Below are 144,179 nucleotides of genomic sequence, written 5' to 3' on the forward strand. Positions count from 1 at the left end.
ATTTTCTTGCAGAGTTAAGAGAAACATTAAAAAAGTTGTTTTACCATAACAAAAAAAATCCATAAATCCCACTCCTCTGGCCATCCTAAAGATTTTCCTGAACCCTGAGTTATTTATTATGTCTTTACTCTCCTCTACTTGAAAAATATGTTGCAGAAAAATACTCTGAAGTAAGCAGGTCTTCAGCCTCAAGAATAAACCATTTTGTGGGGGAGGGGTGGTGGTGGGAGTCAGCACTTTATAGCTACCGTGTTTTGCCATGGACCAAAAAATGATCCTTCAAGCAGAGTTTTATGTTTTGTACTACAAATCAAAGGCTGGCCCCTTTTTCTTTTTGGTTACATTTGCCTCTAATTACCGCATGGGAATACTTTCACCATATAACTTATAAAACTGCAAACTTTTCATTGAATTTTTATCACTATAGCATGAATAATGCATTCAGTCCTCAAATGTCACAAAGAACATCAAGTGGTTTTACATCATACATTCCTGATGGAGTTTCAAGGAGCCAGCAACCTAGGGATGCAGCAGGGAAGACAAAGCTTGGAAAGGAAATTTCATATAAATTTGTCATTTACCTACAATGGATAAAATAAGTGGAGAAGAACAAAACTAACACACTTGCTACTGGGGACAGAGAGGGAAAAAACAGAAAATAGCCAAAAACAGATGGTCTCTCTGGGGCTGGAGGAGGGAAAATTAGGAACCTCAGAAGTATAGGAACTGAATTTGAAACTGTAGTGAAATGGTATTACATTTTGGAACCAATAAATATTAATAATTTTCAAGGACTTTGGGGACATTTTCAATATTTTCTGAGTGAGGAATCTTGAATGAAATATAATAGCTATTGGAATTCTACCGTTGAATGTATATTAGTTGATGAGAGTACTCCTCCTCCTAGCATCCCTTTATGTTAGGTTTTGAGATAAGACCATATTATGATAATCCAACCAAATGAAATTTTCAACCCCCTATGGAACATGCTGTTAATTGCCTATCCAACAGCTGTTCTCTTTTTTTTTCTTGCTAATAGAACCCTAATTTTATTTTTCCCCAGATAGATTGTAGCCTATCAAGGTCTCTTCATCTCAGGGAGGATGGGCCTCATACCAGCCCCATGGAATTAAGCCAGTGATCTAGCTTAAAGTAGTCATGGCAGTTCCACTCCCTTTAGCTAATGATTGGATAAGCATGTGTAAGAATCTTCTATTGCTGCTGTAACAAATTATCACAAATTTATTTCACAGTTCTTTAGGCCTGAAGTTTGAGTTGGCTTGCTTGGTTTTTCTGCTCTGAGTTTTTTAAGGACAGAAGCAAGGTGTTGACTGGCTGGGCTCTTATCAAAATGCTCTGGGAAGGATCTGCTTCCACATTTATTCAGATTGTTGGTAGAATCCAGTTCCTTGTGGTTGTAGGACTGAGGTCCCTATTTCCTTGTTGGCTATCAGCTAGGGGCTGCCCCTCTCTTTAGTCTTTGCACATGGACCATTACATCTCAGAGGCAGCACGGGTGTATTGAATCCTTCATGCTTGGAATCTTTCTGAATTTTTCTGCTTGATTTCTCTTGTTCCAGCCTTGGTAAATGTTTTGCTCTTAAGGAATCATGTGGTTATATTGGGCCCCTAAATAATCTATTTTAAGTTTTGCAAACTTAATTATATCTGCATATTCACAGGTTGCCAGGATTAGAGTGTGGATATCTTTGGGGCATCCATTAGTCTGCCTACCATTATATGTAACCCATATCAAAGAAACAAGGGGGATTCCATTGAGGGCTTCATTTCCTAGATGCAAAGATGGAGACTCTACTCTTTTTATTCAGCTAGAGATGCTAGCGGGGGGACAAGGTGTCTGGAGTGGCAGCAGCTACCTTGTAACCAGGAAACATCAAGAATGAAGATAAAAGTCAACATACCAAGGATGGTGGAGCAGGAGACTAGAAAGAACCTAGGTTCTCTTGATGATATTTTTGAACAGTAGAACCAATGCCAGTGACTGCTTTTGTCTAGATGGCTTGTCATTTGAGGAAAAGTAACGACTTGTTTATAAGCAATCAGTTCAGTATTCTGTCATTGGCAACCAAAACCAGTTCTAAATATGTTGCTTCTAGTCCTAATTTCTGAAATTCTACTGTGGGTCAGATCTCTACTTCTCCACACTTTAAAATGTAGTGTTGACTAATCTGATTAAAATCATTTATACTGTAATTCGTAACAAATGCCTTTAGTGGTGGTGCCAACATTAGCTTCACCTTGAGACTGTATTCAGGATTACCGAGTCCAGGAAGAGGGTCCAGGGGTCAGCAAACTATAGCCCATGAGCCAAATCCTGCTGGCATAAGCCAGGGAGCTAAAAAAGATTTTCTTTTCTTTTCTTTTTTTTTTTTTTGCTCACTCCATGCAGCATGTGGGATCTTCCCTGACCAGGGATTGAACCTGTGCCCCCTGCATTTGGAGTGCAGAGTCTTAACCACTGGGTCGCCAGGGAAGTCCAAAAGGTTTTCGTATTCTTAAAGTGTAGGAACTTCTACCGCTCCCCCAAACAATAACAGAAAGGAATATGTGACCAGAGACCATATGCAGCCACAAAGCTGAAAGTTTATTATCTGTGCCTTTATGGAAAAATCATGCCAACCTCCACACAAGTCACACTGAGGACTCACCTATCATGAAGTGGAAACTGGGGATTTACTAACGAAAGAGTTATTAAGTCAGCATTTAATACCTTTGAAAAATTATTATAAATAATTGTGTAAAGCTTTTGGCAAAGGTAAAGATTAATTCTATCTTCAAATGAGGTTTCTTTTCAGTTCAACATTTATTGACTTTCTATTATTACCGGACTATGTAAGGCACTGGAGTTACATAATGAATAAAACAGGGTCTTAATGTAGCTGGAAATCACTTCAGGGAGTCATCTTCTCTGGCAGAAATGATTCATGCAATACTCTGAGCAAAAGATAAGGGCCTGTATAAAAAGAATTGCATGCAAAATTTTATATGTATTGGGAATTCCCTGGTTGTCCAGTGGTTAGGACTCTGCGCTTTCCCTGCGGAGGCCCTGGTTTGATCCCTGGTTGGGGAACTAAAATCCCACATGCTGTATCTACTTTCTTCTAAGGATATGGAGGTAAGGATGGACAGCAAGTGGTTGGAAATTCTCATCCTGTAACTCAGGATGAGAAGAGTAGAAAAGGAATGAACAACCACTTAACCACTACTTTATACGGCAAATAAATTGTTATATCAATCCCCAAAGGTAAACGCTGTTTTGCAATTTCTACTTCAGGTCATACTCCAATGCCCATATTGTTTTCACTAAATCAAAGTGCCTCTTAAAGGGAAGCAAGGACTGAAGATAAAAATTAGAAGATTCACAAATCTCTTCAGAATTCTGGAGAGGCAGATAGGGAGACTGTAGTATAAGAGAAAAGAGTCAAACACAAAACCTCAAGGATTGCCTGCATTTAATCATGGAAAAAGGGAGAGAAGCTAGTGAAAAACTCTGAAAACAAGTGATCAGAGTGTGTAAAGAAAACTAGGAGACAGTTGTTTCACATAGGCTAGGAAATTTAAAAGGTTTAAAAGCTCCAGTACCTTCAAGCAGGGTGGATGTAGAGATGAAATAAACTGAATGTGGTCAACAGGATATAATGTGGTATTTTGTATTGCTGTCCGATTTGTTTTTTTTTTAAATTAATTTTTATTGCAGCATAGTTGCTTTACAATGTTGTTAGTTTCTACTGTACAGCAAAGTGAATCAGCTATATGTATACATATATCCCCTCTTTTTTGGATTTCCTTCCCATTTAGGTCACCACAGAGCACTGAGTAGAGTTCTCTGTGCTATACAGTAGGTTCTCATTAGTTATCTATTTTATACACAGTATCAATTAGTGTATATATGTCAATCCCAATCTCCCAATTCATCCCACCCCCCACCCCCCTTTACCCCTTGGTATCCCTAGGTTTGATCTCTATGTATGTGTCTCTGTTTCTGCTTTGTAAATAAGATCACCCACACTATTTTTCTAGACTCTACATATGTGTTAATATACAATATTTGTTTTTCTCTTTCTGACTTCATTCTGTGTGACAGTCTCTAGGTCCATCCACGTCTCTATATTGTTGTCCAACTTGGCAGCCACTAGCTACATGCAGCTATTTACATTTAAATTAATTTATAAAAATCAAAATTCAGTTCCTTAGTTGTACTAGACACATTTGAAATGCTCAAAAGCCACATGTGGCTAGTGACTACCATATTGGACAACTCAAAAACCATTTCCATCATCACAGAAAGTCCTATTGGAATGTTTTTTAAAGCATCCATTCGTGCAGACGCAAGAATGCAGTGGGGAGACTGAACATGTTTTCCCTTATGCCCTCTACAGTAGTTTGCAATGTCTGGTTGATTTGATTGCTCTAGCTTGAATTTGCTATTCATTTTTAGCCTCACCCTCTTTTTACTGGACTATTGCAATGGCTGCCTATCTGCCTTCCCAACTTGTTCTTTCCTCCATCTAACCTTTTCTCTATACAAATCATTCATCCACTCAACAACACTCTTGTCAATGCCACTTTTCCTAGGCAGCCAACCTTAACTTTCACTGATAGTCCACTATGGTAGGGTGCAATTGGGGCACTGTATCCGCACCATAAGTAAGTGATTTCCTTCCCACTCTCAAGTTTCCTTCCCTGCACTTACACAGCTCATAATCCAATGCAAGCAGCATGATTATAATACATTCATATCACACAAATAACATTAGAGCAGAAACAATAGCTAATCATCACCCTCTCCGGTGTCTTTTATTTCTGATATCACCAAATCTTTTCCCTTTTCACTTCACCACTGCGATAGCCTGTTACCTAGTCTTCTTACCTTTAGTCTCTCCTCCCATCTTCCACTAAAAGCTCTGATCATATTAGCCCATTTCTTTCAGGGATCCCCTTAGGCCTACAGAACAGAAAGGCATAAAGTCTAAAATATAGTACAGCCCATCTTTCCTCTCCTACCTCCCTCTACATTCTTCTGCACATCTTTCTATCGCCCTGCGGTATTTACCACTCCCCTGGCGGATTCGCGCACGTCCTCTTCCCTGTCTCTCCTTCATGCGGTGTCATCCTTCAGACCCCAGGGTCCTCTCCCATTCCCCTATTAAGACTCAGGAGGAAGGATGCACAGAGCCCAAGGGGGAGGGGGACCGAGGGACACAAACCCGTTTCACCGTGTCCATTTGGGGAGCTACCCCAAATAAGCTGCACTCACAACGCTTACTACGCCCCTCTCAAAAGACTACTTAACTTTCACTGTGGTGGAGAGCAAGCACTTCACTGATCAAAGACTCCCGGCAGAGAAAGAGTCACTACGTGACTCTGGGAGACGCAGGGGATTGTGGGAGCGCCGTTCGTCGCCCCGCAGGCTCCTGGGAAATGTAGTGCAGTATTCACCAACATGGCTGCGCCCGGGAGCATTGATGTGCGAGTGCCCACCGCAGCTCTCTGGGATAGAGCGCGAGAGGCTGGTGAAGGCCAGAAAACCCCCGTGGTGAGAACCCAGCCTGAGCCAGGGAGGAGGTTTGTGGCACTTCTTTCTGGCGGGCATGATGGCTGCAAGTCGCCGGTTTCTTTTGTAGGCCTCTTCCGGATTCCTTTGTCTGCCTCAGGGGCTTCAGACCTCACCCAGGAGCGGAGGGATGGTCCGTGGGCAGTAGGGTGTCTGTGCGGTGGGTGGTCCTGTCAGAGTTTGAGGTGCACGTGCTTGTGTTTGTTGCGGGTGCTCACGTGGTGTCTGTCAGTCTCCTGTTTCTTTTGGGCTTCGAGGTGGGTGGTTGCAACCTGGCAGTGTTGGTTTGTGGTGTTAGCTTCAGGGGTTTTTCTGACCCGTGCCAGTGCAGTGAAGAAAGGGTGTTGCTGGTGGTCTGGTAGCTTACGAAGCTGAACCTTCCTGTGTTTTTTTTTTGAGTAATCCCCGAGACCCCTGGGCTTATGGTAGTGTGAGCCTATGGTTTTGGCTGATTTCATTTAACAGGTGTTTACTGAATACTTGCTGAACGCCAGGCACTCAAGTTCTGTGCCTTTCAAGTAGATCACAGTCTTCTGGGTGAGCCTAGCACACAAACAGGTAAATTATAATGTCAAAATTGCAGGGATAGAGATACACATCAGATACTAATGAAAATATTGAAGAGAGCCACCAAACTCAAAATCCTGGAGAAGAGGTTTAGGAGGTAAGATGGCAAGTTTAATAAGTTTAGGCTTACTTAGTAAGTGTTTATTGAGTAACTCCCAGGTGCTAGGTCCTGCTGTAGGTGCTGAGCGCTACGGGGTGAATAATAGGGACAAACGTCCCCACTTTCATAGAGCTTACTTTCTAGTAAGTTAGAGGAAGACAGAATACACACAATTAATGAGGGCATTAGAAAATATAGAGTAGATATTCTTCAATAAAATGAGGTGATATGGCAAGTGTTGGGGTCAATTTTTTCTAATCATTAAATTTTTTTTTCTTTTTGAATAGGTAATGCAATTTGAATAGCTACTAAATTCAAAAGTTACGAAAGAGGAGCTGTCACTCCTCATTCCTGTACCCAGTCTACACGCTTTCCCTTCGTGGAGGCAACCCACGTCACTGATATCTTGTATGTCCTAGAAGCCTGTATGAATACTTCGTGTACCTGTACTTTATAACCAGCCCTCATTTGATAGGAATTTAAGTTGTTTCCAGTCTTTGCTATTAATTAAATTTAATTTATGTACAAGCACAGGAACATTTGTGTATACTGCTTGGTTCATTACAGGCGCTCTTATTCAAGGAGGACATAGGCGTACATGCTGCTATTGCTGTTTAGGGCAATGTCCAATAGGATGTATTGTGGTTAAACGTACTAACAGAGCAGCTGTGATCCCTAAACTCTTATTATCCTATGGAGAGTGTGCTTAGATTGGACTCAGCATGGTTAATATTCTAATAGTGACCTCGCTTCTGTAACATCCCATAACACTCCGGTAATATGGCAGGGAGCAGGCAAGCCTTTGTGCAGTAGTGGAAATCCCCTGGCCATGGAAGTGGCCTTGTTAGAAAGGGGCACTTCAAGGTCTCAGCAGCTAGCATCAGCCTGTTCCTTGTTGAGGTGACTCAGACCTGTCTTTCTTCACGTGTTTCATATTGCCTGGCTGAAGGAAAGTGCCGGAAAGGGGATGACAGAAATGTGATGATTAGGCTCCATTTGCTGGTGCTGGCCTCTTAGTGTAAGACTTAAGCAAATGTATTCAGCATCTTGCCTTTGTCATTTCTTCCACCTTGCAGTCTTTGCTCATGTAACATATTTAGAAAAAAATTAGTAGATTCACCCCTGTTCTTCATTGCTAACTGCAAAAATGATCTTGGGATGGAGTGGCAATACGATAATTCCTTTGAGGGCCCTCAGCTTTTCTTGGTCTTTTTAAACCAGTCTTGTCTGGCTCTTCTGGAAATTAACAGTAATTTAGTAATAGACATATTTAACCCTTTTAACATAGTTATGAGATAGTGTCAAAGAGTAACACAACCAGACATGAGTTAAAGCAGTGAAAACAGACTTTATTTAGTAATTATTGACAGTAGGGGAAAGAGCTAAGCTCCGTTGCAGTTTGTATGGAAGTGATTAGGATGTGTGTGTGGGTGTGCTCAGTAGAGTCAGAGAAGTAAAAAATTATAAAGGGTCAGCCTTTGTCACTGCAGTTAGGCCAGCTATGTTTGCTAGCTGACAGTTATCAAACTCAGGATTCCATCCTGTCACACAGACTGAGAGACAGAGACCCTGTCCTTCCTGATGATTACATTTCAAAGGGGGAATTCCCTGGCGGTCCAGTGATTAGGAATCCGTGCTTTCACTGCTGAGGGCATAGGTTCAATCCCTGGTCAGGGAACTAAGATCTCACAAGCCGCGTGGCACAGCTGAAAAAACCCCCCAAAACCAAACCGAACAAAACAACAACAAAACCAAAAACACTTAAAGGAAATGGCTCTCAGGTCTTTGAGAGACACTTCTGAGTTGCAAGAGATACATGTTCACAGTTGTAAGCCGTTTTTAGTAAGTGCTTTAAAAAAACAGAGGTCAGGGGCCTATTGTTATGGGATGCTAGAACAAATAGTAAAATTTCCCGGCAGCATTTTAAGTTTTCTCAGGCAGCCATTTAATGGGGAGCTGGGGTCATCCTAGGACATGGCTTTATGCTGCTATAAGCCATGCTAGAGTTTGGTCAAGTTTTTTAGTGCAGGGTTTGGGTGGAGTTATGTGCCAAGAATAGGCACTATTACTCCTATTTTGTAGGTGAAGAAACATAAAGGCAGAAGTAAGTAAGTAACTCGTACAGGGACATATAGCTAGTAAACTGTAGAGCTGAGGTTTGAACCTAGAACCTGGACCCCTAAACACTGTGTTATACTGTCTCAAAGCACAGAAAGAGGCTCTGGGGAAACAAAAATATGATTTAATTCTTGTCAAAGTGCTCATAGTCCAGTGGAAGGGGACAAACCTTAGAACAAATAATTATAATAAGTGCAATGTTAAAAATTTATATTCAGCCATCCCCTTCCTGTGTAATGATGACTCCTAAAGCTTTCTCTGTAACCTCATTTCTTCTCCTTTTGCCACTTTATATTTTCACCTGCCAGCCAGACATTGCAACTGTGTGTCTTAACAGTGCTTCAGACATACTATATCCTAAATCTGACTTATCACCTTCCTTACTGAGCAGCTCTTCCTGACCCTCTTCTGACTTTTCAGTTTTAGAATGACATCACTAGCCTCTCAGTCACTCAGGCTCTGTTCTATTAGTAAGTGATCTCTGATTCTTCTCTCCCTCATGTCTTAGTCATCAAGGCCTGTTGATTATTCTTGAACTTTTCTTTTGCCCTCTCCCCCTTTCCCTATTTTCTTTCTTCCTACAGCCTTCACCTAAGATCAGGTCAGCATTTCTACTTGTTAAGCTGGGTTATTGCAAGTCCTTTTATCTCTCGCTTCTTTTTTGTGCTGTTTTACTGGCCAGCCTGTTTTACTGGCCTTACCTCCTGTCACATGTGCTCCATGTATTAGTTAAGCTGGATTACTGGCTGTTCTTTCAACAGTCTCAGCGTTTTTCTTCTATACATAAAGATTAATAATTAGAGTTTTGACTGCTTGAGAGCTGTTTTGGAATGTAATTTTATTTAACTTCTTAAATTTGTTTCATTTGCTAACTTTGAAGACTTTCAAGTGGGTGAAGAGTGGAATCATTGAATCAGCCAACATTCTCTGCTCTAAAAATTTCGTCTACTACTCACTGTCTGCCAGACACATCCATTTCATTTTTCAGCTTCTGCTCTTTATTGCCTCACTGGATACCCTCCCTTCCATATGACTCTGTATTCTTCTTGTCCTCTGATACTCAGCTCAAGTCCCCTAATGTTTTGAAGTTCTCCCAAACTTTTCCAGTTAACATTGATCTTATGTTTTTTTGTCTCTATGTTACATCTAAATACCATTAATACTTATCTAAAGACATGTCATATTCTTTCATTGTTTAATGTTTGTCTGTTTTCCTCAACTAACTTATGAACTTGTTGAAAGCATAAACTATGTATTGTATTTGTATGTTGTAGAGTGCTGAGACCATAAGTAGGCATGTGTGTATTCACTCATTATCATTTGTTTATCCCTTCAACAAATTTTTGTTGAGCACCTACTGTTTGCTGGCATTCCTGATCTCTTGGAGTTTACATCCTGATGGAGGAATTAAGCCAACAAATTAATTATCACAAATCATGTTAAATTCTGTAAACAAAATATTTTTTTCTGTAGTAAAGCATGATGTAAGGGTGCTGATTTGGATAGTGCAAGGACCTTTTTGGAAAGCACTCAGTAACCACTTGCTGATTGACATATTTCACAAAAAATGAAAACAGTTCTGTGGGGTTCTTACACCTGTTTTTTTAAAAATTATAGATACAAAAATATATAACATATATAGCTTAAAAAATAATAAAACAAACACCTAAACCACCACCTACCTTAAATGCTCTTGATGCTTCTGTGTGACCCTTTCATAGCACAGTTCTCTCCTCCCCTCCAGAAATAACTTCTCTCCTGAACTTTGTGTTTGTCATCTCCTTGCTCTTGTTTGCATTATGCTGTATATGTGTTTCTAAACAACATATAGCTTACTTTTGGATTTTGAACTTTATATAATGGAATCATACTGTATATTCTTCTGTGAATTTTTTGTTTGTTCTTTGTTTCCTTTCTTAACATTATGTTGTGAGATTTGTCTGTGCACATTTTACCTAGGATTTCATAAGTAAAGGGATCGCATTTGGGAAAATAGCTCACTTAATAGCACTAAAGCATTGACATGTTTTGTAGAACCTAACAGAGATGCTATTAGATGTTCTTGCTTCTTTGTTACCTTTATTGTGCATGTATCTGTTTGTTCTCACTTCTCTTGGTTGGTGAAAGCTGTAGTAAGCATTTAAAAATTATCACATAGAAATATTTACAAACTATAAAATTCATGAATACTATTATTATAACTGTCCCTTTGGGACTCTTAAGGTTGACATTTTATACTTTTTTTTTTTTTTACAGTATTGCTATGGACAGCAACCATCAAAGTAATTACAAACTCAGTAAAACTGAGAAGAAGTTCTTAAGGAAACAGATTAAAGCCAGGCATACTTTGCTGAGACATGAAGGCGTTGAGACAGTATCCTATGCTACTCAGGTGACCTGAAACTATTATCATTTGAATGTAAATGTATTGCCATGTTAGTGTGTTCTAAGTAATATTTGTTAACAATGGGTCAGAGAGGAAGGCTGTAATTGTTCCATCATGTGTTACAATCTGTGTTAAATACACATATGATAGGACCTGCTAACTTTCTATTTGGGGACATAACCTAGTATAGTTTGAATTTCTGTTGATTGTGTTGGTTGAACTAGAGGCATTTGTGATTCTGTATTAATAACAATAACACTGTACAACCACAGTTTACAAAGCATTTCTAGGGAATTATTATATTTAATTCCGTAGAAACTTTTATGAGATAGATGAGAAAACTAAGGTTCTGAAAGGCTGTGATATGTCCATTGATACAAGGTGCTGAATAGAAACCTAAAGCTAGATCTTTTGTACCCTAATGCAGTCTTCTTTCTTCTATTCCTAACTTCATCTCTATATATTATATTTTGATTATATGCTATGAAACATTTTTTATTTATGAGACCTTATTTACAAAGCCTTTTTATTATCTGATGGACAGTGATTAAATGATGACACTCTCCTCCTGGGCTATGTGTGAGAAGAATTTAACCCTTAGCTTTTCCACTTATTTGTACAAGAGCGGTACCCTTTGACCTGAGCTTTCTTTATTTGTAAGGACATAATGTTATGTACTTTTTTTAAGCTACCAATTATTTTTATTTATTTATTTTTATCAGGTTACAACTTTTTTATTTTTTAAACTTTAAAATTTTTTATTAGCTATCTATTTTATACATATTAGCATATATATGTCAACCCCAGTCTCCCAATTCAACCCCCCATACCTTTTTATTCCATTGGATTGTTAGATTCTAAAGAGAACACGTATATGATAGTACTTCCTAGTCATTAAAATACCACATGAATATAAAGTATTCTTATGATATTCTTTCTGGTTCTAAAGGTATAGGATAACAGTAGTAAGGAAGCTTAGCTAGCATCTAACTGAGGGCCAAAGACATATGATTTAGAAGGTGAAGCTGGGATTAAAACGTAGATCTCTTGATTCTCAGACCAGCACTTTACTATCATGCTTGTTTTCTCTTCTGTGCTGCATCATAGTTTAGGAACGGGTGCTCTATGTAGGGAGATTTAATATTAGCAGGTAAAAGTCCCATACTTAAATATTAGTAACTTCAGGCCCTCTGGCCCATGGCGTCCACATGCACAGCGGACCTCACGCCAGGTTCCTGGGCTGCTCCTCGCGGCCGTGGGACGCCTGGCGCCTCTTCTCCTGCCGCCTGTGCTGGCCGTGCTGGGCGGCCTTGGGGCTCCCTGATGGATGGAATACAGAGTAGTGCGATGAGGCAAGCTGCCTGTGCTGCGGATGCAGTCCTGGGGCCTGGCTCTGCAGCGGAGGGAAGGGGTGCCTGCACAGGGCAGGTGAGCAGCGAGCAGTGTGCTCTGCAGGTACGGAATCTTCGTCAAGCGCTAAGACTGAAGAAGCAGTTGTAAGGTATCATCTAAAAAACCAGCATCGAGGACTTTTCCTTTCCTGAAGTAGACCTTCAATAAAAGCACATATACACGAAAAATAAAATCAGTAACTTCAAAGAATTTAAACCAAATCCCTCAAAAAAGGATGGGATAATAGATTAGATAGTAGACAATAGATTAGAATTAATGTCTGCGCACACATCCTGCCAAGAGCCACGAGGCTGTGAGGCATTCAGAAGATTAATAATGTACCCTATTTTAATCAATTCTCAAGCATAAGTGGCTTTTTTCCCCCTTACAGGGGTTTTGAAGAGAAGTGCTAAGAAAAGAAATGGGTTAAGTTTCTTTGCTGCCTCTGAAACTTGTTTCTGGTTGAGGTTGTTGCTGAGAAAAACCTGGCCTCTGCTTACCAATGCCAAATAAAAATACAGAGGCAGAGCTTTGGAGGAGTAGAAAGGAATAGCTTTATTGCTTTGCCAGGCAAAGGGGGAACACAGTGGCTAGCACTTCAAGAACTGTGCCCCCTCTCTGAGGACTAGGGAGAGGTCTTATAGTCAGGCTTGTGGTCAGGTGTAGGCGATAAGGATTAAGGCAGTCACAGTCCTGCATTCTTCTGATGGGTTGGTGGTGAGCTAAGTAGGAGTCGGCATCATCAACCTTCAGGTCCAGCTGGTCTGGGGTCTGTGTGCTTGTGGGCAGCGTACCATTGTTAGTCATTAACTTCTCGCACCTGGAGGGGGTTTCAACTTCTGCAGAATAGCTCAAAGATATTGTGTGTCTTGTTGCTGGGGGAACAGGACCAACCCTAAGGCTGCTCTTGACTGTTTCTCCCAGGTCTCATGCATCCCCTCCCTTCACTAATTAATAACTGCTTGAATCTGCCCATTGGAACTCAGGGAAGGTCATGGAGGCTGAGTGAAGGCTATTTTCCTATAATCAAAGAAATAGGGGACACAGAAAGGCTTTGTGCCCAGGAGCCCCACAGGGCCTGGCTGGATATCAAGGTTGACTTTTTTTTTTCAGATCTCTAGAAGCTTTAATCTCACCTTCATGGCTTCCAGAGTGTCATTTTATTTGGACTTGATTAATTTTTCTCATCAATAGGAGAAAGGAAGAGAAAACAATTGTAGAAGGACTTCCAATTATATATTATTTATCTAGGGGCGACCAAATGCTCTTTTCACTATATGTTTTACGTATAGGTGCCTTTGTACAACTTTATAGCAATTGTTAGGTTTTTCTAGAGCCGTGATCCTCAAATTATCAGGACTGAAGATAACTTAAAAGAAATCTGAATTCTCTTCATATTACTGGAAAAATTGCTGGGCTGAACAACTGTGTATTAAATTAAGCATATTATGTAACTCACCTGTAATAGTAAATAATCTCCTCCCTTCCCTCCCCAATTGCACTCATTTCTGTGTGGTTAGCCTTTAGCACTGCCCACAGATCGCTTGGATAGCATTTTTGAGGACCCCTAGTAGTCCTCAAGTCACCTCTCACTGTCTTCCCCGATTCCTAGGTGGGGCAGTGGACCCTTGACATTTACAAAACCTTTGCAGTTCCTTAGATTTGGGAATATTGGAAATGTTTTTGTAACTATGGCTACATATAACCAAGATAGTTTGGTACTTGAATTTATAACCTCATTGAATGAGGTCCAGGACAAGCCATCTGAGACTAAATTTTATACCATATTTTATAGTATTCTATTAGTGTGTTTATTATGTGTGTGTGTGTACTTACATACATATGAAGCATTGGCTGCCCCAGAACAGAACTTTTTATAGTAATTTTATAATAATTCTTTTACATTCTTTTAAAACAAAGTTCTAGATATTCCCATTTTATGCATATGAAACTAATACATTATGTTCTAAACTCCAGCTTCATATAAATCAGGTGTTGGCAGACCACTGTCTTCAGCTCACATCTGGCTTGTGAACTAAGAATGAGTTTTACATTTTTAAGGGTTGTTAAAAAATAAGACTGTGACAGAAGCTTATATGACCTGTGAAGCTTAAAATATTTACTATCTGGCCCTTTTCAGAGAAGTTTTGCCAGTAGGAGGTGTAAATGGTGAAACAGATGAGGGTTGGCCATCAGTTATTTACTTTTGTTTTGCTACAAAGTTTAAAGATCTTAACACTGTGTAGAATGTTTTTGAAGTACAGGGACTATAAGGGCACTAGGCCATAAGCATCAGAATAAAAATAGGAGACCTCTTTCCCACCAAATTCTTTGAATAAAGTTGAACAGGATTGCAAATGACAGGAAGTAAGCATGATATTTACAAAGGAAAAAACTTTAATTGCAAAATGACTGAATAGCCCATACACAGAGGAAATTTTTCCTGTTTTATGTTCAGTAGAACTTGTAGCTGTTTTTTTCTTCCAGCCAGTACCTTTACATTTAGTTTTTAGTAAACATTGTATAATAGTTATATCAAAAAGTATGAATTCTAGAAACTGACAGAAGTAAATTTGAAGCCCAGCTCCAACTAATCACCACCCTAACCTCATTTTTCTGATTTTCAGTTTCTTTCTCAATGAAGTGGGGCTAGTATTACCCACTTTGTAGGTTTGTTGTGAAGGTTATGTTAATGAAGACTGAGTAGGTAAAAACAGTATCTAGCAAAAAAGCAGGTATTATGTGAAACCTTGTTTCATCTCTCTGCCTCCGCTTTCTGTTTCATTATGTTAAATTTATGAACAGTGAAAGTTATCTTTTAATTTGTATGTATGGTCATTAAGAATTGAATATTTTACTGGAAAGCCTATTTAAAAATCAATATTATTTACAGTATCTTATTTTAAAATTTTATTTAAAAATAACAGGTTGATATCAATTGCATGTTTCTTTTTTTTGTTTTTTTAAGAGCCTGATTATTGCCAACGGTGGTTTGGGTAACGGAGTGAGTAGGAACCAACTGCTCCTGGTTTTAGAGAAGTGTGGATTGGTGGATGCTCTCTTCATGCCACCTGATAAGCCCTACTCATGTGTAAGATACAAAACTACAGAAGAATCCAAGAAAGCCTATGATATGCTCAATGGAAAAGAAATAGTGGATGATTTAGGACAAAAGATCATTCTGTACTTGAATTTTGTGGAAAAAGGTATATCATACAGGTATCTTTTTTTTTTTTAATTATTTATTTATTTATTTTTGGCTGCGTTGGGTCTTCGGGGCTACTCTTCGTTGCGGTGCGCGGGCTTCTCATTGTGGTAGCTTCTCTCATTGCAGAGCATGGGCTTTAGGCTCGTGGGCTTCAGTAGTTGCAGCACATGGGCTCTGTAGTTGGGCCTCTCAGGCTCTAGAGCACAGGCTCAGTAGTTGTGGCGCACAGGCTTAGTTGCTCCACAGTATGTGGGATCTTCCTGGACCAGGGCTTGAACCTGTGTCCCCTGCATTGGCAGGCGGATTCTTAACCACTGCGCCACCAGGGAAGTCCCCAGGTAGCTTTCTAAAATGGTTTTTGCTTTTGTGTGAGTTTTCATACCTAAGTTGGAAGTTTCAGTTATTGTGAAGCAAAATTACACATCAGTTAACCCCTGTTTGTTTAACAAACATTCTTTAAGTGCCTAGTTTGTACAGGCATGGGACTAGTAGTTGAAGGGAGGTGATTTAGACATAGCTTACTTCTAAGGAGCCGGTCCCACCAACCTAGCAATATATTTATTGTGTCTGTATGTTATTTTGGAACCCTGCTATCTAATTGTGTTTTTCAAAATTTATTGTTGAAAATTTAGATCACCAATTTATTTTACATTGTCTACCCAGGAGCTTTCAATTAAACACTTAGGAATTAATTGCGATCTAAATGATTATGTGCCAAGGTTCATTATTATGGAGGAACCGCTTTAGCCACCAGAGATTTCCAAAGCTTTATTTATAGCTGCAAGGTCCAACAGAATGTTGTGTGCTGATGGGAATATGTTCCTGTCTCATACCTGTGCTGTCCAACATGATTTTGTGGTTTTTAAATTTAATTTAATTTAAATTATTAAGTAAATAATTTAAATAAAAGCTTTGCAGACTGATTTACAGAATTGCTGCAGGGATTATTACATCTTTTCACTACTGACCCATGGAAATGAGATATATTGAGATGAACTTTGACTTAGACATCTCACCTCCTTCTATTATATTCATTTGCCACCTATTTAGGCAATTGAAGAGTTTTGTTGAGATATGCTGTGGGTGGGTATGTGAGTATAATATAATCAAATTTATGTTTTTTAAAATAAGACTCAAAGGAAACTTTAACTCCTTTAAAGATTTAATTTAAATTAAATTAAAGATTAAATATATTTTAGAAGTTATAATTCTCAGTATCTGTATGTACTTAATTTTAAATCTGACTTAAGCTTTCAAATTTTGAAAACTAGATTATTTTCATATTTTGTGTTTGTGATCAGCTTTTGAAAATTGTATGGTTTAGGAATGTGTCAATCAGAAAATATTGTCCTTGGGTTTTCCCCCATTCAGCATATTGAACACTGTAAGAAATTGCATGAAATGAGTTTTGGAGTGTTTTTTATTCGAAATCCTGTATTAGATCCAGATTCTTTCTTTTTTTTTTAATGTATTTTTTTTGAAGTATAGTTGATTTACAATGTTGTGTTAGTTTCTGGTGTACAGAAAGGTAATTCAGTTATATATATATATATATATATATATATATACACACACGCACATATATGTGTATGTATATACACTTATATATTCTTTTTCATATTTTTTTCCATTATGGTTTACTACAGGATATTGAATATAGATCCTGTGCTATACAGTAGGATCTTGTTGTTTATCCTTTCTATTTATAATAGTTTGCATCTGCTAATCCCAAACTCTCAAAGCCATCCCTCTCCCCCCGCCGCCACCCTCCTTTGGCAACCAACAACGTCTTCTTTGTCTGTGAGTCTGTTTCTGCTTTGTAAATAAGTTTATTTGTGGTGTATTTTAGATTCCACATATGAGTGATATCATATGGTATTTGTCTTTCTCACTTACTTCACTTAGTATGTTGCCGAGACCAGCTCGGTGACTCGAGGTGAGTGACGGGTGCCGCAAGCTTAAAGAAAACACAGACACAGATTGAAGAGAAAGATGGGACCCGGGGACTCAAGATCTCTAGGATCAAGAACATTGCTGATTGATCCCACGTTGCTTTTATTGAGTTCTTGGCATAGCCTAAGGGTCTAACACTCCCAGGTTAATCCCATAAACAATCAAAGGCCTCACATGACTGGGGCAATGATTTTTGTTTGCCTCCTGGGTCCGATTTGAGCAGGTGTGGATTTGAGCTGGGTGCGGAGAGCAAAGCAGCCCTGGGGGCAGGAGACCTCTCTCAGAAGGATTAAGGGTCTGTACCCCACCCCTGTTGGCCCCTCTGCGACTGTGCCTGTCTTAGGTTGTTCCTCCCGTGAGGAATCTTACCCGTCTCTGGCTAACCAGCCATCCTCCAGGGCCAAACAGGGTGATATGAGGAAGGCAGTGAGAAAGGGGCTGCGCCCCCAGAGAGGGTCAGCTTTCTGCCTATGCCCCCATAGTCTCCACGCCCAGCACCCTTAGCTCCTCTACTGCTTCAGCAGGACTTTCTGCATCCAGTCGCTCGGCCCACATACTTTAATTACTTTTAGTAACATTTTCAAGGTTTCAGAAAGACTCCTGAATGTCTTCCCACAGTATGAAAATTTCTAGGTCCATCCATGTTGCTGCAAATGGCATTATTTCATTCTTTTTTATGGCTGAGTAGTATTCCATTGTGTGTGTGTGTGTGTGTGTGTGTGTGTGTGTATCACATCTTCTTTATCCATTCATCTGTCAGTGGATGTTTATGTTGCATCCATGTTTTGGCTATTGTAAATAGTGCTGCTGTGAACATTGAGGTGCCATGTATCTTTTTGAATTATATTTTTGTCCTGATATATGCCCAAGAATGGCATACATCTATATTTAGTTTTTTGAAAAACCACCATTACTGTTATTTTACATTTTTCTATTACTTGACCATAGTAGCAAAAATGAGCATTTAAATTTTTGTATTCAATATTTAGAATCTAGTTAGTTTATGGAGGCGGCATACTGTAGATATGAGAAACCTTCTTTCTTAGTGAGATATAAAAAGTGGCTTAATCGTGTTCAAACAAAATATATAAGTAAATTCTGTTCTATTTGCTATTGGTAATTGCAGTGGATAAAATGTACCATAATTTTTATCTTAGCCTTTATTTTTGTATTTTTAATATGTTGTGTGCCTTTCAGCATTCTTATTTCTAACAGTGAGGTTTAGGGTTTTATGAACTGTTAAATGGCTATTGGACAGAATTATTTGTCTACAAGAACTTTAAGTTTTGTACGTTGACTATGTTAATTTCATTTCCCACAGCGCAGTGGAAAGAGTTGGGGCTTCAAACCTTGCCTCCAGGCCTCAAGGTAATAGAAGAAATTATTTCTTCTGATGATGAGAAGATCCTTTTGGAAAGTGTTACCTGGACAGAAGATACAGACAATCAAAATTGTAAGTAAAATTTTAAATCTGATATTTAAGAGTTTCTGCAAAATGCCTTTTCCTTCTTTGGTTTATTAAAACTATTTCCTCAAAATTACTGAAAGTACCCTGGATCCAATGTTAGGTAAGTCATACCAACGATTCTTAAGAGCATTAGTAATAAATAGTGTTTATTTAGGTATAAATTTAAAACTACAAACCAATTAATATTTATTAGCCAACATTTGTAGAGCTAACATTTATAAGCCCTTTCACATACAGTTGGTTATCTGTATCCGTGGGTTCCATACCCATGAATTCAATCAACTGTGGATTGAAAATATTTGAAAAAAAAGTAAATTTCCAGAAAGTTCCAAAAAGTAAAACTTGAACTTGCCGCATGTTGGCAGCTATTTACATAGCATTACATTGTTATTTACAACTATTTGACATAGCATTTACATTGTACTAGCTATTGCAAGTAATCTAGAGATGATTTAAAGCATGCTGGAGGATGTGAAAGTTGTGTGTAGGTTATATGCAAATAGTGCGCTATTTTATGTAAGAGACTTTTATCGACCTTGGATTTTGGTATTTGAAAGAACCAATCCTCCAAGGATACCCAGGGACAACTGTATATTATCTTATTTTGTTCTCTCTACCGTAAGGCAAATTTCCTATGAGGAATCAGCAGTTCAGTACCATATCATTAGAATGTGATAAGAACCCCCTGGAGAAATTTACAGATTAGTTCCACTGACTCTGGTCATTAGCAGGCTTGTGAGTGGCAGGGGACATGTTTAGTGCTTTCAGACTGATTGGGTGAAAGCCTTAAAAGTTTGTTTCAATTTTAGACTTAAAAGAATAGCAGATATGAGGTAGAATGTTTAATTTTATTAAAGACAGTAATTTAGTAGTTGCCAAAAGTTACCATTACTAAACGAATCCTTATTCATAAAGTTGACTTTGAAATATATGAAGGAATGAAATTCTTTTCCTCCTAAATAGTTTACTTCCTTCTCTTCATACAGTTCAAAAATCCTTAAAACACAGAAGAGTAAAGCATTTTGGCTATGAATTTCACTATGAGAACAACAATGTAGATAAAGATAAGCCATTACCTGGGGGTAAGTAATTGTTTTAATCATAATGGCTGATTCAGGAAAAAACATTTAATGTATTAGGATATGATGGTTGAGATTATTTTTCACTTGTCATTTGTAGGTAAACTTATGAAACAGTTGATTAAATTTAAATCATTTTAATTAACTAAGTAGTGTAGTTTTGTGTTAAAAGTGTTATATATACAAATAAAGCTGAATTTGATTTCTCTTGAATACTATCCTTATTCTGATACTCCTCTTTAGAAGTAGTACCAGTACCAATTTAGTGTATATTATTTCAATCCTTATAAATGAATTTACATCCAAATAACCTGTAAAAGTATATAGTTGTTAACAGGTGGTGTTATGCTGTATGTTATAAATTGTATATTCATATATTATAACATTATCACAGTGTGTTTTAGAGATCTTAAATAGGTTTTCGTTTTATTGAATGTTCAAAAATAGCTTGTTCAGTTAGTTTCCTTTTGCTAGACATTTAGGTGATTTCTAGTTTTTAGCTTTTACAAGTTGAGCTGCAGTGAATATCTTTATACACACCTCTTTATGCATTAAGCAAAAGTTGCTCGGGGAAACTACTAAATTAGAATTGTGTCAAAGTTATGTTCATGTAAAAATGTCAATAGACACTGACAAATTGCACCCTAAAAAAGCTATACCAACCTACTCTCACGAAGTATGCACCTCCTTCCCCCACCCCTAGCAGCACGTGATATTGTACAACTTTTAACTTTATAATTACCTTATTACTAGTGAAGTTGGCCATTTTTATTTCCTTTTCTTTGAATTTTTTCATTTTCTTTGCCAGTTTTTTTCTAATGGGTGGTCTCCTATATCAATAAGAATTTACTGTATAATCTGGATATTAATCTTTTGGTAGAATTATTTGTTGGAGTTAAATTTATCTGCATTTTTATGACTTTTATCTTGTTTAAGGATTTCCTTTGCCTCATGAAATAATATTTATGACTCCAATAAAAGTAAGTTAGTTCCACTTTGAAAAGTGTTTTTCAAAGACAAATAATTTGAAATAATTAAATTTAAAATAAATCAATAATTTAAAATAACAAAAAAGAGAGTGGTCAGCCTGATTTCCAGTATATAAAATAGTAAATTTTATACTTTTATTGCTGTTTTACAAAATATCAAAATTGTTATCTGCAAAATTGTTCTTTTGTATGTTTTGTTTGATAAAATCAATAAAATAACTTTAAAAAGATTCTTGTTTTTATTTGTTTTCCTTGTGAGTTTACTGTTATGTTTGGCTCTGGCTACTAAACTAAAAGCTGCTTGATTTTTATCACAGTAACTGTTTTTTCATCCTTGAGTAAAACAGGAAAAGTAAATATTTTAATATGTTTCACCTTTGTGATTAATGATTTCAGGTCTTCCGAACATTTGTGTTAGCATTCTGGAGAAATGGTTGAAGGAAGGTTTCATTAAACATAAACCTGATCAACTGACTGTAAACCAGTATGAACCTGGGCATGGTGAGTATTTCTTCTTCTAAAATTCCAGTCATGTATTTCAAAACTAAGTGGGTTATGTAACTCTCTAAGATCAAAGATATTATTTTTTAGCTTGAACTGACTTTTAGAGTAATTTACTTTTGTTTGTTACCCGTGTTGATTTTAATCCCTCTGCAGTCTCTTGAGGAATTTGCATCTCCAAGTATAAACAGACTGACACAATTGCTATTGTGTTGTTCTTTTGTTCCCCTCTCAGCAATTTTTTAGAGAGGAAGAAGATTATTTTAAAAACAAAGGCATGTAAAATGGAAGAAATCAAATAATTTACAGGTACACAGAAGATCATCTTGCTTTTCTTTCTCTTCCGTTGAGAATATGGAAGGCAATTCTAGGACGACATTTTAGTGAAAAATCTTTAGGTTATTGATTTTTTGTACTTGTTAGCAGCATCTTCATGTGATATTGGTACTAATCAAATGATCTTGAGGGTTTTATTAATGGCAGGGGTTGTGGGGTTTTTTCCTTCCCTGCATTTATCAGGTTGTTTTATGATAGCTCATTGGTCTGTAAGCTCCTTGAAGGACGAGGATTGTGTCTTGCTAGCATTATGTACTCTCACCATGTAGCAAAGTTCCTTTCAAGAGGTACTCAGTTAACATAGATTGAGAAGCCATATCTTAATTATTGGTAAGATTAGTCTGCACACCTGGCTGTTGTTTGTTTTGTTTGTTTTTGTTTTTTTTTTAAATCTTATAAATTTTATTTATTTATTTATTTATTGGCTGTGTTGGGTCTTCGTTGCTGTGCGTGGGCTTTCTCTAGTTGCAGCCAGTGGGGGCTACTCTTCACTGTGGTGCATGGACTCCTCATTGTGGTGGCTTCTCTTGTTGCGGAGCACGGGCTCTAGGCACATGGGCTTCAGTAGTTGCGGCACATGGGCTCAGTAGTTGTGGCTCATGGGCTCTAGAGCGCAGGCTCGATAGCTGTGGCGCATGGGCTTAGCTGCACCATGGCGTGTGGGATCTTCCTGGGGCAGGAATTGAATCCGTGTCCCTGGCATTGGCAGGCGGATTCTTAACCCTTGTGCCACCTAGGAAGTCCTGTTTTTGTTCTTCAAGTACTTGGGAATCCAGTATTCAGAGATCAAAATGACTTTGTTAGTATTCTTTCACATCTTCCTCTTGGGCTGGAATTGGGTAAATGTCCTAGTTAAGCAGTGACTCTTAAGTCTTGATTTTATAATCAAGTCACAATGGTGCTTTAACGTGAAGTTATATTTTTAGTTTAGACTTAGTTTAATTTTATTCACATTCACTTTAAATGTTTCCTTTTAACCAAAATTATGGTACCTTCCTGTTAATCAAATGATGTTTTCACCATAATACTGTGAAGCTGTATTTAGAGTTGTCATAAATCTGCTAAAAGGAAAAATGACCTGTTATCCTATCTTCCACCTCAGGAATTCCTGCTCATATTGATACGCATTCTGCTTTTGAAGATGAGATCATTTCTCTCAGTTTGGGGTCAGAGGTAAATATTCAGATACTTTTATTAGCTACCAACAAATGTCTTACATTATATAATGTCCTTTTCATAGGGTTTCTCACATTTCTTAATTCAAATGAATTAAGATTTAAAAATGAAATATAAGGAATCACCATTAGTACTTTCATTTGTTACAGAATGTGAAATTATCATAGTCTCTTCTTTTCGGTGTACAAAGTTTTATCTGTAAGTTCATCAGATGCCAGGAAAAGCCCTGTAAATTAATTTTTACACATTCTACTTCTAGAAGTTAAATATTGATAAAAACCAGACTGCCATTTTGCAGTAATTTACTGTGGCAACATTGCCATCTAGTGGCTAAAGGTAGTAGCTGCAGACTGTAGATGAAAAACAAAACTAAAATTTGTCTGGAATTTTGATAAACTTTTTCACGTACATTATATGATTCATTCCCTTCAAAAACTTTGAGCGGTAGAGGGTAACGTCCTTATCTTTGCAAATGAAGAATAAGAAGTTCATGTTTATTCATTGACTTGTTTTTATAGTTGTACTTTGTTTGAACTGCTAAAGAAGCTATCAAAAGCATGATTTAAAGCAATCCATGCAAACTGCAGATGGAATTTTAGATTGAAATCAGAATTTCAAATCTAGAAGAATCTTTAAAATATGAGGTTGTTTCCAAACCTGATCTTGTTCCTGGATGCAAATACTGTTTACTACTATTTTTGCATTTGTTTAGTTCCCATCACTAACTGTAGTACTTCGGCTTTTTACCTTTTGCTAAGCTTGTGTGACCATATTGATACTGTGACTACAGAGCTAGTGTGTTTGTTTGATAAGACAAAACTGTCTTAATTATATGTGTAGATTCTTATTAAGTGCTTTCAAAAATAATGAGGACAGGAAGGCAAAAGAGCTTTTCTGTATCTGGTTTATTTTCATTTTACCTTTTATCCTGGCTTGTAGCTTTAGGGGACCAGTAAAGAACATCTTTGTCTTTTCCTCCTAACTGTGTAACCAATTGAGAAATGAGATAAAAAATAAATGAATATCAGATTGTCAACTTAACTACTGAGGAAACATGGAAGATCATAGCTTTGGATCTGTAGCCAAGTGGACTTACTAATACTTCACCTCTGAATTAGACATACTGTCCTTTACACTAGTACAGCCAGAGACATTTCACATAGAGGCAGAGGCTGCCCCTATGACAAAGGACATGAGGAAGCATAAATTAGATTCTGCAAACCAGCTGGATTTGAAAAAGAGAGAGGAAAGGGCTCATCCAAGCAGGTTGGGCTCCAGGCTAACCAGTCAGCTGAGGTATGCCTTCCCTTGTGGGGAGCTGGAAGTGAAGGAATGGGAAAAAGCAAGCTTTGTTCTTCCTATTACTTACTTTCTTTTTTTTTTTTTTTTTACCTTTTATTTAATTTTATTTACTTATTTTTATTCATTTCTTGTCTGTGTTGGGTCTTCTTTGCTGCACGGAGGCTTTCTCTAGTTGTCACGAGTGGGGGCTACTCTTCATTGTGGTGTGCAGGCTTCTCATTGTGATGGCTTCTCTTGTTGCAGAGCATGGGTTCTAGGTGCGTGGGCTTCAGTAGTTGTGGCACATGAGCTCAATAGCTCACAGGCTCTAGAGCACAGGCTCAATAGTTGTGGCAAACGGGCTTAGTTGCTCCACTGCATGTGGGATCTTCCTGGGGCAGGGATCGAACCTGTGTGCCTTGCATTGGCAGGCAGATTCTTAAACACTGCGCCACCTAGGAAGTCCCTAATGCGGCCTGTTTTTAAAGTCTTTATTGAGTTTGTTACAATATTGCTTCTGTTTTTTGTTTTGGTTCTTTGGCTGTGAGTCATGTGAGATCTTAGCTCACCAACCAGGGATCGAACCCACACCCCCTGCATTGGAAACCACTGGACAGCCAGGGAAGTCTCATTATATAGGTTTTTTTTTTTTTAAAAAAGATGTTCAATAAGTTTGGCCATGAGTTATCATCCTGCACTTGCTGTAGCCATTATATAGTTTTTAATTAAAAGTTGTAAAGAGGGGGAAACCTGCTTCTAGTTGCACTAAAAATCTGCTGTAATTGTTATCTCCATTTGGTGTTTCTGGAGGCATATGCTTTTTTTTTTTAAAAATTGAAGTATAATTGACATATATATCTGTTAGTTTCAGGTGTACAGGATAGTAATTTGATATTTTTACATGTTATAAGATGATTACCATGATAAGACTAGTTACTATCTGTGTTATTATAGTATTATTGACTGTATTCTCTATGCTATGCATTGCATCCCTGTGACTAATTTATTTTGTAAGTTTGGAAGCTTATACCTCTTACTCTCACTAACCTATTTCTCTCATCCCGCCATCTTCCTCCCCTGTTGGAACCACCAGTTCTCTGTATCTGAGTCTGCTTCTATTTTGTTAGATTTGTTCATTTGTTTTGTTTTTTTAGGTTCCACATGTAAGTGAGATCATATAGTATTGATATTTGTTTTTCTTGTCTGACTAATGTCACTTAGCATGATACACTCCAGGTCCATCCATGTTGGACCTGTTGCAAATGGCAAGACTTCTCCTTTTTATGGCTGAATAATTTTGTGTGTGTGTGCGCACGTGCATGCACGCATACATGCACACGTGTGTGTCTCACATTTTCTTTATTCATTAATAAACACTTAGGTTGCTTCCATGTCTTGGCTATTGTAAATAATGCACATGGTAGAGAAGGAAAAATGGAGTAGGTGGAATCAGGCTTCCTGACTTCAAACTATACTATAAGGCCATAGTGATCAAGACACTATGGTACTGGCACAAAAATAGAAAGGAAGATCAATGGAATAGAATAGAGAACTCAGAAGTAAGCCCAAACACATATGGACACCTTATCTTTGACAAAGGAGGCACGAATATACAATGGAAAAAAGACAGCCTCTTCAATAAGTGGTGCTGGGAAAATTGGACAGCTACATGTAAAAGAATGAAATGAGAACACTTCCTAACACCATACACAAAAATAAACTCCAAATGGATTAAAGACCTACATGTAAGGCCAGACACTATAAAACTCCTAGAGGAAAACATAGGCAGAACACTCTATGACATCCATCAAAGCAACATCCTTTTTGACCCACCTCCTAGAATCATGGAAATAAAATCAAGAATAAACAAATGGGACCTCATGAAACTTAAAAGCTTTTGCACAGCGAAAGAAACCATAAACAAGACTAGAAGGCAACCCTCAGAATGGGAAAAAATAGTTGCCTATGAAACAACAGACAAAGGATTAACCTCCAAAATATACAAGCAGCTCATGCAGCTTAATACCAAAAAAAGCAAATAACCCAATCCACAAATGGGCGGAAGACCTAAATAGACATTTCTCCAAAGAAGACTTACAGATGGCCAACAAACACATGAAAAGATGCTCAGCATCACTAATCATCAGAGAAATGCAAGTCAAAGCCCCAATGAGGTATCACCTCACACTGGTCAGAATGGCCATCATCACAAAATCTGGAAACAACAAATGCTGGAGAGGGTTTGGAGAAAAGGGAACTCTCCTGCACTGTTGGTGGGACTGTAAGTTGGTACAGCCACTATGGAAAACAGTTTGGCGGTTCCTTAAAAAACTACAAATAGAACTACCATATGATCCAGTAATCCCACGCCTGGGCATATACGCAAAGAAAACCATAATCCCAAAAGAAACATGTACCATAATGTTTATTGCAGCACTCTTTAGAATAGCCAGGACATGGAAGCAACCTAAATGCCCATCAAGAAATGAATGGATACAGAAGATGTGGCATATATATACAATGGAATATTACTCAGCTATAAAAAGGGATGAGATGGAGCTATATGTCATGAGGTGGATAGACCTAGAGTCTGTCATACAGAGTGAAGTCAGTCAGAAAGAAAAAGACAAATATTGTATGCTAACTCACATACACGGAATCTAAAAATGGTACTGATGAACTCAGTGAGAAGAACAAGGATGCAGGTGCAGAGAATGGACTGGAGAACTCGAGGTTTGGGGGGGCGGGGGGTGAAGGGGAAGCTGAGATGAAGCGAGAGAGTAGCACAGACATATATATAGTACCAACTGTAAAATAGATAGCCAGTGGGAAGTTGTTGTATAACAAAGGGTGTTCAACTCGAAGATGGAAGATGCCTTAGAGGACTGGGAGGGGGAGGATGGGGGGGACTCGAGGGAGGGTGGGGGGGGGAGTCGAGGGAGGGAGGGAATACAGAGATATGTATATAAAAACAGATGATTGAACTTGGTGTACCCCCCCAAAAAACAAATTAATTAATTAAATAAAATAAAATAAGGTAAAATAGAAAAAAAAATAATGCACATGGGGAGCACATATCTTTTCAAGTTAATGTTTATTCCTTTGAATAAATACCCAGAAGTGGAATTATGGATCACATAGTAGTTCTATTTTTAAATTTTTGAGGAACTTTCATACTGTTTTGCTTAGTGGCTGCACCAATTTACATTCCTACCAACAGTGCAAAAGGTTGCATTTTTCCCATATCCTTGCTAACACTTGTTATTTCTTTCCTTTTTGTAAATCGCTATTCTGAAAGGTGTGAGGTGATACCTCATTGTGTAGCAGTCACCTATTCTAGGCTAGGCCTGTGGTAGGTACTGTTAGTGGAGGGGAGTCCGGAGACTTCTCCTCCCCTGGGCCTGGGTTTTTAATAAGGACACAAAGAAGAATCTGAGGTCTTACCCATTGCATGAGAGGTTATTGAAGATTAGGAGAGAACAGAGAGAACACCTCAAGAGAGAGGTGGGCCAGGCCAAGGGAGGCAATGGCCCCGGAGGGCTCGGGTGTAGAGTTTTTAAGGCAAGGTCATTGATTGACAGTCTTGGTTGACATCTGCAAGTTATGTAACAAGAGGCTCTACTGGGCATGTCCTTCTCATAATTCAGTCTGTTATAATCACATGTATGTATTCATAGAATATTTATGAACATTTAATAAGCCTAATGGCCACCAGAGGTTATCTTTGGACATGGCAGCCTGAGGTGTGCATGTGCCAGAGTGGGGAAAACCCATTGAGTTGGCCAGTGGGGGGGTTTTCGGGTCCCCTGACCATTTTGGAGTGCTGATGGGGGCGTGTTCGGGGCAGGGTTGGCAAAAATAGCTTGGTGGGATTAGATGACTATTGAACTCTCAGCTGGTGGGGCTGCCTCTCATTGCTCCTGGCTAACTTCCTGCCTAACAGCACCACAGTAAGTCAGTTTCTCCTTATGGGGGCAGCCAGGGCTTCAGGAATAGGTATAGGTATGACTGCTTCTGTTCTTGTTATGCTAGCTGTCCTGTGTTAGTTACCTGTGTGTATGAGTCTGGTGATTGATTTTGCTTAAGGAGGAAAGCCCAGGACATTAAATAAATGGAATTTAGGAAGCCTTCTCTCCAAAAATGTAAGATACACCACCTGTTTTTTCAAATAAATTATTTATGATGAATCCATTCACGTATTCATCCCCAAGTATTTGTGGAATATAATGTACTAGACAGAATCTAACAAGTAAATAAGGATAAAATCCAAAAAAAAATGTATTTAAGCTAAAATGTTTCATTACCTATATTATAGCCTTATCATATACAAAGTAAAACTAAATTTTACTGAAGTGGTGTGTGACGGATCTTGTTCTGAGAGTCCTTTTTTTGAATGGTGGTGGATTTCACTTCCCAGTTCCTGCAAGCGAATGAAGCCACAGTGTGAGCTGATAGCACGTGGTCTCAATGCAGACACGTAAGCATGACCATATCATCTCATAGGTGTTTAAGCTATTGAATATTCAGTGATGGCTAAAGTGCCTCCAATTGAGCATCTTTTCATTTTCAAGCCTATTTTTCTGTTATGCAGTATATATTTTTCTCTTTTATGCCACTTAGCAATGTGTTTAGGCCATTAAATTAAAAGATGCCTTGTCTTTTAATTTTGCGCTCAGCCAGATGAAACCATTGAAAAATCATCTGTATTTGGGGGTAAAGAGGAAGAGAAGGCAGACTCTATTAATTCAGCTATTGAGACCTAGTTTTGTAAGGCAGAGTTGTGTCTGAAAAGTGGAGTTTGCTGACGTGTGCTCTGGAGTAGATTTGTTTGTGGTGTTTTCTTTTAAACTTTTAATCGGATTCAATTTTGCTTGTTTCATATATGCAATACTGTAGGCAAGTTCCCAGGTATGTCCCCTAAGTGTGTTCATGGTGTCTCATCAACTAGGGAAGTTTTCACATCAGAAACATCAAATGATGCTCTACTTCTCACACCCTCTCTCAGAAGCAATGAGAAGTAAGTTCCTTTGGGCCCCAGTGGTATTTAGCTGCTGCATCTGCTACTTGCAGATCAACCTCATATGCTATAAGGTTCCATTTCACCTTCATGTATAAGATTTTTTTACCCCCTCTTGGTAAGGCTATTAAGGCCTGTACTTTAGAAAATTGCTTCTGACTGCAGGACAGAAGAGCAGAGCTTGTTTTCTTTCTTTAGTCATTTTTGAATGGGAGGTCCTATGTCCTGTGTGTTGATTCCAGAGTGTGTTGTTGCTGTCATTGTCTCCTTCCATTTTCACAAGACTTAGTAATCTTGAGATTCCAGTTTTCAAAGGATTTAGCAAATAAATTCATGGCTCCTAGTGGTTTTTTTGTTTTTGTTTTTTAAATTAATTTATTTAATTTTTAATTGGCTGTGTTGGGTCTTCATTGCTGAACATGGGCTTTCTCTAGTTGCAGCGAGCAGGGGCTACTCTTCATTGTGGTGCACGGGCTCCTCACTGCAGTGGCTTCTCTTGTTGTAGAGCATGGGCTCTAGGTGTGTGGGCTTCAGTAGTTGCAGCACATGGGCTCGATAGTTGTGGCTCACAGGCTCTAGAGTGCAGGCTCAGTAGTTGTGGCACACGGGCTTAGTTGCTCTGCTGCATGTGGTATCTTCATGGGGCAGGGCTCAAACCCATGTACCCTGCATTGGCAGGTGGATTCTTAACCACTGCGCCACCTAGGAATCCGCTCCTAGTGTTTTTAAACATACCTTCCCAGTAGGAGACAAGGAGGTGTAACTGGTTTGTTGTGGTCCTTGACTTTCACTTTTCTTAAGGGTTGGAAACTAAGCAGACTTATGTGGTATAGGTAGGAGATTTAAAGATCACTAACATTAGCCATTGGTCTCCAAGGTGTCCTAGGCAAAATTCCTGTTGATTCCTCAGCTTTGGAAAAATATGGTATACCAGCAAGCTTCTCTTTCAGCTACTTTGCAACTTAGGAAAGTATACTTCTGGGAGTATCATCTTGTAGAGAGACAAAAAACTATATTTTTTACTAAAAATGTTCAGAGTTCCTCTTCCCCTCCACAATGGACAGACGTTTTTGATGTTGCTGTAATTCTAAGTAGTTCATAGCTTCAGTCTTGTATCCTTGCAGTTGTGTCTGTCTCCCCTTTTCCTTTTCTCCTTTCCCACTTGTCTAAATATGGCAGGCAAGGCCATGATGAGGTATGTGGAATCACTTGTTTGCTATTTAAAATAGAAAGCAAATTTACTTCATTTTGTTACCAAACCAAACTTGGGTCTGCTTGCCCCCTGCATGTAGTAAAGCCTATGCTTGCCCCCTGCATGTAGTAAAGCCTATCTACTGACACTGGATTGTGATAAGGGAAGTGCAGCATTTATTGTAAAAGTGCCAGTATAAGGAGTGTGGGTGGCCCATGCTCTAAATCCCTGAAGTCTCCGAAGGGTTTCAGAACAGCTTTTTTAAAGGCAAGGTGAGGGAGGGGGCGTCCCTGGATATGTGATCAGCTGCTGCACAATTCTCTGGTTGATTGATGGTGATCAATCCTTAGGCACCAGAAGGTTTGGGGGCTACATACTCATAATCACTAAGTAGTTTATTTCTTCCATTGGTTTTAGCATCTAAAAAACTCAGGAAATGTGCATCAGATACTGTTATCTGGGTACTTTACCTCTGGGTAAAGCAGAGGATATGGGGGAGGGAGCCTGTCCCAGGAAGGCCCCGTAGGGTTCTGCTCTGTTACAGTTTGGGTTCAGTGGAAAAGTTAGTGCACTACAGAGGTTTTATATTTGGCAGGCTATGGGAAATGGGTGGACTTCTTTCTAGTCTGCTAAATTCTCAGGTATGAAATATTTTCTCCAGCTAAATATAGTCACTTCTATCCTCTCAGCTTTCATCATTCTCTATGGATCACACATGATTCTTCACATCTTACTGTCTCTTGTTGATATACCCTTAAGGGTTTCAAAAGGTTAAAGGTCTCAGCCTATTTTTAACCAATATGGATCAGGATTGAGTTTTTCTTCTTTCTCAGAAGTGTTCCCAGTAGCGTTGTACTTTTTCATTTTCTTGTTTAGCCAACACGGAGGAGATCTGTTTCATTTGCTTTTCTGTTATGAATCTTATCTTTTTTTTTTTGGCTGTGCCATGCAGCATGTGGGATCATAGTTCCCTGACCAGGGATCGAACCCTTGCCCTCTGCATTGGCAGCCCGGAGTCCTAACCACTGGACCACTGGGGAAGTCCCTGCATCTTATCTTATCTTGAGTAAATACTTGAGTGACAGCTGTGTTTGGGGTTTTCTTTCTGTTGTATTTTGGTTGTGTTTTGGTTGTGTTAAAGGTTTTATAAGATCAGAATGTCCAGGGTTTTTTGTTTGTTTGCTTTGACCTGAACATTATCCTGAGTCATGCCCCCTTGTGGCTGGAGAAGGGGGTGCGGGAGAATGGTCATGTCCCATGTCTTGGGTGAGTTCCTGGGATGGGCTGCCAAGTGAGGATTCTTGGCTTCACATAGGAAAGAATTCTAGAGTGAGCCATAGTAAAGTGAAAGTTTATTTAGAGAGATACACATTCCATAGACAGAAGGTGGCCAGGAGTGGTTAGTTTTCATGGGCTGGGTAATTACACATGCTAATGAGTGGGAGGGATATTCTAACTTTTTTGGAGAAGGGGCAGAGATTTCCAGGAACTGGGCCACAGCCCACTTTTTGGCCTTTTATGGTCAGCCTGGGAACCTCATGGTGCCTGTGGGTGTGTCATTTGGCTATGCTAATGCCTTACAGTAAGGATCTAATAAGGCTCAAGGTCTACTGGAAGTCGAATCTTCTGACCTCTTGGACCTAATTGGTTCTAACCAGTTTTTGTTGTATCCTCAATACATACTGTGTCATTCTTTTAATGATTGTTCCCTGCTCCCTTTCCTCCTGTCTTACAAGGAGCTCGCTGGGAACTTGATCTTTTTTTTTTGGGTGGGGGACAGGGGAACTTGATCTTTATTCACTCTGCCATCTCAGAAAATAAAGAAAATAGGTAAAACCAAAAAGAATAATTGGAAAAAACTCCTGTGGAGCAAAGCTGTCACAGGGCAGAATGATTCAGCAGTTGCTGGCAAGCATTATTTATTGTGAATCCTTAGTGAATTTTTGAAAAACTCTTTTTCTTTTGTCTTTAACAAGCATTATATTTAAGATACAGATACTGTGATGATTTTTTTTAAGGATTAATCATTTTATTTTTATTTATTATTTTGTGACTGCATTGGGTCTTCGTTGCTGCGTGTGGGCTTTCTCTAGTTGTGGCAAGCAGGGGCTACTCTTTGTTGAAGTCCTCAGCCTTCTCAGTGCAGTAGCTTCTCTTGTTGTGGAGCACGGGCTTTAGGCATGCGGGCTTCAGTAGTTGCAGCATGTGGGCTCAGTAGTTGTGGCTCATGGGCTTAGTTGCTCTGTGGCATGTGGGATCTTCCTGGCTCAGGGATTGAACTGGTGTCTCCTGCATTGGCAGGAAGATTCTTAACCACTGTGCCACCAGGGAAGTCCCAATATTGTGATGATATTGATAATATTTTACTTTTATAATGGAATAGTTGAAGAAAAATTTGATTTTCATAGGAAATGTATATTTAATTTTATAAATAAAAGTTATTTCCTTAAATTCACAAAAACTCCCCAGCGAGAGGCGAGGAGCTGGAAATGGAGATAGTGATTAATCATGCCTACGTGATGAAGCCTCCATAAAAATCCCAGCAGTATAGAGAGGTTCCAGGTTGGTGAACACATGGAGGTGCTGGGAGAGTGGGGTGTCCAGAAGGGGGACGGATGCTCTGTATTCCTTTCCTGGCCCTGAGCATCTCTTCCGTCTGGCGTTCATCTGTATGCTTTATCATATCCTTTTATAATAAACTGATAATCAGTGAGTAAACTGTCCTCCTGAGTTCCGTGACCTCTAGTAAATCAATAATTATCATCAATAATAATCATTAATAAGTATTCTGTACATTTTCTAGCATAATTCCCATAACATTTGGATTGTTTGGTAGTGTATTTTTCTTCCTTGAAATTTGGCTTTTGTATTTCAGTACAAATGTTTCCATGTTAATTAGTTTCATGTTGTATTTGTCTTGTCAGTTCTAATCATTTGTTTAAACTGAGATTTCCCTATTTTAAAATCATTACTCTGTTATAGGAGGGGAATGTGTTTGAATTTCACAAATAATATATGTATTTTGTATTTTTTAAAACATGTTGAATGTTAATTAGCTAGAAACTGTAACTTCTAGGTGCGTAGAAAATATGTCTCTTATTCACCGTTGGAGTCTTTGATGCCTCACACAGTAATTAATAAATATTTGTCTAATGAATGAGTTATAGTCTGGTCTCTCAAAATATTTTCCCAGCAAGAGTCTTCACCCAGACAGTTTTCCTTCCTTTAAGCCACAACTGATCATCTCTAATAATGCAATGAATAAATATGCTATTATTCTTTCTTATGTGTGGACCTTAGTGTCTATTCAGAAAATTAAAGCCTATATATATTGGCTTAAAAGTGGGCCACAGTGGGGTTTTCTCTCCTTTTCCCAACATTTTATTATAAAAATTTTCATACAGAAAAGTTGATAGTATGATACAGTAAATCCCTATATACCCACCACCTAGATACTGCAGGTACCATGTTAATATACTTGCTTTATTAAATATCTGTTCACCTGTCCACGCTCTGTGTATCAGTCAATCTTCTTTTATTTATATGTTGCAGGGAAGTTGCAGGTATCAGTACATTTCACCCCCAAAACTTCAGAATTTATCTACAGTGTTTACAAAATAGAATGCTTTTGCAGTATGACTCTTTGAAATTATATGTCATCATTTGGAATAGTTTGGAAAATTAAATTCTATGATCTTACTTTATTTTCCATACTTAGATTGGAATGGCAGATGAAAAAGAGGAAAAAAAAACAGCCTAGATCTGTATAATTCTGTATAGTTTACAAAGAATTTTCATGTGCATTACCTAATCTGATCCAATATTATTATTAATAGTAGTAGGTGATAGTTACTGAGTGCTTACTTGGTGCCAGGTGCTGTGCTGAGTTTACCTTTGATGAAGGTACTACGCTAAATTGTGTCCATCCCACTGATATTTGGTTTTCATATTTATTTTTCACATGGATTGATTTGTTCACTTAAATATTTTTTAGCCCTGTGACGTGCCTTTTTAAAATTCGCATTTGTCAGCTGCTGCTATGTTTAGACTGAAGTCATCAGTGTTTGGTTTCCTGAGAACAGAAGCATTTTCTTGGCTGTTGTACCTTTATATGTTACTACTTTATAATATTTGATTGTAATTTAGGAAGAATTGCTGAAAATCTACTTGTGTTCTTTGATTATCTCTTGTAAATGAGTCTCTAAAATCTAAAGTGTTGTGTGACTTTAAAGGCAAAATGGATTATATGCGAATCTTCATCTAATAGTTACTTCTCCTTAGATTATTAATTATTAATATTCTGTGAATAATAATAACTAGTGTGTTTTTGTGTTTACGATGTGCCAGATACTGTAATTTATATCCTTTTAACAATCCTGTAAGAGTTGAGGAAACTGGACACAGAGGTGTTAAATGATTTAAAAGTCATACAGCCAGTAAAGGCAAAAGCCAGGATATGAATGTTTCAGCTCCGAAATCCTTGCATTTGACCACTACCCTCGTGTTTTGCATAGCATATATGCTCCTCAGACCACCTGCATCATAATTTCCGCAGGTGATTGTTAGAAATGCTGATTCCTGAGCCTCACGGTATGCCTACTGAGTCTCTCTATGGCATAAATATGTGTTTTAGTCATTAGTTGATTCTTATGTGCCTTAAAGTTTGCTGTCCTGTAAGCATTACCACGTTTTAATCTCTGTTAGCCTGGAAGGATAGCCAGAGTCAATAAGTCGTTCTTATCCTTGGGGTACATGACATTTTGGATTGATCTTTATGCTTTCGTCTTTACTTCCAGATTGTCATGGATTTTAAGCACCCAGATGGTGTCACAGTGCCTGTTATGCTGCCTTGTAGGAGTTTGCTGGTGATGACAGGAGAATCTAGATATCTTTGGACCCATGGGTATGTACTGAAATGACCTTGATGACAGGATACCTTTTGCCTTGTGAGAGTTCTCATTCTTTTTCTTCCTGAGCCACCAGAACCATGCTCCAGGCTTGCACATTGAGGCTTCTGGGTTTAAAACTCCAGGGACATCTGTGGCTTTTTAAAAACTTATTATTTTGAAAAAAAATCAAATTTAAAGAAAAGTTGTAAGCATAGCATGCTGAATTCCCTTCACGTTTCACATAGATTTACCAATTGTGAATATTTTGCTGTCTTCTCTCTCACGTGTTATCATTATTATTTTTGCTGAATCATTTGAGAATAGGTTGCAGCCATCATGACCCTTTACCCTTGCATGCTTTATTGCATAATTGTTAAGAGCAAGGACATTATCTGGGGTTAGCAGACTATGTCTCGTGAGCTAAATTCAGCCCTTATTTTTACAAAGCTCTTGAGCTAAAAAATGGTTTTAAATTTTTAAAGGGTTACAAAGAACAAAAACAAAAAAGAATATGCTGTATGTGGTCCTCTGTGCCTAAAATATTTACTATTAGGCCCTGTTACAGAAAAAGGTTGCCAACCCCTGTTCTATGAAACTGCAGTGTAAGCTTCAAATTCAGGAAATTCAACAGTGATAAAATACTTTCATCATACTCGTATACAATCCATCTTGAAATTTTGCTAGTTTTACTTTACAGTATTGTCAAAGAAAAACCGGACCCTGACTAGTTAAAGCAGCAAAAACAGATTTTACTCTGAAACTATTGCAGTAGGGGAAAAGAGACCTCAGTATAGGAGTGGGCTTAATTTCAAATACAACAAGGAAAAATGGAGACTTATAGGCAAGGATCCTGGGGTTGGGGATGGGACAGTGTGGGCAGATGGAAAGCTCCTAAGAGGAAGCATCTGTGGTAAGGGGGAATCTGGCTAAACCAACCGTAGGATTCTTGCTGAAGGCAGGCCAGGATGATCAGACCTCGCCTGGGGGAAAGATGGGGTGAGGAATTTGGTCAGATATCGAGGGTGGGGGATTCTGGATAAGCTGCCTTATTAGCAGGATTCTTGCTAAAACAGTGCTCTGGAACATACCCAAGGAGAGAATCTGTCAGTACCTCATAGTAAGTTTTCCCTCCTCTAGGATTTGGCCCATGACCCTGCGTTATATTTAGTTGTCAATTCTCTTTAGCCTTCTTTAATTTGAAACAGTTCCTCAACTTCTCTTTGTCTTTCATGACATTTATACTTTTAAGAAGGCCAGTTTTACAGAATGACTGTCAATTTGAGTTTGATTGAATCTAACCTGAAAGCAATGGGTTATTCACTTTTAGCAGGAATAAATCCTTAGCCTTTTGAGGTGGAAGCATGACACTGCCAAAATGTACATATATTGTCACTTAAAGTACTGCTGAGCTCTGTACTTATAAATACTGCCCTGGTTGGAGATTTTAGCTGACTTGTATTTATAAAAATTCAAGGAAGTGAACATGTAAATGAATTTGTAACCTGTCCTAAGTGAGCCATAAGAACAGATGGCCTGATTTTGTGCACTAAGGATTACATTGGTCTGATTTTTTTTTTTCACAGCCATTTAAAATATTTTTCATTTTCAGTAATTGAAAATGTTGATGTGATCCAGTGGTTTAAAGTATTCCTATAATTTTGAGAATATTCACATTTTCTTTTTTTTTTTTTTTTTTTTTAGGTTCAAGGATTTTTACTATTGGTACCATTTAAACTTAAGAGTAATGGCAGTACAACAAATGCAAAATAAGGAATTACTTTCTATGGGCCTATGTTATGAAAATATTTTAATTTGTTCTAGGTAATAGTATAGATTAATTCTCCTAAACATCATTTTGATCACAGTATTTTCTTGTTAAAAGTTAAGAGTAGAATCTCTGGAAGATTGAATTGCAGGTAATATTTATTTTTGAACCTTTCTCTAGAATCAAAATTCTGTACAATAATTTCAGGGGAAAAAGAACCCTCAGTATTAATTTTAAAGGTTTCCACTGATACCCATTGTCTATAATGTTATTTTGTGTGTGTGTCGGGGGTACGTGTTAAGAAGAGAGAGAGAGAAGGAGGGAGGGAAGGGAAGGGAAGACACGTAGTTAGAGATAGGAACAGAGAGACTGAGCAAACAAATGGTATATCAACTACTGAGGGGTTTCTCAGAATCTGGGTGGCAGGGAGGATAAAGTGGAAAAGCACATTTAGTGCACTTAAAAATATATGTAAACTATGGAAATAAACCCTGATTAAAAATATTTTGATCTCTGTGCTAAGAAAGCACTAGAAAGCACTGTTGAAAAAGGTTGATTAACATGGTCACTTCCAACTGCTTTTTTTTTTTAACCTCTTTATTGGAAAATAATTGCTTTACACTCTTGTACAGCTTTTGAGGTACACCAAAATGAATCAGTTATATTTATGTACATATCGCAATATCCCCTCCCTTCTGCAACTCCCTCCCGCTCTCCCTGTCCTGGCCCTCTAAGGCATCACCCATCATCGAGTTGACCTCCCTTTGTTATACAGCAACTTCCCACTAGCTATCTATTTACAGTTGGTAGTATATATATGTCTATGCTACTCTCTCACTTCGTCCCAGCTTCCCCTTGGCCCCCCTGTCCCCCCAAACCCCGTGTCCTCCAGTCCATTCTCTGCATCTGCATCTTTATTCTTGCCCTGTCACTGGGTTCATCAGTACCATTTTTTTTTTTTTTTTTTAAGATTCCATATATATGAGTTAGCATACACTATTTGTTTCTCTTTCTGGCTTACTTCACTCTGTATGACAGACTCTAGGTCTATTCACCTCATTACATGTAGCTCCATTTCATTCCTTTTTCTAGCTGAGTAATATTCCATTGTATATATGTGCTACATCTTTATCCATTCATCTGTTGATGGGCATTTAGGTTGCTTCCATGTCCTAGCTATTGTAAATAGTGCTGCAATGAACATTATGGTACATGTTTCTTTTGGGATTATGATTTTCTCTGGGTATATGCCCAGTAGTGGGATTACTGGATCATATGGTAGTTCTATTTTTAGTTTTTTAAGGAACCGCCAAACTGTTTTCCATAGTGGCTGTACCAACTTACATTCCCACCAACAGTGCAGGAGAGTTCCCTTTTCTCTACACCCTCTCCAGCATTTTTTCTTTCTAGATTTTTTGATGATGGCCATTCTGACCATTGTGAGGTGATACCTCATTGTGGCTTTGACTTGCATTTCTCTGATGATTAGTGACGTTGAGCATCTTTTCATGTGTTTGTTGTCCTTCTCTGTATGTCTTCTTTGGAGAAATGTCTATTTAGGTCTTCCGCCCATTTGTGGATTGGGTTATTTGCTTTTTTGGTATTAAGCTGCATGAGCTGTTTGTATATTTTGGAGATTAATCCTTTGTCCGTTGCTTCGTTGGCAAGTATTTTCTCCCATTCTGAGGGTTGTCTTCTTGTCTTGTTTATGGTTTCTTTCCCATTCTGAGGGTTGTCTTCTTGTCTTGTTTATGGATTCTTTCACTGTGCAAAAGCTTTTAAGTTTCACGAGGTCCCATTTGTTTATTCTTGATTTTATTTCCATTATTCTAGGAGGTGGGTCAAAAAGGATCTTGCTTTGATGTATGTCATTGAGTGTTCTGCCTATGTTTTGCTCCGGGAGTTTTATAGTGTCTGGCCTTACATTTAGGTCTTTAATCCATTTTGAGTTTCTTTTTGCGTATGGTGTTAGGAAGTGTTCTCATTTCATTCTTTTACATGTTGCTGTCCAATTTTCCCAGCACCACTTATTGAAGAAGCTGTCTTCTTTCCATTGTATATTCCTGCTTCCTTTGTCAAAGATAAGGTGCCCATATGTGCTTGGGCTTACCTCTGACGTCTCTCTTCTGTTCCGTTGATCTTCCTTTCTGTTTTTGTGCCAGTACCATAGTGTCTTGATCACTATGGCCTTATAGTATAGTTTGAAGTCAGGAAGCCTGATTCCACCAACTCCGTCTTTCCTTCTCACGATTGCTTTGGCTATTTGGGGTCTTTTGTGTTTCCATACAAATCGTAAGATTTCTTGTTCTAGTTCTGTGAAAAATGCCATTGGTAATTTGATAGGGATTGCATTGAATCTGTAAATTGCTTTGGGTAAGGTAGTCATTTTCACAATGTTGATTCTTCCAATCCACGAAAATGGTATGTCTCTCTGTCTGTTTGTATCGTCTTTGATTTCTTTCATCAGTGTCTCATAGTTTTCTGGGTACAGGTCTTTTGCCTCCTTAGGCAGGTTTATTCCTAGGTATTTTATTCTTTTTGTTGCAATGGTAAATGGGAGAGTTTCCTTAATTTCTCTTTCTGCTTTTTCGTTGTTAGTGTATATGAATGCAAGAGATTTCTGCACATTAATTTTGTATCCTGCTACTTTACTAAATTCATCGATTAGTGCTAGCAGTTTTCTGGTAGAGTCTTTAGGGTTTTCTATGTATAATATCATGTCATCTGCAAAGAGTGACAATTTTATTTCTTCTTTTCCAATATGGATTCCTTTTATTTCATTTTCTTCTCTGATTGCTTTGGCTGAAACCTCCAAAACTATGTTGAATATTAATGGTGAGAGTAGACAACCTTGTCTTGTTCCTCTTCTTAGAGGGAATTCTTTCAGTTTTTCACCATTTAGAATGATGCTGACTTTTGGTTTCTCATATATGGCTTTTATTATGTTGAGGTGATTTCCTTCTGTGCCCATTTTCTGGAGAGTTTTTTATCATAAATAGATGTTGAATTTTGTCACAAGCTTTTTCCTCATCTATTGAGATGATCATATGGTTTTTATCCTTCAGTTCATTGATATGATGTATCACATTGATTGATTTGCATATATTGAAGAATCCTTGCATCCCAGGGATAAACCCCACTTGATCATGGTGTATGATCTTTTTAATGTGCTGTTGGATTTTGTTAGCTAGTATTTTGTTGAGGATTTTTGCATCTATATTCATCAGGGATATGGGCCTGTAATTTTCTTTTTTGGTGACATCTTTGCCTGATTTTGGTATCAGGGTGATGGTGGCCTCGTAGAATGAGTTTGGGAGTGTTCCTCCTTCTGCTATATTTTGGAAGAGTTTGAGAAGGATAGAAGGATAGGTGTTAGCTCTTCTCTAAATGTTTGATAGAATTCGCCTGTGAATCCATCTGACCCTGGGCTTTTGTTTGTTGGGAGATTTTGAATCACAGTCTCAATTTCCATACTTGTGATTGGTCTGTTCATATTTTCTATTTCTTCCTGGTTCAGTTTTGGAAGATTGTACTTTTCTAAGAATTTTTCCATTTCTTCCAGGTTATCCAATTTATTGGCATATAGCTGCTTGTAGTAGTCTCTCATGATCTTTCGTATTTGTGCGGTGTGAGTAGTTACTTCTCCTTTTTCATTTCTAATTCTGTTGATTTGCATCTTCTCCCTTTTTTTCCTGATGAGTCTGGCTCATGGTTTATCAATTTTGTTTATCTTCTCAAAGAACCAGCTTTTAGTTTCATTGATCTTTGCTATTGTTTCCTTCATTTCTTTTTCATTTATTTCTGATCTGATCTCTATGATTTCTTTCCTTCTGCTTACTTTGGGGTTTCTTTGTTCTTCTTTCTCTAATTGTTTTAGGGGTAAGTTTAGGTTGTTTATTCGATATTTTCCTTGTTTCTTGAGGTAGGACTGTATTGCTATAAACTTCCCTTTTAGAACTGCTTTTGCTGCGTCCCATAGGTTTTGGGTCATTGTGTTTTCATTGTCATTTGTTTCTAGGTATTTTTTGATTTCCTCTTTGATTTCTTTAGTGATTTCTTGGTTGTTTAATAGTGTGTTGTTTAGCCTCCATGTGTTTGTATTTTTTACAGTTTTTTTCCTGTAATTGATATCTAGTCTCATGGTGTTGTGGTCAGAGAAGATGCTTGATATGATTTCAGTTTTCTTGAATTTACCGAGGCTTGATTTGTGACCCCAGATGTGATCTATCCTGGAAAATGTTCCGTGTGCACTTGAGAAGGAAGTGTATCTGTAGTTTTTGGATGGAATGTCCTATAAATATCAATGAAGTCGAGATGGTCTAATGTGTCATTTAAAGCTTGTGTGTCCTTATTTACTTTCTGTTTGGATGATCTGTCCATTGATGTAAGTGGGGTGTTCAAGTCTCCTACTATTATTGTGTTACTGTCGATGTCTTCTTTTATGGCTGTTAGCATTTGCCTTATGTATTGAGGTGCTCCTATGTTGGGTGCATAGATGTTCACAATTGTTATATGTTCTCCTTGGATGGATCCCTTGATCATTATGTAATGACCTTCCTTGTCTCTTGTAATAGTCTTCACTTTAAAGTCTAATGTGTCTGATATGAGTATTGCTACTCCAGCTTTCTTTTGACTTCCATTTGCATGAAATATCTTTTTCCATCCCTTTACTTTCAGTCTATATGTGTCCCTTGGTCTGAAGTGGGTTTCTTGTAGACAGCATATAAAAGGGTCTTGTTTTTGTATCCATTCAGCCAGTCTGTGTCTTGGTTGGAGCATTTAATCCATTTGCATTTAAGGTGATTATTGACATGTGTGTTCCGATTACCATTTTCTTAATTGTTTTGGCTTTGTTTTTGTAGGTGTTTTCCTTCTCTTGTGTTTCCTACTTAGAAAAGTTCCTTTAGCAATTGTTGGAAGGCTGGTTTGGTGGTGCTGAATTCTCTTAACTTTTGCTTGTTTGTAAAGCTTTTGATTTCTCCGTCGAATCTGAATGAGATTCTTGCTCGGTAGAGTACTCTTGGCTGTAGGTTATTCTCTTTCAGGACTTTCAGTATATCCTGCCATTCCCTTCTGGCCTACAGAGTTTCTGCAGAAAGATCAGCTGTTATGAGTTTTCACTTATATGTTATTTGTTGCTTTTCTCTTGCTGCTTTTAATATTTTTTCTTTGTGTTTAATTTTCGTTAGTTTGATTAATATGTGCCTCGGTGTATTTCTGCTTGGGTTTTTTCTTTGTGGGACTCTCTGCACTTCTTGGACTTGATTAATTATTTCCTTTCCCATGTTGGGGAAGTTTTCCACTGTAACCTCTTCAAATATTTTCTCAGACCCTTTCTTTTTTTCTTCTTCTTCTGGGATGCCTGTGATTCTAATGTTGGCGTGCTTAATTTAATGTTGTCACCAAGGTCTCTTAGACTGTCTCCATTCTATTTATTCTTTTTTATCTTTCCTGCTCTGTGGCAGTTATTTCCCCCATTCCATCTTCCAACTGACTTATTCGTTCTTCTGTCTCAGTTATTCTGCTGTTTATACCACCTAGAGTATTTTTAATTTCGGATATTTTGTTGTCCATTACTGTTTGTTCTTTAGTTCTTCTGAGTCCTTATTAACTGCTTCTTGTATTTTCTCTATTTTGTTATTGAGATTTGGGATCATCTTTACTATCATTACTCTGAATTGTTTTTCAGGCCATTTTCCTATTTCCTCTTCATTTATTTGGTCTTGTGGGTTTTTTTAATGCTCCTTTGCCTGCATGATGTTTCTTTGTATTCTCATTTTGTCTAATTTATAGGATTTGCTCTCTCCTTTCCCTATGCTGCCTAGTAGTGATTCCTCTTGTTTCTGCCCTCTGCCCCCTGTGGTGGGCTTTGTCCAGTGTCTTGAGTAGGCTTCCTGGTGGGGTGATCTGGTGTCTGCTTTCCAGCGTGTGGCTCTGTGTCTTTTCTCTCTGATGAGCAGGGCCATATCAGGTGGTGTGTGAGGTTAATATGGCTTTAGGTAGTCTGTGTGCTGATGGGTGGGTTTGTGTTCCCGTCTTCTTTGTAGTTTGGTGTGAGGTGTCCAGCACTGGCAGTTGCATACAGTCAGACAAAGCCAAGTCTTAGACTGTGATACAGAGCTCTGTGAGAGTTCTTTGCAGTTAATCTTCCCTGTGTCTGAGGACTCCCTAATAGTCTAGCATCCTGTATGTAGTGCTCCCTCCCCAGAGCCTCCTACTTGGAGTAGTCCAGACTTCAGAGGTTGCTTGTCCCAGCAATATAGGGGTTTAAAGAAGATTTTCCAAGCCCCAGACTTATGGCAGAGTGTTGAATCAAACAAATACTAAGTCAAGGAAACACATACATGTATAAGACACACAAATACTGAATCCAATAGAACATAAGGCACTAGCAAGACCTGACAGAAGAACCCGAGTATGCAATCAGACAAAATCAGACAATCTCAGAAAACCAACAGAAATTCAAAACCAAAAAAAAAAAAAAAAAAAACCCACACAAACAAATCCAGGGAAATTTTGAAAGCTAGGATCAAATATAATAAAGAGCGAGAGTACAATCAGACAGACTGAAGATTCTTAAAATGAAATCAAACAGTTATAATCAGAACTAAGATAAAGACCAAACCTAATAATAAAAACCAAAGCAGTGTGTCATCTGGAGAATAAAAGGAAACAGAGCAGACCGATAATATTGATTATAAGTATATTAAAATAAAAGAAACTAAAAAAGGATAGAAGACAGGGCAACAGCAGAGCGTAGTGTGACTGGAAATATGAAAAGAAAAAGAAAGAAATAGAAATGTATAAAAGATGAAAAGGAGGTAGGAGAGATACAGTCAGCACTACAAAAAACTTAGCTAGAAATAGAAATATATAAAAAGGCTAAAAATAAAAGTAGAATAAAAAATAGAATAAAAAAGTATGTTATAAAATGTGTCCATCCCTTAGGACTAAGATCATAATTAATAAAATAATTAAAAAAAAAACAGGCTAGAACTGACCCCAGAATGGACCAGATCAATAGAATTAATAATAATATTTCTGTTTCCTTGGGGTCTCAGCTGTAAGTGTCCTTCTACCCACCTTGGGTTTTTTGTATTACTCTGCGACCAGCATAGCTTCCTTTATTGTTCATCTGTAAGCACCGGTGTGTGGGGAGAGAGAGGGTACAATAGTGACTCCTTCCCCTGGGAGTGAGTGAGCAGTGGCGCCCTGCCTGTGTCATGGCGGCTTGGGTGACTCGGGCCAAGAGAGCGACTCCAACCGCGGCTCCTTCCCCCTGCTATGACTCCGCCGGGGTGTGCTGCCTGGGTCACAGCAGCTCAGTCGGCCATGGCGGTGTCTGTTGCAGAGGGATGCTGGCAGCTCAGGTGTAAACAGAATATCTGCAGAGCTGGGCCACTCTGTGGGCTTTTGGCTCTCAGCTGCCGGGGCTCTAGGCCGGCCCCGCCCGGGGACCTTTGTTATCCCTGAGTGTGTTAGCCAGGCCCAGAGGGGTCTTTCTTTGTCTGTCACAGGTGCCGAGAGAGAAGCTACACCCACAGCTCCCCCCCACCCCCCACCGCCCCGCTCGTGAGTCAGCAGTATTGAGCCGCTGCCATGGCTGCCCAGCTTTCCATGGTAGGCATTGTCCGCTGCAGATTTCTTCCCTCCTGTCCTCTCAGTCCATCTCCCCACTTCCAACAATGTTTCTCACCCTGAACTAGTTCTCCAGTTCCCATGTTCCAGCTCCCAGACCCCCTGTTCAGCTGTGAACCGGTGTCTCAGTCCGGACATGCTGAGCTGTGGTGCAGACCCTCTGTGTGTTTCTCCCTCTTTCCCGTCTGCCACAGTTCAGCCACTTCACCCTCTTTGAACAGTTCCAAATGCCTCCATTCTGACCCAGGGAAATTCCCCGTTGGAGAAGGGGTTTCCCCATCAGATAAGGGATGTTTCCCAGAAGTCGGCAATCTCCCCTCTGTTTCAGATCCCCCTCCCCAAGGTGTGGGACCTGTCCCTTTTCTTTCTTCTCCTCCTCTTTCTCCCTTTTTTTTTTTCCCCTCTGTCCTACCCAGTTATGTTGGGATCTTTGCAGTCCTTTCTGGTGTCCGAGGTCATTTGCTGGTATTCAGATGTTCTCTGTAGGAATTATTGCATCTTTTGGTGTATTCCTGATGCATCTGTGGAGAGGGATGCATTCCACGTCCTTCTACTTTGCCACCATCTTTCTTCTCCCCAAATACTTTTAATTTGTTATAAAGTGTACTGTTCTAGCCAGCATGCCCTAAATCAAAGATGGCAGACTGGCAGCACGTGGGTCAAATACAGCAGTCAGGCTCTCTGGCTGGGGCAGTAGTGCTCAACATTGTAACATTTTAAAAAATTGATTATACATGAAAATCAGGAGCTTTTACACAAGAATCTGAATTTTCAGCTTTTGAAAATTGAGAAGACCTGAAACCACAGTATCTTTTGGCAGCAGTAACTGAGACTGTCAATGGCCTTCTTTAGATGAGACCTACATTTTCAGATTCTCTAGAGTTCCTAGCACTTTCTATGACTCCCTGAACTACGGTTGGGTATCAGCTGTCATTTATCATTGTGATTGTACGAGTGTGAGTCAAAAATTACCTGTGCTCTGGCTGTAGAATTTATTTTAATTAACTTTTAGAAAAAACAGATACATCATTTTTTGACATAATCTCCTTGCTTGTCAATACACTTTGTCCACCTGTCAACAAGCTTTCATATTCCCTCATTAAAAAATATTATAAGCTGAGCTGTGAGCCACGAATGCACTTCTGTCTTCACTTCTTCATCAGAAGTGAATCAGGCTCCTTCTTGATGGCTGACACTTGTGTGACCTTCCTTGAACTTCTCTGTCCATTCATACACACTTCATTGTGACAAAATACTTTCTCCATACTGCACACAAAGTCTTCAGTAAATAATGGCACCAGGTACACCCTCAGACCACAAAAAACGAATCACTGCACGCTGCTCTTCTTTCGTGCAAATCGTAATTGGGGCATCCATTTTTGCTCATACCACAGTTGCAAGTGAACTGATGTAACACGTTCACACCTGCACAGCAGTGTCTGGGGGGACAGTAACCTTGAGTGGAAAGCGATGATAAGACAGTGTGGCCAACAGAAGTTTTAATATAACTGGAGTGTGGATAATTTTTGATTCTCATACTGTTGTTTTTATCTTATAACAGAGTTAAATGAAAATTAAATATTTCTTAAACTCATGTCTGTTTTAAAAGTGGGAATAAAAGCTAGAATGAGCAGGAATGTGTGTTTTAAGAAAAATGGAAGAGAATGCTTTGTTTTTCGAAATGAAGACAATTCCTATGTGTTTAACTGCACACAGTATATTTCTAAACAAATCTACCTGCTTCACTCATTTATGTTATTTGACTAGCCTTGGGTTGCATTAGTTCAAAGTTTGTATGCGCTCTCCTTTTAAATTATTTTTGGAGCATTTTCTTTGTGCCAGGCATTGTCTAAAAGCTTTACATATATTAACTCATTTAACTCATACAGTCACAGTAGAAAGTTTTTTTCATGGTTTTGTCCCCATTTTTAAAGGAAATGGGAGCATAAAGAGGTTACATAACTTGTACAAAGTTACAAAACCATTAAGGGCAGAGACAAGATCAGAAGCCAAGGAATCTGGCTTCAGGATCTGTACTCATAACCATAGAGTTACAGCTAAACTTGTTTGCTCTCTTTCATTTGAATTTATACAGTGCCTTGTAGCCTTCAGACTTTTGTCAACTCTTAACGCAATAAGTTTCCTTTTCCTTTCCATTCACTTGTTTTTAGCATAAGCTCAACTTTTATTTCCTTTATAATATATAAAGCTTTTTCTGACTACAGTGGCCTGAAATAATTTCTCCCTTAACTCCTAAACACTGTATTGTCTCCTACTGGCTTGTGATATCTTTTCTATTGTACTGAAATATTACTTAAATGTATAAAAATGTTTTTAGCTTTTTATTTAATATTTTCCCAACTAGATTATAATTTGAGTACAGGGGGAAAAAGGATGTTCAGAGATATTGAAATAATTAATTATTTTTAACATATGGATTACCTATTCCTAAAAATCTGAGAGTGGTGTCAAAAGCAGTAAGTACTTCTTGACCTTTGCCTAAGATTTAACTCTAGGCAAGTGAAGTAATTGACTTCATAGAGCTATAATAGAGAACTACATAGTACCCAGAAGAGAATTGCTAATGAACAAGATATTCATTGTTCTAAAATATCTTGACTTTGTTCAACACCATAGTTTTAATCATTTTCAGCTATCAAAGTAACAATCATATAATTTCAGGAATTTTTTGCTTGCTTTACTTCTAAAAAATTGCCTTTAGCATGAGCTCTTTTAAAAAAGCTATTATCAAAACTTGCTTTAGGAGGTTGGCATTACCCTGACACCAAAATTTGTCAAGGACATTACAACAAAAGAAAATTACAGACCAGTATCTCAGAGATGGTAAAAGTCCTTGGTAAAATATTGGAAAATCCAATCCTGCAATATATAAAAAAGAAAATGCATCAAGACTAAGTGGAGTTTATCCCAGGATTGCAAGATGGGTTTAACATTTGGAAACTGACCATTAAAAGAACAAAAGAGAAAAAATGTATAATCATATCATCTTGATTGATGCATAAAATATATTTGACAGAATTCAGCATCCACTCATGATAAAAACTTGGCAAACTAGGATAAGAAGGAAACTTTAGCCTGATAATGGGCATCTGTCAAAAACCCACAGGCAGCATTACACTTAATGATAAAATATTGAATGCTTTTTCCTAAAATATTGAACAAGGCAGGGATTTCTGCTTAAACTACTTTTATTTAATATTGTATTGGATGTCTTAGTATAATTATCGAAGAGAAAGAAATAAAAATCATACGTATTTGAAAGGAAGAATTAATACTCTGTGATTATGGATGTAGAAATCCTAGGAAATCTACAAAACAAGTACTAAAATTAATAACTGGATATAGTATACAAGGTTGTAGCATACAAGGTAGATAATCAAAAGTTAATTTTTGGAGAAAGAAATAAAACCCTTTTTAAATTAATATCCAGACTGTGTTACCAAAGCAAACTTGGGATCGCTTGCCCGCATGCAGTAGGAGCCAATCTGCTGGCACCGGGTTGTGGTGGAGGGAAGTGCAGTGCTTATTGTTGGGCACTGTACAAGGAGCTGGGACAGCTGGTGCTCAGAAAGCCTGAACTCCTCAGTGGGTTTCAGCAGAACATTTTTTAAAATTATTTATTTATTTATTTATTTTATTAACTTCTCCTGGTGATTCTAATATGCCTCCAAACAGCAAAACATTTTAAAGGCAAGGTGAGAGAGGGGTGTCCCAGGTTTGTCATCAGCTCATGCACAGTTCTCTGGTGGTGAAATAACAGGGTGGTGTGGGGGTGGGGATGGGGTCGGGGTGTGGGGGTGTTAATATTATCAATCCTTAGGTGCCAGTAGGTCGTGGGTGCTCGTAGTCATCAAGTAGTTAATTTCCTTCATTTGGTAGGGGTTTTAGCAGCTGTAAAACAGTTCAGGAAATGTGCATCAGATACTATTATCTAGATACTTCAGAGAGGGGCTAAAGCAGAGGCTATGGGGAGGGATCTGTCCAGGGAAGGCCACATAAGATCCTCCTTGGTTACAACCTGTAAAATACTTCTTTTCCAATACTTTGAATTACTAGTTTCAAAAGTAAACAGTTTCAAAAACTGTCAGCCTGGGAATTCTGATTTTTTAATTGAGATTTTATTTACATATAACATTGTATTAGTTTCAGATGTACATCATACTGATTCTCTCTATGTATATATTGCAAAGTAGTCAACACAATAAGTCTAGTTAACCTCCATCACCACACAGTTACAAATTTTTTTTCTTATAATGGGAACTTTTATGATATACTCTCTTAGCAACTTTCAAATATTCAACACAGTATTATTAACTATAGACATCATTAGAGCACCAGGATTTATTTACTTTATTACTGGAAGTTTATAACTTTTGACCACATTCACCCGTTTCATACAGCTTCCCTCACCCCACTTCACCCCACCCCACCCGCTCCACAACCACTAATCTGTTTTCTGTATCTATAAGTTTGTTTTATTTTTATTTTTGTTTTACATTCCACATGTAAGTGAGCTCATGTGACATTTGTCTTTCTTTCTCTGACTTATTTCACTTAGCATAATGCCCGGTTGTTTCCACGTCTTGTCTATTGTAAATAATGCTGCAGTGAACATGAGGGTACAGATACCTTTTTAAGTTAGTATTTTTGTTTCCTTCAGATATATTCCCAGAAGTGGAGTTGCTGGATCATATGGTAGTTCTATTTAAAATTTTTTGAGGAACCTCCATACTGTTTTCCATAGGGGTTGCACCAATTACATAACCACCAATGGTGTAAAAGGATTTCTACTGTGTGGGCTTTTCATTGTGGTGGCTTCTCTTGTTGTGGAGCACGGGCTCTAGGTGTGTGGGCTTCAGTAGTTGCGATGCAAGGACTTAGTTGCTCCACAGCATGTGGGATCTTCCCAAACCAGGGATCAAACCTGTGTACCCTGCATTGGCAGGCAGATTCTTAACTACTGTGCCACCAGGGAAGTCCCTGTCCTTTTGATAATAGCCATTCTAATAGGTATAAGCTAATAATCTCATTGTGGCTTTGATTTGCATTTACTGATGATTAGTGATGTTGAGCAACTTTTCATGTACCCATTAGTCATCTGTATGTCTTCTTTGGAAAAATATCTATTCAGATCTGCTGCCTATTTTTTAATCAGGTTGCTTGGTTTTTGTTATTGAGTTGTACAAGTTCTTGATCCTCTTTTTTTTTTTTCCACTGTGGCACATAGATTGAACTATAGTCCCTTGTTTTCTATTTTCCCTTTAATTTACAGTAGAATTTTATAGATAATAAGTTTCATCTTAACAATTATATTTTTATCGTTTGCCTTTTTTTTTAAACTAAATTTATCTTTTAACCTTCCTACTAGTTTTATAAGTGGTTGATCTTGATCTTTACTGTATGTGTGCCTTTACCAGTGAGATTTTTCCTTTCACAGTTTTCATATTTCTTATGGTCTTTTCTGCTTAGAAAAGTCCCTTTAGCCCTTCTAGCAAAGCTGGTTTGGTGGTGCTAAACTCTTTTAGCTTTTGCTTGTCTGTAAAACTTTTGATCTCTCCTTCAAGTCTGAATGCAAGCTTTGCTGGGTAGAGTATTCTTGGTTGGAGATTTTTCCCTTTCATCATTTTAAATATATTGTGCTACTCCCTTCTGGCCTGCAGAGTTCCTGCTGAAAAGTCAGCTATAGCCTTCTAGGAGTTCCTTTATGTGTAACTTGTTGCTTTCCCCCCTTGCTGCTTTTAATATTCTCTCTTTATCAGTAGTTTTTACCATTTAAATTGCAGTGTGTCTTGCTGTGGTCCTCCTTAGGCTGTTCCTGTTTGGGACTCTCTGTGCTTCCTGCAACTGGATGTCTGTTTCCTTTCCCAGGTTAGGGAAATTTTCAGCTCTTCCGCCTTCAAATATGTTCTCTGCCCCTTTCTCTCTCTCTTCTCCTTCTGGGACCCCTGTAATGTGAATATGAGTGCACCTGAACTTGATGTGTCTCACAGGTCTCTTAAACTGTCCTCATTTCTTTTTACTCTTTTTTCTTTTTTCTGTTCAGTTTCGGTGATTTCCACTACTCTGTCTCCAGCTTGCTGACCCATTTCTCTGTATCATCTAATCCTTCTACTGTATTTTTTATTTCAGTGGTTGTATTCTTCAGATCTGTTTCTTTATATTTTCTAATCCTTTGTTAAAAATTTCTGACTTCTCACTCTGTTCCTCCAGCCTTCTCCTGAGTTCTTTGATGACTTTACAGTCACTACTTTGAACTCTCTATTGGGTAGGTTGCTTACCTCTGCTTCACTTGGTTCTTTTTCTGGGGTTTTTATCTTGCTCTTTCTTTTCAAATGTATTCCTCTGTCACCTCATTTTGCCTAATTTGCTGTTTTTATTTCTATGTGTTTGTTAGGTTATATTTCCCAATCTCAGAGAAGTGGTCTTATGTAGGAAGTGTCCTGGGGGGCCCAACAGCACACTACCCTCTGGACACCAGCACTGTAGGCTCTAGACGTGCCCTCTGTGTGGACTGCGTGGGTCTTTCAGTTGTGGTGGGCTGACTACTGTAGGCTGTCTCCTAGGCATGGCTTGCCCCCAACCCAGTTGTCTGTGAGGCTCTGCCTTGTGGGTAGCTGCCCACTGCTGGTGGGTGGGGCTGGCTGCATGGTGAGAGGAGTCCTGGTGCTGGTGTCAGCCTGCTGGTGGTGAGGACCAGTTCCTGACACAGCTGGCCGAGGAGCCCAAGGTGTCCTGGAGTTGATGTTGGCTCATTGGTGAGTAGGGCAGGGGCCAGGGGGTCCTGGGGTTGGTGCCTGCTCATTGGTAAGTGAAGCTGGGTCCTGGATTCTCTGGCTGTGGGGCCTGGGGGTCCTGTACCTGGTGTTGGCCCTCTGGTGGGCAGGCCAGGGTTCAGGGGCTCCTGGGGCTAGAGCCACCAGCTGGTGGGTGGGGACAGGTCCCAGGTGGCTGGAGGTCCAAGGGGTCCTTTGGCAGTCATCCTGCTGGTGGATGGGACTTGACTTGGGGCATCCCAGGACTGGTCCTTACTGGATGGAGGGTGGGGCCAGGCCCCAGCCCTGAGCAAGAGGGAGGAGTCCAGAATGGTGCTTGCTGGTACCAGTGTCCTCATGGTCGTAAGAGCTCTCCAAAGTGGCTGCTGCCAGCATCCCTGTCCTTAGGGTAAGTCCTGATTGCCTCTGCCTGTCTGAGAGGCTCTTCAGGATCAGTAAGTGGGTCTGACCCAGCCTCCTTTCAAATTGCTGCTTCTGCCCTGGGTCCTGGAGCATGTCAGGCTCCCGTTAAGAGTGGAGATTCTATTTCCCTTAGCCCTCTGGCTGTCTAGAAACTAAGCCCCGCTGGCCTTAAGAGTCAAATGTTCTGTGGCCTCATCTTTCCAATGCAGTACCTTCAGGCTGGGGAGCCTAATGTGGGGCTTGGACTCCTGGGGAATGGGTCTTGACTATACCACGTCTCTACGCCTTCTACCCATCTCGTTGTGGTTCCTTTATGTCTTTAGTTGTAGAAGATCTTCTCTGCTAGTCTTCAGGTTGTTCTCGTTGAGAGTTGCTCTGTAAGTAGTTGTGATCTGGTGTGCTGTGGGAGGAGGTGAGCCCGGGGTCTTCCTGCTCTGCCATCTTGGCCCATGTCCGTTCTTGATATATTTTAGATATTAACCCCTTGTCAGATATATAATCTGCAAATATTTTCTCTCATTCCATAAGAATCCCCATTCCATAGGAATTCCATAGGTTTCCTTTTCCTTTCGTTAATGGTTTCCTTTGTTGCGCAGAAGCTTTGTTGTTTGATGTAGTCCCACTTATGTATTTTTTCTTTTGTTGCCTTTTGGGAATTCTGATTCTAACAACAGATTGAGTGAAACAGTATAACAATGACCAAATAAAACTGAGAATTGAAATACATTACATTATTTCATTCTATGATCAAATTCACCTTAATTTTATGATTTATCTTTCTCTTTTCTAGATGTATAGTCAACATATCTGATTCTTGATAAAGAGGTATCAAAAATTTATAAAATTATGCTTTTTAAAATATTTGCTGAGATCTTTCAGCTTGTGAGTGTGAAACACACTTCTTTAGGCAGATAGCCTTGTTAGAGTAAATCAAGCTTCAGAAGATTTAAGTCTTAGGAATAGATTTAACAAAAGATATACAACACATATACACTAAAAATCATGAAACATTGCTGAGAGAAATTAAAGAAGACCAGAATACATGAAGAGATAGAGATGCCATAGTCATGGATAGGGAACTTAATATTGTTATGATATCAGTTATTCCCAAATTGATTTAATGATTTAGTGTGATTCCAGTCAGAATCTTAAAAGACTTTTTTTGTAGAAATTGATAAGCAGATTCTAATATTTATCAGGAAATGTGAGTGGTTGAGAATAATGAAGACAGTCTTGAACATAAGAACAATGTAGGAGGATTTAGTCTACCTGGTGTTTAAGATTTACTATATATAAAGCTACCTAATCAAAAGAGTGTAGTTTTGTTGTACAGATAGACAAATAGACCAGTGGGACAGAATATATTCATAGATATAGTGTTGACTGATTTTTGACAAAGACGCCAATGCAATTCATTGTGGAAAGGAAAATTTTCAACAGATGGTGCTGGGACAGTCAGAGATCTACGTGGAAATGAAATGAACCTTGATATACCTCACACCATTCACAAAAATTAATATGGGGTGGATCATAGATTTAAATGTAAAAGCAGGAAGTATGAGATGTCTAGAAGAAAATACAAGAGGATGCTTTCACAACAATGGGGTAGGCAGAGTTATTTTTAGAAAGGTTTCAGAACACTATAAAAGAAAAAGAAGACAAAATAACTGCGTCAAAATTTAAAACTTCTGCTTATCAAAAGACAGCATTAAGAAAATGAAATGGCAAGCTATACATGGGGAAAAATATCTACGATACATATATCTAACAAAAGATAGGGCATAAGATTTGAACAGATCCTTTACCAAAAGGATCTATGAATGGCTAAAAAGCACATGAAAAGAAATACAATATCATTAGTCATCAGAGAAATGCAAATTATAACTGAAATTTCATATCACTTGCTACTTGCTAAAAAGGCTAAACTTAAAACTTAGACAATACCAAGTGTTGGTGAGAATGTCAAGCAGCCTGAAACTCTCATATGTTGCTGGTAGGAGTGTAAAATTATGTGCAACCATCTTGGAAAACTGGTAGTTTCTTATCCTATGACCCACCAATTTCACTCTTAGGTATTTTTCCAAGAGTAATAAAGGTATGTATGTAAAAAAAAATGTGTATAAGCTTTATTTGTAATAGTCCCAAACTAGGAATACCAAATATCAATGAAGAGGAGATTTTGGATAAATTATGGCGTGTTCATATAATGAAATTTTACTCACTGATTAAAGAAAAACAGTGAATGACTGAAACACACAACAACATGACTGAATCTCAAAATTATGTTGAATGGACAAAGCCAGACACACAGTAGTGCCAACTATATATGAAATTCAAGAACAGGCAGAACTATACTGATAGAAATCAGAATGGTGGTTTCCTCGTGTAGGGGAAAGGTTGACTGGAAAAGGGCACAAGGGACTGTCCTTGGAGAACTGGAAATACTCTGTATCTTAATGGGGATGGTGGCTACATGATTATGTACGTTTGTCAAAACTCACTGAACTGTACACTTAAGATCTGTGCATTTCACTCTGTAAACTTAACTTTGAAAAGGCCATATTTTCTTACCAAATGATTCCTATTTCCCATTCAAAAATTTGATCTTACTTCCAAGATTCCCTTTAAACTGTCTTAGAACCTGCAATGGCTTGTACTTTTCTTTTTATTTTTCAATCTTTGTTTTACTTGTTGTATCATATACTTTTTTGTTTCATTATCTGTTGTTTTCTGATGTTTATGTCCTTGACTCGCAACTAGATTTCACTTACTTAGAAAGATACATTAGAAATTCTAATGATATGTATTTGTCTGTTTCTCCTTTTAGATTTTTTTGCACTGTTTGCTTTATATATTTTGAGGCTGTGCTATTAGTTAGGTGTATACAAATATATAAGGTTTTTATATGATATCTTTCTGTTGGATTGAACCTGTTAGCATTATGCAATGTCTGTTTTAATCTCTGTTAATACTTATTGCCTTAAAGTCTACTTTGTCTGATTAGCATAGCTATACCACTTTCCTTTTGGTTTTGCTAGGGATATGCAAAATATTTGTTTTTTGTATGTTGTATCATTTTTTTTTTAATTTATAAGGTGTGTCTCTAGTAATCAGCATATAGTTGGATTTTTAAAAAAATCCAATCTGAAATTCTTTGTTCTTTAATTGGATTTAAAGTCCTTTTACATTTAACATAATTACTGATAATTGGATTTAAGTTTACTATCTGTTTCCTCTTTGTCCCATTTGTTTCTTGTTTTTTTCCTCGTAGGCATTGGTATTAAACATTTATTATTCTATTTTTTTCCCTCTTGAATAATTTATTAACTGTCAGTTCTTTTAATGATTACCCTGGAGATAATTTCCTAAGAGAGACTTCTATTTCTTTGTTTTTTTTCTACAATGCTTAGTAATTCAGGGAACCCAATAATAGATATTTGCAATAAATTCTTCTCGGTTTACTCTATTCCCTTAATATTTTTAAAGGACCTGAAATATTTTTACGAATACAGTGTTAAATAAAGTAATTTGACTGTTGTTTTTAGAATCACACCCAGAAAATTTGATACTGTTCAAGCATCCAGGAGTCACAGAAGTGGAATTATCACTGGAGATGTTGAAGACTTAACTTTAAGCAAGAGGGGAATACGGACGTCATTCACATTTAGGAAAGTGAGGCAAACACCTTGTAATTGTGGTAAGTATATAAAAGCTTCTACTGTAAAATGGAGTAAATCTACTATGAAAATCTTTTAAAGTCCCATCAGAACCAAGAAGAGTTTTGTCTTAACTCCTCTAATGGCCTTTGCCATATTCTGCCTTGTATTGTACTTACATATACTTTTCTTAACCACCCCCACTAGAGTTTATACTCCATGAGGGCAGGGACTGCATCTTACTCATCTTTATTTTCCTCAAACATAGTATTTGAGCATATTTGGATTCTAAATAAATATTTCATTTATCATAGTCAGAGTTAAGAGTACTACAGTTTGGGGGGCATTAAAATATCACTTGTACAAAAAGAAGTTTTTTTGGAAATAGCTTGTGACGTTTCTAAATTACTTCTCATTAACAGGGAGTTGGAGATGACAGATTGTTCTATAATAAGTAGATAACTTTAGGGGGATAAACAGTGGTTTGTTTTAGTCAGTTTGGAAAGGAGTGCTCAAAAACTTGTCAAGAGATTACTGTTTTGAATTGTCTATATAAGTGCATCATGACCTGTATTTTTTTGGCTTAATAAAAAAAAACCCTTTTCGTTTTATAAGTAATACTTTATAATAACAGTGATGTTAACATCTTTTTACATCCTGGTGGTTTCAGTTATGGGTGGTTTCTTGGGAGGAGCTTTTGGATTTAGTCATCTTATAAACATTTGAAATTAAAAATCCTTTTTATATGTATAAGATATTATTCTGTTAGGAAACTAGGAATCTTTATATTTCATATCTTCATGTTAGTGAAGCTTAAAATGGGTTTTAACAGGTTTTTGTTTCTTTTGATAAAAAGTGTCATTAGGACTTAAACATCAAAATTTTTTTTATCGATTAAAAATGTTTATATAGTATTTGATGAATGTATACACTGCCAGTGGCTCTTATGCTCAAGGAACTTGAAATCTAGTAGGAAAGACAAGTTACTTTTCTTATGCAAATATTTTTTTTTGCTATGGGCATTAGTTTAATGTAAGGGATGCTATAAGAAGATCTGATTGTATATTTAGTTTACAGATTTTTTAAAAGTTTAAGGCTGTCTTTTGGATACTTTTGGTCAAAATTTGTGGATTTAAGTGGTCCTCCTTTTATATAACTTAGATGTTCATAATTTCCAACAGAATGAAATTTTTACCAAGACCAGTTTAAGGTAATTGTAATGTATATTGTAGTGTAATTGTAATTCTGATGTAACCATACATGATGTAACCCATCTGTTTCCACATGTATGTTTTAGAGCTCTCAAGCTTTCTGGGGCTACCCTTTTCTTAAATATCCACATAAAGTGTTAGAGCTTCACTTTACACATTAGTAGGAACTAGGTAGTTGCACCCGCATTCAGGGTTTGGCATCTCCTAGTCATATTTAGGGAAAATTCCTGAAGCCATCAGTGCTACAGCCCAGTTCTTTGCTGCCACATTATTTCTAATTATTGCCTGTCTTGTCTGTGGTTTCTCTGGGAACACTACTTCCTTTAGTCTCTAGTATACTACCCATAAAAACATGTTGTGTGTCATAGAGTGGCTGAAGACAAAGGGAAATTGTAGCATAGCCAAGATTAGTCAAGGATTTGAAATGAATATTAGATGTTATTGCAGAGAAAAGGGACCATCTTCAAAATTAATTTGAAACATTGTATCCTAAATTTTCTCTGTCATCTCTGCTTGATGGTGTTCTCCTTAGGATTTGCTCATTCTGTTGAAGGAGGCAACACAATGAGAATGTGGGTTCTGGAGTCTCCGCTGCCTGGGTTCAAATCTTGACTCTATGACTTACCATCTTTGTGACTTTAGGATCATTATTTAATATTCTGTGTGTCAGTTTCCTCATCTGTAAAATGAATGCAATAGTACCTATCTCATAGTGTTACTGTGAGAACTGAGACAATATATGTAAACTGCTTCAAATAGTGTTCATTAAATCTTGTGATTATTACCAAATCATACTTTGCTTTTAGGTCTGGTTCTTCTTCTGAGAGTCCTAGGATCCCCAGAACTCCAACCAAAGACAAAAACCCTAAATCCTGTTAATTGCTAAATTTCTTCTGGTTATACCAGGCCCATCAAGATGCTTTCCTGAATAAGAGGACCCTTAATTCCAAGGTGAAATTGGCATCTTCATTATAAGGCGTGCAGAATTGTAGTCCTGTTTTGTTGCAAATTAATTTACCCTTTCTTATATTAGACCCCTCACATATATAATTGGACTTGCTAGGTAAGAACTACTTTTTTTAACTGATAAATCAGAGCCTGCTTGATCCTAGTCATCAAATGTGGATTGATTTGCTTTTTCTTTTGAGAAAACAATCATACCTTATGAATCATTTGGATAAAAATAACAGTTTAGGGACTTCCCTGGAGGTCCAGTGGTTAAGACTCGGTGCTTCCAGTGCAGGGGACGTAGGTTCGATCCCTGGTCAGGGAACTAAAATCCCACATGCTGGGCAGTGCGACAATAAGTAAATAAATAAATAGTTTATATTGCTTTCTTTTTTTCATTAGGGTACCCTTTGGTCTGTGATAGCCAGATGAAGGAGACTCCCACATCATTTCCAGAGAGTGATAAAGAGGCCTCACAACTGGAGCAAGAATATGTTCATCAAGTTTATGAGGAAATTGCTAGGCACTTCAGCAGCACGAGACATAGACCTTGGCCACACATCGTGGAGTTTTTGAAAGCTTTGCCAAGTGGTTCATTAGTTGCTGATATTGGATGTGGAAATGGAAAGTATCTTGGCATCAATAAGGAGTTATATATGGCAAGTAGTTGTTGCTTCTGGCTTTCTTGTTGCTTTATTTGTAAAGGGTTATCACCACCTTCCTCATGATATAATGCTGTGTTTTTAGGTCATTGCAGAAGATTTGTAACCAACAGGTTGAAAATGAATGAACACTCCCATTCTTTTTTAGTCCCCTAGAAATTTATGGGCATACCATTATTTGTAGGGTTTTTTTTTTTTTTTTTTGGTTCATTCAGATTTTGCTTTCTAAGATTATTTTATCAGTAAAACTACCTTATGTTTATGAAACTCTTCACAGGTTATAAAGGATTTTTATAGAAACCATTTTCTTTGCCTAGCTCCTCATAAGTATGAGAAGTATAAAGCAGATATTTTCAGCCATCTTTTATAAATGAAGAAACTGAGGCTCACAGAGGTTATATTACTTCTTTGGTATTATATTATTAGAGGATATAACTGGAACTTGAACCCATGCCTTATGACTCCAAATCTAGCTCTCTTGTACTCATAGTAGAAAAAAAAAAAAGGTTAGTATTTATTGTTGTCTTACTGTTGAGAGAATTAAGCCTCAAGTAAGTTAAAAATTTGACCAGGGTTATAGCGCTAGACCTAGGACTTGAACCCACTTTTCTTTGATGCCAAAATTTCTGTTTTCACTTGTTATAATTTCCTTTTCTAGTTGATCACTTTTTTTTCTGCTATGCTAGGAAGTAGCAAGTTCTCCTTGCATTAGTGCACTATTGTAAATATCATGTCAACACTGCTCTGTGAGGACTGGAGCTTCCCTTTCTCAAGTTTAGGGGTGGAGGACTAGAGTAAGGGGAGTATGTAAGGAGAATGAGAGCAGTCTACATGCATGGGCTGTTGTAGTGTGTCAGATTGCTTGTAATCTTTATTTTTACCTCATCCTAGATATTGTACACCTATAAGAAGAAAGAAAGGTACTACTGCAACTGAGGAAAGGTAGACTTTGTGTATTAAGAGGCAGATAAAAGAATCGCTTTTCATCAAGATAAGACATAAGTATTCATATATTGTCATGTTTACAATTAAATTTTAGTTTATAAAGAATAAGTTCTAGTGAATTGTTTGTTCATGTTGAAGAGGAAATAGGTTTTAGATTTGTCACAACTCTAACCACAGTTTAAAACAAAGTGTATCTTCTGATGTATTAATCTTAAGGTACTATCCAAAAATGTTTCTCAGTAAGCTCTGCTCTTATACTTTCTTGATGGTAACCTATGGCTTTGTCTAGTCAGGTATAATTTGTGACAGTGAAACTAGGTTGAAGTCAACTACACTGACTTAGTCATATGATAACGTTATCCTGTTAACAGTTAAGAAAAATGATTTCTTGATAAACTGAACCAAAAACCTGAAGCTGATTCAAGGAGTATGTTCACAAGAATTAGAAAATCATAAGTACACTCACTCTCCGTCATCTACATTCATTTTATCAGTGGCAGTCTGCATGTATTCTTTCCTGTCTGCTCTTCCTGGAGCCTACTGCCATTGTCTGACTTCTAGGGAACACTCAGTAGGTGTTCAATGAATGAATGAAAACTGCTTGTCTGGCTTGGAGTTATGGTTTTCATTATACAAGAAATGGAATTATTTGTGATCAAAGAGAAACCTACTTTTTTAAGCTGCTGAGGCTCCAGCCTGGATGGGGCAATGATATTTGAGTGTATTTTGGACAGCCATCTTTGAGCATGAAAGTATGTGCATTTCTTGACATTTGTGAGAGGATGTGACCTAAGACATTCATTTTAGGTATTCAAATGTATACCTAGGATAGTCTCAGAATCTAAAAAATTATTAGTCTATTTTATATAATTTCCCTAACAAAGTATATTTTTAAAATACTAGCTTGGGCTGTCATGGAAATAGTTTTGTGAACAACTGTTCATCTCTCTTAGAAGTATATATGGAGAATCTGTTCTTATCTCATCTGAGTTATGCATGAGCTTGTTCTGCTCTTTAACTCAAAATTTCTATATTCTAGTTAAGAAACATTTCTTCTTTAGAATTCTCATTCCTAGCATCTGCATTAGCTGTTGGCTTTATTTTCAGAGTTAAATTTTATAAGAAAGATTTTATACCTTCAAGAAACTTATTGCTTTTATAATTGTACCAATAATAGATGAAATATGCATACTCAGGCTTGGTCTAGCTTATTCATTGTGATGTGCATTGGTCTTAGAGTACCCTCAGTCCAAATGTGTTTTTTAGATAAACAGTTACTTAATATGTGGTATGAATTTTCTTGATTGTTATAAATAGTTGGGATTACAAATTTAATATAATGATAATGTTGATGATGATGATGATGGTGACCATGCCAGGAGTCTATTTATAATGGTAAGAATTAGAGATACGGTTATATAGGTCACTTTTATACATTTCTGTGTTTGTTTTGCTTTGTGTTTTAACTGTTGACTACCCAGTAAAGGATGGAACAGAAAGGAAACTAATGATGTCAAGTAACTGTTATGTGCTAAATGCTGTAATGGGAAAGTGGGAAAACTGACATTTGGTCAGGTTATGACATGCCCAAGCTTACAAGGTATCAGGACAAGTATTAGAACCTCGTCTCCAGCTGGAGAGTTCATACTCTATGGCACTCTGCTAAGAGAGTTACCTTAAAGGCTAGCTGTGGTGATAGAGCACCAGGCTGTAAGCTCAGACACGGCAGGGATGTCTGTTTTGTTTTCCATTTACTTGACACATAATAGAAGTTTATTAATGGTTTATAAAATAGTGAGGAGCAAATCTGTGAATTCACCTTCCATTTCTTACATGAAATTGAAGAACACCAGAATATGTATATATATGATGTGTTCTGCAACCTTGAAGGAAATGTGACAACCTCAGAATGGGTGGACTGTAACTCAGAGTAGGTTACATGGACTTCTCCCTACGTCCAGAATTCAGGACAAGAATTTTGTCCATCCTTTGTTCCATATAGTAATAACTAACATTTGCCCAGCACTTTATGGTTATTGAAATATTTAACATGAGTTATTTCATTTGATTCTCATGCTAACCCTGAGAAGTAGGTGTTTTTATAATGAGGAAACAGAGGCTCTGAGATATTAAGTAGCTTTCCTAATCTGTTCAGCTAATTATTGCTGAAGCCAGAATTCAAATCAAGAATTTAATATGATCTTTTCACTGTACTTTACTGTCTTTGCTTATTTCTCTGCCCTTAAACTATATATTGCCACTCTCATTTTCCTATAATTGCATATTTTCTTAATAGTTTTAAAAATGTTGTGTAGTTTTAAGACATAAAAATAATATGGACACAGCTCAGAAAATGGATAAAGTGAAAGCTATTCTCTTATAATCCTAATACCCTAATAAACCAGTTTAATGTGAGGATATCCTTCCAGTGTTTTTTCTATAAACTGTTTATGTACTTGTGAATATGCATACAATTTGATAACTCATATATATTACTTAATAGTTCCATCTTGATGTGTAGTCTTATATATTTTCTGGACTTTATGATATTCTAAGACGTGGATGTTATTTGATATTTGGTTGTGTTTGGTTTGGAGCTATTAAAAATAACACTGTAGTGAACATGTATATATATTTTTTAAATTTATTAATATTTTATTATTATTATTATTATTTTTTGGCTGCATTGGGTCTTCATCGCTGTGCCCAGGCTTTCTCTAGTTGCGACGAGAGGGGGCTACTCTTCCTTGTGGTGTGTGGGCTTCTCATTGCGGTGGCTTCTCTTGCTGTGGAGCATGGGCTCTAGGCACGCGGGTTTCAGTACTTGTGGCCACTCTCTCAGTAGTTGTGACTCGCGGGCTGTAGAGCACAGGCTCAGTAGTTGTGGTGCCTGGGCGTAGTTGCTCCATGGCACATGGAATCTTCCCAGACCAGGGCTTGAAACCATGTCCCCTGCATTGGCAAGTGGATTCTTAACCACAGGGCCACCAGGGAAGTCCTGAACATGTATATTAAATACAATGTGACAAGAAGCAAGAACATGAATTTTTGGAGTGTAAAAGACCTGGATTTAAATCTCTGCCCACCACTTAACTACTGTTCAAATTATTCAACTTAGAGCAAATTACTTATGTTCTGTAAGACAGAGTTTCCTCATCAGTAATATGGTGATAATAATATCTAACTCAAAGTGTGTTCTAAGAATTAAGTACACTTTTATATGTTTTTAAAAAATTTTTCATTTTATATTGAAGTATAGTTGATTTATAATATTGTCTTAGTTTCACGTGTACAACAGAGTGATTCAATTATACATATATATATCTCTCTATATATATCTATTCTTTATTAGATTCTTTTCCCATATAGGTTATTACCGAGTATTGAGTAGAGTTGCCTGTGCTATGTAGTAGGTCTTTGTTGGTTGTCTGTTTTATGTATAATAGTGTGTATCTGTTAATCCCAACCTCCTAATTTATACCCCCCCCCCCATTTCCCCTTTGGAAACTGTAAGTTTGTTTTCTAAATCTGTGAATCTGTTACTGTTTTGTAAATAAGTTCATTTGTATCATTGTTTTAGATTTCACATATAAGTGTTATCATATATTTTTCTCTCACTTCACTTAGTGTGATAATCTCTAGATTCATCCTTGTTACTACAAATGGCATTATTTCATTCTTTTTAATGGTTGAGTAATATTTCATTGTATATATGTACCATTCATCCATCGAAGGACATTTAGGTTGCTTCCATGTCTTGGCTATTGTAAATACTGATGCAGTGAACATTGAGGTGCTTGTATCTTTTTGAATTATGGTTTTCTCCAATATATGCCCAGGAGTGGGATTGCTGGATCTAGTGGCTCTATTTTTAGTTTTTTAAGGAACTTCCATACTGTTCTCCAAAGTGGCTCTATTTTTAGTTTTTTAAGGAACTTCCATAGTGTTCCCACCAGTAGTGTAGGAGGGTTCCCTTTTCTCCACACCCTCTCTAGCCTTTATTATTTGTAGATTTTTTGACAGCCATTCTGACTGGTGTGAGGTGATGCCTCACTGTAGTTTTGATTTGCATATCTCTGATTATTAGTGATGTTGAGTGTCTTTTCATGTGCTCTTTGGCCATCTGTATGAAGATGTCTATTTAGATTTTTTGCCTATTTTTGGATTGGATTGTTTGTTTTTTTGATATTGTGCTACATGAGCTGTTTGTATATTTTGGAGATTAATCCTTGCCAGTCGCTTCATTTGTAAATATTTTCTCCCATTCTGTGGGTTGTCTTTTCATTTTGTGTATGGTTTCCTTTGTGTTCTAAAGGTATTAAATTTAGTTAGTTCCCATTTGTTTATTTTTGTATTTATCATTACTTTGAGGTGGATCCAAAAAGATATTGCTGCGATTTATGTCAAAGAGTGTTCTGCCTATGTTTTCCATTAAGAGTTTTATAGTGTCCAGTGTTACATTTAGGTCTTTAATCCATTTTGAGTTTATTTTTGTGTATGATGTTACAGAATGTTCTAATTTCATTCTTTTACATGTAGCTGTCCAGTTTTCCCAGCACCACTTATTGAAGAGGCTGTCTTCATTGTGTAGTCTTGCCTCTTTTGTCATAGATTAACTGACCATTTATTTCTGGGCTCTCTATCCTGTTCCAAGGATCTGTAAGTCTGTCTTTGTGCCATTAACAAACTGTTTTCATTACTGTAGCTTTGTAGTATAGTCTGAAGTCAGGGAGCCTGATTCCTCCAGCTCTGTTTTTCTTTCTCAAGATTGCTTTGGCTGTTCAGGGTCTTTTGTATCTTCATACAAATTAAAAATGTTTTTGTTCTAGTTATGTGAAAAATGCCATTGGTAATTTGATAGGGATTGCATTATATCTGTAAATTGTTTTGGGTAGTACAGTCATTTTGACAATATTGATTCTTCCAATCCAAGAACTTATATATCTTTCCATCTGTTTGTGTCATCTTCAATTTCTTTCATCAGTATCTTATAGTTATTGGAGTATAGGTCTTTTGCCTCATGAGGTACGTTTATTCCTAGGTGTTTTATTCTTTTTGATGTGGTGGTAAATGAGATTGTTTCTTTAATTTCTCTTTCTGATCTTTTGTTAGTGTGTAGAAATGCAACAGATTTCTGTGTATTAACTTTGTATTCTGCAACTTTACTGAATTCATTGATGAGCTCTAGTAGTTTTCTGGTAGCATCTTTAAAATTTTCTATGTATGGTATCATGTCATCTGCAAACAGTGACAGTTTTACTTGTTTTCCAGTTTGGATTCCTTTTATTTCTTTTTCTTCTCTGATTGCGTGGCTAGGTCTTTCAAAACTATGTTGAATAAAAGCAGTGAGTGGATGTCCTTGTCTTGTTCCTGATCTTAGTGGAAATGCTTTCAGCTTTTCACTGTTGAGTGTGATGTTAGCTTTGGGTTTGTCATATATGGCCTTTATTATGTTGAAGTATGTTCCTTCTGTGCCCACTTTCTGGAGAGTTTTTATCATAAATGGGTGTTGAATTTTGTCAAAAGCTTTTTCTGCATCTATTGAGATGATCATATGGTTTTTATTCTTCAGTTTGTTAATGTGATCACACTGATTGATTTGCGGATATTGAAAAATCCTTGCATCCCTGAGATAAATCCCACTTGATCATGGTGTATGATCCTTTTAATGTGCTGTTGGATTCTGTTTGCTAGTACTTTGTTGAGGATTTTTGCATTTATGTTCATCAGTGATACTGGCCTGTAATTTTCTTTTTTTGCAGTATCTTTGGTTTTGGTATCAGAGTGGTGGCCTCATAGAATGGGTTTGGGAGAGTTCCTCCCTCCGAGATTTTTTGCCATAGCTACAGAAGGATAGGTGTTAACTTTTGTCTAAGTGTTTGATAGGATTTGTCTGTGAAGTCATCTGGTCCTGGACTTTTTGTTTGTTGCAAGTTTTTAAATCAGAGTTTCAAGTTCAGTGCTTATAATTGACCTGTTCATATTTTCTATTTATTCCTGGTTTAGTCTGGGTAAATTGTACCTTTTTAAGAATTTGTCTGTTTCTTCCAGGTTGTCCATTTTACTGGCACATAGGGGCTTGTAGTAGTTCTCTTATGATCCTTTGTATTTCTGTGGTGTCCCTTGTAACTTCTTTCTCATTTCTAATCTTATTGATTTGAGTCCTCTGCCTTTTTTCCTTGATGAGTCTGGCTAAAGATTTATCATATTTATCTTTTCAAAGAACCAGCTTTTAGTTTCATTGATTTTTTTCTAATTTTTTAATCTCTATTTATTTCTTCTCTGATCTTTAGGATTTCTTTCCTTCTACTAACTTTGGATTTTGTTTGTTCTTCTTTCAGTAGTTGCTTTAGATGTGGAGTTAGGTTGTTTATTTGTGATTTTTCTTGTTTCTTGAGGTAGGATTTTATTGCCATAAACTTCCCTCTGAGAACTGCTTTTGCTGCATCCCATGGGTTTTGCTAACCATGAGGTTTTGATATAGCAGTCTATATGTATATATACAAAATTATTTTAAGTTAGTGGTCTCTTAATTTCCAGTGCATTTTTAAGATCCTACATTTGTACTCTCACAGTTGCTGGTTTTGATGTCATATTTGTGTGTGGGTGATTTCCTACTTTTACTGTATGTTTGCCTTTACTGGTGAGCTTTCCCATTTTAATTTTCTTGTTTTTAGTTGTGGCTTTTTCTGCCTAGAGATGTTGCTTTAGCATTTGTTGTAAAGCTGGTCTGGTGGTGCTGAATTCTCTTAGCTTTTGCTTGTCTGTAAAGCTTTTGATTTCTCTGTCAAATCTGAATGAGGGCTTTGCTGGGTAGAATATTCTTGGTTGTAGGTTTTTCTCTTTCATCACTTCAAATATATTGTGCCACTCCCTTCTGGCATGTAGAGTTTGTGAAAAATCTGTAACCTTATGGGGATTTCCTTGTATGTAGTTTTTTTTTGCTTTTCCTTTGTTGCTTTTAATATTTTCTCTTTCTTTAGTTTTTGTCAAGTAGTTTAATATGTGTTTCAGCGTGTTCCTCCTTGGATTTATCCTGTATGGGATTCTCTGTGCTTCCTGAACTTGGGTGACTTTTTGCTTTCCCATGTTAGGGAAGTTTTCAGCTGTTATCTCTTCCATAATTTTCTCATGTCCTTTCTCTCTTCTCCTTTTGGGACCCTTATAATGCCAATGTTGGTGCATTTAATGTTGTCCCAGAGGCTTCTTACACTGTCCTCATTTATTTTCATTCTTTTTTCTTTATTGTATTCCATGGCAGTGATTTCCACCATTTTGTCTTACCAGTCACTTATCCATTCTTATGCCTTAGTTACTCTGCTATTGAGTCCTTCTAGTGTATTTTTCATTTCATTTATCGTATTCTTCAACTTTATTCTTTATATCTTTGTTGAATATTTTTTGTATCTTTTCAGTCCATGGCTCCATTCTTTCTGTGAAATTTTGCATCATCTTTACTATCATTACTCCAAATTCATTTTTGGGTAGATTGCCTATCTCCACTTCACTTAATTGTTCTTCTGGGACTTTATCTTGTTCCTTCATGTGGAACATCTTTCTCTGCCATCTCATTTTGTCTAAATTTCTTTGTTTGGAGTCTCTGTTCTGCAGGGTGTAGGACTGTAGCTTGTAGGCTGCAGGCTGCATGATTATAGGTGGGTGAGGGTAGTCTAGAGGGTTGTGCAGGCTTCCTGGTCAGAAGGACTGGGGCCTGCCCACTGGTTGGTGGAGCGTGTTGGTGGGTGTGTTTAGAGGCAGCTGTGGCCTCAGGAAGACTTTTGGAAGCCTGTCTGCTGATGGGTGGGGCTGTGTACCCTCCCTGTTGGTTGTTTGGCCTGAGGCATCCCACCCCTGGAGCCTACAGACTGTTGGGTGGGGCCAGGTCTTGGTGTCAAAATGGTCACCTCCAGGAGATCTCATGCCAATGAGTACTACCAGGTACCTCTGCCACCAGTGTGTTTATCCCCACAATGAGCCACAGCTGTCCCTCCACCTCTCCAGGATACCCTCCAAGACCAGCAGGTAGGTCTGGCCCAGGCTCCTATGGAGTCACTGAGTCCCTGGGTCTCAGTGCACATGAAACCTAGTGTGCACCCTCCAAAAGTAGTTTCTGTTTCTCCCCATCCTGTGGAATTCCTGCAGTCAAACCCTGCTGGTCTTCAAAGCCAAATGCTATGGGGGCTCCTTCTCCTGAGGCCAGGCCCTTAGACTGGGGAGCCTGATGCAGGGTTTAGAACTTTCACTCCTGTGGGGGCACCTCTGTGATATATTTTCCAGTTTGTGGGCCACCTATCTGGCGGGAATGGGTTTTGATCGTCTTGCAGATGTGCCCCTCCTACTGCCTCCTTGTGGCTTCTTCTTTGTCTTTGAATGTAGAATATCTTTTTTGTTGATTGTTGTTCAGCAGTTAGTTGTGGTTTTGGTATTTTCTTGAGAGGAGTTCGGTGTTTTTATGAGAGATGGTGAGCTCAGGTCCTGCTACTACACTATTTTGTCTCCGCTGCTCTCAAGAGTTAAGTACGTTAATACAAAGAATATGCTTTAACATATGGTGGGTATTCATTAAAGGCAATTTCCTTAGCCTGTTTACCTTTTTCCATATTTTAGATTATTTTCTTAGGATAAATTTTTAGAAGAATAATCATTGGGTCAAAAGTTATGAACATTTTTATCTTTCTTAAAAAATGTTTTGCCAAATTGTACACTCTAAATATATGCAGTTTGTTGTAAAAAATAAACAAATAAAGAGTTAAAAAAATAAAATAAAATAAAATTGGTCCAGCCAGTTTGTACTGTCAACACCACTTTATGAGAGGAAGTAGTGTCACAGTGCTACCACTGTGGAATACTTTGGTTTTAAAATATTTTTGATACTTTAGATGGAGAAAAGTGAAACTTTGTTTAATTTGGTTACTAAGTTGAATACTTTTTCATTTTTACCAGTACTTCCAGAAATGTGTATTTAATACTATGTTGAAGATTTTTTTAATTATATAGAAGTATAAAGCATACATTTTAAGCCCAACCAATGAGTATTTTTATTATCATTCATCTCCATCCCACATACAGAAATATGTAGCTTTACATGAGTCCTTTACTGTCTGTGAGTATTTATACATAAGCCATTTTTTGTCCTGTTTTTGACATTATGCAGCATTATTAGGGAGAATTTCAAATATATGGTACTATTCTTGGCATAAAAACTTAAGGGAATTTAAAAATAGAAAGGGAAGAGGAAAAAATACTGATGATTTGACTGTAATATATGGAAGACTCAGGCAAAATAAGTGAAAGATGAAAGTACTGAGCCTGGTACTTTATGACTAAAATTGCTCCTGCTTTCACTTGTTGGTGAAAAGAAGTACTCTGTACAAGTAACTGAAAGGGTCTGGCAGGAAGAAGAAGGAAATTTTCTCTAGTTTTTGTTCAGTTGCTGTTGTCCTTGTTCTGTTTTATCTGTGGTTCTCAGATGATAACTTTCCTCCTCTGAATGACTATTGAGCTCTGTCTCTGGGGATAGGCATGTTTGATTTCTTCTTGTTGACTTTTAGCAAGATATAGCAATCTGTCGTAATTGGGCATACTTGAAACTTCTGCTTCCATGAGATAAATTTTATTGTAATAAAACCTGGCAAGCACCAAAATATAATATGCATATTGTTTGAGTGGTACTGTCATCTTGATATTGTGACTGTTGGTGTAAGATATGGAAGAAAGTAAATAAAAGTAATAGCCAGTTATATATCTTACACAGGGAAAGGGAGCAGTTAATTGGGAATTGTGCCACTGTTTTCATTAATAGACCCTTAGTACTTTTCCATCTTAAAATTATATCAAAATGATATTGCTATACTTTAGTTATAGCTTGGTACCTTTTTTTAAAATTAATTAATTAATTTACTTATTATTTATTGGCTGCGTTGGGTCTTCATTGCTGCACATGGGCTTTCTCTAGTTGTGGCAAGCAGGGGCTACTCTTCGCTGTGGTGTGCAGGCTTCTCATTGCTGTGGCTTCTCTTGCTGAGGAGCATGGGCTCTAGGTGCACGGGCTTCAGTAGTTGTGGCACGTGGGCTCGTAGTTGTGGCTTGCAGCCTCTAGAATGCAGGCTCAGTAGTTGTGGTGCCCGGGCTTAGTTATTCTGCAGCATGTGGGATCTTCCTGGACCAGGGATTGTACCCACGTCCCCTGCATTGGCAGGCGGATTCTTAACCACTGCGCCACCAAGGAAGTACCTAGCTTGGTACCTTTTATTATACCTCAGATATTAATGCAGCTGTGGGCTGGAATACTGAAGCTATATAATACTTATTAGAAACTGAGCAAATTCATATTAAGTATGACTGGCATGGCAGTGTGACTTAACTCAGTACGAATTGTTTTGACATGAAGATTCATATCTTTATTCTCAGATGGACTGAGGGAACCCTGATCCCTCAGCAGTGATCAGTGCTTACTACATCAGAAAGTCAAATGAGTAGTTGTAAACTTGAGGTGGCTACTTCTGTTAAATGAAATCTGCTTATACATATCTTTTCTCCACTGTAGAGATTGGGTTAAGAAGAAATATCTGGAGATAATTATTAGTGATTTAACATTTCTTAAACTCCTCCCATTCCTCTCTCAGTTTATATGTGCACACTGCACGTGCTTTTGTGTACTCTGTCTCTGTCTTTGTCTCTCTCTCTCTCTCTCTCTCTCTCTATATATATATATATGGTATTTTAAGAACTAAACAGCAAAACTATGTACAAAAACAATAAAACTAGAGAGAAGATAGGTAGTCCTCGCCCACAAACACTTGCCATAGAACCAGACATCTGCATGAGGCATGGTAGGCCTCACCTGCCTGGGGAGATGAAAGGTTGCTGCTAGCTGCCTTCGCTCTTCTCCTTCCTATGGGATGGTTTGGTTGTACTAAAAGGCTTAATATAGTAGCGTTTTACAAATTTTAAATTCAGGTGTTTAGGAAAACAAGACTCAAAAGCTATAAAAAATGAAATAACTTATTTAACTTTATTTGGGGGTATTTAATTTTATGATGGTACAAGTAATATATATATTGAAAAGTATAAAGAAGCAGGAAAAAAAATAAGCCATCTGCTTGATATCTGGGCCATTACAGAATAGTTCATATACTAATAAGAGATACCTTATTATTGTAACCTGTTATTTGTACCTCCCCCCAAAAGACTAAATGTCTATGTTTATGTGATAATTTCCATTTTAAAATGTGTGATATTGGACTTCCCCAGCGGTCCAGTGGTTAATACTCTGCGCTTATACTGCAGGGGGCGTGAGTTTGATTCCTGGTCAGGGAACTAAGAGCCCATGTGCTGTGCAGTGTGGCAGATAAGATAAGATAAAATAAGATAGAAAAAAATAAAATTAAATTAAATAAAAATAAAATGTGATATTACAAAAAGATCACGATTCTGAATGGTGATCAATTAGATGCCAATTAGGACCTCCCATTTCCACCACTGTTGTTTTTATTCTAGTCATTTTGTTTCCATTCACTAATTTGAATTCTATTTGATACCTCTTAAGGTAATAAATGCTGCACTGTAAATTATATAAGCTGACTTTGTACTGGCTGTAAGAACTGATAATATCATGATCTTAGGCCCTTTCACAATGAATATATCTGATGACTTTATGACATTTAAACAAGATGTTATGAAATTCTTTCTTTATTTGTTATAGATTGGCTGTGATCATAGCCACAAGCTTGTGGACATTTGCAGAGAGAGGCAGTATCAGGCCTTTGTCTGTGATGCTTTGGCAGTGCCAGTCCGCAGTGGGTCTTGTGATGCTTGCATCTCCATTGCTGTTATTCACCATTTTGCTACAGCAGTAAGTATTGTCTTTCTTGCTGCAAGAACTTGTAACTAAGTGGCAGGAAATGTTCATGGATTTTACTGATTTGGACCCCATTTTAGCTTTTCCTTTCTTTGCATTCTCTTTTCTTGTCATACAGTTTACCCCAATTTTTAAAGAAAGCCTGTGGAATGGAGATGAGCTTATATGGGAGTTGTGATTACTTAGACAGAGGTCTGATGAGACTACTGTTTTATTGCTGCACGTTTCTGCCTTTTTCCTACCCTAGTCTTACTCATCTTTAAATGCCTTCCTCAAATCCAGAGTCCCAGAATTCAGTTATGAGAGATTTTAAGAGTGCGTCAGCTCTAGGCCTCCTGAGTATTCTCTCTCTCCCCTCTGCCTCTGAACACCTTCTCTATTCCAGTTCCCCATCTTGCTTTCTCAGTTCTCACTCTCATTCCTGACGTCTGAGTCTCATGTTCTTCCCATTCTATTTTCCTTTCCTATTCTTTTTTTTTCCCCCCAAAACTCAGGTATTTAGCTGGTAGTAGTGTGCTGATGCTTTTAATTAGTCACTATGGTTCTAATTTTAAAGTAAATTAATTTAATATTCTGTATTTTTCTTTTTTTTTTAACTGAGAGGATTTTTATTCAAATTTAAAAATGAAAGGTGGCATATACAAAATAACATATTTATACATAATTATAGTTTCATAACCAAATACACTGAGTAGTATTATTTTCTAAGTTACTGCTCTAGTGTTCATAATGGTGGGATACACAGGCATTTAGAACATCGGCTTATAAATCCAGTTATTCAGAAGCTGTGGCTGAGGACTTGCTCTGTGCTGGGTAGAACAGACATCACCCCATGATCTGCTATCAAGTGGAGGAAATGACGCTATTTTCATGCACCAGGGGAGCACTCTTTTGTTTAAACCTTGCGAAAAGCTAATACAACACTAATATATAAAAGGAAGAATAGATAGAATGCAGGGCTGAGACATTTGGGGAAGATGAGAACAAGGAGATAAGGATAGTTTCCATACTGAAGGGTAAAGAATCTCTGCATATGAGGGGACCATCAAATAATATAAGAAGAACTTTGTAGTAAAACACAATAAATAGAAGCTTGTTAGAGATGAACACTTTACAAAGGCATTATACTTTTCGTGTTGTTGCTTCATACCATTGTACACAAAATTAATAATTCACTATGAAATGCATGTTTGCAATATTGACTCTACCAAATCTTGTTTTTCTTTTTTGTTCTAAATGTATTGCATTTTTCCTTTAGCTTCAGATGGAAAGACGTATGATGCATACATACATACATACATACATACATACATACATTTCTTATAGAAGAACATTTTATTATTCCTGGGTGTTACTCATTTCCCCCAATCTAAGCAATAACATTATAGATCCCTCTGTGCTGGATTTACTGGCAGTTTTAGTGTACCTTATGACCTTAACTGAATTCAAAACAAAACAGGAAACCCTCTATGCCTCTGTATTATTATCAGAAAAAATAAATGTTGCCCCCTATTTACCAACACCTTTTTTCCCTCAGTTGCAGAACAAAATTCTCCTTTTTTTCCTTTTTTTTTTGTTTTATGTAAGATTTGATTTTCTGTGTTGTCCATCTTAATTGGAAATAGTCCTGTAGTCAGTTATATTTTCATGTTCCTCTGTATCTCTTTCTCGTTGATAAATGGCGGTATGGTTTTTTTTGTTTGTTTGTGTTTTTCATTTTAACCAGGAGCGAAGAGTGGCAGCTCTCCAAGAACTTGTTCGACTCCTAAGACCTGGTGGGAAGGCACTCATCTATGTTTGGGCAGTGGAACAAGAATATAATAAGAAGAAGTCCAAGTATCTTAAAGAAAACAGAATTAGCCAAGGAAAGAAAGGGGAAATCAGCAATGATACCTCAGTACAAGAGTCGCTTGTGAAGCAATTGCCTGATGTGGGCAGTCACAATTTAGCACATTCTGTCCCCTCCATTAGTGACTTTCAGAATGGAGGGTGTAATTCAAGAAAAGTTGTGAATTCCAAGTTGCCTGTTCACACTAACAGGACTTCTTTTCAGTCTCAAGACATACTAGTTCCCTGGCACCTTAAGGAAAATCCTGGTAAAGACAAGCCTGTTGAGCAATTTGGTCCATTAGGATCCCATGAGGCATGTCCTGTGTTTCATCGTTACTACCACGTGTTCTGTGAGGGAGAACTGGAAGCTGCCTGCCAGACTCTGAGTGATGTCAGCATCCTGCAAAGCTACTACGATCAGGGGAACTGGTGTGTGATTCTTCAAAAGGTCTGATTATCTCTATGAACATGTCGTATACACGGAATAAATGCTCAGCTCTTTTTTTTTTTTTAAAGTTGATTAAATTACCTGTATTTTTAGTTAAAGAGAAAATGTGTGGAAAGTATCAAAGGAGAGTGCCTGAGAGAAATTTGAAAGTAGAGATTAGTTAGGAAATATTGTCTACTATTATTGCTGACAACATTTAACCCACAGATGTAGGCTTCTCCTATAAGGAGTAACAGGGATGGTTTTTAAAAGTGATTGAAGTACTTCGTGAAATATTTGGGATCCTAGGATAAGAGTACAGCATTTTGAAGATAAACTTTTGTTATAAAGTGTTAACTAAATGAACTAAATCATGTAGAATCTTAGTGAAGTAATCACATAACATTTTTTTGAAATAAATTCATATGTCTCTATTTTATTTTTCAAATTTTTATTTATTTATTGGCTGCATTGGGTCTTCATTGCTCCACACAGGCCTTTCTCTAGTTGCGGCGAGCGGGAGCTACTCTTCATTGTGGTGTGAGGGCTTCTCATTGTGGTGGCTTCTCTTGTTGTGGAGCACAGGCTCCAGGTGCGTGGGCTTCAGTAGTTGCAGCACACCGGCTCAATAGTTGTGGTGCATGGGCTTAGTTGCTCCTCGGCATGTGGGATCTTCCTGGAGCAGGGATTGAACCCATGTGCCCTGCATTGGCAGGTGGATTCTTAACCACTGTGCCACCAGGGAAGTCCCATAACATTTTATCAATAATAAAGTATTCCTGTTCAGTAGAAAATTGAAGTTTTATCTGTGATTGTTAGTGCTGTAAAATCAAAAATGATAACCACTGTTACTACACCTTACTAGCATAGGGCTTGAAACATAGTAGGCACTCAGTAAAATGTTAGTCAATTGGATAGTATCCACGCATTAATTAATGAAGGCGCTTTCATCCAGTAAATACTTATTGAACCTCTACTATGTACCAGTTACTGTTTTAAGTTCTGGGAGGGGAACAGTGAACAAGAAAAAAACAAAGTCCATGCCCTCATGTAGCTTACATTCTAGAAGGAAAGACAGACAATAAACAAACAAATAAATAGATACTAGTGATAAGTGCTGTGGGAAAAAAATAAAGCAGGAGGGGTTTCACTTGGGAACAAAAGGTTATTTTTAAAGGCTGAAACAACTACTAATCCTGATTATAGTTATTACCAAGAGTTAATTGGTATTCCTAATGCATTGATCTGGGTTCTAAAGGCAACCCAAATACGCTATTTATTTATTTTTATTTTTTTTATTTTGGCTGAGTGGCATGTGAGGTCTTAATTCCCTGACCAGGAATTGAATCCATGCCCCTTTAACCACTGGGCTGCTAAGGAAGTCCCAGCAAATATGCTCTTTTAAACCCTTTATTTAAATAGCAAAAGTTAGAATTTTCAGTTAGACCTAATTATGCCCTGATAGCCAAAGCTATGGTGTCATTATTGGGTATTTCTAGTTCTTTCATAGTTTGTTCAAGTCCAGTGCAGTCAGGGGTTATGTTTTGCCTACATATATGCCATAGTTAGTTACCCAGTGAACATACCTTAGATCAAGCTTCCAGGAGGACCAGGGGTCAAATTGTCATGTTTTGATTTATTCTTAATACTTTACTCTCAGCATGCATTGCTTTGTAGTAGTAATGCTTTAGACTCCCTAAAGAAAAGAGTGCTTTCTGTGAATGATGACTGCCCAATTATATATCATTTTACTATATATTAGTGATGCTAATCTTCAGCATCAAGCTTTCAGAAACAGTTGTGATCAATAATGTCTTAGATAAGACACTGATTACTTTCTTTGTGGAATTTCCATACAAGAATATAAGTGTTCCCTCTAGTTGAATTTGTAAGGTTCATGATATGGGAAGAAAGAATTACAGGGCTAAAAATAATTTTATTTCTGATATACATTCTAGGACTTTACATCACAATTCGAAATTTAACACATAGTAATAAATTTTAACATCTAGGGGCTTCCTAGGTGGCGCAGTGGTTAAAATCCACCTGCCAATGCAGGAGACACGGGTTTGATCCCTGCTCCAGGAAGATCCCACATGCTGCAGAGCAACTAAGCCTGTGTGCACAACTGTTGAGCCTGTGCTTTAGAGCCCATGAGCCACAACTATTGAGCCCATGTGCCGCAACTACTGAAGCCCATGCACCTAGAGCCCGTACTTCACAAGAGAAGGCATGGCAATAAGGAGCCCGCACACCACAACAAAGACTAGCCCCTTCTCACCCCAACTAGAGAAAGCCCACATGCAGCAACAAAGACCCAACACAGCCAATAAATAAATAAATTAAAAAAATTTTTAACATCTAGATGAAATAGATGATTTTCTGTTTTTATATTTAAAGAGTAAGGTAATAGTGTTATTTTAGATCTTTGTATTTATGTAACAAAACTTTAAAATTAAGGTTAAAAAACTTAAGTGTAGCTTTTAAAATAGTTTTTCAAAATTCCATTAGAAAAAATTGAGACCCCTGCTGGGGATCACAGACAGCCACAGAAAGTATAGTCAGGTTTCCACCAGCCTGGCAGTTTTTTAACATTCATACCTCTCCACACTAGAAAGGGTAGGTTTACAGATATCTCAGACATTTCACCAGCTACTCCAAATCCTGGTTACAAGTAGCATACACTGAAAGAACAATCTGTATAACTATGTTCACTTAGCTTATAAGAAACGCATGTATTTTCTATCTGGGAAACTAGCGTTTTCTTACAGTGTTAAAAGCCTTCCCTCTTACCTTTAGAACACAGAGCTTTGCGTAGTTTTAAAGTACCTCGAGAAAGAGCAGTTTTACGTATCTCTGAAAGAACGTATTATTATACAAACACCACACTTCAGATATATCTTACACTCAATGAAAGAACACAGTGCCAGAGTAAGTTCTTTTTTTTTTTTTTTTTGTCTGTGTTGGGTCTTCGTTGCTGCACATGGGATTTCTCTAGTTGTGGCGAGTGGGGCTACTCTTCCTTGTGATGCACAGGCTTCTCAGTGTGGTGGCTTCCTTGTTGTGGAGCACGAGCTCTAGGAGTGCCGGCTTCAGTAGTTGCAGTGAGAGGGCTCAGTAGTTGTGGCACACAGGCCCTAGAGTGCGTGGGCTTCATTAATAGTTGTGGTGCGTGGGCTTCAGTAGGTGTGGTGCACAGGCTTAATTGCTCCATGGCATGTGGGATCTTCCTGGATTGGGGATCAAACCCATGTCCCTTGCATTGGCAGGTGGACTCTTAACCACTGTGTCACCAGGAAAGTCTTGCAGTGCCTAGTAGTTATTTCTTATGTTAGGAGACAATTGGCTACATTCTCCTTCTATGAAAGTCACATCTACCTATGCCCTGTGAAAGGCTTTTCCTTTTGGTCATATAGAGCACACTGAGGGGAGCTCAGCATCACTTAAGAATGGTAAGTGCTAGAGACACAGCTTTATGGAAGGCATCCCTGCACACATACATAACCCATGAGGTATAACTTCTCTTCACAGAAGCAGAAAAAATGTTAGAAAAGCTTCGTGCTTGGTAGCTTGGTAACAAGTTCTTCTGGTTATTATGGGGAACTCTTCTCCACGAGTTGAAGATGCCTTGGTCCTATTATCTTCTCTGCAAACGTGAGAGTTCTAGGTCTACGAAATCAAAAACTTCCTGCTTCAGCCACCTGGGTTGAGTTCCATCCCCTGTGCATAAATGTTCTTTCATCTAGCATGTGAGAAACACATACATTTGCTGAATGAGAAACCAGCCTCTCCGTAGAGTCCGAAAGCCTCCGTACATCCCCTGCAACTCCTCCCCCAACTTATTTGAGTTTTATACACAGAGCTGGCTTTTAACAACACGTGGGAAAAGTAGTTTTGCAGGTCTTGCAGACATTTCAGCAGCTACTCCAAATCCTGGGTACAATTTCCACACCCTGCAAGAACAATCACATAAGACTTAGTTCACTTAGTGTGTAAGGAACGCATCCGTTTTCTCTATGGGAAAAGGGTATTTTCTGAGGAGTGAAAGGCCTTCAATCCCATTTGTTTGAGAGCACAGAACTTTGTGCACCTTTGCAGGCTACCTATAGAAAAAACAGTAGTACACATTCCCAAACCAGTACACTTCATGCATCTGCCCTTACAGTGCATCTTACACTCAATGAAAGAACACGGTGTGCAGGTGCTCATTACCCACAGTAAGAAACAACTGGCCGAGGTTGCTCACACAAGACTTGTGCATTACTATGCCATCTGAAAGGCTTTTCCTTCTAAACTGTTAGAAAAACTTTGTGCTAGTGTCTTTGAAACACATTATTTATTGAATGGGAAACAAGCCTTTCCATGCAGTCTAAAAGGTGTTCTCCCTTATCTGGCCATTGGACACAGAGCTTCATGCAGTTTTCAGTGAAACGTTGGAAAAGGAGTTTTGCGGGGCTCTCGACATTCTGCTACCTCCTCCCACTCCTGAGCACAGGTTCGACACATGGACAGGAGAATCTACGTATAACTTCATTCATCTAAATTGTGAGAAACGGCTTCACTTTCTATATGGGAAACAAGAAGTCTTATGGGGCACTGGGGATGGTCTCGCTACCTGTTGCCCTGATAAGCTTTGCCCCGAATGCTCCATGGGCCAGGAGAGCCCTGTGCCTAGCACTTCTTTCAGCTAGTGTGTGAGAAGCACATATGTTTACCGTCTGGGCAATGAGCCTCTCCAAGGCCGTCTAAAAGGCCCTATTTGGCCTGTGGACGTGGAGCTGCATGCAGCTTTCAAGTGAAATGTGAGAGAGGGCAGGTGCGCTGTGCAAGTCTCTCAAATATTTCAGTGGCTACTCTGAGTCCATACTCAAAAGAAGCAACGGGCAGAAAACTCCATCCATCTAGAGGGTAAGAAACGCCATTTTCCTGACAGGGAACAAGTCTCTACCTGCACTGAGAAAGGCCTTGCCTCCTATTTCCCTTTAAGCACAGGGCTTTGGACAGGTTTCAGGTATCTCTACCAAGAGCCCCTCTGCAGAGCTCTGAAACAAGATACTGCAACGGATCACACATCACACATACTGTGTGCACACAAGGCAAGAATATTCGTTCCAGGTAGGATTGGCTCCAGTGTCCTTTTCTGAGAAGCATGCTGACCTATGGTATCTGAGAGACACTTTCCTTCCAATCACATTGAGCACACTTGAGAGCACAACATCATGAGAGAGTGACCGAGGCCAGAGATACAAGTGTCTGGAACACATCACCACGTATACTCCACATGAGGGACCTGTCCCATCCCTTCACAGGAGGAGCACTGTTAGAGAAACATGGTGCAGAGAGTTTGGTAAGTAGGTCTTCCAGTTACTGTGGGAAACTCTTCCTTGCATGCGGGTTGCAGAGACCTATGCCTGTAGGCTCAGTGAGGCACCTTTTGGAGGGAAGATGCCAGGTAGCCCAAAAGGAGCACTAGTATCACACATCCATGATCTGAAACACTGCATTCTGTGCTGCTTGGGTACCCTGAGAGAACAGCATGTGTAAAGGTTCTTTCACTCCAGCTTGTGATACATGCCTTAACATACTGTTCCAAACAGAGGGAAACAAGCCTTTCTGTGCTAAGAGGTTAGCATTCCTACAAGGCCGTTGAACACGGAGCTCCACGCAGCTTCCAGTGAAAGCTTAGAAAGGTAGGTTTGCAGTTCTCTCAGTCATTGCACCAAATACTGCAGGTCCTGCCTTGAGGTCCTTTGAGTGAAGGAACCATAGTCTGCAAAACTCTGCTCATCTAGCTAGTAAGGGACATGTACATTTCCTCTGTGGGTAAGAGTTTTTTTCCTGCAGTGTGAGATCTGGAATCCTCCTTTTCAGAACATGGCTCATGGTGCAGAACTCCCACCAAAGAACTCCCACCAAAAGCAGCACTGCAGATCTCTTAAACAATATACTCCAGGAGATAGGATCAAGATGGCAGAATAGGAGGACGGGTGCTCACTCCCTCTTGCAAGACCAAGAATTACAACTGCTGAACAGTCATCGACAGAAAGACACTGGAACTCACCAAAAAAGACACCCCACATCCAGAGACAAAGGATAAGCCACAATGAGACGGTAGGAGGGGCACAATCGTGTTAAAATCAAATCCCATAAATGCCGGGTGGGTGACTCACAAACTGGAGAACAGTTATATTGCAGAAGTCTACCCACTAAAGTGAGGGTTCTGAACCCCATGTCAGGCTTCCCAACCTGGGAGTCCAGCAATGGGAGGAGGAATCCCCAGAGAATCAGACATTGAAAGCCAGCGAGATTTGATTGCAGGACCTCCACGGGACTGGGGGAACAGAGACTCCATTCTTGAAAGGCACACAAAAAAGTGTGCTCACCAGGACCCAGGGGGAAGGAGCAGTGACCCCATAGGAGACTGAACCAGACCTACCTGCTGGTGTCGGAGGGTTGCTTGCAGAGGTGGGGGGCAGCTGTGGCTCACCGAGGAGACAGGGGCACTGGCAGTGGGGGTTCTGGGAAGTGCTCATTGGCATGAGCCCTCCTGGAGCCTGCCATTAGCCCCGCCAAAGAGCCTGTAAGCTCCAGTGCTGGGTAGCCTCAGGCCAAGCAACCAACAAGGTGAGAACAGAGCCCCACCCATTGGCAGACAAGCAGATTAAAGTCTTTCTGAGCTCTGCCCACCCAGCCCTACCCACCATCAGCCCCTCCCATCAGGAAGCACCCATGAGCCTCCTAGGTAGCTTCCTCCACAAGAGGGCAGACAGCAGTATCAAGAAGTATCAGCAGTATTTCATCTTGTGGAACTGAAAACCACAGCCACAGAAAGATAAAGAAAATGAAAAAGTAGAGGACTTTGTACCAGCTGAAGGGACAGGATAAAACCCCAGGAAAATAACTAAATGAAGAGGAGATAGGTACCCTTATGGAAAAAGAATTCAGAATAATGATGGTGAAGATGATCCAGGACTTTGAAAAAAGACTGGATGCAAAGATTGAAAAGTTTACTAAAGACCTAGAAGAATTAAAGAGCAAACAGACAGAGATATGCAACACAATAACTGAAATGAAAAATACACTGGAAGGAACCAATAGCAGATTAACTGAGGCAGAAGAGTGAATAAGTGACCTGGAAGACAGAATGGTGATAATCACTGATGCAGAAGAATAAAGCAAAAAGAATAAGAACTGAAGACAGCCTAAGACACTTCTGGGACAATGTTAAACGCACCAACATTCGCATTATAGGGGCCCCAGAAGGAGGAGAGAGAAAGGACTCAAGAAAATATTGGAAGAGATTATAGTTGAAAACTTCCCTAACGTGGGAAAGGAAAGAGCTGCCCAAGTGCAGGAAGCACAGAGAGTCCCAGGCAGGATAAACCCAAGGAGAAACATGCCAAGACATATAGTGGTCAAATTGACAAAAATCAAAGACAGAGAAAAGTTATTAAAAGCAACAAGGGAAAAATGACAAATAACATACAAGGAAACTCCCATAAAGTTAACAGCTGATTTCTCAGCAGAAACTTTGCAAGCCAGAAAGGAGTGGCATGATATATTTAAAGTGATGAAAGGGAAGAAGCTACAGCCAAGAATACTCTACCCAGCAAGGATCTCATTCAGATTTGATGGAGAAATCAAAAGCTTTACAGACAAGCAAAAGTTAAGAGAATTCAGCACCACCAAACCAGCCCTACAACAAATGCTAAAGGAACTTCTCTAAGCGGGAAACATGAGAGAAGAAAAGGACCTACAGAAACAAAAACAAAACAACTAAGAAAATGGTACTAGAAACACACATATTGATAATTACCTTGAATGTAAATGGACTAAATGCACCAACCAAAAGACACAGACTGGCTGAATGGATGCAAAAACAAGACCCATATATATGCTGTCTACAAGAGACCCATTTCAGACCTAGAGACACATACAGACTGAAAGTGAGGGGATGGAAAAAGATATTCCATGCAAATGAAAATCAAAGAAAGCTGGAGTAGCAATACTCATATCAGATAAAATAGACTTTAAAATAAAAAATGTTACAAGAGACAAGAAAGGATATTACATAAAGATCAAGGGATCCATCCAAGAAGAGGAGATAACAGTTATAAATATCTATGCACCCAATATAGGAGCACCTCAATACATAAGGCAAATGCTAACAAGTATGAAAGAGGAAATGCAAGGCAGAAATAGAGACAGAGATGTAGAGAACAAACATATGGACACCAAGTGGGGAATGTGGGGAGGGTTGGGGGGGAATGAATTGGGAGATTGGGATACCAAATTGTACACTCTAAATATATGCTGTTTATTGTCTGTTAACTATCTCAATAAAAGTTCTTAAAAAAAAAAAAGAATATATTCCATATGTCCACTTCACTGATATCTTACCCTCCACGAAAGCACAAGACTTATGTATTTATGATCAGAAACAACAGGCTTCCTTCTCCTAAGAAAGTCACGTTTACCTACACCCCATGAAAGGCTGTCCTCTTCAGTTATTTGGTGCACACTGAGGGGTGCTTGACACCACTACAGATTGAGAAATACTAGGTGTACAACTCAATGGAGGAAATCCCTGCACACTTACCTAATGCACAAGGTATAACTTCCTTTCACAGCAGTAGAAAAACTGTTAGAAAAACTTTGTGCAAGTATCTTTGAAATAAGTTCTTTGTGGGAGTTCTTTATTATACACAGGCTGAAGAAGCTGTGCTTATGCTCGCTGTTAGAGAAAGATACACTGTAGCGTCTAAAACATGAATGAGAGTTACAAGTCTAGGAATCAAATGCTGCCAGCCTCAGCCCCTGGTAATGAGTTCCAACCCCTGCATCTAGCTTGTGAGAAGCACATACATTGACAGCAGGAAAACAAGCCTCTCCATGGAGTTTGCAAAGACTTGTCCTTGCCCCCAACCCTTGCTTATTTGACCCTTGAACCTAGAGCTCCCCCACAGCTTTCAAGGATGGGTGGAAAAGAAGTTTGGTAAGTCTCACAAACATTTCACCAAATAGGAGCTCCCAGAATGAATGCCTAGTATGGTGCTTGTTCCATGCTGCTCAGGTATCTAACTAGGGCCGACCCACATGGAACAGAAATCCTGGCTGAAACTGTGTTCCTGAGGCTGTTTGAAAGCTGTGGAAATCTAGCTCTGTAAGGAGGAGAGCCATGCCAAGTTGTCCTTCACTCTGCACACAAACAGTTGATCCCAACGGCCTGTGTGACTGGAGGTTGCTCAGAAACAGCAGAAGAGATTCTTGGCACAGAGTGTTCCTCCATGAAAAATGGTGCAGATGCAAGCGGCCACTTCCTCCTGAAAGGCATCCAAATGTGAAATCACTCCATTGATTAGGTGTTCACGGAAACGGCTGCCTGCCTTTCTGGATGGCAAAACTGCACCTTACTTGGAGGTGAGTGTCAGGTTCTTTTGCCTTTAGATAAAGAGAGTTTGTGGGATGAGCCTAGGAAGGAATCCCAAGCACCCTGTTTCTTTTGAGAAAACTCACTTTTCCTCACAGAGGCTCTCCAGCTGTGAAGAGAAGACCTGCAGCAAAGGTGTTTTAAGGGCAGCTTTGAAGCCACAAGCCTCCCACTGTCAATGGAGAAATGACTGCTTTCCCCATCAGGCCCCAATTTCAAAATTGACACACAGCATCTGTACCTGCAGTTTCCAAGCAGTGAAAAGACCCACAGGCTACACACTGGGCCCTTCCACGAAGAAGCTTTACTCCACAAGGAGTCTGTATGTGGTGGTGGTGTAACCGAGTTAAGGCCCTAGGCAGGCCTAGGGGACACTTGTTCTTGCCAAGGCCTAGCAAGTCACCCACTGAGACCACTGGCACTGTCACCTCCCTGTGACCCACTGCCTGTGTCACCCTCTGTGGCTGTCATTGTCACACCCTGTGATACACTGGCACTGTCACCTCCCTGTGACATGCTGGCAGTGTCACCTCCCATGATGTGCTGGCACTGTTCCTTCCCCATTACCCTTGCCAGTGTCACCCCATGACATGCTGGTACTGTCACCTTGTGACATGCTGGTACTGTACCAGCACATGACACACTGGCACTGTCACCTTGCCAGAACATGCTGTCACTTTCACTTCACAGTGACCCACCAGCACTTTAACCTCCCCATGACATGCTGGCAGTGTCACCCCGAGACTTGCTGGCAATATCACCGCCCCATGAGATAGTGTCACTGTCAAACCCATGATGCCTTGCAAGTTTCACCATGACTCCCTGTGACCTGTTGGCATGTCACCTAACCATAACACACTGACACTGTCACCTCCTCATGACCCCCTGGCTGTGTCACCATCTGTCATGTGCTGGAAATGTCACCTCCCTTGACTCTGGGATTGTCACCCCCATGATGAGCTGGCACAGTCACCTTTTACCTGCTGGCAGTGTCATACCCCATGATGCACTGGTTCTGTCACCTCTTTGTGACCCACTGACAGTGTCCCCTCCATGATTCTCTGGTAGTGTCACCCCCCCATTATGCACAGGCACTGTCACCTTTCCATGATTTGCTGGCACTGTCACCACCCTGTGACCTGCAGGTAGTGTCACCCTTCTCTGGAAGTGTCCCCCCATGAGCTAGCATGGTCACATCCCTGACCCAATGGCTGTGTCAGCCCCATGACACACTGGCATTGTTACTTCACGATAACCTACTGGCAGTGTAACCCCTGTGATGCACTGGCACTTCCACTTCCTCGTGTCTTGCTGGCAGTTTCACCCCTCGACATGTTGGCACTGTCGCATCCCCATGAATTGTTTCCAATATCACTCCTTGTATTGCCCTGGCAGTGCTACCCCATCACATGCTGGCACTGTCACTTCTGTGTGACATGTTGGCACTACCACTTCCTTGTGCCCTGCTTGCAGTGTAAACGCCTGTGACTTGCTGGCTCTGTCACCTCCCTATGACCTGCTGGCACTGTCACCCCCCCATGAGCCATTGGTAGTGTCACCTCCCTGTGAACAGCTGGCCCTGTCAAACCCTATGATGCCTTGGAAGTGTCACCTCATCATCCCTTAGTGCTGTCACCTACCCATGATCTGCTTTCACTGTCACCTATGACATGCTGCCATTGTCACCCCCTTGACCTGCTGGCACTGCCACCTGTGACCAGCTGTCAGTGTCACCCCATGACCCATTGGCATTGTCACCTCCCTGTAAGAGCACTGGCACTGTTGTTTCCCTATGACCCCATGGCAGTGTCACCACCTGTTACACATTGGCACTGTCAACTCCTTATGACCCACTGGCACTGTCACCTCTCCATGACCCACTGGATGTGTGACCCCATGTGACCCACTGCCGCTGTCACTTCCATGTTATGCTCTGGCACTGACATCTCATGACCCACTCACTGTCACCTCTTGTCACCCACTGCCAGTGTCACCCCTGTGACCCTCTGGCACTGTCACCCCCAAGACAGGCTGACCCTAAGCTGGCTTCCATCATGCCCCATGCAGCTGTGGGAACTTGGGTCCAGGGAAATGCTGAGGAGCCCCTTGAATTGGCTGAGACGTGTGTCCCCCACTCCCAGGAGGTGTTTAGAGCAGTTAAGTTCCATTTCTCGGCCTCCAGGACCCATGGAGCTGCGATCAGGCTCATATCTGCTGGGAAGCAAGAGGAGGGACCAGCCCCGGGGCCTCGGGGTCTGATGCAGGAGGAAAAGAGAGTATCCAAGGGCTGCATGCTGGAGGCAGGGCTGATGGCACATAAGTCCCCCCAGACCCCTGGGCCCCAGAAGAGCCACACCTGTGTGAACGGAGAGGGACCCACAGGGCCTGGTGTGGCTGTGCTGCTGCCTCTTCTTGATAAGAACTTGCAGGCCAATGCAAGTGGACCCTGCATCAGGAGACCTCTCCCCTCCCCCCTCCTTCCCCTCCAACAGGCCCCAGTGCTCCCTCCTGACCTCCTGATCTCCTCCTCAGCATTCTCTCCCTTCACCTTCTAGAAAACTAAACATTTTAAACATTTTATTTCACCTGCCAACTGTCCCCCTCGATTAGAAGACAAGCTCTGGGGTGGGGTAGGGGGGCTTGTCCTGCTGTGTCCATGGCTGCATCTGCAGTGTTGCTCCCACAAGGCCTCAGGCACACAGTGGGTACCAATACATGGCTAATCAGCTCAGTGGCTAAATCAGTGGGAACATGACTTCCCAGCTGGGGAAGAATCTGAAGGTTGATCAGGCAGTTCAGGCTGAAACACCAGGCGGACATTCTCCAGCTGACAAGTGTACAAGCCTCCTGGGAGCCAGACAGTGGCCAGAGTCAAGGAGCAGGCATTGTTCTCCACATGGGGGCAGGCGTCTTCCAATTCTGTCTAGAAGGAGGAGGAGGGCCCCTGGTGGGCACAGCAGAGGTCTGAGCTCCAATCCCATCAGCTGCAGGAACCAGCTGCCCACATCCCACTGATGGGCAAACTTTGCTCTGACTCCACATGGCCAGGCCCAAGGTCCCTGGCCAACCCTGCACCCCTTTCCTTCAGCTGGCGGGTCCTGTGCTCTGACTTCTGCTCCCAGAGCACCTGCGACCTGAGGTCCACCACAGAGCCTATGGGCCACGGCTGTTTCTGCCTTGGTTTACCAAGACATCACATGGTGAGTGGGAAGCTGGGGTACAGAGACCACCACCCCAACCTTGTCACACCTCACCCCCAGTCCAGGCCGACCACAGGTCCACACCAGGGACCCCTGGGCTGTGTGGCAAGGCTCTGCAGGCTGGGACAGACAGTGAGGACAGTGGTCCAGTGCTCACTGGCCCCACTGTGGCCAGACCAGCCCTGAAGATGGTTGGTCCCCACATCCTACCCATGGTGGCCACCCCCTCCCCAGAGCCCAGCCTGACCTCACCTTCCCAACAATGGCTCATGGGGCTGGGTGTGGTTGGGCCTCCACTGCCTGTGGGGCTCCTGACTGTGGGACACCCATGCTGGGACCTTCACCAGTCATCCACTCTGTGTGGGGAGTGTGACAGAGAACTTGTGGACAGGTTTAGACTCCACTCACTCAGAAATTGCATAACTTTGGGTTCTAGAGACAAATTAATCAACATAGAAACCCTCTTAACACTGATTCAAGTGATAAAGGGAAATTTTGGATCAGAAACTAGAAAAAACACAGGCTTCAGGCTTGGCTCGATGTAGGGGCTGGATAGATTCAATGGTGTGCCCAAAATTGTTGAGGATGCCTGGACTTGAATCTTGGCCCCACTGTCCCAAGAAGATCCTGTGCAATAAAAGACTAACTGTGCTCAAAGAGAGCAGACCCTTGACTGGCTCCTAGGAGGTGACCTCCAGGCCCTGGGTTCTGCCTGATCAGTGTATTTGTTTATGTGGGGGTCTTGGGCCACGTGATACCAGCTTGACCTCTGGGGGCTGGAGACAGGTCGGCCATGTGGGCAGTTAGCCACATCTAAGTGGCCAAGCTCCAGTAAAAACCCTCGACCTCTAGGCTCGGGCGGGCCCCCTGGTTGGCCACACTCCACACATTGTCACATGTCACTGCTGGGAGAGCTCAGTGCTGTCCACTTGACCCCTGGGAGTGGGTGACTGGAGCCTGTGGCTTGTCTCTTCTAGACCTGGCCCCATGCACTGCGTTTCCTGTTGCCATTTTTAGTCTGCCTTTCACTGCAGTAAATTGTGAGTGAATCATGAGTATACTGGCTTCACTGAGCAATGTTGAGCCCTTCTATCGAATTGTTGAAATTGAGTGTGGTCTTGGGGACCCCTAAACTGCAGAACCAAAGCATTTTCACATGATTTCTTAGGAGAGGTGGATCTGGCTTCAGGCACAGCTGGATCCAGAAGCATGAATGAATGATCAGGCTTCCCCTCCATGCACTGTCTCTGCTCTGCCCTGTGTCCCATCAGAGCCCCATGCACTGAAAAGGCTCCCTTTGCTTATGGTAGGTAGTATAGAGCCTTGAGGGTGGGGGCAGGGACACCCCCGTCCTCCCAAATCTACCACCCCAGATGCTCTGCTGGGCCCTGTGGGGCAGAGATGGGCTTTGCAGTCCTCAAGAGGCTACAGTCCAGGGCTCAGTTGCTGCACATCCCTGGGATCCCTTAAAGGGTCCGTCCTTGATGGGATGGGTGCAGCCAGCCCCTGGTCATTTACTCATCAGAGATGGGGCATCATCAAGCTCCAGAGGCATTGCTGCCTGTGCAAGAAGCCTCAGCAATGATTTCTGGCTCTGTGAGTGGTGCTGGGACACTCTGAGCCTTCAGGGCAGCATCTTCTGGGGATGGCCCCATGCTGTTCCCAACCAGCTGGGTGCTAGACCAGCTCAGAGACTAGCCTCTGCAGTCAGTTCTGCACAGCACCCATTTTTTGTGAGTGAGTTGCTGGCATTTAAACTCGGGAGATATCTCAGGTGTGTGGAGGGAGATGAGGTGTGACAGTGGCAACTGCCCTGGAGCCCTGGAGTTTTCCTGCAGCCCCCGCCCACCCCCACCCAAGAAGCAGAAGCCCCCTTCTGCCTGCCTGAGCCCCCTGCTGTCTCCCAAGGGACCTGAGCCCATCAAGGCCCCCATGCCACTCAAGTACGTTTTCAGGAAAAGGAAATTTAAAGGCACCTAAGTGCCTCCCACTTGCCAAGAGTTGCATCTGCCAGCACAGCACCAATTAGGAGGCCCCAGCTGGGTGGGTGCAGTGAAGTGGGCTGTCAGAGAGACGAGGAGTGGGGAAGGGGCAATGGAGCAGCAAAAACATGCAGTGGGAAATATGCAGAGAGATCACGGGAGAAGGAGAGAAAAACAGAGACAGAGCAACAGAGCCAGAACCCCTGCTCAAACGCCCCAGGAATTATCATGTTTGCAGCCAGAACAGATGAGGAGGCTTTGCCCTGAGGTCCAGACAGAATAAACAGCACATTCAGAGGTGATTTCCTGGTCTCTGAAAACTTAATAACCAGCCCCATTGCCCAATGGTGAAGGAATTGGAGGAAGGGATTTCCTGGGAGCCACTTCAGAGACCAAGACCCTGTGAGCAGCACACCCTCCATCCCCCCCCCACCCTGGGGGCGCTCACAGGTGGGTCACCTCCACCCAGTGCAAGAGAAGCAGGGCAGCAGCCGAGGAGGGCTTGAGGTAGCCCCGCTGGCCTCCTACCTTCCCCTTTCCAGCCACTGAGGTCGATTACCACCACTGCCTGGAGAGATGGCCATGCCGTCTTTTTTATATTATATTTTATTTTATATTTTATTTTTCTTTATTGGAGTAAAATTGCTTTACTGTGTTGTGTTAGTTTCTGTTATACAACAAAGTGAACCAGCTATATGTATATGTATATCCCCATATTCTCCTCCCTCTTGAGCCTCCCTCCCACCCTCCCTATCCCACCCCTTTAGGTCTCCACAAAGCATCAAACTGATCATCCTGTGCCCTGTAGGAGCTTCCCACTATCTATTTTACATTTGGTAGTGTATGTATGTCAATGCTACTCTCTCACTATGTCCCAGCTTCCCCCTTTTCATTTTATTGATTTGAGTCCTTTCCCTTTGGCCACAGTATGTGTGCATGTGCAGAGTTCAGTGCTTTACCTGTTCTTCTGGTTAGAGTGCTGATGTTTCCACTCTACAAACAGCCTAGGCAACACAGCTCTAAGTCCTTCTTCCTGGGCCACTCAGACTGCCCTATGTGCGAACTGCTGAGCTGCACGGACAAATCTCTATGCTTCATATTCTCCCTGGGAGCCTCTCCCAGAGGTCTCTCTACCTTCAGCAGAAGCTAACTCATATAAACTGCCTGGAAAATCAGGACACATTTTCCCTCTGCACAGCTAGGCCTCAGCTAGACCCAGGCTAACCAAGGCCTACCTAGGGCCTTAACTCAGTTTTGTCCTGCATGGCCTGCATCTTTCTGCTGAGGATAAATTCTTGGTTTAAAGGCTGAGACTTGGGACTGTGTATCCTGTCACAATTGAGAGACTTCAGGGACAGGTGCTGTGGGTTCCCTTGGCAATTGATGTTAGAAAGGAAAGACAATGTCCCCTTTGGACTGTGTGAGGCTTGCCACTTCAATGTGTCCCTCCAAACACTGCTGCACCCTGACTCCTCTTCACTGCTGAGAAGCTTCTTGCCACAAAAGAGATGTTTCCCAAAAGAAACATGGGGCTTAAAATTGTTGGTAGGAATTAATCCCTCAGGCCCCTTTCCTTGAATGGGAAATGAAACCTGACTGCAAGCCTCCAGGTAAGGTGCCTTTTCTGCCTCCAGCAAGGCATGCATCAGGTGCCTGGTCATTTTTCTCTATGTATTTCTTTCATGATTCTCTGCCCTCTCAGAGGTTGTGTCAGCTCCTGTGTGCACCATTTTCCATTCAGGACCACTGTGGGCCAAATGTGTATTCTGGAGGTTCTGAGGAACAGGGCTTCAGCCACGGGGTCCTCTGGATCAGCTTGTTTCTGTGCTGAGGGAAAGTCTCCGCCCTGCTCTCCTTGTTAGAGAGGTTGATGTCCCTAGCTTTCAAGCAGCCTCAGGAACAGAGACCTAGGCCCTTCTTTCCACTTCCAGCAGGCCTCCTGCTCTAAGTGAGAACAGCTCTGCATAAGCATCTGTTGAGACCTCATCCTGGAAGCTCCAATGAGATGGCTCCCTACCTCTAACTGAAGATGCATTTGATCACCACAACAGATGTTCCCTTTGCACTGCTAGTCCTCGGCAAGCTCAGAGATCCCTCAGGGCTCCCAAGGGTGTTAATGTCTTAGGACCACTCAGCCTGAGTTCTCTGTGCTGAGCAAAATGTCTTCAAGCACAGATTGTGGGTGTGAACTTGGTGCCTTGTCAAAGCTCAGAAAATGCAGGAACAGTTGCTATGTCTTAACCTGGACATTGGTGCCAGCAAGAGAAGGCAGCCAATTTCCCTTTGGAGAGCTCAAGGCTTCCAGCCTCACAGGTGCCCTCCAAACACCTTTGCTCCCTGCCTTCTCTTCCCAGCTGGAAAGCCTCTGGGAGGAGAAGAGGGTTTTTCCAAGTGAAACAGGGGGCTTGCAATTCCTTGGAAGGCACTCACCCATCAAGCCTTTTCATTCGAGGGGACATGCATCCTGACCATTAGCCTCCAAGTAATTTACCCTTTTTCCCTCCAGCAAGACAGGCATCAATTGCCTGATAATTAACGCAAAGGTGGACTTTCTTGCTTCTGTGCCTTCTGGAGGCTATGCAAGCTCCTGTATCTGTACTCAAAGAGGACAGCTGTCTGCAAAGCAGCTTTGTGTTGGGCTTTTGAAAAACAAGGCTTCAGACATGGGGGCCTCTGGATCACCTTCTTTCTGTGCTGAGGAAAGGGCTCCACCTTGCTCTCCTTGTTAGAGAGGTTGATGTCCTCAGCTTTCCAACAGCCTCAGGAAAACAGACCTAGGCCCTTCTTTCCATTTCAGTGAGGCTTCTTGCTCTAAGTGAGAACAGCTGAGCAGCTCTGTGTAAGTACTGTGCTGAGCCCTCATCCTGGGAGCTCCCACGAGAGGACTCCCTACCTCTAAGAGAAGCTGGAATTGATCACCTACTTGGAGAACAGCAACACACTTTCCCTTTTAACTGCTATGCCTCAGCAAGTACCAGGATCCCCTAGGCTTCCCAAGGTCCTTAAATTTGTTATGCCTTCTTGGCCTGCAATCTCTCTGCATAGGTAGCCACAAGAGACCTTTTGGGCTGCAACCCTTTCTGGATGGAGAAGCTGCAGCTCACCCAGAGAATATTCGTCATTTTTCTTTGACCTCAACTTAAAGAGTGCTGTGGGATGCCATCCAGGCCAGGAAGGGCAAGCACCCTGTTTCTTTCGAGTAGACTCACATGTTCTCTGGGACACTTGTCAGCAGTGAAGAGAAGATGGGTAGCAAGTGTGATTTCCATGAAGCTTGGAGGCCACAGCTATCTAGCTTCCCAATGAGGAAATGACTTCTTATCCCATCAGGGCCCACTTTCAAATTTGACAGTCAACTTCTGTTTCAGCAGCTTCCGAGCCACCAACAGACACACATGCCACACATGGGGCACTTCCATGAATCAATTTTGCTCTGAAGAGTCTGAATGCCACGTATGGCCTTAGTGAGAGAAAGCCCTAGTAGGCCTAGAAGACCCTGGGTCTTGCCATGGACTAGCAGGACTCAGGGAAAAGCTGTCCTTTCTCTTCATTCTGGATGCCAATTTGAATTTCAGCTTGAGGTAGAGTGACATCAGGAAGGAGATCCATGGGGGAAGAAAATGCAGAGTGGCTTCTGTTTAGCTCTGGGCCCCTAACCCAGGTTGACAAGCATGGAAGGAAAAGTCTGTCTAGAACTGGCTACCTGAGGAAGTTTCAAAGCAGGGGGAGATCTTGTTACACAAGCTAGCAAGATAGAGTGTTCTGCTGTGGCCTTCAGTCTGGCAACACAGTTGATCCAAAGTACCTGTGGATTGGCAGATGCTCTGAAGCCATAGAAGAGACTTTTGGCACACAGTGTTCTCTCATGGAAAATGGTGCAGACCCCAGGTTCCATTTCTTCCTGCAAGGATTTTCAGCGTGAAAGCAGTACGAGGATGAGTGTCTTAGGGTCCATGCTGCAGATCTTACTGGATGTAAAAGCTGCAGCTTCCTCGGAGGTTAGTGGTCACTTTTCATGTGTCCTTTAGATTGAAGCTGTTGTCAGATGAGCTCCTTGCAAGGTGGGCAAGCAACTTGTTCCCTTGGAATAGACTCCCTTTTCCACAAAGAGGCTTGCCAGCAGGGAAGAAAAGTCAATCAGCAAGGGTGTTCGGTATGCAGCTAAGAGGCCACAGGAATCCTGCTTGAAAATGGGGTCATGACTCTTTTGTCATCAGGCTCCAATGTGAATGAGGACACACAGCCTGTGTACTGGCAGCTTCTGAGCAGTAAAAGAGTCACACATGCCACACACTGGGACATTCTCTAATAAACTTTGCTCCATAGAGGGTATGCATGCTGTGTATTCCCTAAGTGGGGCAGACCCTGGGGAATCCCAGGTGACACTGGGACTTCCCAGGGACTAGCAGAGTTCAGGGAAATCCTGTCCATTTAGTTCAGGCTGGAGGCACATTCAAGATTCTCCTTGAGGCAGAGAGATATCAGGTAGGAATTCCCAGGGTGAATACAGAGCACAGAATGTTTCTCATTGCAGCTCCACCTTCCTCACTTGGGCCGTATAGCCTGGCAGTCAGGGGCTAACTAGAATGGTGTTCCTGAGGTAGTTTGAAAGTTGGAGAATTGTAGATCTGCAAGCATGGGAGGTGTGCCTTGAACATCACTTTGCATACAAAGGTGACCATGAGCCCTGAGTATTAAAGAGACTTTCCACACACAGGGGAAACTTTCCACACCCAGTGTTCCCCCATGGAAAGTGGTGTGACCCCCAGCACCCGTTTACTATGGATGGCACTCTCCCATGGAAGCACTACTTGGATCAAGGTTTCATGGAATCTGCCACAGGCCTTTCTGAATGGAGAGACTGCAGCTCATCTGGAGGCTATGGATGAATTACCAGTCCCCCTAGAGTTCAAGAGTGTTGTGGGATGAGGTCCTAGCAAGGAATGGCAAGCATCCTGTGTCTCTTGAGTAGTGATCTATGGAGGACCACTGTGTGACAAAAGCTTCTTCTGGGGGTTCTTAGCAACCTTCAGCCACAGTGTCCTTTGGCCAGAGCTTGTGTGTGTGCAGAGTTCAGGGCTCTGCCCTGCTTTCCTAGTTAGAGTTCCGATTTGTTCACTTTACAAACAGCCTCGTCAACTCAGCTCTAGGCCCTTCTTTCTGGGTCACTCTGGCCTTCCCTATGTGTGAACTGCTGAGCTGCATGGACAAACCTTTCTGCTTCACCTTCACCCTGGGAGCCTCTCCCAGAGGTCTCTCTACTTCAAGCAGAACCTAACTTGTATAAACTGCCTGGAAAATCAGGACACATTTTCCCTCTGCACAGCTAGGGCTCAGCAAGCCCCAAAGTAACCTAGGTTTACCTAGGTTCTTAACTCAGTTATGTCCTGCATGGCCTGCCATGTCTCTTCTGAGGATATTTTCCTGCCATAAAAATGAGTTTTGGGACTCTGTATCCTGTCACAATTTAGAGACTGCAGGGACAGGTGCTGTGGGTTACCCTGATGTTTACTGCAAGAAAGGAAAGACAATGTCTCCTTTGGACAGCGTGAGGCTAGCTGCCACAAAGTGGCCCTCTAAACACTGTTGCTCCCCACCTTCTCTTCACTGCTAACAAGCTTCTGGCAGGAAAAGAGATGTTTCCCACAAGAAAAATGGGACTTGCAATTCTTGGTAGAAACTCATCCCTCAAACCACTGCCCTTAATGAGAATTGAAACCTGACCACAAGCCTCCAGGTAAGGTGCCATTTCTGTCTCCAGGAAGGCATGCCTCAGGTGCCTGTTCATTATCCTCCATGGATTGCTTTCATAATTCTGTGTCCCCTCGGAGGTTGTGTCAGCTCCTGTGTGTGCCATATTCCATGCAGGACCACTGTGTGCCAAATATGTGTTCTGGGAATTCTGAGCAACAGGGCTCCAGCCACGGGGGCCTCTGGATCAGCTTGTTTCTGTGCTAAGTGAAGTCCTCTGCCCTGTTCTCCTTGTTAGAGAGGTTGATGTCCCCAGCTTTCCAACAGCCCCAGGAACACAGACCTAGGCCCTTCTTTCTATTTCCAGCAGGCCTCCTGCTCAAAGTGAGAATACTTGAGCTGCTCTGCATAAGCATGGTGCAGAATCCTCAGCCTGGGAGCTCCTATGAGAGGGCTCCCTAACTAACTGAAGCTGCATTTGATCACCTACCTGTGAAACCACAACAGATGTTCCCTTTGCACTGTAAGACCTTGGCAAGCCAGAGGATCCCTCAGGGCACCGAAGGGCCTTCACTTTCTAAGACTTCTCAACCTGCAGTCTCTGTGCTGAGCAAAGTGTCATTATGAACAGAGTGTAGGTGTGGCTTGGTTGTCTTGTCACAGCTCAGAAACTGCAGGAACAGATGTTGTGTGTTAACCTGGACATTGGTGCCATCAAGGGAAGGCAGCCAATTTCCCTTTGGAGGGCACAAGGCTTCAAGCCTCACAGGTGCCCTCCAAATACCTTTGCTCCCTGCCTTCTCTTCCCAGCTGGAAAGCCTCTGGGAGGAGAAGAGGGTTTTTCCAAGTGAAACAGGGGGCTTGCAATTCCTTGGAAGGCGCTTATCCCTCAAGCCTCTTTCCTTGGAGGGGATATGCAACCTGAATCCTAGCCTTCAGGTAATATGTCTTTTCCCTTTCAGCAAGACAGGCAGCACTTGCCTGATAATTGACTGAAAGGTGGACTTTCTCACTTCTGTGCCTTCAGGAGGCTATGTGAGCTCCTGCGTTCATCTTTCTTCAGAGGACAGCTGTCTGCCAATAGCTTCATGTGGTGCTTTTCAGAAACAAGGCTTCAGACATGGGGGCCTCTGGATCACCTTCGTTCTGTGCTGAGGGAAAGGCTCTGCCCTGATCTCCTTGTTAGAGAGGTTGATGTCCCCAGCTTTCCAACAGCCTCAGGCAAACAGACCTAGGCCCTTCTTTCCATTTCAGTGAGGCCTCCTACTCTAAGTGAGAACACCTGAGCAGCTCTGCATAAGTACTGTGCTGAGCCCTCAGCCTGAGAGGTCCTACAAGAGGGCTCCCTACCTCTAAGAGAAGCTGGATTTGATCACCTACCTGGAGAACGGCAACACATTTTCCCTTTTCACTGCTAGGCCTCAGCAAGTACCAGGACCCCCTAGGCTTCCCAAGGTCCTTAAATTTGTTATGCCTTCTCGACCTGCAATCTCTCTGCATACGGAGCCTTAAGAGACCTTTTGGCTGCAGTCCTTTCTGGTTGCAGAAGCTGCATCTCACATAGAGACTACCAGTTAATTTTCTTTGACCTCAACTTAAAGAGTGCTGTGGGATGCCATCCAGGCCAGGAAGGGCAAGCACCCTGTTTCTTTCGAGTAGATTCATGTGTTCTCTGAGATAGTTGTCAGCAGTGAAGAGAGGATGGGTAGCAAGTGTGATTTCCATGAAGCTTGGAGGCCACAGCTATCTAGCTTCCCAATGAGGAAATGACTTCTTATCCCATCAGGGCCCACTTTCAAATTGGATAGCCAGCCTCTGTTTCAGCAGCAACTGAGCCACCAACAGACACACATGCCACACACAGTGCACCTCCAGCAATGAATATTGCTCTGAGAGTGTCTGAATGCCACATATGGCCTTAGCGAGAGAAGGCCTTAGTAGGCCTAGAAGACCCAGGGTCTTGCCATGGAAGAGCATCTCTCAAGGAAATTCTGTCCTTTTTCTTCCTTCTGGATGCCAATGTGAATATCAACATGAGGTAGGGCGAGATCAGGAAAGAGATCCATGGAGTAAGGAAAACATCTAGTGCTTCCTGTGTAGCTCCAGGTCTCAAAACAGGGTTGATAAGCATGAAGTGAGAAACCTGTGTATAACTAGCTTCTGAGTTAGTTTCAAAGCCTTTGGAAGTTTAGCTATACCTCTCACAAAATAGAGAATCCTGCTTAGGACATAGGTCTGGTAACACAGTCCATCCAAAGTGCCTGTTGATTGCAGGGTGCTCTGAAACTGCAGGAGAGACTTTTGGCGCACAGTGTTCTCCCATGGAAAATGGTGTGGACCCTAGCATCCATTTCTGCCTGCAAGGCTTTTGAGCATGAAAGTGTACATGCACATATGTGTCAGGGAGCATGCTGCTGGTATTTCTGGATGGGAAAGCTGAAAATTCCTTGGAGGCCATTGGTCAAGTTTCCTGTGTCTTTTAGATCAAGAGTGCTGTAGGGTGAGCTCCTAGCAAGGGATGGTAAGCACCTTGTTTCCTTGGAATAGACACACTTTCCCACAAAGATCCTTGCCAGCAGTGAAGAAATTCAAGCAGCAAGGGTGTTTGATATTCAGCTTATAGTCCACCAGAATCCCACTTGAAAACGGGTTCATGACTCTTTTGTCATCAGGCCCAAATATGAACATGGACACACAGCCTCTGTACCTTAGCTTCCGAGCAGTGAAAGTGATACTCATGCCACCCACTGATAACTTCTGTAATGAACTTTTCTGTGTAGAGGCTCTGCATGCTGTGCATGGCCTAAGCAGAGCATGCCCTAGAGAGGCCTAGGTGACACTGGGACTTCCCAGGGACTAGCAGTGGTCAGAGAAATCCTGTCAATGTATTTCACTTTGGAGGCCCATTTAAGGTTCTGCCTGAGCCAGAGAGACGTCAGATAGGAATTCCCAGGGGGAATGTTCAGTGCACTTTTTTTCTCATTGCAGCTTCATTTTCCTCACTTGGTCCATACACAGGCATTTAGAGACTCCTTAGAACTGTGTTGCTGATGCAGTTTGAAAGTTGGGGAATTCTAACTCTGAAAACATTGGAGGAACGCCTTTAACATCACTTTGCATACAAAGGTGATCCATGGGGATAGCAAAGCACAGAGATTTTTCGGTGGAGCTCTGGGTCCCTCTGCAGGACTGACAAGCTTGGAAGGAGAAGCCTCGCTCAAACTGGGCTCCTGAGGAAGTTTCAAAGCAGAAGGAAGTCTGACTCTACAAGCTAGAGAGTACTGCTTAGGACTTCCCTCTGGCTACAAAGTGGATCCCATGTGCCTGTGGGTTGGAGGGTGCTGTGAAGCCACAAGAAAGTCTTTCAACAAATAGTGCTCTCCAATGGAAAACAGTGCAGGCCCGAGCATCCAGGAATTCCTCTAAGTCTTTGGGGAGAGAAAGCAGTCCATGGAAGAAAGGTTCCTGGAGAGGGCTGCAGGCCTTTCTGGATGTCCAAGCTGAAGATCCCTACAGGCTAGGGCTCAAGTTGGGTGTGTCCTCTAGGTAAAGAGTGTTGTACCAGGAGCTCCTAGCAAGGGGCTAGCAAGCACATTGTTTCTTTGCAACAGATTGACTTGTGCACAGAGAAGCTTGCAAGCAGTAAAGAAAGGTTAGGCAGCAAGGGTGTTTGGAATGTAGCTAAGAGGCCACAGGAATCCTGCTTGAAAATGGGGTCATGACTGTTTTGTCATCAGGCCCCAATGTGAACATGGACCCACAGCCTCTGTACCTGCAGAGCCAAGGAGTGAAAGAGACACAAATGCAACACACTGGGATCTTCTCGAATAAACTTTGCTCCTTAGAGGACCTGCATGCTGGGAATGGCCTAAGCAAATGCAGGCCCTAGGGAGGCTTAGTTGACACTGGGACATGCCAGCACTTAGCAGTGTTCAGGGAAATCCTGTCTGTGTAGGACAGGCTGGAGGTACATTCAGGTTCTGCTTGAGGCAGAGAGACCTCAGGTAGGGCTTCCAGGGGAAATGCTGAGCACCATGGTTTTTCACTGCAATCCTCGTTGCTCACTTGGGCCGACCTGCCTGTCAGTCAGAGACTCCCTAGAAGTGTGTTCTTGAGACAATTTGACAGCTGGGGAAGTTTTGCTCTCTGAAGGATGTAGGCCAGCCTAGAATATTGCTATACATACAAAGGTGATTCCCTTGGTCCCTGGTGCTAGGAAGAGACATTCCACACACAGCAGACACTTTCTACACACTTTGTTTCCCCATGGATTATGGTGCATATCCATGCACCAGTTTGCTATGAAAAGCACTCTCTTATTGAAGCACTCCATACAAGAGGATTTCATGGAATCTGATGCTGGCCATTGTGGATGCAGAGACAACAATTCATCTGGAGTTGATGGTAAAGTTTAATTCACTTTCATGTTCAGGAGGGTTGTAGGAAGTGGTCATTGCAAAGAATGGCAAGCAGCCTGATTCTTTTGATTAGACTCATGTGTTCTCAGAGACACTTGGCAGCAGTGAAGCTAAGATGGGCAGCCAGAGGGATTTGCACACCAATTGTGGGCCCCAGATCTCCTGCTTCCCAAATGGGGAAGACAGCTATGCCCATCAGGCCCCACTTTCAAAGTGAACACCCAGCCTCTGTATCTACAATTTCCAAGCCATGAAATCACACACATGCCACACACTGGGCCCTTCCAAGTATGACGTTTGCTCCCCAGGGTGTCTGAATGCCATGTATGGCCTAAGCGAGAGAAGGCCCTAGGCGGCCTACGTTGCCCCTGGGACTTGCCATGGCCTAGCAGTGCTCAGGAAAGTCTTCTCCTCTTTCTTCAGGCTGGATGCAGATTCGAGTTTCTGCTTGAGGCAGAGAGAGGTCAGGTAGGCATTCCATGGGGGAAGGCAAAGCACAGAGTTTATTTGGTGGAGCTCTAGATCCCTGTGCAGGACTGACAGGCGTGGAAGGAGAAGCCTCACTCAAACTGGGTTCCTGAGGAAGTTTCAAAGCAGAAGGAACTGTGGCTCTACAAGCTAGAGAGTTCTGCTTAGACCGTCCCTCTGGTGACAAAGTTGATCCCACGTACCTGTGTGTTGGAAGGTGCTGTGAAACTGAAGGAGAGATTTTTGGCACACAGTGCTCTCCAATGGAAAATTGTGCAGGCCTGAGCATCGATTAATTCCTCCAAGGCTTTGGGGCAGGAAAGCAATTCATGGAAGAAAGGTTCCAGGAAACTGGTGCAGGCCTTTCTGGGTGGCCAAGCTGCAGCTCCCTGGCAGGCTAGTGGTCAAGTTGCATGTGTCCTCTATGTCAATAGTATTGTGGCAGGAACTCCTAGCAAGGGGATAACAAGCACCTTGCTTCCTTTAAATAGACTGACTTGTGCACAGTGATGTCTGCCAGCAGTGAAGAGAGGTCAGGCAGAAAGGTTGTTGCATGCAGCTAAGAGGCAGCATGAATTCCACTTTAAAATGGGGTCATGGCTGTTTTGTCATCAGGCCCCAATGTGAACATGGACCCACAGCCTCTGTACCTGCAGATCTGAGGAGTGAAAGAGACACAAAGGCAACACACTGGGACCTTCTCGAATGACCTTTGCTCCTTTGAGGGCCTGCATGCTGGGGATGGCCTAAGCAAGTGCAGGCCCTAGGGAGGCTTAGCTGACACTGGGACATGCCAGCACTTAGCAGTGCTCAGGGATATCCTGTCTGTGTAGGCCAGGCTCGAGGTACATTCAAGGTTCTGCTTGAGGCAGAGAGACTTCAAATAGGGCTTCCAGGGGGAATGAAGAACACCATGGTTTTTCACCGCAATCCATGTTTCTCACTCTAGCTGACCTGCCTGTCAGTCAGAGACTCCCTAGAAGTGTGCTCCTGAGGCAGTTTGATAGCTGGGGAAGTTTTGCTCTCTGAGGAAGGGGGGCCTGCCTAGAACATCGCTATACATACAAAGGTGATTCCCTGGATTCCTGGTGCTAGAACAGCCTTTCCACACACAGCAGATACATTCCACACACTTTGTTTCACCATGGAAAGTGGTACATATCTGAGCACCCATTTGCTATGAAAGGCACTCTCCTTTTTAAGCCCTCCATGCACCAGGCTTTCATGGAATCTGCTGCAAGCCTTTGTGGATGGAGAGACTACAGTTCATCTGGAGGCAAAGGCCAAGTTTCATTCATGTTCATGTCCAGGAGGCTTGTAGGGAGAGGTCCTTGCAAAGAATGGCAAGCAGCCTGCTTCTTTCAATTAGACTCATGTGTTCTCAGAGATGCTTTGAAGCCAAGAAGCTAAGACTGGTAGCCAGTGGCATTAGCATGCTGATTGCAGGTCCCAGATCTCCCACTTCCCAAATGGGGATGACAGCTATGCCCATCAGGCCCCACTTTCAAAGTGAACACTCAGCCTCTGTATCTTCAGTTTTTGAGCAAGGAAATCACACATATTCCACACACTGGGCCCTTCCAAGTGTGATCTTTGCTCCCCAGGGCTTCTGAATGCCATGTATGGCCTAAGCAAAGAAAGCGCAAGGTGGCCTACAAGGAAGGATCCTCAGACCTGCCTTGGCCTAACAGTGCTCAGGAAAGACCTCTCCTGTTTCTTCAGGCTGGATGCACACTCGAGTTTCTGCCTGAGGCAGAGAAAGGTCAGGTAGGCCTTCCATGGGGGAAGGCAAAGCACAGAGCTTTTCTGATGGAGCTCTGGCTCCCTCTGAAGGACTGACAAGCATGGAAGGAGAAGTCTCACACAAACTGGGTTCCTGAGGAAGTTTCAAAGCAGAAGGAACTCTGGCATTACAATATATAGAGTCCTGCTTTGGCTGTCCCTCGGACAAAAAAGTTGATCCCATGTGCCTGTGGGTTGGAGGGTGCTGTGAAGCTGCAGGAGAGACTTTTGGCACACAGTGCTCTCCAATGGAAAATGGTGCAGGCCTGACCATCCATGAATTCCTCCAAGGCTTTGGGTTGGGAAAGCAGTCCATGGATCAAAGGTTCCTGGAAAGTGCTGTAGAACTTTCTGGATGCCCAAGCTGTAGCTCCCTTGAAGGTAGTGCTCAAGTTTGGTGTGTCCCATAGGTCAAGAGTGTTGTAGCAGGGGCTCCTAGCAAGGGGATATCAAGCAACTTGTTTACTAGGAATAGGCTGACTTGTGCACAGAGAAATTTGCCAACAGTGAAGAGAGGTCAGGCAGCAAGGGTGTTTGGCATGCAGCTAAGAGGCCACATGAATCCCACTTGAAAATGGGGTCATGACTGTTTTGTCATCAGGCCCCAATGTGAACGTGGACCCACAGCCTCTGTTCCTGCAGATCTGAGCAGTGAATGAGACACAGAAGAAACACACTGGGACTTTCTTGAATGAACTTTGCTCCTTAGAGGGCCTGCGTGCTGGGAATGGCTTAAGCAAGCGCAGGCTCTAGGGAAGCTTATCTGACACTGGGACATGCCAGTGCTTAGCACTGCTCAGGGATATCCTGTCTGTGTAGGCCAGGCTCGAGGTACATTCAATGTTCATCTTCAGGTAGAGAGGCTTCATGTAGGGCTTTCAGAAGGAATACTGAACACTGTGGTTTTTCACTGCAATCCACTTTCCTCACTTGGCCCAACCTGCCTGTCAGTCAGTGATGCCCTAGTAGTTTGTTCCTGAGGCAGCTTGACAGTTGGGGAAGTTTTGCTCTCAGAGGAAGGGAGGCCAGCCTAGAACATCACTATACATACATAGGCGATTCCCTGGATCTCTGGCACTAGGAGAGACTTTCTGCACACAGCTGACACATTCCACACACTTTGCTTCCCCTTGGTAAGCAGAACATGTGCATGCACCTGTTTGCTATGAGAGACACTCTCCCTTTGAAGCCCTCCATGCACCAGGCTTTCATGGAACCTGCTACAGGCCATTGTGGATGGAGAGACTACAGTTCATCTGGAGCCAATGGTGAAGTTTCATTCACTTTCATGTTCAGGAGGGTTGAAGTAAGAGGTCCTTGCAAAGAATGGCAAGCAGTCTGCTCCTTTCAGAAGAATCTCTTTTCCTCCCAGAAGCTTGGCAGCAGTGAAGAGAAAGCAGAGAGCAATGGTGTTTTGAGGGCCCCTTTGAGTCAGAAAGCCTCACAGTTTCCTGGCACCAAATTCCAAGTGAACTCACAGCACCTGTTCCTGCAGTCTCCGAATTGTGACAAGATACCCAGTCCCCAAACTCAGCCTTGAAACAAACAATATATAATTGGCAGAGAGACTGAAGGCCATGCAGGGCATAGCTGCATTAAGGCCACCAATAGGCCTAGGTTACCCTGGGGTTTGCCAAGGCCTAGCTCTGAATGAGTAAATAATGTCCTGCTTTTCTGGACCCTTTCTAATATCTATCTATTGTGGAGGTAGAGAGACCACTGGGAGAAGCCCCCAGGGTGAATGTGAAACACAGGGGTTTGGCCATGCAGCTAAGCAGTTTCCACGTATGTCAGGCCTGAATGGTGCATAAAGAAGGGCCTAGAGCTGTGCTGCCAAGGCTATTTGTAAGCTGGGCAAATAATCACTCTAACCAGGAGAGCAGGGAAGAGCCCTGCACTCTGCACACAGTCAAGCTTTTGCAAAAATACACTGTGTCTGAAGATTGCTAAGACACCCCAGAAGAAGCTTTTGACACACAGTGGTCCCCCATGGATCACTAATCAAAAGAAGCAGGGTGCTTCCAATTCCTTGCTAGGACCTCATCTCACAACACTCTTGAACTTGAGGGTGAATGGATATTGACCCATAGCCTCCAGATGAGCTGCAGTCTCTCATCCAGAAAGGCCTGCAGCAGGTTCCATAAAACCTTGGCCCAAGAAGTGCTTCCATGGGACAGTGCCATACATAGCAAATGGATGCTCTGTTTCCCACCACTTTCCATGGGGGAACACCGTGTGTGGAAAATCTCCCTTGTGTGTGTAAACTCTCTCCCTACTGCCCACGGCCCATGGAATCACCTTTGTATGCACAGTGATGTTAAAGACAGGCCTGCCATGCTTGCAGAGTTACAATTCCCAACTTTCAAACTGCCTCAGGAACACAGTTCTAGGGAGACTCTGACTGCCAGGCTGGATGGCCCGAGTGAGGCATGTGGAGCTGCACTAAGGAAATCACCATGGTTAACATTCCTCTGGAAAGTCCTACCTGATGTCTCTCTGCTCAGGCAGAAGCTTGACTGTGCCTTCAGCCTGAATGAAATGGACAGGATTTTCCTAACCACTGCTAGTCCCTGGGAAGTCTCAAGTGTCACCTAGGCCTCCCTAGGGACAGCTTTGCTTAGGCTATACACAGCATGCAGAACCTCTACAGAGAAAAGTTCATTAGAGAAGGTCCCAGTGTGTGGCATGTGTGTCTCTTTCACTTCTTGGAAGATGCAGGTACAGAGGCTGTGTGTCCACATTCACAATGGGGCCTGATGACAAAACTGGCATGACCCCATTTTCAAGAGGGATTCATGTGACCTCTAAGCTGCAGTGCTAAACACCCTTGCTGTTTGACTTTCTTCACTGCTGGAAAGCCTCTCTGGGGACAACTGAGTCTATTCCAAGGACACAAGGTGCTTGCCATCCTTCGTTAGAAGCTCATCCTACAACAACATTGTTCTAGAGGACACAGGAAACTTGACCACTGGCCTCTGAGGAAGCTGCAGCCTTTCCATCCAGAAAGGCCTGTAGCGCGTTCCCTGAAACATTCGTCCATGTACCACTTTCACACTCAAAAGCCTTGCAGAAAGTAATGGACACTCGGGTCCACACTATTTTCCATGGTAGAACACTGTGTGGGGCAAGTCTCTCCTGAGGCTTCAAAGCACCTCCAATCAAAAGGCACTTGGAATTGACTGAGTTGTCAGAGCGAAGTCCTAAACAGGACTCTGTAGCATGCTAGCTTGTATAGTCAGAATTCCCCTTGCTTTGAAACTTCCTCAGGAAGTCATTTTTAACCAGGATCCTTCTTCCATGCTTGTCAACCCTGTGAGGGACCAGGAGCTATGTGGAAACCACTCTCTGCTTTGCCTTCCCCCATGGATCTCCTCTCTGATCTCACCCTAAGTCAAGCAGAAATTCAAATTTGCACCCAGCCAGAAGAAAAAGAACAGCTTTTCCCTGAGCTCTGCTAAACAATGGCAAGTCCCAGGGTCACCTAGGCCTACTAGGGCCTTCTCTAGCTTAGGCCACATGTGGCATTCAGAAGGTGTGTGACACAAAATTTATATATCAAAGGGCCCAGTGTGTGGCATGTGTGTCTTTTCATGGCTTTGATGATGCAGAAACAGAGGCTGGATGTCCACATAGAAACTGGGCCCTGATGGGATAATAAGTCATTTCCTCATTGGGAAGCTAGATAGTTGTGGTCTCCAAGCAGCATGGAGATACTTCCTACCTGTCTTCTTTTCACTGCTAGAAAATGTCCCTGACAACACGTGCATCTACTTGAAAGAAACGTGGTGCTTGTCCATCTGGCTAGGATGACAGCCCACAACACTTTTTAATTTGAGGTGAAAGAAAAATGACCAGTAGTCTCTGGGTGAGCTGCAGCTTCTCCACCCAAAAAGGGTTGCAGCCCAAAGTGTCTCTTGTGGCTCCCTATGCAGAGAGACTTCATGCCGAGAGAGCATAACAAATTTTAGGGCCTTGGGAAGCCTAGGGGATAATGGTACTTGCTGTGGCCTCACCGTGAAAAGGGAAAGTTTGTTGCAGTTCTCCAGGTAGGTGATCAAATCTAGCTTCTCTTAGAGGTAGGAAGCCCTCTCGTAGGAGCTCCCAGCCTGAGGGCTCAGCACAGTGCTTACCCTGAACTGCTCAGGTGTTCTCACTTAGTGCATGAGGCCTCACTGAAATGGAAAGAAGGGCCTAGGTCTGTTTGCCTGAGGCTGTTGGAAAGCCAGGGACATCAACCTCTTTAACAAGAAGAGCAAGGTGGAGCCCTTCCCTCAGCACAGAAACAAGCTGATCCACAGGCCCACATTGCTGAAGGTTTGCTGTTCAGGAGCCCCAGGTGATGCTTTTGACAGACAGCTCTCCTCTTTGAAGAAAGGTGCAGACAGAAGCTCCCATAGCCTCCTGAAAACACAGAAGTGAGAAAGTCTTCCTTTTATTCAATTATCAGGTTAAATGCCATGTATCTTGCTTGAGGGAAAAATGACACCTTACCTGGAGACTAGGGGTCAGGTTTCATGTCCCCTCCAAGGAAAGAGGCATGATAGGTGAGCACCTTGCAAGGAATTGCATGCCCATGTTTCATTCGGAAAACTCTCTTCACCTCCAAGGGGCTTTCCAGCTGGAAGAAGAAGGCAGGGAGCAAAGCAGTCTGGTGAGCACCTTTGAGGCTGGAAGACTTGCACTCTGCAAAGGGAAATTGACTGCCTTCCCTTCCAGACACAAATGTCCAGGTTAACGCACAGCATCTAACTGTGCAGTTTCTGAGCTCTGAAAAGACACCCAGGCCTCAGCCACAGCCTGTGCACAAAGACACTTTCCTCAGCAGAGATACTGCAGGCTGAGAGCTCATAACAAATTTCATGCCCTTGGGAAGCCTAAGGGTTTCTGGGGCTTTTGAAGGCCTAGCAGTGCAAAGGGAACATCTCTGGTGATTATCCAGGTAGGTGATCAAATATAGGTTCTCTTAGAGGTAGGAAGCCCTCTTAGGAGCTCCCATCCTGAGAGCTCAGCACAGTGCTTACCCAGAGCTTCTCAGATGTCCTCACTTAGTGCATGATGCCTCACTGAAATGGAAAGAAGGGCCTAGGTCTGTGTTCCTGATGCTGTTGTAAGCCAGGGACACCAACCACACTTACAAGGAGAGCAGGAAGGAGCCCTTCCTCAGCACTGAAACAAGCTGATCCAGGGGCTCCCATGGCTAAAGCCTTGTTCCTCAGAAGCCCCAGATGATGCTTTTGGCAGACAGCTGTCTTCTATGAAGAAAGATGCAGATAGGAGCTCCCATAGCCTCCTGAAGTCTCAGAAGTAAGAAAGTCCCCCTTAGAGTCAATTGTGAGGTTAAATGCTGCCTGTCTTGCTGGAGGGGAAAATGACCCCTTACCTGGAGGCTAGGGGTGAGGTTTCATGTCCCCTCCAAGAAAGAGTATTCTGGGATGAGCACCTTGCAATGAATAGCAAGCCCATTTTCCAATGAAAATTGGAAAACTCTCTTCTCCTCCCAGGGGTTTCCAGCTGGGAAGAGAAGGCAGGGAGCAAAGGAGACTCATGGGCACCTTTGAGGCTGAAAGACATGCACTCTCCAAAGGGAAATTTACTGCCTTCCCTTCCAGACACAAATGTCCAGGTTAATGCACAGCATCTGTCTGAGCAGTTTCTGAGCTGTGAAAAGACACCCAGGCCTCAGCCACAGCCTGTGTACAAAGACACTTTCCTCAGCAGAGAGACTACTGGCTGAGAGCTCATAATGAAGTAAGGCCCTTGGGAAGCCAAAGGGTACCTGGGGCTTTCTGAGGCCTAGCAGTGCAAAGGGAACATCTCTGGTGGTTCTCCAGGTAGGTGATAAATCCAGCTTCTTTTAGAGGTAGGGAGCCCACTTGTAGGCTCTCCCTGCCTGAGGGCTCAGCACAGTGCTTACACTGAGCTGCTCAGGTGTTCTCACTTAGAGCAGGGGGCCTCACTGAAATGAAACGAAGGGCTTAGGTCTGTGTTTCTGAGGCTGTTATAAAGCCAGGGACATCAACCTCTCTAACAAAGAGAGCAGGGCGGAGCCTTTCCCTCAACACTGAAACAAGCTGATCCAGAGTCTCCTGTGGCTGAAGCACAGTTGCTCAGAAGCCCCAGAAGAAGCATTGGGCACACAGTGGTCCTGCATGGAAAATGGTGCACACAGGAGCTGCCACAACCTCCAAAAAGGCACAGAATCGTTACAGCTTTCCATGGAGAAAAATGACCAGGCACCAGAGGCATGTCTTGCTGGAGGGAGAAATGGCACCTTACCTGGAGGCTAGTGGTCAGGTTTCATTTCCCCTTAGGAAAAGGGGCTTGAGGGATGAGTTCCTACCGAGAATTGCAAGCCCCATGTTTCTTTTGGGAAAATTGTGTTTTCCTTCCAGAAACTTGTCAATAGTGAAGTGAAGGTTGGGAGCAACGGGGTTTGGAGGGCTGCTTTGAGGTGGCAAGCCTTGGGCTTTCCAAAGAGGAAATTGTCTTTCCTTTCTCACACCAAATTCCAAGTGATTCCACAGAACCTATCCCTGCAGTCTCTGAATTGTGACTAGATACCCTGTTCCCAAGCTCCTCCTTGAAACCAGGAATCTATCATTGGTAGAGGGACTGCAGGCTATGCAGGGCCTGAGTTAAGGCCCTAGGTAGGCGTAGGTTACCCTGGGGCTTGCTGAGGCCTAGCTGAGCAGAGGGTAATAGTGTCCTGCTTTTCCAGGCAGTTTCTAAAATCTAGCTTCTGCTGGAGGTAGACAGACCTCTGGGAGGAGCCCCTAGGGTGAATGTAAAGCACAGTGGTTAGGCTGTGCAGCTCAGAAGTTCCTACATATGGCAGACCTGAGTGGCACAGAAAGAAGGTCCTAGAGCTGTGCTGCTGCTGCTGTTTGTAAGCCAGGCAAATAACCACAGTAACCAGGAGAGCAGGGCAGAGCCCTGCAGTCTGTGCAAAATCAAGCTGTTGCCAAAGGATACTGTGGCTGAAGGTTGTTAAGATCCCCCAGAGAAGCTTTTGTCACACAGTGGTCCCCCATGGATCACTAATCAAAGGAAGCAGGGTGCTTGCAATTCCTTGCTAGGACCTCATCCCACAAAATTTTGAACTCAAGTGTGAATGGATATTGACCCATAGCCTCCAGCCGAGCTGCAGTCTCTCATCCAGAAAGGCCTGCAGCAGGTTCTGTGAAATCTTGGTCCAAGCAGTGCTTCCATGGGAGAATGCCAGTTGTACCAAATGGGTTCTCAGGTTTCCCACCACTTTCCATGGGGGAACTCTGTGTGTGGAAAGTCTCTCCTTTGCGTAAATAAGTCCCTCCCAGGGAGTCATCTTTGTGTGCAAAGCAATGTTATAGGTAGGCCTCCCTTTCTTGGAAGCTAAATTTCCCCAACTGTCAAACTACCTTGGAAACAAAATTCTTGGGTGTCTATGACTCACAGGCTGCTCGGCCTGAGTGAGGAATGTGGACTGTAAAACCCTGTGCCTATTGTTCAACCTGGGACGTCCTACATAAAGTCTCTCTGCCTCATGAAGAACCTTGAAATAGCCTTCAGCTAGAACTGAACTGACATTACTCCCTGACCACTGCGAACCCCTGGAAAGTCCCAGGGTCACCTAAGCTTACATAGATCCTGCTCTCATTTAGGCCATACGCAGCATACACACTGTCTATGTAACAATGTTCAGTATAGAATGTCCCAGTGTGTGGCACGTGTGTCTCTTTCACTGCTCAGAAGCTACAAGTACACAGGCTATGTGTCAACATTCACATTGGGGTATGATGACAAAACAGTCATGACCCCATTTTCAAATGGGATTAACATGGCCTCCTAGCTGCATGCCAAACACCCTTGCTGCTTGACCCTTCTTCTCTGCTGGCAAGTCACTTTGTGGATATGTCAGTCTATTCCAATTAAAGAAGGTGCTTGGTATCCCTTGCTAGGAGTTCACCCTACAACACATTTGATCAAAAGGACACAGGAATCCTGACTACTAGCCTCCAAATAAGCTGCAGCCTGTCCATCCAGAAAGGCTTGCAGCACTTTCCATGAATCTTCATCCATGTACTGCTTTCACACCAAAAATCCTTGCTGGAATTATTGGACTCTCGGGTCTCCACAGATTTCCCTTAGAGAACACTGTGTGGCCAAAATCTGTCCTGTGGCTTAAGAACATCCTACAACCCACTGGCAATTGAGATCAACTTTGTTGCCAGAGTGAAGGGCTATGTAGGAGACTCTAGCTTGTATAGCCAGAGTTCCTCCTGCTTTGAAACTTCTTCAGGAATCCAGTTCTAACGAGGCTTATGCTTCCATGATTGTCATCTGGCAGAGGGAGCCAGAGTTACATGGACAATCTCTGTGCTTTGCCTTCCCCTGTGGACCTCCTACCTGACCTCTCTCTACCTCCAGCAGAAACTCGAAATTGCATCCAGCCTGAAGATAGAGGACAGCTTCCCTGGGCACTGCTAGGCCATGGCAAGTCTCAGGGTCACCTAGAGGTACTAGGGCCTTCCCTCACTTAGGCCATATATGGCATTCAGATCCTCCAGGGAGCCAAATTCACTCATGGAAGTGCTCAGTGTGTGGCATGTGTGTCTGCTGGGGCTTGGAAACTGCAGATACAGGGGCTGGGTGTTCACTTTGAAACTGGGGCCTGATGGGAAAAGCAGTCATTACCCATTTGGGAAGCAGGAGAGTTGTAGACTCCAATCTGCATGCAGATCACCCTTGCTGCCCATCTTATCTTCTCTGCTTCCAAGCATCTCTGAGAAAATGAGACTCTAATCAAAAGAAGCAGGGTGCTTGCAATTCTTGCTATGACCTCAACCCACAACACTCTTGAACCGTAAGATGAATGAAACTTGACTGATACCTTCCAGGTGAGCTGTAGTCTCTCCATCCAGTTAGGCCTGCAGCTTATTCCATGAAATCATGGTGCTTGTAGGGCTTCAATGGGAGAGTGTCATTCATGGCAAATGGGTGCTTTGTTTTCCACTGCTTTCTGAGGGGGAACACTGTGTGAAGAAAGTCTGTCCTGTGTGCGGAGAGTCTCTCTCTAGTGCCAGGGGCCCAGGGATTCACCTTTGTATGCAAAGCGATGTTACAGGCAGGTCTCCATTCCTTGGAGATCTGAACTTACCCAACTTTCAATCTGCCTCAGAAACATAGTGCTAGGGAGTCTATGACTGACAGGCTGCTTGGCCTGAGTGAGGATTGGGAATGTGATCTGGAAAAACACTGTGCTTAGCATTCACCCTTGGAAGCTCTACTTGCAGTCTCTCTGCCTCAAGTAGAACCTTGAATGTGCTTTCAGTCAGAAGGAAAATGACAGGTCTTCCCTGACCCCTGCGGGGCCCTGGCAAGTCCCAGACTCACCTAAGCTTACCTAGGGCCTGCTCCCTCTTAGACCATAGAAAGCATGCAGACCATCTATGAAGCAAAGTTCATTATAGAAGGTCCCAGTGTGTTGCATGTGTGTCTCTTTCACTGCTTGGAAGCTGCATGTACATAGGCTGTGTGTCAACGTTCACAATCAGGCCTGATGACAAAACAGTCATTACCCCATTTTCAGGCTAGATACAAGTGGCTGCTTAGCTGCATGCCAAACCCCCTTGCTGTTTTAGCTTTCTTCACAGCTGGCAAGCCACTTTGTAGAAAAGTCAGTCTAGTCCAAGCAAACAAGATGCTTGCTATCCCTTGCTAGGAGATCATCCTACAACACTCTTGATCTAGAGGACACACAAAACTTGACCACTAGCCTCTAAATAAGCTGCAGCATTTCTATTGAGAAGGGCCTGAAGCACTTTCCATGAACCCTTTTTCAATGTACTGCTTTCATGCTAAAAAGCATCGGAGGGTGTAATGGAAGTGCAGGTCTGCAAGCGTTTTCCATCAGACACCACTATGTACCAAATGCCTCACCTGAGGCTTCAGAGCACCCTCCTACAGACAGGGACTTGGAATCAACTTCTTTGCCAGAGTGAAAGCTTAGGCAGGAATCTCTAGCTTGTATAGCCAGAGTTCGTCCTGCTTTGAAACTTCCTCACGAACCCAGTTCTAGGGAGGCTTCCATGCTTGTCAGCTGACAGAGGGAACAAGTGCTACATGGAAAAAAAACTCTGTGCTTTGCCTTCCCCCATGGATTTCCTACCTGACCTCTCTCTATCTCAAGCAAAAACTCGAAATTGCATCCAGCCTGAAGGAACAGGAGAGCTATTCCCTGAGCACTACTAGGTCACAGAAAGTCCCAGGGTCACCAAGGCCTACTAGGGCCTTCACATACTTAGGACATATGTGGCATTCAGACCCTCTGGGGAGAAAAATTCACTCATGGAAGGGCCCATTGTGTGGTATGTGTATCTTTTCTCAGCTCGGAAACTGCAGATATAGAGGCTGGGTGTCCACTTTGAAATTGGGGCCCGTTCAGAAAAGCAGTCATTACCTGTTTGGCAAGCAGGAGAGTTCTGGCCTCCAATCTGAATGAACATCACCCTTATTGCCCATCTTATCTTCTCTGCTTCCTAGCAACTCTGAAATCATGAGAGTCTCATCAAAAGAAGCATGGTGCTTGCCAATCTTTGCATGAACCTCTTCCCACAACAATTTTGAAGTTGAATGTGAATGAAACTTGACCTAAAATTTCCAATTGAGCTGCAGTCACTTGTGGGGGTCACATCACACCCATCACCACCCACGTGCTTGGCACCTTACATTTTCACCATAGGCATGTGCCTGTCAACACACATCAGCCCACAATTGTGTATCAGCATCCCATAATGTGCATCTCCCCCAAAGCTTTGTTGTCCCCTCACATGTGTAAAGGTGCACAATTGGCACACCACACATATCACCTCACACCCAGGGTGTCATCTCTCCTCCATCTCCACACATGTTGCATAGCCCCTTGACTGCAGTCACTCTCAGCATGGGAGGGTCACCCCACACTTGCCACATGCACTCCAAGGGTGTCACAGCATGCCTGCCCCATTGAAAAGGAGGGTCACTTCACACCTGTCACCTACCACATACCTGGCACCTCTGATGGTCCCCATAGTCATGAGACCACTCCCCACATTGGTCACCAACCTCGTATGAGCATCACGTCACCTGTGTCACCCCCCTCCATGCTTGACTATCCCCTCCTGGGTGTCAGGATGCATCAGTGGTGCCCTGTGTGTCACCTCTTGCCCAAGGTGGTCACCTCACCTCTGTCTTCACCCCTGCAACAGGGCCCTCTGTCTGCTGTCACCCTCAGCATGAGAAGCTCACCCTGTGCTTGCCAAATGCAGTCCAGGTGTGTCACAGCATGCCTGCCCCATTGATCACCTGAGTCACATTTTACCCAACACCCCCCTCCACATGCCTGGCACCTCACAGTGTGCCCATAGACATGTAACTGTCACCCCACAGTAGTCACCAACCTCTTATGAGCATCACGTTGGCTGTGTCACCCCCACCCACATTCCATGCTTGACTGTGCCCTCCTGGGTGTCAGGAAGCACCAGGAGCACCCTGCACATGTCATCTGGAGCCCAGGATGGTCACCTCACTTCTGTCTCCAACCCTGTGGCAAGACCCCTTGACTTCTGTCATCCTCAGCATGGGAGGGTCACCCCATACTTGCCACATGCAGTTCTGGAGTGTCACAGCATGCCTGCCCCATCACACATGGGGGTCATGTCACACCCATCACCCACCTCGGTGTTTGGCACCTCACAGTGTCCCCATAGGCATGTGACTGTCACCCCACAGCAGTCACCAACCTCCTATGAGTGTCACAAGACCTGTGTCACCCCACTCCCCCCATGATTGACTGTCTCATCATGGGTATCAGAGCATGCCAGGGGCACCCCGCCCTTTTCACCTGCACATGGGCTGGTCACCTTACCTCCATCTCCACCCTGTGGCAGGACCCCCTGAGCATTGTCACTCTCAGCCTGAGTGGGTCCCTGAGGGTGACAGCAGTGGAGGTGACCCTCAACATGGGAGGGTTGCTCCATGCTTGCCACTTGCAGTCCAAGAGTGTCACAGCATGCCTACCCCATTGCACATGGGCATCATGTCACACCCATCACCCATCCCAGCATGCCTGGCACCTCAAAGGATACGCATAGGCATGTGACCTTCACCACATAGCGATCACCTACCTCGCATGAGCATCATGTCCTCTGTGTCACCCGGCCACCCCAAGCTTCACTGTCCCCTCACAGGTGTCAGGACAGACAAGGGGCAGCCTGCGTATTTCGCCTCCAACCTGGGCTGGTCACCTCACCTCTGTCTCCCCCCCTGTGGCAAGGCCCCCTGACCACTGTCACCCTCAGTGTGGGAGGGTCACCTCACGCTTGCAACATGTAGTACAGTAGTGTCACGGAATTTCTACCCCATCACATGGGGGTCAGTCGCACCCATCCCCCACCCTGCATGCCTGGCACCTCACAGGGTCCCCACAAGCACGTGACCTACACCCCACAGTGGTCACAAACCACTTATGAGTGTCACGTCACCTGTGTCACCCCCTCCATGCTTGACCAACCCCTCGTGGTTGTCAGGACATGCCAGGGGCAACCTGTGAGTATTGCCTTGTGCCGGGGTGGTCACTTTACCTCTGTATCCACGTCTGTGGCAGGGCCTCTTGACCACTGTCACACTCAGTGTGGGAATGTAGCCCTGCGCTTACTACACGCTGTCCATGAGTGTCACAGCATGCATGCCCCATCACACACGGAGGTTATGTTGCACCCATCAGCATCCCCCAATGGCCTGGCACTTCACAGGGTCCCCATAAGCATGTAACCATCACACCACAGTGGTCAGCAGCCTCGTATGAGCATCAAGTCACCTCTGTCACCCACCAGGAGCACCCTGCACATGTTGCTTCATGCTCGGGATTGTCGCCTCACCTTCGTTTCCACCCCTGTGGCAGGGACCCGTGACTGCTCTCACCCTCAGCGTGGAAGGGTCAGCACACACTTTCCACATGCAGTCTGGGAGTATCACAGCATGCCTGTCCCATCACACATGGGGGTTGCATTGCACCCATCAACCCCCACATGCCTGGCACCTCCCAGTGTCCCCATAGGCTTGTGACCATCACCCCACATCAGTCACCAACCTCATATAAGCATCACATCACCTGTGCCACCCCACTGCCCCAACTCTTGACTGTCCCCTCTTGGGTGTCAGGTGCACCAGGGGCAACCTGTGGGTTTTGCATTGTGCCCAGTGTTGTCATCACACCTCTGTTTCCAGCCATGTGGCAGGGCCCACTGACCACTGTCACCCTGAGCATGGGAGGGTCACCCCATGATTGCCACACACAGTCCAAGAGTGTCACAGCATGCCTGTCCCATTGCATGTGGGGGTCATTTTGCTCCCATCACCCCCACATGCCTGCTACCTCCCAGTGTCCCCAGAGGCATGTAACCATTACCCTACAAGTGGCACCAACCTCGTATGAGTGTTAGGTCATCTGTTTCACCCCCACCCTCCCCTACACTTGACTGTCCTGTTGCAAGAAACAGGATGTGCCGGGGCACCCCCTGCATGTCTCCTTGCACCCAGGGTCGCCACATCATCTCCATCTTCACCCATGTGGCAGGGCCCCCTGACCGCTGTCAACCTCAGCATGGGAGGGTTGCCCCGCTCTTGTCACAAACAGTCCAGGAGTGTCACAGCATGCCAGTCCCACCACCAATAGGGGGGTAACGTCACACCCATCACCTCACATTGTCACCAGAGGCACATAATGGTCATCTTGCAGGTGATACTCCCCCACTCCAAGCTTGACTGTGGCCTTTCATGCATCTGGATGTGCAAGGGACATCTTGCACATGTCACCTCTTTCATGGGATGGTCACTTCACATCCAGCTCCACCCTTGTGGCAGGAACCCCAGACCACTGACCCCCTCAGTGTGGGAGGGTTGCCCCATACCTGCCCCATGCATTCCAAGAGTGTCGCATCATAACTGTCCCACTGCCCATGGGGGGGTCATGTCACCCCGTCACATCACATTGTCACCAGAGGCACATGACCATCACCAAACTGTGGTCACCAACCTCATATGAGTGTCACGTCAAACATGACACCCCCAACCCCATGATTGACTGTCACTTCTCATGGTTCCAGAAGTGCAAAGGGCACTGCATGCATGTTGCTTCATGCATGGGATGGTCACCTAACACCCTGCTCTACCTGTGTGGCAGGGGCCCCGGACCACTGGCCTCCTCAGCATGGGACAGTCACCCCATGCTTGCCCCATGCATTCCAGAAATGTCACAGCATGCATTTCCCACCACACACTTGGGGGGTCATGTCACACACATCACCTCACATTGTCACCAGAGGCATGTGACTGTCACAAATAGTTCACCATCCTTATATGAGGGTCACATCACACATGACATCTCCCCTACACCATGCTTGATTGTCACTTCTCATGCATCTGGATGTACAAGGGGCACCCCATGCGTGTCATCTCATGGGATGGTCACCTCACACCTGGCTCCACCCATGAGACATGACCCCTGACCCCCTAGCCTCTGAGTGTCAGATGGTTGCCATGTGTTTTCCCCTCACATTCTGGGATTATCACAGCATACCTGTCCCATTGCATGTAGAGGGGGTCACATCACACCTATCACTTCACATTGTCACCAGAGGCATGTGACCGTCACCTTGCATGCATCTGGACACACAAGGGACACCCCATGCATTTTCCCTCACACACAGGATGGTCACCTTACATCTGGCTCCACCCATGTGGTCAGGACCCCAAATCACTGGCCCACTCAGCATGAGAGGATCATCCTGAGCTTGCCTCATCATTCCTGGAGTGTCACAGCATGCCTGTTTCACTGTCTGGGGGGGTGTCACATCACACCTGTCACCTCATATTGTCACCAGAGGCATGTGACCATCATCATATATTGGTCACCAGCCTTGAATGAACATCATGTGGCATGTAACATAGCCCCTACCCCACACTTGACTGTTGCTGCTTGTGCATCCAGATGTGCAAGGGACACCCAGCATGTAACACTTCTTGCATGGGATGGTCACCACACACCTGGTTCCACCTGTGTTGCAGGGCCACTGATGTGGTGGGTGTCACATCACACCCATCACCTCATATTTTCACCAGATGCATGACTGTCACCTCACAGGTGACACACTCCAAACCCCATGCTTGACTGTTGCTTTGCAGGCTGCAGATGCACAAGGGGCACCCTGCACATGTCACCTCACACACAGGATGGTCACCTCACACCTGGCTCCACCCATGTGGCAGGGCCCCCGGACTGCTGGCTCCCTCAGCATTGGAGGGTTGCCCTGCACTTGGCCCACACATTCCAGGAGTGGCAGAGCATGAATGTCCCTCTGCCCCTGGGGGGGTCACATCACACCCATCACCTCACATTGTCACCAGAGGCATGTGGTTGTCACTTTGCAGGTGACACTCCCACACCCCATGCTTGACTCACCTCCCAGACATGCAGATGCACAAGGGGCATCCCTTGCATTGTGCCTCATGCATGGGATGGTCACCTCACACCTGGCTCCACCCATGTGGCAGGGCCCACGGACCACTGTCCCCCTCAATGTTGGAGGATCACCCCAAATTTGCCCTACACATTCTGGGAGTGTCACAACATGCCTGTCCCACTGGCCATGGGGGGGTTACGTTGCACCTGTCACCTCACATTGTCCCAGAGGCACTTGACCATCACCACACATTGGTCACCAACCTCATATGAGCATCACATCTCATGTGACACCCACACAACCCCATGCTTGACTATTGTTCTCGTGCATTCCTACATGCATGAGGCACCCCACACGTATGGCCTCACACATGGGATTGTCACCTCACACTGGGTTCTACCCATGTGGCATGGTCTCTGGACCACCAGCTCCCTCAGTGTGCAAGGGTGTCCCAATGCTTGCCCCATACATTCTGGGAATGTCAGAGCATGCCTGTACCATTGCATATGGAAGGGGGTCATGTCGCACCCATCAGCTCACATTTCCCCAGAGGCACAAGACCATCACATTGCAGGAGACAACACCTGCTAAACTTCATTTGAATGACACCTCACATGCATGCAGACATGGAAGGGGCACCCTGCATGTGTCACATCCTGCATGGGATGGTCACCTCACACCTGCCTCTAGCCATGTGGCAGTGCTCCCAGACTGCTGGCCCCCTCAGTGTGGGAGGGTCTCCCTACTCCTGCCCCACACATTCTGAGATTGTCACAGCATGCCTGTCCTACTGCCCATGGGGGGTCACATCACACCCATTACCTCACATTGTCACCAGAGACACACGATGGTCACCACACATCAGTCACTAACCTTGTATGAGTGTCACATCACACCCACCACCCCATGCTAAACTGCCATTTCTTCTGCATCCGTACATGCGGCCTTGCACACGGAATGGTCACCTCAATCCCGGCTCCACCCGTTTTGCAAGGCCCCCTGATTGCTGTCACCCTCAGTGTGGGAGGGTCGCTCCATGCTTGCCATATTCAGTCCAGGGGTCACGTCACACACATGCCCCACACCCCAAGTTCCTGGCACCACACAGGGTTCTCATAGGCCTGTGAAAATCAACCCACACTGGTCACCAACCTTGTATGAGCATCACGTCACCTGTGTCACTGCCCCACTCTTGACTGTCTCATCACAGGTGTCAGGATGCATGAGGGGCACACTGTGGGTGTTGCCTCATGCCCAGGGTGGTCACCTCACCTCTGTCTCCACCCCTGTTGCAGGGTCCCCTCACCACTGTCACACTCAGCGTGGGAGGGTCACCCCACACTTGCCACACACAGTCCAGGGGTGTGAAAGCATGCTTGTCCCATCTCACATGGAGGTCACATTGCACCCATCACAACTCCAGCATGATTGGCACCTCAGAGGGTCCCCATAGGCAGGTGGTCATCACCCCACAGAGGTCACAAACCTTGTATGAGAATCACATCACCTGTGCCACCCACCCACATGCTTGACTGTCTCCTGGTGTGTCAGGACACCCCAGGGGCACCTTGCATGTGTTGCCTCATGCCTGGAGTGGTCATGTCATCTCCATCTTCACTGTTGTGGCAGAGCCTCCTGAACACTGTCACCCTCAATGTGGGAGGGTCACCCCACACTTGTCACATGCAGTCCGGGAGTGTCACAGCATGCTTGCCCCACTGCACCTGGGGGTCCTGTTGCATGTCACATCTGTCTCCTCACATTGTCACCAGAGGCATGTGATCATCAACTCACAGAAGACCCCCCCCACCACAGACTGTAACCTTGCATGCATCCAGATGCACAAGGGGCATCTGGCATGTATCACCTCATGCACGGGATGGTCACCTCACACCTGGCTCTGCCCAGGTGGCAGGGTCCCTGGACCGCTGGACCTCTCAGCTTGGGAGTGTCACCCTGCACTTGCCCTTTGAATTCTGGCAGCATCTGAGCATACCTGTCCCACCACCCTTGGGGTGGAACAGGCATGCTGGGAAGCTACTAGAATGCATGGGTCAAAAGCGGGACCACCCCTCCACCCCACACTTGACTGTTGTCTTGTGTGCATGCAGAGGTGTAAGGGACACCCCATGTGTGCTGCCTCACGCCTGGGATGGTCACCACACACCTGGCTCCACCCATGTGGCATGGGCACTGGACTGCTGGCCTGCTGGCCTGCTCAGTGTGGAAGTGTCACCCAGTGCTTGCCCCACACATTCTGGGAGTGTCACAGCACGCATGTCCCACCACCCATGGGGGGTCCCGTCAGACCCATCCCCTCTTATTGTCACCAGAGGCACATGACCATCACCACACATTGATCACCAACCTCGTATGAGTGTCAAGCCACATGTGACCCCCTGACCCCACACTTGACTGTTGCTTCATGTGCATGCAGAGACACAGGGGGCAGCCTGCATGTATCTTTTTATGACTGGAATGGTCACCACACACCCTACTCCACCATGTGGCAGGTCCCCTGGACCACTGGCCCTCTCAGTGTGGGAGGGTTGCCCAGTGCATGCCCCATGCATTCTGGAAGCATCACAGCATGTGTGTCCCACAGCCCGGGAGGGGGCCCATCTCACCCATCACCTCACTTTGTCACAAGAGGTACGTGACCATCACCATACATCATTCACCAACCTCACATGAGGGTTAGGTCACACATGACACCCCCCACCCCATGCTTAACTGTTGCCTTTTGTGCATGCAGAGGTGCAAGGGGCACACTGTGTGGTCACCACAGTATGGTCACCACACACGGCTCCACCCATGCAACAAGGCCCTTGGATTGCTGGCCCCCTTAGCATGGGAGAGTCTCCCAGGGCTTGCCCCATGCATTCTGGGAGCTTCACAGCATGCTTTTCTTACTGCCTGTGGGGGAGCTTGTCACAGCCATCACATAACATTGTCACCAGAGGCACATGACCATCACCACACATTGGTCATCAACCTTGTATGAGCATCAGGTCTCATGTGACACCCCCCCACCTCACACTTGACTCTTGCTTCCTGTGCATGCTGAGGCACAAGGGGGACCATGCACGTGTTGCCTTATGCTTGGGATGGTCACCACCCACCTGGCTCCACCCATGTGGCAGGGCCCCCTGACTGCTGGCCCTCTCTGCATGGGAGGTTCACCTGGCCCATGCCCCATGCATTCCAGGAGCGTCACAGCATGTGTGTCCCACTGACCCTGGGGGGGGGTGGCCTGTCACACCCATTACCTCACATTGTCACCAAAGGCACATGACCATCACCACACATTGGTCACAAACCTCTTATGAGTGTCAGGTCACACATGACAACCCCCCCAATCCAAGCTTGACTGTTGCCTTCCATGCATGCAGAGGTGCAAGGGGCACCCCGCATGTGTCACCTCATACTCAGGATGGTCACCACTGACCTGGCTCCATGAAAGTGGCAGGGCTCCCAGACCATTGGCCCCCTCAATGTGGGAGGATCAGCTGGTGCTTGCCCCAAGCATTCCAAGAACAACACAGCATGCATGTCCCACAGCCCTTGGGGGGGGTCCCATCACACCTGTCACTTCACATTGTCACTAGAGGCACGTGACCATCAGCTTGCAGGTCACATCTGACCACCCCATCTCTGACTGTCACCTTGCCTACATGCGGACATGCAAGAGGCACCCAACACATGTCAACTCATGCATGGGAAGGTCACCTCACCCCCAGCTCCACCCATGTGGCAAGGATCCCGGACCACTGGCCCCCTCAGCATTTGAGGGTTGCCCCATGCTTACCCCACACATTCCAGAACCCTCACAACATGCCTGTACCACCACCCACAGGGGGCAGTCACGTCATACCCATTACATCATTTGTCACCAGATGCATGTGACCATCACCTCACAGGTGATGCCCCCACCACCCCGCCCCACCTCATGCCACCTCACCCCTGAAGTCACCTTGTGTGTGTGCATGTGGATGCACAAGGGGCATCCCACGCATGTTGCCTCACACATGGGATGGTCATCTAACCCCCATCTCCACCTATGTGGCAGGTCCCCTGGCATGCTGGCCCCCTCAGCATGGCTGGGTGGCCCAGCACTTGCCCCATGCATTCCAGGAGTGTCACAGCATGCACATCTCACTGCATCTGAGTGGGAGCCCATTGCACCCATCACCTCACATTGTCACCAGAGGCACATGACCGTTACCACACATCAGTCACTACCTCGTATGAATGTCAGGTTGCACATGACACTCCTCCACCCCATGCTTGAATGTCACTTCACGTGCATGCAGAGGTGCAAGGGGCACCCCATTCATGTTGCCTCATGCCTGGGAGGGTTACCACACCACAGGGTCACCTGGCTCCTCCCATGTGGCAGGGCCCCTGGACTGCTGGCCCCCTCAGCATGGGAAGGTTACCCTGTGCCTACCCCATGCATTTGGGAAGCATCACAGCATGACTGTAACACTGCCCATGGGGGGCAATCATGTCATACCCATCACCTCACATTGTCACCAAAGGCATGTGACTGTTACCTCACAAGTCTCACTCCACCACACCCCACCACACCCCACCCCACCACAGCCTGTTGTCTCGCATGCATCCAGACATGCAAGGGGCACCCTGCATTTGTTGCCTCATGCATGGGATGGTCACCTCACCCGCAGCTACACCCATGTGGATTGGCCCCCAGACTACTGGTCCCCTCAGCATGGGAGGGTCACCCTGAGCCTGCCCCACACATTCCGGGAGCATCACAGCATAACTTTCACATTGCCCATGGGGGCTGATCATGTCACACCTGTTAACTTGCATATTCAATAGAGACATGACCATCACCTCAAAGGTGACAAGCCCCCCACCCTACCCCACCCCACCCCACTCCTGATTGTTGCCTCATGTGCATGCAGAAGCAGAAGGAGCATGGAATGGTCACTTCACACCTGGCTCCACATATGTGGCAAGGCTCCCAGTCTGCTGGCCACCTCAGCATGGGAAGTTTTCCCCATGCTTGCCCCACAGATTCTGGGATCACCCCCACATACCTGTTCCACCACTTGTGGGGTGGTTGACGTTGCACCTGTCACCTCACATTGTCAGCAGAGGCACGTGACTGCCACCTCACAGGTGACACCCCACCCCACCCTGTCACCTCATGTGAGTCTGAACATGCAAGGGACACAATGTGCATGTTGCCTCATGCATGGGATGGTCACCTCACACCCATCTCCACCCATGTGGCAGGGTCCCTGGATCAATGGCCCCCTCATCATGGGAGGTTTGCCCCTCATCTACCCCACACATTCTGGGAGTGTCAACAGCATACCTGTCCCCCTGCCCATGGGCTGAAGTCATGTCACACCTGTCACCTCACATTGTCACCAGAGGCATGTGTCCATCACTTCCCAGGTGACAACCCCTCACCCCTCCCCACCCCACCACTGACTGGCACCTTGCCTATGTGCAGACACAAAAGGGGCACACCGCACAGGTTGCCTCATGCATGGGAGGGTCACCACACACCCGGCTCAACCCGTATGGCAGGGAACCTGGACTGCTGGCCCCTTCAGTGTGGGAGAGCTGCTCTGCACCTGCCCCACACATTCCAGGAGCATTCCAGCATGGCTGTCCCACCACCTATGGGGGGCTGTCACTTTGCACATGTCACTACACATTGTCACCATATTCACATGACCGTCACCTCACAGGTGACAATCTCACATTCCACACTACCCACTGCACACCTGACTCTCATACTGCATGCATGCGGACATGCAAGGGGCACACTGTACGTGTTGTGTAGCACTCAAAATGGTCACCTCATCTCCAGCTGCACCCATGTTGCAGGACAACTGGTCTGCTGGCTCCCACAACGTGAGGGGATCGCCCCTTGCCTGTCCCATGCATTCCAGGAGTGTCACAGCATGCCTGTCTCACTGCCCTTGAGGGACATTCGCATTCCACCTATCACCTTACATTATCACCAGATGAACGTGACTGTGACCTCACAGCTGACTCCCCCCACCCCACACCACCCCTGACTGTCATCTCAGGTGCAGACATGTGGATGCACAAGAGGCACGGTGCGCTTGTTGCCTCATGCATGGGATCATCACCTCACCCCCACATCCACCCATGTAGCAGGGTCCCCGGACCCCTGGCCCCCTCAGCATGTGAGGGTCACTCTATGCTTGCCCCTCGAATTCTAGCAGTGTCCCAGCATGCCTGTCCCACCACCCATGGGGTGGGGTGTCACGTCACTCCCGTTACCTCACATCCTAACCACATTCATGTGACTGTCACCTCACAGGTGACACCCCACCTCGCCCCATCACCTCCTGTGATTCTGGACACACAAGGGTCACCCCAGGTGTGTTGACCTGTGCACTGGATGGTCAGCTCACAGCCAGCTCTACCCAGATGGCAGGGATCCCAGACCGCTGGCCCCCTCACCATTGGAAGGTCCACCCACTCTTGCCACATGCATTCCAGCAGCATCCCAGCATGCTTGTCTCACCACCCATGGGGGCAGTGTCATGTCACACCCATCAATGCACATTGTAACCTGAGGCACATGACCATCACCTTGCAGTTGAAACTACCCCACCCCACCCCAACCCCACCATACCCCACTGCACTACATCCCAGATCATTGGATCGTGTGAGTCTGAATGCACAAGGGGCACACCACATGTGTCCTCTCACACACAGGCTGGTCAGCTCATACCCGGATCTGTCTAGGTGGCAGGGTACCTGGACTACTGGCCCCCTCAGTGTGGAAAGATTGCCTGTGCTTGCTCCGTGCATTCTGGCAGCATCCCAGCATGCCTGTCCCACCACCCATGGGGAGGGTCACATCACACCTGTCACCTCACATTGTCATCAGTGGTATGTGAATGTTTCCTCATAGTTGACACAGCACCTCACCCGATGCCACCACACCCCATCTCATCCACTGCATCCAGGTGCACAAGGGGCACCCCACGCCTGTCATCTAGCTCATGAGATGGTCACCTCACAACCAGCTGCACCCACGTGGCAGGGCTCCTGGATCACTGGACTTCTGAGCATTTCAAGGTTGCCTCATGCTTGCCCTATGCATTCCAGCAGCATCCCAGCATGCCTATCCCAGTGCCTGTGGGGGGCACATCCCACTCATGACCTCACATTGTCACCAAAGGCACATGACCATCACCTCGCAGGTGACACCCACCCACGACTCCACCAACCCATTGCCTCACTCGCTTGTGGATATGCAAGTGGCACCCTGTGCATGTCATCTTGCACACAAGATGGTCACCTCACACTGGCACTGCCCAGGTGGAAAATACCCCGGATCACTGGTCCCCTCAGCATGGGAGGGTTGCCTTGGTCTTGCCCCATGCATTCCAGCAATGTCCCAGCACACCTCTACCTCTACACTTGGGGGGTGGGTCACATCACACAACTCACCTCATATTGTCACTTGAGGCATGTGACGTCACCTCACAGGTGACACTCCAAGCCAACCCTACTCCAACCCCTCCCCACCCCACCCCATCATCTTTCGTGCAACTGGACATGCAAGGGACAATGTGCACGTGTTGCCTCGTGCATGGGATGGTCACTTCACACCTGGCTCCACCCAGGTGGCAAGGCCCCTGGACTGCTGGCCCCCTCAACATGGGAGGGTCACCCTGCACTTGCCCATGCATTCTGGTAACATCCTATCATGCCTCTCCCACTGCCCATGGGGGGTCATGTTGCACCTGTCACCTAGGTTGTCAGCAGAGGCATGTGACCATCCCCTCACAAATGACACCCCACCAAGCCATTCTGTTGCCTTGCGTGCATCTGGATGTGCAATGGGTACCCCACATGGGTCACCTTGTGCATGGGGTGGTCACCTCATGCCCAGCTCTACCCCGGTGTCAGGGCCCCCGGACCACTGGCTCCCTCAGTGTGGAAAGGGCACCCTAGGCTTTCCCCATGCATTCTGTCAGCCTCCCAGCATGTCTGTCCCACCACCCATGGGGGGTGTCAAGTGGCACCCATAACCTCCCATTGTCCCCAGAGACATGTGACCATCACCTCATAGGTGACACTCCAGGCAAACCCTAGCCCAACCCCACCCCACACCACCTCGTCATCTCATGTGTGTCTGGATGCACAAGGGGTCCCCCATGTATGTCACCTTCTGCAAGGGATGGTCACCTCACACCCGGCTCTGCCCCTGTGGCAGGATTCCCAAAAGGCTGATCCCTCAGCATGGGAGGTTTGTCCCATGCTTACTCCATGCATTCTGGTTACGTCCCAGCATGCCTGTCTCACTGCCCATCGGGGGGTTCAGGTCAAACCCATCCCCTTACATTGCCACCAGAGGCACATGACCATCACCATGCATGTGACACACCACCCAAACCCCACCCCACCCAATCCCATTGCCTCACATGCTTCTGGATGGGTATATGGCACCCTGCATGTGCTGCCACATGCACAAGATGGTCATCTCACACTGTCTTCACCCAGGTGACAGGGCCCCCTGATGGCTGGACCTCTCAGTGTGGAAGGGTTGCCCCATGCATTCCAGCAGTGTCCCAGCATGCCTGTCCCACTGATCATGGGGGTGGGTGTCACATCACACCCATCACCTCACATTGTCACCAGAGGCATGTGACTGTCATCTAGCAGGTGACACACTGCCCACTCAATCCCATCCCCTCACATGCATCTGGATGCACAGGGGGAAACCCGTGAGTGATGTCTTGCACACAGGATGCTCACCTCACACCCGGCTCAGCCCAGGTGGCAGGACCCTCAGACTGCTTACCCCCTCAGCCTGGGATGGGTGCCCCAGGCTTTCCCCACACATTCTGGCAGGGTCCCAGCATGTGTGTCCCATTGCCCATGGGGGGCCAGCCACATTGCACCCATCACCACACATTGTCACCAGAGAAACGTGACCACCCCCTCACACTTGACACCTCCCCCACCTCACCCCATCACCTTATGTGCATCCGGACATGCAAGGGGCACCCTGTGCATGTTGCCTCACACACTGGATGGTTACCTCACACCCAGCTCTGCCCAGGTGGCAGGGGCTATGACCACTGGCCTCTTCAGCATGGGAGGGTCCCCCTGCTCATGCCCCATGCATTCTGGAGGCATCCCAGCATGCCTGTTCCCCTGCCCATGCAGGGTATCATGTTGCAACCATCATCTCACATTGTCCCCAGAAAGAGACAGGTGACTGTCACTTACCAGGTGACACCTGCCCACCCCACCCTGTCACCTCATGTGCTTCCAGACGTGCAAGGGGTACCCTGTGCTTGTCACCTCACACACAGAATGGTCACAGAACACCCCACTCCTCCCAGGTCCTGGACCACCAGACTGGCCCCTTAGTGTGTGAGGGTCACCCCACGCTTGCTTCATGCATTCTGACAGCATCTCAGCATGCCTGTCCCAATGCCTTTGTGGGGGAGTTTATGTCACACCCATCACCTCACATTGTCAACAAAGGCACATTACCATCACCACACATTGGTCACCATCCTCATATGAGCATTAGGTAACACATGACACCCCCCATCCCATGCTTGACTGTCACCTTGCATGTGTGCAGAGGCATGAGGAACACCCCACGCATGTCACCTCATGCCCAGGATGGTAACCACACACCCGGCTCCACCCATGTGGCAGGAAACTCGGGCCACCTCAGCATTGGAGGGTTGCCAGTGGGTGCTCCATGCATTCCTGGAGGGTCACAGCATGTCTGCCCCACCACCCATGGGGGGGTCACATCACACACATCACCTCACATTGTCACCAGGGACACCTGACTGTCACCTCGCAGGTGACACCCCCACCCCACCCCATCCCACTATATCCAAGACTGCCGCCTCACTTGCATCCAAGCACACAATGGGCAGTCACCTCACACTGGGCTCCACCCATGTGGCAGAGCCCCTGGACCGCTGCCACCTCAGCGTGTCAAGGTTGCCCCGTGCTTGCCCCATGCATTCCAGGAGCATCCCAGCATGCCTGTACCACCACCCCTGGTGGGGGTTCACATTGCACCCATCACCACACATTGTCACCAGAGACATGTGACCATCCCCTCACAGGTGACACATCTTCCACCTCACCCCATCACCTTGCATGCATCCAGACATGCAAGGGGCATGTTGCCTCACACACTGGATGGTCACCTCACACCCAGCTCTGCTCAGGTGGCAGGGCACATGACTGCTGGCCCCTTCAGCATGGGAGGGTCCCCCTGTGCATGCCCCATGCATTCTGGTAGTGTCTCAGCATGCCTGTCCCAATGCCCTTGGGGGGAGTTTATGTCACAGCTGTCACCTCACATTGTTATCAGAGGCACAAAACAGTCATCTCACAGGTGATAACCCCCCACCCAATCCTGTCATCTCATGCACATCATGATGGGCAATGGGTGCCCCATGTGTGTTGCCTCACACATGGAATGGTCATCTCACACCTGGCTCTGCCCAGGTGGCTGAGACCCCAGACCACTGGCCCCCTCAGTGTGGGAGGGTCACCCTGTGCTTGCCCCACCCATTCTGGCAACATCCCTGCATGTCTGTCCCACCGCCCATGGTGGGGAGCTCACATCTCACACCTCACCTCACATTGTCAGCTGAGGCACGGTGACCATCACCTCACAGGTGACACCACCCTACCGCACCCCTGATAGTCTCCTCGCATGGGTACACACTTGCAAGGGGCACCGCAGGTGGGCTGCCTCATGCACAGGATAATCACCTCACCCCTGCCTCCACCCATGTGGCAGGGCCCTGGACCACTTCACCTTTAGCATGGGAGGGTCATGCCATGCTTACCCCAAGTATTCTGGGAGTGTTACAGCATGCCTATCTCACTGCCCATGGGGGGGTCATGTCACATCTGTCAACTCACATTGTGACCCAAGGCACATGACCATCACCTCGCAGGTGACACCCCCCCAATGCACCCCTAAATGTCATCTCGTGTGCATGCAGATGCACCACATGCACCACAGGGGTGTTGCCCATGCATGGGATGGTCACCTCACCCTAGGCCCCACCCATGTGGCAGGGCCACCAGAAAGCTGGCCCCCTCAGAGTGGGAGGGTCACACTGTGCTTCCCCAAGCATTCCTGGTGCATCACAGAATGCCTGTCCCACTGCCCATGGTGGGTGGCCAAGTTGCACCTATCACCTCACATTGAAACCCGAGGCATGTGACCGTTACTTTGCAGGTGTCACCCCACCACCTCACCCAGAGTGTCACCTCAAATGCATGGGGATGCACAATGGGCACCCCAGGCATGTCACCTCACACATGGTATGGTCACCTCACCCCCAGCTCCACCCATGTGGCAGGGCCCCTGGACCACTGGCCCCCTCAGCATGTGAGGGTTGCCCGGTGCACGCACAATGTATTCTGGGAGCATCACAGCATGTGTATCCCACCGCCCATGGGTGGGTGGGCCTGTCCATCACAACTGTCACCTCACCTTGTCACCAGAGGCATGTGGCCATCACCACTCATTGGTCACCAACCTTGTATGAGCATCAAGTCGCTCTTGATACCGCCCCCTCAACACTTGACTATTGCCTCGGGTGCATACAGAGGTGCAGTGGGAATCTGGCCCACGTCACTTGGTGCCTGGGATGTTCAGCACTTTCCCAGCTCCACCCATGTGGCACAGCCCCTGGCTGATGGCCCCTCAGTGTGGGAGGGTTGCCTGGTGCTGGTCCCATACATTCTGGGAGTGTCACAGCATGTGTGTCCCACCACCCATGGGGGACTGCCCATCACACTGATCACCTCACCTTGTCACCAGAGGCACGTGCCCATCACTACACATCAGTTACCACCCTCCTATGAGCATTAGGTCACATGAGACACCCCTCCCACCCACTCTTGAATATCATCTCACGTGCATGTAGAGGCTCAAAGGGCACCCCATGCATGTTGCCTCACACCTGGGATGGTCACCACACACACAGCTCCACCCATGTGGCAGGGACCCTGGACCATGGGACCCCTCAGCATGGGAGGGTCGCCAGCTGCTTGCCCTGTGCATTCTGGGAACATCACACCATGCATGTCACACTGCCTATGGGCAGCATGTGTCCCATCACATTGAGCACCTCACCTTGTCAACAGAGGCACATGTCCATCACCACACATTGATCACCAACCTTGTGTAAGCATCAGGTCACACATGACACCACCCAAACCCCACACGTGACTGTCACCTTGCATGTTTGCAGAGGTGCTGGGGGCACCTGGTGCATGTCGTCTCATGCCTGGATTGGTCACAACACACCTGGCTCCAACCATGTGGAAGTGCTCCCAGATCTCTGGCTCCCTTAGCATGGGAGGGTTGCCTGGTGCTTGCCTCACACATTCTGGAAGCGTCATAGCATGTGTGTTCCACTGCCCATGAGGGGGATTCCCATTGCACGTGTCACCTCACCTTGTCACCAGAGAAACGTGACCATCACCACACATTGGTAACCAACCTTCTATGAGTGTCAGGTTGCACATGACACCTCCCCCACCCCACACTTGACTGCTGCCTTGTGTGCATGCAGAGGCATAAGGGTAACACTGCATGTGTCTCCTTGTGCCCAGAATGGTCACCACACACCTAGCTCCCACCATGTGGCAGGGCCCCCGGACTGCTGAACCCCTCAGCATAGGAGTGTCACCTGTGCTTGCCAGATGCATTCCAGGAGCTTCCCAGCATGCCTGTCTCACTGTACTTGGGGGGCTCACATCACACCCATCACCTCACATTGTCACCAGAGGCACACGACTATCACCACACAGGTGACACCCCACCCCCATCCCACCCCACTGAATCCTGTAGTCTCGCATGCTTCCAAATGGGAAAGTGGCACCCTGTGCATGTTTCCTCATGCACAGGATGGTCACTTCACACCCCTCTCCACCCAGGTGATAAGGCGCCCAGACTACTGGACCCCTCAGCATGGAAGGGTCACCGCACACTTGCCCCATGCATTCTGGCAGTGTCCCAGCATGCCTGTCCCACTGCACATAAGGGGGGATAACATCACACCATCAACTCTCATTGTCACCAGAGGCATGTGACCATTGCCTTGCAGGTGAAACCCCACCCCACCAATCCCATTCTACCCCATCACTTGCATGCATCCAGATGTGCAAGGGGCACCTTGCACTTGTTATCTCACACACAGGATCTCACCTCACACCCGGCTCCACCCAGGTGGCAGGGCCCACAGTCCACTGTTCCCCTCAGCATGGGAGAGTCACCCCATGCTTGCCCCACACATTCCAGCAGCATCCAGCATGCCTGTCCCACCAGCTTTGGGAGGTGTCACATCACATGCATCACTTCACATTGTCACCAGAGGCAGTGACCATCATCTCACAGGTTGCACCCCACTGCCACCTCACCCCATCATCTTGCATGCATCTGGATGTGCAAGGGGCACCCCACGCATGTCACCTTGCACACAGGAGTGCCACCTCACACCTGGCTTGGCCCAGGTGGCAGGGCCACTGGACCTCTGGACCCTCAGTTGGGGAGGGTCGCCCTGCACTTGCCCCACACATTCTGGCAGCATCTCAGCATGCCTGTCCTTCTGCCCATGGGGGGATGGTCACGTCTCACCCATCTACTCACATTGTCCTCTGAGGCATGTGACCATCACCTCAAGGGTGACACTCCACCCATCCCTGTTGCCTCCCATGCATCTGGACGTGGAAGGGGCCTGCCTTGGGTGTCACCTTGCACATGGGATGGTCACTTTACACTCGGCTCCACCCAGGTGGTAGGGCCCCTGGACAGTGGGCCATTTCAGAATGGGAGGGTCGCCCCATGCTTGCCCCATGCATTCCAACAGAGTCCCAAGATGCCTGTCCCTCCCCCTGTTTAGGGGGGTCACAATGCACCTGTCACCTCACCTTGTCACCAGAGACACGTGAGCAACACCTCACAGGTGACAACCCACCACACCCTCCCTACATTAATCCCACCACACCCCACCCCACCCCATCACCTCATGTGCATCTGGACACACAAGGGGTACCCCACACATGTTGCCTTGTGTACGGATGGTCACCACACACCCGGCTCCACACAGATGGCAGGGTCCCTGGACCACTGGGCCCCTCGGTGTGGGAGGGTTGCCCTGTGATTGCCCTACTCATTCCTGCAGATTCCCAGCATGCCTGTCTGATCACCCATAGGTGGGTTCATGTCACAGCCATCACCTCACATTGTCACCAGAGGCACATGACCACCACTTGCAGGTGACACCCCACCACCACCATACCCCACTCCACTCCATCCCATCACCTCACGTGTATCAGGACGTGCAAGGGCAACCAGGCATGTGTTGCCATGCATACTGGATGGTCACCTCACTCCTGGCTCTGCCGAGGTGGCAGGGCCCCTGGTGTACTGTCCCCCTCAGCATGTGAGGATTGGCCCACTCTTGCCCCACACATTCCAGCAGCGAGCTTCCCAGCATGCCTGTCCTACTGCCCATTGGGGGAATTCACATCACATCCGTCACCTCACATTTTCACCAGAGGCACGTGACCATCACCTCACAGGTTACATTCCACCCCCACCCCACGCACTACCTCATCACCTCTCATGCATCTAAATGTTCAAGGGGCACCCCGCATGTGTTGCCTTGTTCCTGGGATGGTCACCTCACACCCAGCTCCACCCAGGTGTCAGGGCCCATGGACTGGTGGCACCCTCAGAATGGGAGGGTTGCCCTGTGCTTGCCCCATGCTTTCCAGCAGCATCCTAGCATGCCTGTCCCACCACCCATGGGGGAGTTCATGTGGCACCCACGACCTAACATTGTCACCAGAGGCATGTGACCATTGCCTCACAGATGGTACCCCGCACCCTATCTCACCCCACACCAGACTGTTGCCTCAAGTGTGTCCGGACGCACAAGGGATGTCACCTCACACAAGGCTTTGCCCACGTGGCAGGGTTCCCAGACCGCTAGTCCCCTCAGCACTAGAGGGTTCCCCCATGCTTGCACCATGCATTTTGGGAGTGTCCCAGCATGCCTGTCACAACCCCCTTTCAGGGGGCACGTCACACCCATTACCTAACATTGTTACCAGAGGTACATGACTGTCACCTCACAAGTGAAACCCCACCCCCACCCCACCCAACCCCACCCCAGAGTGTTGCCTGGTGAGTGACCAGACATACCAGAGGTGGTCACCTCACCCTCGGTTCCATCCATATGGCAGGGCCCCCAGACAAATGGCCCTTCAGTGTGAAAGGGTTGCCCCACACTTGCCCCACGCATTCCTGCAGCATCCCAGCATGCCTGTCCCACTGGCCTTGGGGCGGGTCATGTTGCACCTGTCATCTCACATTGTCACCAGAGCCATGTGATTGTCATCTTGCAGGTGACAACCCATTCCAGCCCATCCCATCACTTTGTGTGCATACAGAGGCACAAGAGGCATCCTGCACATATTGCCTTGCACACAGAATGGTCACCTCATGTTTGTCTCCACCTAGGTTGCAAGGCCCCTGGACTGCTGGCTCCCTCAGTGTGGGAGGTCACCCCCTGCTTGCCCCATGCAATCCAGCAGCATCCCAGCATGCCTGTCCCAACCCCTTGGTGGGGTTGTTCATGTCGCACCCATCACCTCACATTGTCACCAGAGGCACATTACCATCATCTCACAGGTGACACCTCGCCCACCACACTGCATCACCTCTTGTTTGTCTGGACACACAAGGGGCACCCCATGCATGTTGCTTCATGCACGGGATGTTTACCACACACCCAGCTCCAACCAGGTGGCATGGTCCCAAACTGCTGGCCCCCTCAGCGTGGGAGGTTTGACCTGCACTTGCCCCACGCATTCTGGCAGCATCCCAGAATGCCAGGCCAATGGATGTGGGGGGGGGCACATCATACCCATCACCTCACATTGTCAGCAGAGGTACTTGACTGTCACCTCGCAGATGAGACACCTCACACAATGCCCCATTGTCTTACATGCATCCAAATGTGCAAGGGGTACCCCACACGTGTTGCTTTGTGCAAGGGTTGGTCATCTCACACCTGGCTCCACCCAGGTGGAAGGACCCCCTGACCACAGGCCCCCTCAGTGTTGGAGGGTTGCCTGGCACTTGCCCCACACTTTCCTGCAGCTGACCAGCATGCCTGTACCACCATGCATGGGGAAGGGTCACATCACACCCATCACCTCACATTGTCACCAGAGGAACGTGACCATCAATTTGTAAGTGACACCCCACCCCTCCCACCCCACCTTGTCACTTTGCATCCATCCAGACATGCAAGGGGCACCCTGCAAGTGTCCCCTCACACATGGGATGGACACCTCACACCCATCTCCACCCAGGTGGCAGAGCCCCCGGACCACTGCAACCCTCAGCATGGGAGTGTGGCCCCACGTTTGCACCATGCATTCAAGGAACATCACAGAATGCATGTCACATTGCCCATGGGGACTGGCCCATCACATCAGTCACCTCACTTTGTCACCAGAGGGATGTGACCATCACCATACATTGGTCCCCAACCTCATATGAGCCTTAGGTCACACGTGACACACCCCACACCCTATGATGACTGTCACCTTGTATGCATGCAGAGGGACACGGTTTACCCTGCATGTTTTGCCTCATGCCTGGGGTGGTCTCCTCACACCCGGCTCTATGCAGGTGGCAGGGCCCTAAGACCACTGGCCCCATCAGCATGGGAAGGTCATCCCAAGCTTGCCACATGCATTCCAGCAGTGTCCCAGCATGCCTCTCCCATGGCCCAAGAGGTGGGTCACGTCACACCTGTCACATTGCATTGTCACCAGAGGCACATGACTGACACCTCACATGTGATATATCCCCACCCCCCCACCCCACCCCATCACCTCACATGCATCCAGACGTGCAAGGCACACCCCACGACTGTCGCCCTGCACAAGGGTGGTCACCTCACACCTAGCTCTGCCAGGTGGCCAGGCCCCTGGACCAATGGCCACCTCAGCATGGGAAGGTCAAGCTGAGCTCCCCCATGCATTATGTCAGTGTCCCAGCATGCCTGTTGCACTGTCTGTGGGCAAGGGTTTACATTGCACCCATCACCTCATGTTGTAACCAGTCACATGTTCGTAACCTCGCAGGTGACACCCCACCCCACCCCATCCCACCACATAGCATCACGTGCATCCAGATGTGCAAGGGGCACATGCATGTGTCACCTATCCCAAGGTATGGTCACCACACACCCAGATCCGTCCATGTGGCAGAGCCCCTGGACTGCTGGCTGCCTCAGTGTGTGAGGAACACCCTGCACTTGCTCCACACATTCCAGGAGCTTCCCAGCATGCCTGTCCCATGACCCATAGAGTGGGGTCACATTGTACCCATCACCTCACATTGTCACCAGAGGAACATGACCATCACCTCATAGGGGACACCCACCACACACCACCTTGGCACCTTGTGTGCATCCAAATACATAAAGGGCACCCTGCATGTGTCACTTCATGCACTGAATGGTCACCTCACACCCGCCTCTGCCCAGGTGGCAGGCCCCCAGATGGCTGGTCCTCTCAACGTGGGAGGGTTGGTGCTCACTTGCCCCACACATTCTGGCAGTGTCCCAGCATCTCTTTCACACCACCCCTGGGAGGGGGTACACTGCACCCATCATGTCATATTGTCATAAGAGGCATGTTATCATCACCTTGCAGGTGACACTTATCCCAGACTGTCACCTCATGTGTGTACAGACATGAAAGGGGCATCCTGCTTGTGTTGCCTAGTGCATGGTATGGTCATCTCACACCTGGCTCCACCCATGTGGCAGAGCCCCCAGACTGCTGGCCACCTCAGTGTGGGAGGCACACACCACATTTTCTCCACAATTCTGGGAGCTTTCCAGCATGCCTGTCCCATGGCCCATAGGGTGGGGTCAAATTGCACCCATCACCTCACATTGTCACCAGAGGCATGTGACCATCACTTTGCAGGTGACACCCACCCCGCTGCAAACTTGAATGTCACCTCATGTGCATTGAGACTTGCAAGGGGAACCTCATGCCTGTTGCCTTGCACAAGGGGTGGTCACATTTACCCTGGTTCGACCTATGTGGCAGGGACCCAAGAACACTGGCCACATCACCAAATGCCCCACGCATTCCAGAAGTGTCACAGCATGTCTATCCCCCAGCCCATGGGGGTATGTCATGTCACACACTTCACATCACATTGTCACCAGAGGCACAAGAGCATCAATTTATGTGTGACAACCACCAACCCCTCCCACTCTAGCTGACCCCACTGCACATGTGACTGTCCCCTTGTGTGTGTGCAGAGGCACAAAGGCCACACCACATGTGTCACCACTTGCACAGGAGGGTCACCACACATTGGCACCACTGATGAGGAAGGTCCCCAGACTGCTGGACCTCTCTGTGTGGAACAGTAGCCCAGAGCCTCACCCATGTGTTCTGGTATAGTAACAGTGTGCCTGTCTCCACACTCATGGGCTGTGGTCACTTCACTAAATGCCATGTATGGCTTAGGTGAGAGGCCCTAGGAGGACTTGGGGGGCCTGACATGGAATAGCATTGCTCGGGAAAGAGCACTCTTATTTCCTTAGGCTGGGTGCATATTCGAGCTTCTGCTTGAGGCAGAGAGGTCAGAGTGGCAATCCATGGGGGAAGGAAAAGCAGAGAGTTTTTCAGTGGAGCTCTGGCTCCCTCTGTGGGCTGATAGGCATGGAAGGATAAGCCTAGCTCTAACTGAGTTCCTGAGGAAGTTTCAAAGCAGGAGGCACTCTGGCTTCACAAGTTAGAGAGTACTGCTTTGGATTTCCCTCTGACAACAGAGTGGATGCCAAGTGCCTGGGGGTTGCAGGGTGCTCAGAAGTTGCAAAGGAGGCTTTGGAATGCAGTGATCTCTGATGGAAAATGGTGCAGGCCTGAGCATCCATGAACTCCTCCAAGGCCTTGCAGTGGGAAAGATGTCCTGAGAAGAAGGCTTCTTGGAAAGTGCTGCAGCATTCTGCATGGCTAAGCTGCAGCTTCCTTGCAGGCTGCTGGTCAAGGTGCCTGTGTCCCCTGGTCAAGAGTGTTGTACAGGAGCTCCTAGCAAGCAGATTGCAAGCACCTTGTTTCTTTGGAATAGACTGGCTTGTGCACAGAAGGCCTGCCAGCAGTGACAGGCAGCAAGGGTTTGGGCATGCAGCTAAGAGTACACAGAAGTTCTGCTTGAAATTGGGATCATGCTGTTTTGTCATCAGGCCCCAGTGGCAACATGCACATAGAGCCTATGGACCTGCAGCTTCTGAGCAGTGCAAGGGACACACAGGAAACATTCTGGTGCCTTCTCTAATGATCTTTGCTCCATAGAGGGCCTGCTCCCTGGGAATGGCCTAGGACAGAACAGCCCCAAGGGAGGCCTGGCTGAGCCTGGGAAGGGTCCCGACCTAGCAGTGCTCAGGGTAAGCCTGTGCATTGAGGACCAGGCTGCAGGCACATTCAAGGTTGTGCCTGGTGCAGAGAGACTTCAGCTAGTATTTCAAGGGGGATTGCTAAGCACCATGGTGTTTCCCTGCAATCCACATTCCTCACTCGGGGAGCCCTACCCGTCAGTCACGCACTCCCTAGACATGTGTCCGTGACGCAGTTGAACAGCTGGTGAAGTGAAGCTCTGAGAGCAAAGAGGCCTGCCTAGAATATTGTTCTGCATATGAAGGGGATTCTTAGCACCCCTGGCACTGGGGAGAGACTTTCTGCACACAGGAGCCACTTTCCACACACATTGTATCCCCATGGAAAACAGTGTGAAAAAGAGTACCCATTTGGGATGCATGGCACTCTCCAACAGAAGCCCTCCATGCAGCAGGCTGCATGGACTCGGCTGCAGGCCTTTGTGGGTGAAGAGACTGCAGCTCCTCTGGAGGCTCTGGGTCAATTTTCACTCCCCTTCGAGTTCAAGAGGCTTGTGGGATGAGGTCCTTGCAAAAAATGGCATGCAGACTACTGCTTTTGATGAGATGCAGGTGTTGAGAGAGAGGCTTGGCAGCAGAGAAGAAGAAAATGGGGTAGCCAGGGAGGTAATTTGCAGGCAGCTTGGAGGCCCCAGATCTCCTGCTTGCCAAACAGGGAATGACTGCTATGCCCATCAGGCCCCATTGTGAAGTGAGCACCCAGCCTCTGAATCTGCCATTTCCGAGCCATGAAAACACATGCATGCCACAGAGTGAGCTGCTACAAGTGTGACCTCTGCTCCCTGTGGGGGGGGGGGGGTGCTGAATGCCATGTCTGGCTTAGGTGAGAAAAGGCCCTAGGAGGCCTTGGGGGACTTGCCATGGCCTAGCAGTGCTTGGGCAAGCGCACTCTTATTTCCTTAGGCTGGATGCACATTCGAGTTTCTTCTTGAGGCAGAGAGAGGTCAGAAAGGCAATCCATGAGGGAAGGCAAAGCAGAGAGCTTTTCGGTGGAACTCTGGCTCACTCTGCTGGCTGACAGGAGTGGAAGGATAAGCCTCACTCCAACGGGGTTCCTGAGGAAGTTTCAAAGCAGGAGGCACTCTGGCTCCACAAGCTAGGCAGTCCTTCTAAGGATTTCCCTCTGACAACAGAGTGGATGCCAAGTGCCTGTGGCTTGCGTGGTGCTTGGAAACCACAGGGAGGCTTTTGGCACCCAATGCTCTCCGATGGAAAACACTTCAGGGCAGACCGTTCATGAACTCCTCCAAGGCTTTGGAGTGGGAAAGCTGTCCTTAGAAAAAGGCTTCCTGCCAAGTGCTGCATTCCTTTCTGGATGGTTAAGCTGCATCTTCCTTGCAGGTTTCTGGTCAAGGTGCGTGTGTCCCCTGGTGATGAGTGCTGTAGGAGGAGCTCCTAGCAAGGGGAGAGCAAGCACCTTGTTTCTTTGGCATAGAATGGCTTGTGCACAGATAGACCTGCCAGCAGTGAAGACAGCGCAGGCAGCAAGAGGGTCTGGCATGCAGCTGAGATGCCACAGGTGGCCTCTTGAAATTGGGGTCATGACTGTTTTGTCATCAGGCCCCAATGACAATGTGCACACACAGTCTCTGGACATGCAGCTTCCGAGCAGTGCAAGAGACACACCGGCAACACCCTGGGGAATTCTCAAATGGACTTGGCTCCGGAGAGAGCCTGCTTGCTCGTAATGGCCTATGCCAGCACAGGCCCTAAGGAGGCCTGGCTGAGCCTGGGACGGGCCCCAACCTAGTAGGGCTCAGGGAAAGCCTGTACGTTGTGGACAGTCTGCAGACACATTCAAGTTTGTGACTGATGCAGGGAGACATCAGCTAGGATTTCCAGGGGGAATGTTAAGAGCTGTGGATTTTCCCTGCATTCCAGGTTCCGCACTTGGGCAAACCTGCACGTGAGTCCCACACACCCTAAAAGTGTGTTCATGAGGCAGTTGAACTATTAGGAAGTGGAGCTCTCTTAGCAAGGGAGGCCTGCCAAGAACATCGCCCTGCATAGAAAGGGGATTTGCTGCATCTCTTGCACTCGGGAGAGACTTTCTGCACACAGAAGACACATAGCACACACGGTGTTTCTCCATGGAATGTGGGGTGAAAAAGAGCACGCGTTTAGGACGCATGGCACTCTCCCGTAGAAGCCCTCCATGCAGCGGGCTGTCATGGACTCTGCTTCAGGCGTTTGTGGACAGAGAGACTGCAGCTGCTCTGTCAGCTCTGGGTCAATTTTCACCCCCCTTCTAGTTTAAGAGTGTTGTAGGATGAGGTCCTTGCAAATAACGGCAATGAGCCTCCTCCTTTTGATTAGACCCATGAGTTGTGAGAGAGGCTTGGCAGTAGAGAAGAAGAAAGAGGGGCAGCCAGTGTGGGGATATGCATGCAGCTTGGAGGCTCCAGATATCCTGACTCCTCAACAGGAAATGACTGCTATGCCCATCAGGCCCCATTTCCAAGTGAGCACCCAGACTCTGGACCTGCGGTTTCCGAGCCATGAAAACACACGCATGCCTCACACTGAGCCCTTCCATGTGTGACCTTTGCTCCCCAGGGCACTAAAAGCCACGTATCCCCTAGGTGATAGAAGGAACTAGGAGACCTTGGGGCACCTGCCATGGCATAGCAGTGCTTGGGAAACAGCACACTTATTTCCTTAGGCTGGATGCACATTCAAGTTTATGCTTGAGACAGAGAGAGGTCAGATAGACAATCCATGAGAGAAGGCAAAGCAGAGAGTTTTTTGGTGGAACTCTGGCTCACTCTCCCAGCCGATAGGAATGGAGGCTAAGCCTCACTCCAACAGGGTTCCTGAGGAGATTTCAAAGCAGGAGGCACTCTGGCTCCAAAAGCTAGAGAGTCCTGCTTAGGACTTCCTCCTGGCAACAGAGTGGAAGGTAAGTGACTGTTGCTTGGAGAGTTCTCGGAAGCTGCAGGGGAGGCTTTTGGCATGCAATGTTCTATGAAGGAAAATGCTGCAGACCCAAGCATCCATGAACTCCTCCAAGCCTTTGGAGCAGGAAAGCTGTCCTTAGATGAAAGCTTCCTGCCAAGTGCTGCATACCTTTCTTTATTGCCAAGCTGCAGGTTTCCTGTAGGTTTCTGGCCAAGATGCATGTGTCCCCTGGTACAGAGTGCTGTAGGAGGAGCTCCTAGCAAGGGGAGAGCAAGTACCTTGTTTCTTTGGAATAGACAGGCTTGAGCACAGAGAGGCCTGCCAGCAGTAAGGACAGCTCAGGCAGCAAGGGGTTTTGGCATGCAGCTAAGAGGCTGCAGGAGTCCCACATGAAATGGGGGTCATGACTGTTTTGTCATCAGGCCCCAATGGCAACATGCACACAGAGCCTCTGGATCTGCTGCTTCCGAGCAGTGCAAGAGACACCCAGGCAACATGCTGGGGCCCCCTGCAATGAACTTCACTCCATAGAGGGCCTGCTTGCTGCTAATGGCTAAGGCCAGCACAGGCCCTAGGGAGGCCTGGCTGAGCCTGGGACAGGCCCTGACCTAGCAGTGCTCAGGGACAGCCTGAATGTTGTGGCCAGGCTGCAGGCACATTCCACGTAGTGCCTGGTGCAGAGAGACTTCAGCTAGGACTTCCAGGGGGAATGCTACGCGTGTGAATTTTCCTGGCACATCCCTGCCCCTCACTCGGCCCGCCGTGCCCATCAGTCCCACACTCCCTCGAGGTATGTTCCTAAGGCACTTGGACAGTTGGGCAGGTGGAGCTCTCCCAGCAAGGGAGTCCTGCCTAGAACATCGCTCTGTATACAAAGAGGATTCCCTGCGCCTCCGGCACTAGGGAGAGTCTTTTTGCACACAGGAGAAACTATCCACAAACAGTGATTCACCATGGAGAGCGGTGTGAAAAAGAGCACCTGCTTCAGATACATGGCACTCTAAGGCAGGAGCCTTCCATGCAGCAGGCTCATGGACTCTGCTGCAGGCCTTTGTGGATGTAGAGAATGCATCTACTCTGGAGGCTCTGGGTCAATTTTCACTCCCCTTTGAGTTCAAGAGGCTTGTGGGATGAGGTCCTTGCAAAGAATGGCAGGCAGCCTGCTCCTTTGCATGAGATGCAGGTGTGGTGAGAGAGGCTCGGCAGCAGAGAAGAAGCAAGAGGGGCAGCCAGGGAGGGGATGTGCAGGCAGCTTGGAGGCCCCAGATCTCCTGACTCCCAAACAGGGAGTGCCTGCTATACCCATCAGGGCCCATTCCCAATTGGGCACCAGGCCTCTGGATCTGCCGTTTCTGAGCCATGAACACACACCCATGCTGCACCCTGTGGCCATCCACATGTGAGCTTTGCTCCCCTGGGGAGATGAAGGCCACGTCTGGGTTTGGTGAGGCAAGGCCATAGGAAGCCTTGGGGCACCTGCCATGGCATAGCAGTGCTCGGGAAAGAGCACTCTTCTTTCTTTAGGCTGCATGCACTTTTGAGTTTCTGCTTGAGGCAGAGAGACGTCAGATAGGGCATCCGTGGGCGAAGGCAAAGCAGAGTTATTTTCCGGAGGAACGTTGGCTCCCTCTGCTGGCCGACAAGCGTGGAAGGGTAAGCCTCGCCTAACTGGCGTCCTGAGGAAGTGTCCAAGCAGGAGGCACTCTGGCTCCACAAGCTAGAGTCCTGCTTAGGACGTCCCTCTGGCAACAGAGTGGATGCCAAGGTCCGGGGGAATGGAGGGTGCTCGGAAGCCGCAGGGGAGGCTTTGGGCTCCCAATGCTCTCTGATGGAAAACACTGCAGGCATGAGCATCCATGAACTCCTCCAAGGCTCTGGAGTGGGAAAGCTGTCCTTAGCAGAAGGCTTCCTGCAAGTGCTGCAAGCCCTTGCATGCTGCTGGTCCAGGTGTGTGTCTCCCCTGGTCAAGAGTGCTGTTGGAGGAGCTCCTAGCAAGGGGAGAGTAAGCAACTTGTTTCCTTGGAGTAGCCTGGCTGGTGCACAGGGAGGCCTGCCAGCAGTGAGGACAGCTCAGGCAGCAAGGGGGTTTGGCATGCAGCTAAGAGGCTGCAGGTGTCCCACTTGAAATAGGGGTCATGACTGTTTTGTCATCAGGCCCCAATGGCAACGTGCACACAGAGCCTCTGGACCTGTTGCTTCCGAGCAGTGCAAGAGACACACAGGCAACAGCCTGTGGCCTTCTCGAGTGAACATTGCTTGGTAGAGGGCCTGCTTGCTGGCAATGGCCTAGGCCAGCACATGCCCTAGGGAGACCTGGCTGAGCCTGGGTCGTGCCCCGACCTAGCAGTGCTCAGGGACAGCCTTGCATTGAGGCCAGGAGGCAGGCACATTCCACGTAGTGCCTGGTGCAGAGAGACTTCAGCTAGCACTTCCAGGGGGAAGCTAAGCGCATGGATTTTCTCTGCCCATCACTGCCCCTCACGCGGGCCGCCCTGCCCATCAGTCCCACACTCCCTCCAAGTGTGTACCTAAGGCAGTTGGACAGTTGGGCAGGTGGAGATCTCCCAGCAAGGGAGGCCTGCCTAGAACATTGCTCTGCATGCAAAGAGGATTCCCTGTGCCTCTGGCACTGGGGAGAGTCTTTCTGCACACAGGAGCCACTTTCCACATGCAGTGTTTCCCCATGGAGAGCGGCGTGAAAAAGAGCACCCACCTGGGATGCATGGCACTCTCCCATAGGAGCCCTTCATGCAGCAGGCTGTCCTGGACTCTGCTGCAGGCCTTTGTGGATGTAGAGAATGCAGCTCCTCTGGAGGCTCTGGGTCAATTTTCACTCCCCTTCGAGTTCAAGAGGCTTGTGGGATGAGGTCCTTGCAAAGAATGGCAGGCAGCCTGCTCCTTTGCATGAGATGCAAGTGTGGTTTGAGAGGCTTGGCAGCAGGGAGGAAGCAAGAGGGGCAGCCAGGGAGGGGATGTGCAGGCAGCTTGGAGGCCCCAGATCTCCTGCTTGCCAAACAGGGAATGACTGCTATGCCCATCAGGCCGCATTTCAAAGTGGGCACCAGGCCTCTGGATCTGCCATTTGCGAACCATGAGAACACACCCATGCTGCACCCTGAGTCCTTCCACGTGTGAGCTTTGCTCCCCTGGACGGCTGAAGGCCTCGTCTGGCTTTGGTGAGAGAAGGCCCTAGGAAGCCTTGGGGCACCTGCCATGGCATAGCAGGGCTCGGGAAAGAGCACTCTTCTTTCTTTAGGCTGCATGCACATTCGAGTTTCTGCTTGAGGCAGAGAGACGTCAGATAGGGGATCCATGGGGGAAGGCAAAGCAGAGAGTTTTTCGGTGGAGCGTTGTCTACCTCTGCTGGCCGACAAGCGTTTAAGGCTAAGTCTCGCTCCAACTGGGTTCCTGAGGAAGTGTCCAAGCAGGTGGCACTAGCTTGACAAGCCAGAGAGTCCTGCTTAGGACGTCCCTCTGGCAACGGAGTGTATGCCAAGGTCCGGGGTGTTGGAGGGTGCTCGGAAGCCGCTGGGGAGGCTTTGGGCACCCAATGCTCTCCGATGGAAAATGCTGCAGGCCCGAGCATCCATGAACTCCTCCAAGGCTCTGGAGTGGGAAAGCTGTCCTTAGTAGAATTCTTCCAGGAAACTTCTACAAGCCTTTCTGGATGGCCTAGCTGCAGCTTCCTTTCAGGCTCCTGGTCCAGGTGTGTGCATCCCCTGGTCAAGAGTGCTGTAGGAGCAGCTCCTAGCAAGGGGAGAGCAAGCACCTTGTTTCCTTGGAATAGCCTGGCTGGTGCATAGAAAGGCCTGCCAGCAGTGAGGACAGCTCAGGCAGCAAGGGGTTTTGGCATGCAGCTAAGAGGCTGCAGGAGTCCCACTTGAAATGGGGGTCATGACTGTTTTGTCATCAGGCCCCATTGGCAACATGCACACAGAGCCTCTGGACCTGTTGCTTCCGAGCAGTGCAAGAGACACCCAGGCAACATGCTGGGGCCCCCTGCAATGAACTTCACTCCATAGAGGGCCTGCTTGCTGCTAATGGCTAAGGCCAGCACAGGCCCTAGGGAGGCCTGGCTGAGCCTGGGACAGGCCCTGACCTAGCAGTGCTCAGGGACAGCCTGAATGTTGTGGCCAGGCTGCAGGCACATTCCACGTAGTGCCTGGTGCAGAGAGACTTCAGCTAGGACTTCCGGGGGAATGCTACGCGTGTGAATTTTCCTGGCACATCCCTGCCCCTCACTCGGCCCGCCGTGCCCATCAGTCCCACACTCCCTCGAGGTATGTTCCTAAGGCACTTGGACAGTTGGGCAGGTGGAGCTCTCCCAGCAAGGGAGTCCTGCCTAGAACATCGCTCTGTATACAAAGAGGATTCCCTGCGCCTCCGGCACTAGGGAGAGTCTTTTTGCACACAGGAGAAACTATCCACAAACAGTGATTCACCATGGAGAGCGGTGTGAAAAAGAGCACCTGCTTCAGATACATGGCACTCTAAGGCAGGAGCCTTCCATGCAGCAGGCTCATGGACTCTGCTGCAGGCCTTTGTGGATGTAGAGAATGCATCTACTCTGGAGGCTCTGGGTCAATTTTCACTCCCCTTTGAGTTCAAGAGGCTTGTGGGATGAGGTCCTTGCAAAGAATGGCAGGCAGCCTGCTCCTTTGCATGAGATGCAGGTGTGGTGAGAGAGGCTCGGCAGCAGAGAAGAAGCAAGAGGGGCAGCCAGGGAGGGGATGTGCAGGCAGCTTGGAGGCCCCAGATCTCCTGACTCCCAAACAGGGAGTGCCTGCTATGCCCATCAGGCCGCATTTCAAAGTGGGCACCAGGCCTCTGGATCTGCCATTTGCGAACCATGAGAACACACCCATGCTGCACCCTGAGTCCTTCCACGTGTGAGCTTTGCTCCCCTGGACGGCTGAAGGCCTCGTCTGGCTTTGGTGAGAGAAGGCCCTAGGAAGCCTTGGGGCACCTGCCATGGCATAGCAGGGCTCGGGAAAGAGCACTCTTCTTTCTTTAGGCTGCATGCACATTCGAGTTTCTGCTTGAGGCAGAGAGACGTCAGATAGGGCATCCATGGGCGAAGGCAAAGCAGAGTTGTTTTCGGAGAAGCGTTGGCTCCCTCTGCTGGCTGACAAGCATGGAAGGCTAAGCCTCGCCTAACTGGCGTCCTGAGCAAGTGTCCAAGCAGGAGGCACTCTGGCTCCACAAGCTAGAGTCCTGCTTAGGACGTCCCTCTGGCAACAGAGTGGATGCCAAGGTCCGGGGGAATGGAGGGTGCTCGGAAGCCGCAGGGGAGGCTTTGGGCTCCCAATGCTCTCCGATGGAAAACGCTGCAGGCCTGAGCATCCATGAACTCCTCCAAGGCTCTGGAGTGGGAAAGCTGTCCTTAGCAGAAGGCTTCCTGCAAGTGCTGCAAGCCCTTGCATGCTGCTGGTCCAGGTGTGTGTTTCCCCTGGTGAAGAGTGCCGTTGGAGGAGCTCCTAGCAAGGGGAGAGTAAGCACCTCGTTTCCTTGGAGAAGCCTGGCTGATGCACAGAGAGGCCTGCAAGCAGTGAAGACAGCTCAGGCAGCAAGGGGGTTTGGCATGCAGCTAAGAGGCTGCAGGTGTCCCACTTGAAATAGGGGTCATGACTGTTTTGTCATCAGGCCCCAATGGCAACGTGCACACAGAGCCTCTGGACCTGTTGCTTCCGAGCAGTGCAAGAGACACACAGGCAACAGCCTGTGGCCTTCTCGAGTGAACATTGCTTGGTAGAGGGCCTGCTTGCTGGCAATGGCCTAGGCCAGCACATGCCCTAGGGAGACCTGGCTGAGCCTGGGTCGGGGCCCGACCTAGCGGTGCTCAGTGACAGCCTTGCATTGAGGCCAGGAGGCAGGCACATTCCACGTAGTGCCTGGTGCAGAGAGACTTCAGCTAGCACTTCCAGGGGGAAGCTA

General features: G+C 44.8%; 1 protein-coding gene across 5 annotated transcripts; it reads left to right on the forward strand.

Moving 5' to 3' along the window:
- Positions 1–5,463: 5,463 nt before the first annotated feature.
- ALKBH8 (alkB homolog 8, tRNA methyltransferase) lies at positions 5,464–73,996 on the forward strand. 5 transcript variants are annotated; one of them, XM_057695238.1, is made up of 13 exons: positions 5,464–5,586; positions 10,617–10,752; positions 15,107–15,344; positions 18,621–18,752; positions 19,754–19,849; positions 21,232–21,336; positions 22,775–22,845; positions 35,135–35,241; positions 55,372–55,523; positions 58,044–58,300; positions 59,195–59,223; positions 70,953–71,102; positions 72,835–73,008. In XM_057695238.1, exons 1-13 carry the CDS (start codon positions 5,465–5,467, stop codon positions 72,875–72,877), a joined length of 1,638 nt encoding a protein of 545 aa, XP_057551221.1. In that variant the 5' UTR covers position 5,464; the 3' UTR covers positions 72,878–73,008. The 5 variants fall into 5 exon arrangements, 4 of the variants coding, with proteins under 4 accessions (XP_057551221.1, XP_057551218.1, XP_057551219.1 ...); XM_057695235.1 differs by lacking the exon at positions 59,195–59,223 and having other exon boundaries at positions 72,835–73,996; XM_057695236.1 differs by lacking the exon at positions 59,195–59,223 and having other exon boundaries at positions 5,470–5,557; positions 72,835–73,996.
- Positions 73,997–144,179: the final 70,183 nt, after the last annotated feature.

This window comes from Hippopotamus amphibius, chromosome 9 (genome assembly GCF_030028045.1).
Source record: "Hippopotamus amphibius kiboko isolate mHipAmp2 chromosome 9, mHipAmp2.hap2, whole genome shotgun sequence".
NCBI lineage: Eukaryota > Metazoa > Chordata > Mammalia > Artiodactyla > Hippopotamidae > Hippopotamus > Hippopotamus amphibius.

What these genes read in the sequence shown, in the direction of transcription:
- ALKBH8 (XM_057695235.1), top strand. Translation starts at nt 5,465, where the DNA reads ATGGCTGCGCCCGGGAGCATTGATGTGCGAGTGCCCACCGCAGCTCTC. An exon ending in CAGTATCCTATGCTACTCAG is followed by an intron (nt 10,753 to 15,106) that starts GTGACCTGAAAC and finishes TGTTTTTTTAAG; the next exon opens with AGCCTGATTATTGCCAACGG. An exon ending in AGATAAGCCATTACCTGGGG is followed by an intron (nt 19,850 to 21,231) that starts GTAAGTAATTGT and finishes TAATGATTTCAG; the next exon opens with GTCTTCCGAACATTTGTGTT.